Raw genomic sequence first — 138,613 nt, forward strand, 5'->3', positions numbered from 1 at the left:
CTGTGGGCAGAAGTACCCCTTCGCTCCTAGCACTCAAACCCCGGTATGCAATGCAGGTACCATGACAGGCATCACCAATCAACGACAGAACTCTTTCCCCAGGAGACAGAATCCAGGCATCGCTAATGGACTGCCGCATCTCTTTCCACTGCAGAACCGGGGCGCAGGCTCAGAACCTCTCTCCACACAGCCCCCGAGCTGCAACCTCCCATCAGTGAGCAGGTGTGCAGTTGGAGTTGTGGGGTAAACACAGGCTGACTCCTCTTTCCAGGAAACATTGCTCCTTCGTCTTCCAGACTGACAAATTTTTAGGTCACAAAATGCATTCCTTTCCCTGTTTAAAAAAAAAAAAAAAAAATCCCCTCAGTTTCTTTTTATTACCCCGAGGATGAAATCCAAACTCCCGGTCCTACTTTTGTCCTTGCTGTCCGCTGTGCCCACCATGGCATCTCTTAGCTCTTGAGAGAGCTCTCCCGCCCCCAGCCACCCTGGCTAGAGTCTCCCCGACACCTCCAATTCCATCGTGTCGCCGAGCTTTTCATTCCTTGGTAACAATCGTCGTCTTTGTGCTTCGCTTTGCTTGTCCCTCCCGCAAGGCGGGGTGTGGTCGGCAGTGTCTGGGAGGCTCTCTCTAAACCCCCGGAGCAAATAATCCCATTGGCGCAGCCTGGGCCCCTGGTCCAATCTGTTGAGACAGGAGGGTGGGGGTCACACGGTGGACAAGGCTGGGGGCAGTGTGTTCCTGGGGCAGCAGGTCAGGGGCAGTTCGACGGGTCAGGGGCTGGGCAGACACCCCAGAAAAGGTATTAGAAAAGCAACTGTAGGGGCGCCTGGGTGGCTCAGTCGGTTAAGCGGCCACTTCAGCTCAATTCATGATCTCACGGTTCGTGGGTTCGAGCCCCGCGTCGGGCTCTGTGCTGACAGCTCGGAGCCTGGAGCCCGCTTTGGATTCTGTGTCTCCTTCTCTCTCTCTCCTCCCCTGTTCACACTCTCTCTCTCTCTCTCTCAAAAATAAATAAACACTAAAAAAAATTTTTTTTAATTTCAAAGCAACAATAAGACCATAAGTAGAGCTAATAATAACACCAAGGAATCATAGCGAATATTAAAATTTCAACAGTAAACATCATCCATATGTGGCATATGGGGAAACTGAGGCACAGGGAGGGCGTGTGGACTGCCCAAGCTCACACAGCTAAGCACCCAGGTTTTCACCAGACGATACACATCCGTGCAAGACCGTGGATGGAGACAAGACCCCGTGCATAACTGACGACGGGACGTGAGGGCCCCTTCCGACTGTGGGGGGCTGTGCCCCTGCCCTTCTGACCTCCTGGGAGGGCACCAAGGACAATTCCCTTCCCACAACGTCCCACATCCTCTGCGACCTTCACTCGGTCTCGGCATGGCTCCGCGTCCGCAGCATTTACATTTTCTTTGCGGCCACCTTTCCCCAGCGTCCCTCGGGGGCCTGGCGCCCACAGCTGCGGGTGAAGTTTGCGTGTCGAGGACAGGAAGTGTCTATCTTTATATTCCGGCGTGAACGAGCCTCAGTCTCATGGAAACGGCATTTTCTTTCTCCTCCTAATAAACAAGAATTTTTTTTTTTTTCTCCTCTGCCATCACTTGATTCTCGGGTCTGAATTGTCTAAAGGCTTAAAACACTTCCGACTACGTCAACACATTTTAACGTTTTCGTCTCCTGAACGAGAAAAGCAGGAAACGGGGCAGGGTGGGGGTGGGGGGAGGAGTGAGAACAGTTTGATTGTATTAACAGGAGTATGGTGTGTACAAATAGGGAGGTGACTGTGCCACGTTCTCTGCTGGGAGCCTCACTGGGAGGGGAGGGTGTTCAATTCAGAAAACTCGGATAAACCGGAGGGCGGGTAAGAAGCCGGAGGAACTGGGCATAACACGTGTCTTTCAGTTTTTTCGTTCCCAAGTATTTATTGAGGACTCGAAGTGTGTCAGGCGGAGCCCTAGAGGCTGGGGACACAAGTGTGAACAAGCCGATAAAAAGCCCCGCCCTCGTGGCTCGCAGGATGCAGGGGAAGACAGATGTTACGCAGTTAATTCCACAATTAGCTCTCACACTTAATGATCTCAACACGAACTGTTCCAGGAGGCAGGAAGCCAGGAGGGCCACGTCCGACTTCTCAGCTACCGGGCAAAGGAGGGACAGCCGAGCGCTCGGGAAAAGCATTCCTGGCAGAGGGAACGGCATGTGCAAAGTCCGTGAGTCAGGAAGGAGCTCATGGTGGAGAAGAAGACAGGGCAGAGAGAGGTTGGCTGGGCCTCGTGGGTCCTGGGGACGGGGAGTCGCTCTGTGGAGCCCTAGGATGCTCTTGAGAAGGGTCGGGTTTGGGGCATGGGAGGAATCATCGATTGAAAGGGGAAAACATTCATTTGACGAACATTTATTGAGCACCTGCTGTTTGCCGGGCCCCGAGTTGGCTGCTGGGGCCGCGGGAGCAACCAAGACAGGGAATATTGGCCTCTCTTTAATAGCGAGGAAACTGAGGCCCAGAGAGACGACGTGGCTTGTCCGGGGCCACAGAGCTGCCCGGTGGCAAGCGTGTGACTCCAAAAGCTGGGATTCATCTGGTCTCCCATCCTGGTCCTTAGAAGAAAATCAGAAGGGCTGCCTGGAGGAGGAGAGAAAGGGGGGAAGGGGAGGGAGGAGGGGGGGGAAGGAAGGAAGGGCTGGGGAGGAGGGGGGACTTTCGGAGCAGCCTCCAGGCAGCAGGACCAGGGCCAGGGACAAGGTGTAGACCGGCCAGATTAAAGGAAAATGACTCTTAGCAATGCCCCAAACGAAGGTGGCTCTCCCATGTAGGGAGTGAGGGTCCCATCGCTAGAGGTGGGTAAGGCCAGCTATGTCAGAGAGGGATTTCCGCTCTGGAAAATCCACTGTCCCCCTCGCACCCCTCGACTTTCCGGGGGCCTGTGGTGTGGGGCGCAGAGGGGGCCCCACCCGTGACCCCGGGGCCGCCTGGGCTCAGTTCCACTCAGTGTCACCAAGACCCGATTTCCAATTCCAGGTCTGCTGTGTGGACCTGCGCCGGCCCTCAACCTGTCTGTGCCTCGCCTGTAAAATGGGGTCATAACAGCACAGCCCTCCCGGGGCTGCGAGGGGGGCCCGGGAAGCATCAGGAACAGCATCTGGAACAGGTGGTGCTCAGAAAATGCTATTTCTGGTGACATCTCTAACTCGGGTCATCAGTGGGGGGCCGTGGTTGTCACTGGGGCCTTGGCGGGGGTCTGGGACACACTGGGAGTGGCTGGCAGCGTCTGACAGGCCTCTAGGGGCGATGTCATCAGTGTCCCCAGCTCCGCCCTCTGGGGACTCCTGCTCAAGTGCTCCGGGATGGAGTAGGCGTCCCTTCACTCAGTCATGGGGACTCGAACACCTCAACCTGGCGCATCAGCGGCGGGAGCCAGAGAACTCGGGGGGCTGTGGGCGCCCCTCCCCCCCGCGGGTACACCCCACAGGCCGGGTCCTGGGCAGGCGGCAGCACCTGGGCCCGCGCAGTCCCCTCCACGCTGGTCCCCGGCCCCGTCGTCCTCCCCTCGGCAGCCAGAGGGCGCCCGTGAGCAGCGCAGTCAGGGGCCGCCCTCCTCTACCCTCAGCCCTCAGGGACGCCCTCCTCTCTGAGGTTAAAGCAAGAGGTAAAAGCCCCCAAAGCCCTGCGCGGCCTTCCCTGGCCCTCCCTGCCCTCTGTCACTCTGCTACAGCCGCAAGGGCCTCCTCCTCCAACATGCTTGGCCCTGCCCTGCCCCAGGACCTTTGCGTGGCTGTGCCCACAGCCTGGGACGTTCTTCACCCACTGCCTTCAGGCCTCGGCTCACCCATCATAAGGAGACCTTCCCTAACCCCCCTGTTTAAAAGCGTACCCCCAACCCTTCCCCTTTCCTGCCCCACCCTCCGCCCTAGAACTTCCCACCGTACATTTATCTGCCCGATTTCACGTCTGTCTCTCCTAGTAACACGTCGGCCAGGGGGTGTTGCCTGTTTTGTCCCCTGCTGCGTCCCCAGGGCCTGGCCCACAGTAGGTGCCCCCCAGGAAGCATCTGTCAGATGCACGGACGAATCAGGGAATGAGCTCCGGGGGCCGCGGGGCCCAAAGCCCAGCCCTGCGTCTCCCAAGCGATGCGAGCCTCCGGGCACCGCCGGCCCCTCCGAGCCTCGGTTTGCTCTGCTGTAAAAAGGGCAGAAAACATCAGTTTTACTCCATGAAGACGATTCCTGCTGCTCGGCTGCACGGGAAGCCCGCAACCCCCCCCCCCCCCAGGTGCCCGTCAGATGAAACGTCCCTGAGGTCTTGCGTCTGTCACCTGCCCCCCTCCCCTGGGCCGTCCCAATCTTTCAGTTGTGTGTGTCCGAGGAAAGTCATGACAATACTGGGGGACAAAGACGGTGGCCATAGGCTGGGCGGGGGTGGGGGGGGGGCAGGCGCCGCACCTGCGACGCCGCAGCGTCTTCGAGTCCCTCGGGCACAGGAAAAGCGCCCCCCTCAAGGGCCCCCCAAGTGCCAGGCACCGGGAGAGGAGCTGCACGGGTAACTGGGACGCAGGCGAGCGGATTTATTTAGCACTTCCCGTTTTATCCTGCGCAACATCGCCGCTGCCAGGACGATCCCACTCGCCGCGTAGTCGGGTGGGAGCTGGGGGGGCGGGGGGAGGGCCAAGCGCAGCCCCCCCGCGAGACTGCCCACCGCGCGCCACGCCCCCCGCTCCCGCCTGGAGCCCGGTTTCCGCTGGGAGGTGAGCCGACGACACCATCACGTCCACCAAGGGCCTACTGGGTGCCAAGGACCTACTGGGCGCGGGGCACCGCCCCAGGAACGCCGACCAAAGGCCAACCCTGCGACAGGGACAGCGGCCCTCGCAGGTGGGGCTGACTTGCCACCGGCTGCCCCTCGCTCGCCCCTTGGCAGGAGGCGCCCCTGGGCCCAAGCACAGGCTGAGGACAGACTCATAACCTTCCGGGGCGAAACCGTCCCCCGAGGGCCTACCCTCCCCCCCAGCGTCTCGTCGTGGGGAGGAGGATGTCACTCTGGCCCATCCCACAGCGGTAAGGGTGACCGGTGCCTCATCCCGTCCACACGCGCCAGCCCGGAGCCTCCCGTCTGTGCCCGGAAGAAAGCCCTCCCCCTTCAAGTACCTGTCCGGGTGCCCCAGGACTAGCCCCCACCCCACCGCAGCGGCGCCGCCGCAGTCTATTCCCAAGATGCACCTGGGCATGGTATGCAAATGAAGGGAGTTAACCCTTTTCCTACAGAGGGGAGGTCCCACGCAGCAGGTGTTCAGCAAGCCCCGCCTCGTGCTTGGCTCTGTCGGGTGGACGGGTTGATGGGCCCCCTGCCATCCAGGGCCCCAGCCCGGCTTTCGAAGCGACTTCAGTAAGTGAGTCGTAAGTAAGGCCGAGGGCTGAGGGCTGGAAGGGCCGGGAGGGCGGGAATAGGGGCAGAAAGGGACAGAGAGGGCAAGGCTGGCAGGAGGCACAGGCCGGGGTGGGGGGAAAAGCCCGGAGGCAACACCGTCCGGGAAGCAAAGGTCACAGCTTCTGCAGTCAGGCTGGTCTTTGCCCCAGTCCTGTCCCTGAGCCCGTGATGTCCCGGAGCCTCAGTCTCCTTAGCTGCAAAATGGGTCTCAGGAAGGCCCGTACTACCTGGGGCATCGCCAACTTTCAACAAGATAATTCAGCCCGTATTGGCCTTCGGTGTTCCTCAAACAGCAGTCTCTCGGGAGCGCTTGACCACCGGTTACTTCATAATTTCTTTCGACCCACTCGCCTGCTTCTGGGGCCAGGGCTGCGCGCGAGGCCAAACGGAAGGAGCCCACAAAGGCGAGCACGACTAGCAAGTTAAAGGCGCGTAAGGCTGAAGGTGACGGAGACGAGGAAGGAAAAGCCAGCGGTGAAATCAACACACGTCGTCGGAGAAGCCCGGGCCTGTGTTCTCCCGCCTTCTCTGCACGGACTCCCAGCCAGCCCGGCGCTCTCCTTCCTGGGAACGGCGGGCAGCAAACGGGAGCGGGCAGGCTTTCGGGGGCCACCCGGCACCCACCTAAGACTTTCCCCTGGAAGGAAAATAGAAGCGAATGGCCTTGGAAGTCAGCGATTCTGTGCATTTTCGGGCTCGATGTGAAGACGCCAAAATCACCCCGTGCGCCCCCTCCCCCGCCCCCCCGGACACCCAGGTGGCCAAGCTTGGGGCCTGTGGCAAAAGTGGGGATGGGGGACTCTGGCTTGGCGAGGCTGGCGTCTGGGTCTGGATGGCGCGGCCGGGCGTGTCCCTTGGACCCTGGATACAACGTCCAGCACAGCCCCCCACCGCACCCCCCGGTGGAACACCCAGGAGTGTGTCCCCGAGAACGGGTAAGACAAGAGGCCTGTCTGCACCAGCCTGTAGGAGGTAACAGGCCAGTTCTGAAGACTGCCATCGGGTCCCCAGGGAGGCAGTGTTGACAGGCACAAACGTCGGAAGCCACACCCACAGCCAGCCACGGGAGACCCCCCCCCCCCACCCGGGACACACACACCGCGAGGTGCTGCTCAGCCTTTCAGTACGCTCCTTTACAAACGTTTTTCTTCGGAAATGATCATGGCTTCACAAAGAGTTGCGAGAGTACTACGGAGGCCCCTCACCCAGCTTCTCCCAAGGGTCACATCTCGCAAAATCATGGAACACGGTCACGTTCTGCAGCCCACCGACCTCGTTCAGATTTCTGAAGTTTCCATGCACTCACATGTAGGCGTGCCTGCGGGCCTCGTTCTTGTGTGTGAGTGTGTTTACAGTTTATTAATTTTGAGAGAGAGGCGTGGGCATTCGACTGAGCAGGGGAGGGGCAGAGAGAGAGAGAGAGAGAGAGAGAGGGAATCTCAAGCAGGCTCCTCAATGTCAGTGCAGAGCCTGAGGCAGGGCTCGACCTCACCAACCGTGAGATCAGGACCCCAGGTGTCCCTGTGTGCGTTACTCTTTACCATTTTATCATACATTCAGCTTTATGCGACCCCAACCCAACTGAGATGCACAACTCTCTGTCACCACAAAGAAACACGCCACTTTAAGAAACAATTATCTGAAGGACCCATCAGTCCTCCTTGTCTAATATGGATGGTGGTGCTGACCTGGGCTTATACACATGCAAATATATGCACTCCATATTAAAATAATGGAAAAATAAGCTAAAAGCTTCGATAAAAAGTAGAACATGATAATCAAAGCTCTCCACTTGCATTCGTCACTAGCAAATTATCCTGGAGATCCTTCCCCATGGCTCCGTGCTACCTACCAAATCCTTTTTCATAGCTGTATAGTACTCCCCAGCGGGGTTGGACCTGGTTAAGTCAACCTTGTTCCTTCCCTCCTCATGGGTATTTGGATTAAATTATTTCTTTACACTTCTCCAAATAACTCCCTCTGTCATGGCTCCGTTGACCCCTGCAAAAAGACCAAGTCAGGGTGCTTGCTATACCTGATTTCAAGGCAAAGAAAGTGAGGTTGAAAAAGGGGACACAGGTGGTTTGTTCAAGGTCACACAATGCAGCGGTGGCACAGCCAAGATTTTTTTATGACAATTTATTGAGATATAATTTACCCACCATGCAATTCTCCCATATGAAGTGTGTTCATTCAATGAGATCACAAAGATCTCATGCCTAGGGGCGACTGGGTGGCTCAGTCAGTTAAGCATCTGACTCTTGATTTCGGCTCAGGTCTTGGGCTCATGGTTCATGAGTTTGAGCCCTGAGTCGGGCTCTGTGCTGACAGTACAGAGCCTGCTTGGGATTCTCTCTGTCACCCTCTCTCTTCCCCTCCCCTGTTTGCACGCTCTCTCTCTCCCTCCCTCAAAAAAAAAAATAAATAAATATTAAAAAAAAAAAAAAGATCTGTGCCTATGTTTTCACCCAAGAGTTTTAGCTCTCATGTTTAGGTCTACGATCCATTCTGAGTGAATTTTTATATACGGTGTGAGGTGGGGGTCCAAATTCACACTTTTGCGTATGGATATGCAGCCTTCCCGGGACCACTTGTTGAAAAGACCATTCTTCCCCTCACTGAATTGACACCCTTGTTGAAAATCAGTTGACCCTAGATGTTTATTCTGAGCTCCCAATTCTTTTTTTAAAAAATTTTTTTTAATGTTTATTTTTGAGACAGACAGAGCACCAGCAGGGGAGGGGCAGAGAGACGGGGAGACACAGAATCCGAAGCAGGCTCCAGGCTCTGAGCTGTCAGCACAGAGCCGGACGTGGGGCTCGAACCCAGAACAGTGAGACCATGACCTGAGCCAAAGTTAGACGCTTAACCGACTGAGCCCCCCAGGCGCCCCACCGAACTCCCAATTCTATCCCGTGGATCTACATGTCTGTTCCTATGCCAGGACCACAGGGTCTTAGTGACTAGCTTTGTAATACCACTGGGAAATTGACAAGTGTGGGCCCCCCACCTGCGTCCTTTCTCAAGATCGTTCGGTTATTCTGGGTCCCTTGAATTCCCATGTGAATTTTAGGATCAGATTGTCAAATCCTGCAAAGAATCCAATTGGGATTCTGAAAGGGATGAGATCAAATCTGTAGTTCAATTTGGGGAACGTTGCCATTTCAACAACATTAAGTCTTCCAGCCCAGCCACAAACGAGCCACTTTTCCACGTATTTATCTTTTCTTTAATCCACCCCCCCCCGCCCCCACCAGTGAAACTTTGTTGTTTTTGTAGCGTAAGTTTCTCATCTCTTTTGGTAAATGCATGCCTTATTCTTTCTCATCAGTTGTAAATGGGATTGGTTTCTTCACCTTGTCTTGTTAGCTTGTGGCCGCTGCGCAGGAAGCACAATGTCTTTTGTACGTACTGATCCTAGATCCCGCAGCCCCGAGGACCTGGTTTACTGGCTCTAATACTCTCTCAGTGGGCTCCTTAAGATTTTCTCTATACAAAATGATGCCAGGAGCGAACAGAGGTAGGTTTACTTCTTCCTTTCCAGGCTGGGTGTCTCTGATTTCATTTTCTTGCCTAAGTGCCAACTTACAACTTCCAGGACAAGGCTCAGTAGGAATGGGGAGCACAGACATCCTTGTCTTGTTCTTGATCTTTAGGGGAAGAGGTCAAGTCTTGCACCATTAAGTATGTTAACGAGAGATGCACTTTGTCCGGTTGACGAAGTGCCCTCCCGCGCCTTGAGCGGTTCCTCAGGAAGAGATGGTGAGTTTTGTCAAATGCCACAGCCAGGATCCAAACCCATGTTCCTCTGGTTCCAGAGCCCTCATGCTTACCTGATGTTCTAAACCAGTGGACCCCCCCCCAAAGGAGCCTCACGTGGAGCCCAGTGAGGAGCAGGGGAGCAGCAAATGGGGTGTCCCCATAGGCCCCTTTTCTCTTTGGCATTTGAGGTGAATTTGCAAAGGGAGAGCCGCACAATGTTTAGTCGGAAGGAATGTCTCATGACGGTGAAATCGCTACCATTGGGGCAAATCCTGCAGGGGTTTAAGGCCGGGTTCTGCGCAGACAATCCTGAAGTTGGCGTGAGGGGTCCTGTTTATATACGGCAATGGACGGCTGACGGTCCCGTGGTTCCCTTGCCATGGCCTCCATCAAAGCACAGCGGAGCTAATTACCAGGTTCTGGAAGACGCTGGGGCGGAGGCTGGGCTGGCAAGGGAGGAGGAGGCCTTCCCCACCCTCCAGCAGAAGACGCAAATGTGCACTTCCCGGAACTTTTCCCCCCAACAAACAATGAGCCACACCCACAGCTGGCCAGGCAAGCAGACCCAAAAGGGACCCAGAACCCACCAGGCCCCACCTCCCAATCCGTGTTTTCCACTTTGAGGCTTTGAGGCTTAAGCCACGCCCCTGAGGAGAACATTCCCTCTGGGTTCTCTTACGCTTACGGGAAGGCTTGGTTTGGTGAATCCTTAACAACCTTTCTGACACTCGTCAAACTCCTGGGGCTGCGACGATATCAGACTAGACTGTTCTGTTCTCCTTGTATTAAATTTTTACGGTCACCCGGCTAGCTATCCTGTTTTTCCCATTTACAAGGGACACGTTTGTCAAGAACCTCTTCTGGGTTAGGCGTGGGGGTGTTTGACATGCTGTAACTCATTGAAGCCTCCCCAAAACCCTAGGAGATGGAGACGATTACTATGCCCCATTTACAGATGGGCAAATGGAGGCACAGCCAACATGCGGAGACAGACAAAAACAAGCAAACTGACCAAAAGATAAAATCATTCCAAACTGTAATAAATAGGCCGGCACTGCGGTGGAAATGAACTTCAGCAGGACGGTCAGGGAGGGTCTCTCGGAGATTTGAAGGATGAGGGGGATCTGACCCTGGGAAGAGCAAGAGGAAACGCATCCGAGGCAGAGGGAACAGCCAGTGCAAAGGCCTTTGATGTTTGCAAGGAACAATGAAGAGAAGCTGTGGGCGGAGTGGAGTGAGCAAGGAGGTGAGGGCAGGGAGGGGACAGGGGCCCGGTCATTCTCATTCGGGAGCACGTGTAGGACTGGGGATTTGACCCTGAGTGAGATATTATCTATCTCCTTCCCTGCGCTGTTAACTCCTGGAAGGTCGGAATTTTTTAGCTTGTTTTGTTTGCTCCTGTGTCCTCAATGCTTAAAGTGGCATGGCACACAGATCGATGGCCTGAATGGGTGGGTTTCCGGGGCATATGCTGCATCGCATTTTACCCCTTTGCTGTTCACAAAGGAACTCTCAGAGGTAGAGGTGTTGCCCCATTTTGCAGATGGGAACAGCGAGGCTCCGAGGGACTTGTTCGAGGTCCCCTCCCCTCATAGGTGATAAGGCTGGGACTCATGCCATATCCAGCCGTCCAGAGCCAGCAGTCTCCTCTCACGTTGCCTTCATGGGGCATGCAAGGCTTGAGCACCTGCTGTGTATAAGGAACCATGCTAAGCGTTTGTGCCCAGACTATCCTGCTGGATCCATCAAGATGGGGTTGGGTCTCCATTGCTTGGATGAGGAAACCAAGGCCAGATTGTCAATGGTTAGGTCAGGGTCATGCAGCTAGGAAGGAGAACCAAATAGGCGCTGCAAACCTGGCCGCTGCACTGGCCGCCGGGAAACTCCGAGCTTAATTTAGGTTCCTTGTTTAATTATTCATTCTCTCCTCTCTCTTCTCCTATTTATGACTTCCGCCTTCTCATTTTGTTCCCGGGGTTAATGCCTTTTGTTTATATCTGCATCTTTGGCCTGGGATGAATGAATCAACGATTTTGGAGGAGAAAAAAACCCCAAATTCTAAACTTGTGTCCCTTTTGTGGGCACAACGCCCTGTCCAAAGACATACCTTGGAGAAATAAAACGCTTTCAGGGTGTTCAAAACTTGTCTCTTGTTTGGTGTGTCTTTTTTTTTCTTCTTTTTTTTCCCTCATCCCATTTTTTAGCACCAACTACAGGCTACAGGCAGCACATTATCCACTGTTCATCCTTCCACTGTCTTATGAGCAGGGGCTACTTTGTCCCAGTTCACAGCCAGGGCACTGAGACCCAAAGGGGCAAACCCATTTCGCAAGTGGGAAAACGGAGGCTCAGGGACTTACACGCAAGTCACGGTCTGAGCTGGGGTTCCTACGGCGCTTCGTTCTGACTCCAGGGCAGCAGGGAATGGCAATTAGGTGGGACGTTTGTAACGCGCTCACCCTGTAGGAAATGCCCCCGCATCCATTCAGCCAATACACAGGGCTCCCTCGGCCCTTTGGAGTCACGTCCTAGTGTGACCAGAATTAAACCACAATGATGGATTAGGGAACGGAGCGTGGGGCGGCTGGTGGCGGCGATCTGGGAGGGCTTTTCCCGGGAGCTGGCATTTGAGCAGAAATCCTAAGGAGAAGGAAAAGATCTCGGGGGAACGCTCTTCCAGGTGAAGGAACAGCAGGGGCAAGGGCCCCGGTTCAGGAGGGTGCAGGGGGGAGGAACCGTAGAGAGCTGGCCGGGGGCTGGAGCACGGACATTCCCGGGCAGGTAGTGGGTGCGAACGTGGATGCGTTCGAAGGGTGCCGGGGGAGCCGCAGCGGCATTTAAAGCAGGGCCTGGCAGGCGCCACGCCCTAGATGCCAAGCGTCCGGGGTCTCGGACGCGAAACCGGGACCGGAGGAGTCCCTCGCGCTGACGCCACCGCCCACGCGTCCCGCGTAACCCAGCGCCCCGCGCCCCACGTGCTCTCGCGGACCTTTAAACGCCCCGGGGGCACGTGACCAACCCACGCCGCGTCATTGGCCGGGGGGCGTGGCCGCCGCGCGACTGCGCAGTGACGCGCGCGGGCCGGCCCCGCCCCGGCCCCGCCCCCGGCCGGCGGCGGCGGCGGCGGCGGCGGCGGCGGCGCTGGCGGAAGGGATGACGTCACCGGCTGGGGGGGCGCGCGATCCGGCGCGAGGGGAGCGCGAGCCGCAGTGAGTGTCCTCGCGCCGCCCGCCCGGCAGCCCGGCCGGCGCGCGCACGCCGGGAGCCGCTGGCGCTCGGGCTCCGCTCGAATCCCATGCAACAGCCAGGATGTGAAGCGGGGCAGAGCCGGGGGAGCCCAGCCCAGCCAGCCTCCAGGTAAAGGGGGAAAGAAACGTGAATTCGAGTGCAAAAAAACCTGCAGCCGCTCCAGGGGGGGGTCTCGGAGGCGGCGGAGTGGGCAGCGCGCCGGCTTTGTGCCGGGAAAGCCTGCACGGCCATTGTGCTCGGAGGATGCTCCGCTGCAGCCGGCTGCACGCCCAGCCGCTGCGCCTGGCTAGCGGCGTCCGAACAATGCCCCCGAGGGGCTGGGCCGGGGCGGGTAGGGGCCGCGAGGAGGGCCCTGCGGGCGGGGCTGGGGGGCTTCGCCGCGGCGGGGGAGGGGGCTGGGCTGGAATCGCCCGGAGCGCGGCGTTGGAAGCTGCCCAGCGCCGCCGGCTGCACCACCCCGGGCTGCGGGCGGGGCAGAGGCGCGGAAGGGGGGACGCGCGTGTGTGCGGAGGGGGAGCTGGCCCCGGCGGCTCCCGGCCAGGCTCCCCGGGCGGGTCCTGGAGGCAGGGGGCGCTGTGCCGGGGGTGGGGGTGGGGGCTCGCGGGCGCCCCGAGTGGAGACCAGCCCGGGACGGGTGGCTCCAGCTGGGAGCGAGGGCGGACCGGCCGGTGCGCCCAGGGCGGCTGCTCTGCCCGCCGCCCTCGCTCTCCAGTCCCCCTCCCCTGGAGACCTCCGACTCAACACCGTCTCACCCTAGCGCCCTCCGGGCCTCGTCGATCCCTGGGGAGGGGGGGGCCGCTCCTCCGACACCCTGGCCTTGCCCCACCCTTCTGCGGCCCCGGCGCCCCCTCCCAGCACCCCCAGGCGGGGCGAGGCTCAGCCCCCAGCCCCAGGGACTCTGGCGGACAGACGGACGGGCGCGCGCACCGGTCCCCGACTTTTCCGCGGCGCTAGGGGCCCCTTGGGGATCCCGGGAGAGGGGAAGCCGCCCCTGGAGCCAGCAGCCCGGGGGGTTTTGCGCGCCCCGGGAGCCCCCTTAGGGGCGGCGGGGGTGGGGGGAGGGGAGGTGACGTCATCCGGGGGGGCGGAGCCGTCGGAACCGGGTTAGGGGGGGCTGGGGGGGCGTGCCCTCAGGAGAGCCCCCCCGGAGTTAGGGTGCCGGAGTCCTGGGTGCAGGGGTTTCGGCCAGGTTGCGGCCAAGTTCATTGCTCCTTATGGAAATCTCTCCGAAATTTAGGATCCCTCTTAGCACCCCCTAAATCGTGGACACTTTCCTCCATGAAAACCCCCTAAATGGGAGAACTCCCCTTCAGCTGTTTTTTTTTTTCCAGAATTCTCAAATCAGCGAACCCTTCCGCAAACTGGGATTTTTTTTTCAGCCACAGTTCCTATCCCCCCCTCCCCCCCAAATCTGGAACCTCCTTCTTAGTGACCCTTCCCCTTATTTCAAATTCTCCTGTGGTACCGTACCTGTGCCGCTTTTGAGAATGCCCCTTCATCAAATTTCGTCACCCCCTAGGGACCTCATTTCCCAAATTAACAAACCTCCCCAGCGCCTCCAACTGGGGGACACCTCCCCTCCCCTCCCTAGACTCAACCGGGATTCCCCATTTCCCCCACCTCAATCCGAGGGAGTCCCCATTCGGAGCATGGGGTCCTCCTATCACCGGCCAATCCCCCACCCCCCTGAAACATTAGCCTGGCCAACCTAGCTAGTGAAGGGGGGTGTCTGAGGTGTCCAGGTTGCGTGTTAACAGTCTAAGCAGCAGGGACAAAGCTGGAGGGTCCCCGAGAGTCCCAAGGACAGGTACCAGCCTGCTCTGGGCCCCAGCGGCCTCGGCCCAGACTTTGGCCGCCTGTGTTCTAGCTTTCCCTCCGTGTCCCCCATCACTGCTGTTCCTGGGGTGCCGGGGGCAAGGGCCCCTTTTGTCTGGGGCATCCTGCTTCTCTCTCCGTGCCGCCTTCCGCCCGTGAGAAGAGAGAGCCCGTCCGCGCCTCTACTCTTGTGTGGTACCAGCCGCTGCTGCTGGAGCTTTTATTAATGGCCGAGGGATTCGGTCGATTCTGCCATTTGCATAAGTCCCCTCCCCCTCCCAGGGTCCCTTCCTTTGTGCCCCCCTCCTCCTGCCAATCTCGCCCGCCTTCTGTCCCTCCGCTCTCTTCTTCCTCTGCCAGCTGATAACTTTGGCTGCTGAAGGCAGGCAGCTGGGGCTGGGGGCGGCTGCTCACCGCCCCCGCACCCCAGAGCCCACCAACTTGGTCCTGGGTCTCCGGGCGGGAGCCCCCTGCCCCCTGCCCCCTGCCCCCTGCAGTGCCCTCCGCCCAGCATCTCTGGCTGCCTTGCTGTCTGTGTGTGTCTCCGTTCTTCTCCAGAAAGCATCCTCCTGCCCAATCCCCTGGGCCTGGGGGGGCACCTTCACCATGACGGTGCACTTCTGCCTGGGGCCTGGGCCCCCCCCAGCCCCCTGGGGGATGCCACCCGCCATCCTCGATTGCCTTGAGAGTTGGTATAATTGGGCTCAGGCAAACAAATCGTCGCGGGAGACCCGGCCTGCCTGGTGAGCTCATGTGCTTTTCTATTCCTGCCACCCCAGCCGATGACATCGGCCCCCCCAGGGGGTGAGCGGGGCCGGTGCTGTCACGCCAGGGGCCTGGCCCACCCGCCACCCCCTGCAGGAGACAGGAGACGGGACGGACATTCTGGCGTGGCCGGGTATGGCCTTGGAGGACGCTGCCGGGGTGGTGGCTGGGCCCCTGGGGGCTCCCTCCTCTTCCTGGGTCCCTTCCGGCGGAGATTCTGAGCGCCTTTCTTGTTTCTCTGCTTCCCAGGGGATTCCAGGCGTCTTCACGAAATGTCCGTGGGCCACAGGTGGAGACTTAAGGCATTTCTCTCCCAACACTGGGACCGTAGCGCTGGACCGGGGTGTGGGGGAGCAGGTGCAAGGGAGGAGCTCCCTGGACCTCGGGGATATAGCGGTAGCATCTGGGTGGGCATTTCTGGAGCCATCGCTGTCCATCTATTTTCTCTCTGGGTCACCCCGTGAGGAGCTTGGGGGCTGTGCCTGGGGTTCCCAGGCGTGACTCGGGGCATGACTCGGTTTCCCTGCCTGCCTTCTGGGTCAGCACTGGGGAGCGTGTCACAGGTGTTGGGAGCACAGCCCTCACCTCCAGCTGCTGCTTCCTGGAGGCCGGTGCCGGGAGACCTGTGGCTTTGCTGATGACTCCAGCAGCCGTGTGGCCCCACCGATGGTCAGTTAGGTGGCCCGGGAGGGATGAGGGGCAAGGGATGCGTGGGGACGATGCAGCTCCAAGGCACAGTGTGGCTTTTTCACAGAAGCCCTGCATTCACCTGCTTCCCGTGACTTTAGTACAGCTACCGCGTGCTTGGGGGGGGGGGGGGGGAGACAGGGGGACATTTAGAGGGTTCGGGATTGGGAGGAAAACCCTAAAAATAAAGGTGGATATTCATAAACCCGGCGGGTTTGGGGGATAATTGACAAAGCTTAATGTTTTCAACTGAGAGCGATCCCCCCCCCCCCCCGCCGCCCTCCACTGCATTAGTTCCATTTGCGAAGTCATTCGGAGCCCGCGGAAGGTTCTGGAAGTGGAGTGGACTCCGTGGGCGAGTGGCGGTCCGTGGTCCCTCTCCAGAGGTCTCGTGCTTCTGGAGGGAGACTCTCGTGCTGAGATGCCAGGGTCCCCAGCTCTCCTGTGCAGCCAGGCCAGCCTCCCGGCACCCCCTCCCACGGGCGGGCACCCCCTCTCCCAGGATTTGCAAGGAGGAGGCCACCCCTCTCCAGCGAAGGTGGCTCAGACCGCCCTTGCTCTGTCCTTCCCCTCAGCAAACGATTCCCCGGGTCGGGTAATGGGAGACACCCCAGCTGCCAGCCGGGCAGGGTGGGCCCAGCCTCTGGTGGGGACAAGCAGGGGACGAGATGAGGGCATCGCGGTCCTGCCTGCACAGGATTCCCCGTGCCGATCGGGGCCGTGGACAGGTGTCGCACCTTTGCCGGCCCCGGGGGAGGATGAGGGTTCCAGGCTTTTCACACGTTTGGAAAATTTTGTCTTGTTCTCCCCTGGCTTTGGTCGGGCACCGGAAAGCTGCCTGCTCGGCTCGCAGGGTGGGGAGCACGGGGTGCTGGCAGAGGGTTAAGGGTCAAGTGCACGCTACCCCGTCACGGGCAGGAGGGACGGCCCAGAGACAGGGACGCCCTAGCTCTGAGCTACACAGGAAGCCCAGACGCCTGGGTCTCAGCCCTGGGGTCCAGGTTGTTACCCCCACCCCCCACCCGCACCCAGCCTCCTCGAAGCCCAAGCCGTCAAGTGTAGTATATGGGTTTTTTGTTGTGTTTTTTTTTTTAAGGAAAGAAAAGACACTCAAGAAAAAAAAAAAGGAAAAAAAAAAAAAGAACCCCGACGTACCATTTATTTCTGTCTCGTCTCTGGCTGATATTTCAGAAGCGTGGGGGGGGGGTGTGCGTGGGGAATATGAAAAATCAATTGGCTTACACTTCTGCAAAGGCGAAAATTAACGAGCGGGCGGGCGTGACTCATGGACAGGGCCTCGACTTTCGCACTGCCACATTTTTGTCTCTCCTTTCCGTACCCTCCTCCGACGAGAGGCTGGTCCCCCGCCCCTTCCGGGGAGGGGGGGCCTGGCCGGGCCAGAGGTGGGCTTGGGGGGTGGGGGTGCTGTTCCGGGCTCCCGCGAATCTCTTTTTCTGTTCCCGGAATCCAGGCCAGAGGGGTTTCGTACCTGAAAATACACCGGGTTTTTGTCTGGCATTGTGTTGCCTTTCACACCCTGGTGTCCTCGGGTGTGTGTGTGTGTGTGTGTGTGGGTGGGTGGGTGGGCCGGGGGGGGGGGGGTGTCTCGGAGCTTGGGTTCCTGGATTGTGCCTCCTCCTCCCTTGCCTTCACTGGGGTTGAATCCCCAGTGTGTCTTTTTTTCAAGGGGCCCATTTTGTCCCCAGCTCCCTGGGTGGTGTTTGCGGCTTTTGAGTTTTCTGTGTGTTTGTTTAAATCTTTGCTCTTAGCCTCTCTTAGGAAGGCCGGGAGTCTCCTGTCCCACTGGGGGAACCGAAAATCCCAGCTTTTCCTGCCGGGTTCCCTCCTTCCTCTCTCCCCCCTGCGTGTGGCCTCGCCTCTGCCCCTTCACCTCTCTCCGTACGGGAGCCTCCTCGCTTGCAAAATGAGGTTCTGCCTCTGGCTTCGGGGTCCTGACTTGTGCCTCCGCCCCCGTCCTGCTGGATCTGTGCAGACTTGCAGGTTGGTTGACCTCTCTCTGTTTCTTCCGTCTCTAAAATCGGGACGATCATAGCCCGCTTCGCGGCGAGCCGGGGACATGAGATGCTTTGGGTAAAGTACCTCACTCGGGTCTCGGAGGGGACCCTTGCTGGCTGTGTGGGTCCTACAACACCAGGACCCCGTGTGGCACCACGGCCTCGGCCCCAGAGGCCCAGGACCCTTGGACGGAGGCAGGCTGCATGGAGAGGGGCTGGGAAGATGCTCTATTGTCGTGCTGTCGCATGGGTAGTAATTCAGGGGTTCTGGGGAAGCGAGGTCGACACGTCTGTGTGTGTATAATTTAATGCCGCTTATAATTAACCCCGTGATCAGCAAATGAGGGGATGTCGGGGGGATGATAATAGCCGCCCCGCCTGATTTGGAGCGGATTCCCGCGCCAGGCCCTTTGCTGAGCAAGCATTATCAGGAGCGTCCTCGTCGCCTTTAACCTCCCCACCCGCCCCCCCGCCCCCATTAGTGCGGTTTTCGTGCTCAGAGCCCCGTTTTGCAGAGGGAGAAACTGAGGCACAGGAAGGTCTTTCGCTGGCCTGAGGTCGCACGGAGGAGCGACACAGCAAGGAATCTTTGCCGGGGCCAACGGATGCCGGAACCCGAAACCTCAACTCCCGGGGACAGGCGGCTGGCTCTGCCCAGTTGTCAGAGAAGTGATGCTGGTGCACCTGCTGGGGCACCTGGGAGACATTAGGGCTCCTTCCTCGGAGGGTGAGAACACAGACGCGGGACTGGGGCTCCCTGGGGCCCGCATCCCCGCTCTGGCTGCGTGACGGGGGCCACTTACTCGATTCCGTTTGCCGTTGTCTCCTCTCTACAGCAGAGATAATTGGTACCCGTCGTGCGACGTCGTTGGGGGAACTGGGTGGGTTAATACGGGTAAAGCAACGCGTTGTCACGTGGCCAGACCTGCCTGGCAGGGGCTCCCTAGCAGCCCCTCGATGGGGTCCAGCACGGGAGACATGTCAGGATGACTCAGTCCCTGCAAACTGGGGCGTTCCCCGTCACTGGCTGCCTAATCAAGGCCACCCCACCTCTGCGGCAGGACCGGAGGCGCGGGAGGCCCGGCCAGGCAGGCGGGGAGGGCAGGCGGCCGCCTGGGGAGGCTCTGAGACCCCAAGCGATGGCCCCCTCCCCCCCCATCGGCTTGCAAAGCCCGTGGCGGGTCTGAGCGAGTGCCCAGGGAGAGGTCTTGGCTTTGAGGGCCGCCCTGGAAAGGGGTCACTTTGCAGGCTCGGGTGCAAGAGCGTGCATTCATTCATTCATTCATTCATTCACGAGTTCATGCATTCGGCGAGTGGTTGTTCAATGCTGGCCGCTGGAGAGCTCCCGAGCCAGACTCTGGGTTCGAATTCCAGCTCTGAGATCTCCGCGAGGGACGTCGGAACTAAAATCTGCCCCGCTGACCGAAAGCCCTGTGTACCTTCTTTGCCCTTTTTTGTTTGTTTGTTTTAAAGAAAAGCAAATTAAATTTAAATTCTGGGGATACAGCAGTAAACGAGGCAGTCTCGAGGTTCCGTGTTCCTCGGACCCTGGAGTTTACTGGGGGAGACTGAGTACGTAAATAAGCAAGAAAAAGACCTTTAAACAAGTGTGGCCAGAGGTTGCTGGACGTCCCCGAGAGCTTGGGCGTGAATGTCACTCCCAACAGAGACCTGGGAGCTGGGGAAACACCGTGTGAAACAGCTGTCCGGCCGAGGCCCAGAGAGGGAGAGGAGCTGGCCCCGGACACACAGCCAGCCACACCTGACTGCAGGGACATCTGACTGTCAGACTCACACCAGTCCGGAGCAGGAAACTGAGGCAGGAAGGCGGGTCAGGCATGTCCTTCTCAAACCCCAGTGCCCATCAGGGCTGGGCAGGTGATGCCTCTGGGTGATGTGCACCCGGCAGGCCCCCCCCCCCCCCACCGGCCCCAAACGTCTCCACGGCCTGATCTCCTGGTTCTTCTGAGAAAAACCAGAAATCCCGATTTTACGTGACATTTTGCATCCTTGGACCGTTCCTTTCCTTAAAACACCTCCACTTGCCGGTTGTGACCTCGACCCTCGTTTGCTGTGCCTCAGCCTCGGTTTCCTGGGAGGCAGTGCGGGGGTCAGAGTCACCGCCACCTGGCTGGGTTGAGAGGCCCGGGCGAGATAACTCGCGGGGGAGGGCTGAGGACCGCCCGGGCCAGCGTTCGCGCTCGATACACGTTGGCTCTGATTATATTAATATCGGTCACGATGATAAACTTGACTTAGATGAAATGCCGTGCAGAGAGGGAGCCGGCTTGTCCCGTGGGGCAGAGCTGTGAATTATCTTCTGGCCACAGGACCCGGGGCTCACGCTCTCACCTTTTCCGGAACATACCTGTCTGGTCTGGGGCCGGGCCATTGGTCACCAGCGTCATTTGCAGGGTTTATCGTTCGTAACTCACGGATCCCGGGCCGTGTCTGGGGACATCTGTGATCGTCAGCACTGGGGGTGGGGGGCTCCTGGCACCGAGTGCGTGGGGCCAGGGATGCCGCTCAGCCCCCCCCCCAACATGGCCCAGACGCCCCCCTGAATGATCTGGCCCTAGCTGTCAATAGCGCTGAGGTTCAGAAACCGCGATTCATGCCCAAGACCTGTGGCGGCGGGAGAAATGAGGCAGGACGGCCGTTGGCGTGCCCGTAACCGCCAGCCTCCTACGCTCACACCCTCGTGCTGGGACTGTTGATGGGGTCCCGCCGCACACCTGTCCCGGCCCCACTTGCCCAATTGATTTTCAGAAGCGGGTAATTGCCCCTGACGTATGGATTCTGGAAAGCGTGGCTGGCTGGGGTTCCTGGCTCCGGAACACGGGAGGGGCGCCCCGTCCAGGCCTCTTTTCTGCTGTTCCACCTGGCCCTGGGAGCCTGGACTCTGCCCTCGCCGGGAACGGCTTATGGAGGCCTGAACACTCTTGACTTGGAATCCTCACGCAGTCCCTCCCAGCTGGCTGAGGCGACCCGTGACTCCCTGCACCCTGAGCCTTGACTTTCTCATCCATAAAATGGGGGTGCGTCTTGCCCTGCTGTATCACGGGGATTAAACGGTGTCGTGTTAACATCGCAGCGGGGACCCAGGTTGCACCAATAGGGGCTGTGTGGCTGTGCCCTCCCGCCCCGCGACTTCACGAGGAATCAGGGCAGGTGAGCACAGAGCCCCCAACCTACGATTTCCCAGAAAACCACAGCAGAGGGGAAACTGCCCCAGCAGGCATTGAATCCCCTCGTGCAGCCCGCATCCTGCACCTGGCCTCTCCCCGGCTTTGCTATTTGCTCCTTGCATCCTTAGAGTGGCCCTAGAAGGTAGCAGCTGTCGCCCCATCTTGCAGGTGGGGAAACTGAGGCATGGGGTGGGATGAGACACTGCAAGGAGTGGAGCCTCTTCTGGGTGGGGGCTGCCTGTCGGGCCGCAGGCAGGCAGGGGCGTCACTCCTGTGCAGACCAGGAAGGTCTGCCCTCGGATTAAGTCTCCTGCCGATGTCCCCAGCGCCCTCGCGTTTGCTTTCTCGGTTGTCGTTTTATGCTGTCTGTCTGCCCCTTCCGGAATGGGAGCTCTACCAGGGCTCTCCTTGGACCAGCCCGCCTGGCTTTTGGGAGGCACTGCCGTCTCCCACTCGTGTCGGCGTGTCCCGTTGCCCAGATTGCGCAGGTCGTGGTGGGGGAGGGCCCTGCGTCAGCAGCTCCCCGGGCAGGGAGGCCAGGAGAGCAGGTCCCCAGGGCGCGTGCTGTGTGACTTCCTCCAGTTGCTTGCCCTCTCTGAGTCTCTACGTGTCTGAGATGTCTGGCCCCGAAGCAGCCATGGGCGGCTGTTGAGATCCAGGGGTCCTGAGGATCGGTGTCAGGGGGCCAGGGAGCCCCGAAACAGTCTGTGAGGTTTCTTATCTTACCTTCCTGGGGAGAAGGTAAGAAGCCCAAAGGCCAGGGATCCCCCAAAGTGCCTTGTAGTGGGGCCAGGTGATTTTAAGACTCAGCCAGCCCTGATGTGCATTTGAGACTCTGCGTGTCTGGCCAGACGGGCAGAGAAGTTGCCACGGAGCCCCCTGGAACAGGCCGGGCTTTCGTTGGGGGACCGTGTTTGGCGTTTTAGAACCCGCGTTCGGGTCTTGGCTTGGCCCCGTGAGCAGCGTGTCCCTGGGCTGGGCTTTCTGTTCCTCGTCCATAAGATGGGAGTGAGACGGTCTCTTGGGAGGTTGGAAGGGTCCCTGCTGAGCGTGTCTGGAACGTGCTGGTGCGTGGAGGGCCCCCCGGGGAAGCGGCTCCCGGCATCGTCCGGAACCATATGGCGATGATTAATGGCTTGTGGGAGCAAATCGGGGGACCTGCACACAGAACTTTGGGGAACAAAAGCTTCGGGGCTGCTGGCAAGCACTTGGGTCCGCGTCTGGCTTCTCCCAAGGGTGTCAAGTCATGTCTGGAGCCTCCCCGCCGCAGGGCCCAGAGCCGGTGGCCAGCCCGGGGCGGACGAAAGCACCTGTCATGCTGACCCTGTGACTGATGGGGGCACGAGACTACCCCAGGACCCCCCTGGGCCGCAGTGGGGAAACCCATCGCGCCAGCGTGGCCATGGGCCTCGGAGGCCTTGGGGGGTCAGTCCTGACCTTGCACGAGGCCCCTGGACTCCCTGGCCAGTGCTCTGCCCGGCACCCCCCAAATTTCAGCCACCCGCCGTCGTAATATGTACCTTTCGCTGCGGCTGCCTGGCCCTCCTGACGACCTGATAGTTTTTTTTAAACCTCTCTCTCTTTAAAGCTTAAAAGAGAAAACTATGTCTTACTCTCATGAACGGGAACCTGATACGTCCTTGACACAAGTAGGTGAAATCTTAAAAATAAATGTGAGAGTAAAACAAAACAAAACAAAACAAAACAAAAAAGCCAAAAAACAAAGCAAGAAAAAACCCCCGACGTTAAATTATCTTGTTGCCGCTGCAGGCTTAGAGCAGAGGCCAAGGGTTACTGAGGCGTTAAAGCCGCGTTAGCACCCACCGGAGACTTCACCCCTCGGTGGGCTGCAGGGAGCCCGGGACGGAGCGGCCCCCTTGCTGGTTGTGTCAGTGTTCCCGAATGCGGTGGACCTGTGTGTGTGTGGGGGGGGGTCCCCCCCGGCCGTGCGGGGCACCTGGGTCCCCTCCCACCTTCCTTCCGACCAAGATGCTTGGACTTCCCCGTGGCATCCAGGGTTTTCTTTCCCAGCGGCCTGGGGAGAAGGTTCCTTCTCCCTGCATTCAATTAATGAGCCTATTAAAAACTATTTATTTTCCCTGACAGTTGTTTACTGGGGAGAAGGAGATGGGTTGGCCCGGCGGCCTCCCCGGGCAGGCAGGAGCCACGATGGCGGACGGCAGGTGCCTCGGGCCCTGGCGTTCAGGGAGCACAGACCGTGGGTTGGGGTCCTGCCTTTGGGGGGCTGTGCAGTGAAGGATCTGAACTTGGGCTCTGGCCGCTGTTGCCCACCTTGGAGTCTGTGGGGAGGCAGACCCAGGGGTGAGTGAAAATCATCCCGGCCTGGAGGCCATCATCCCGGCTTGGAGGCCGTGGAGGCAGCCGGCTGGCCCTGGGACCTCCCTCTTCTTCCCCCGGGGCTGAATTCTGATGCACCGGTTGGAAACCTGAGAGCTGACCCCCTCGGGCCACACACGTTCGTCGTGGGGTCTCTCCATATCCCTTCTCCTCCCCTCCTTGGCAGTTGAACTCCTCTATGACTTATCTGGGCACATGGCCACCTGGTGGGAAAAAAACCAAACAAATCCCTTCCCAGTACACCTTGCAGCTGGTCTGCGCTACGTGATTCGGATCTGTCCAGTGGGATAAATGAATGGAATTTCCTGGAAATGCCATCGAAGGGCGTAGCACATGCTCCCTTCTCCCCCCCCAACCCCCCACCGGCTGGAATATAGAGGTGATGGTAGGCATCCAGGCAGCTATTTTGGCCCAGGAGGCAGGTATCACGGATGAGAACGGAGAAACAAACCGATGAAGGATCCTGAGTCCCAAACATCGTGAGGTGGGCCCCGTGGCCTTTAAAGGCCACCCTGGGAGCTTCCTTTTTATATAGGAGAGAAATCACGCCTCTCCCGCAGCCCAGCTTGGTCCTAATAGGAGTAGTATGTGAGCCTCCAGACACAGTGCTCTTTTCTCTATCCTTCAGGTCTCCGCTCCCTGTTAAGTGAGGCTTCTGTGCCCTCCCCGTTATTATCTGCACGGCGAACGGTAAAATTATCATTTGCAAAGCGTGGCCTGTCTGTCCTCTGCCGCCCATCTCCCCCCCGTGACCCCCTCTGCTTTGACGGGAGCTCCTTGCCGTATGTATCTTATCATCTGCCTCCCGCTCTGGCCGGGGCTCCTCGGGGGAGGCGTCTCCTCCCTGGTGGCCACAGCAGCCGGTGAGCACACAGTAGGGCTCAGCGCACGGGTGTTGCGTAAACAGGTCTCTGTTCCGGGGGGGGGGGGGGGGGGGCGCGAGAGGCAGGCCTGAGGCTTCCCCAGGAGGCCGATGGCCGTGGCCCGAGCTCTCCCCTGTCATCTCCGCCCCCCAGAGTCGGCGGGTTCACTGGCAAGTTGGTCCCAGCGGAGCTCCTGATCCTTCCTCCCGCCCCCGCCCCCGCGTTCTCACCTCGCCTCCAGAAATAGCCCCTTTAAAATAGCCGCGTCCTCGGTTCCTCTGCCTGCCCACGGTGGTGACGCCGTGCTGACGGGCCGGCCTCCTTATTGCTGTGGGATTTTTAAAAATATGTTGGTGCTTGGTGTTTTTCCTGCCTTTTATGCCTAAGGATGCCCAGCCATCCACAGGGCCGGTGTCCCATCCCTGACACCCGTCCTTTGGGCTGTGTGCTGCGTGGCCCTGGGGACACTCCCTTGAAGCGTATGTGTGTGTGTGTGGTTTTTTTTTTTTTTGGAAAGGGGACCTATCGGGGTTTGGTCACAGGGTGGGACCTTTCGGGGCCTTGGTTTTACCCGCCTGTGGAATGGGGGCGTCGCGGGACTTAGGCAGATGGCCGAATCTCTCTGTGCCTCAGTCTATCCACGTGGAAACAAGATGCCTGCGGGCGTCCCCTCGGGGCCCGGCCCTCGGTGGGTGTTCTCGAGATGTGAGCCAACCTCACCTCGCGGTATTCAGTCCCTCTGAAATGGAAATGACACCCGCCACCCCGCGGAGGGAACTCCCGGGAACCTTGAGGAAATCACTTCCCCCCTCAGGGACTCAGTTGTCCTCATCCTTTAAATGGGCCCATCCCGCTGGCTCGTCTGTCAGGAGGCAGCTGGGAGAGGCGCCTCCCCCGCGGTTTCCCCTCATCTCCCGGCCGAGTACACAGCCAATGCTCCGGAGACGTCACGGACCTCTTCCTGCCATGTTTATTCTCGTCATTGACTGAGACCGCGTAGACCGTGGTTAGGAACCGGACTCGAGGACCAGATGGCCTGGCTTTGAGGCCCAGCTGCTGCTTTCTTGCTGTGACTTCGCTTCTCCCAGCCTCAGTGTCCTCCTCTGTAAAACAGGGGTAATGGAGACCCTCCCCTCCCTGGGTCCTTGGCCGGGTTGGGGGGGGGGGGGTCCAGTGCGTTAGCAACAGAGAAACCCTAGGGCAGGGCCGGGCTCAGAGTGGGGGCCATCTCGCGCTTGTAGATAGTACGTTTTTCCACCGAATGTCGGGCGCCTTCCAAGTGCTGGCTGTGCCTGGGAACGGGATGAGGGAGGTAGACGCTCCTCCGGTCTGTCTGTCGGTGTGTTTGGCTTCCAGGCCCTGGCTCAGCCTCCGGGCCCTGCCTCCCACCGGGCAGGGATTATGACGCCCGGAGGGACATGCCCGGCCCGGGCCGCAGGCACCGTGGGGGCCGCCTCTGCTTCCTGCCCTGTTCAGCAGGTGTCGGGCTGCCGGCTCAGGAAAGGGCAGGGGGCAGAGTCCGGGGATGGCTCCCGCGCTGGGACAGGAAGGGCCCCCGCCCGCGAGGAGGCGTGGAAGCTTCCGCTGGAGGCTCGGCGGCTGGTTCAGCGGCGGCCGCTGCCTCCCTCACACCTCTGTCCTCCGGTCACCTGGCCGAGTTTCTGGGACACCTACCGGCCGCTGGGTTCTCTTCGGGACCCAGCAGGGGAGGAAGCACCTGCCTGGGTGGGACTCACGGTCCGATCAGGAAGACGCTAGGAGCCAAATAAAATACTCGTTGTGTTAGGTGGTGATGAGAGAAAGCAGGGAGAAAAGGGGATTTGGGAGTGAGGGATGAGGGTTGTCATTTTTAAATTTTTTTTTTTTTCAACGTTTATTTATTTTTGGGACAGAGAGAGACAGAGCATGAACGGGGGAGGGGCAGAGAGAGAGGGAGACACAGAATCGGAAACAGGCTCCAGGCTCCGAGCCATCAGCCCAGAGCCTGACGCGGGGCTCGAACTCCCGGACCGCGAGATCGTGACCCGGCTGAAGTCGGACGCTTAACCGACTGCGCCACCCAGGCGCCCCGAGGGTTGTCATTTTAAACGGGGTTGTAGGGACAGCTTCACTGAAGAGGGGACGGTGTGAAAAAGCCCTGATGGAGGTGAGGGAGGGAACCAAGTTGATCTGTGGGGGGGGAGAACGGTCTGGCAGAGGGCACAGTCTGTGCAAAGGCCCTGGGGCAGACAGGACCAGGCCTGGTGCATTAGAGGAACAGCCAGGGGGCCTGTGCGGCTGGAGCAGAGTGAGCTCTGGGGAGAGCAGGGAGGGGACTCTGCAGGGAGCTGAGCCTTGGGGACCTCAGGGAACACTTGGGCTTTTACCCCCAGAGAGATGGGAGTCCTGGAGGGCTGTGGGCAGAGGACCGGGGGACCTGACTCCGCTTCTCACGGGCGCCCTCTGGAGGCGGCCGCCGGGAGGGTGGGCTGGGAGGGGTGACGTCTGAGGTGGCTCAGGCGGGAGGGTCCGGCTGCTGGACCAGGCGGAGACGGAGGAGCGGGGACAAGTAGGCAGATTTGGGACAGTCTGAAGGCAGACTTCGTGGGTTTCATTTTTACGACAGCTCTGGGCGGGACGCTTCTAGCCGTTCGACGGGTGGGAACGCTGAGACCCAGAGAGGTCGGGGCATCTGCCCGGCGTCACACAGCTAGGTGTCACCTGGTGGCCGGCTGGCCTTCCCGGCCGACTCTGCTGGGCCCGGCTGGGGTGCAGCTGGTTCCAGAGCCCTTGGCAGCCATCGCCTTTTGCTGATTTATAGATCGGCCACACGCATTTAAAGGCTTGTGTGCGTCTGAGTTCTCTTACCTGAGACGCCGGCCGGGGTCCCTGCCCCGTCCGGTTGTGGGAAAATACTCGGTAAGTGCTCTCAGCTGCGCGAACGCCCTCTGTCAGGCCTGGACTCAAAGTCTGCCCTCACCGCTTACTCAGCTGTGTGACCTTGGGCGGTCGCCTGCCCTCTCTGAATTCTCCTTTCCCGTGGAATCGGACTCTGCTGTTTGTTTTTTCCCACCAGGGATATTTGTTGCGCGCCTGCTCCGTGTGCCGGGCAATTCCAGGCCGAGGGGCTCTTCCTGCCTTGACCCCCGCAGCCCCCCGAGGGTCGGTCGACGGAGCCCAGGGTTCGGGCCCCGCGAGGGTGGGTAGGAGCCCGCCAAGGGAGGGGTGTCGGCCGCTCAGAGGTCAAACCCCAGGGCGGTCACCCCGTGGAAGATGCGAGGCCGTGGGGCTTGGAAGCAGAGACCGGCTCTGTGTGCGAACCCCCAGCTGGACAAGTCCAGGGGGGAAGGCGATTCAGAAGAGCCGGGCTCGGGACCCTGGGGGGTTTCCGATTGAGTCTTACGTTTCACTGACGCTTCCTCCTTACATAACAGTGTCCCCCTGTGCCTGGCGCTGGGCCTGGCCACAGCAGGCGCTCACTCAAGAGGTCACGGTAGATGTCAGGTTAATGGGTCCATGCTAGGCATTCAAGCCAGCGGGCACGTGATAGGTGCTCAGTAAATAGGCACTGCCCTCCGTCCCTGATCTGGATGATGCCATGTGGGCGTCACTTTGGTGTGACTGCATTCTGAAAGGCCGGAGGCCCAGAGGTCTGGGTCTTTGTGAAGTCCGACAACAAGTTCTGTTGAGCGGGGATAACCTTCAGGGTTTCTTTCTTCTCCTCAGCTCAGCCTCAGCACTGATGAGGCTCCGTTATCAGGTGGACAGTGAGCCTGCAGCCTGAAAGGAGAAAGTCAAATCGAACACATTATTAAGAAAGCCAGTGAACCGATCGGCTCTCGTAACCGAGAAGGCTGATGTTAGAATAGCCGAGCTTCAGGCATGGCTTGATCCAGGTGCTCAAACCAGGGGTCTTCTTCTTTAGGTGAAAAAAAGCTGAGCCAAGTTGCTCAAGCCACTTGCCTGAGGCCACACAGCCGGAAGGAGACTGAGCCACAGGTCAGACTCCCCTTGCTCTGAACCTAAAGCGCATGGCTTGGGAAGGTTGTCCCAGCCACTGCATGTCGCAGATGGGAAACCTGAGGCTCACAGAAGGGAAATGGCTTGCAAGGAACAGAGCCTGGGATTTGAATTCACATTAAAACCCAGGGTCTCAGACCTCCCGCCACGTGGTTCCCCCTAAACCACAGGTTCAGTGGCGGATTGGTCCAGCCGAGGCGGGGAGAGAGAACAGGCTTGCCAGAGGCCATGCTGACCTTGGGCCAGCTCTCCCCTCCCCGCCCGAGAGGCGCCCCCTCGCGTCCCTCCTGCCGGCCACCGCGGATGGTTACGACGCTGTCCTCGCTCTTGATGAACACATCATGGGTGACAGGTGGGGAGGTCCCTGCCGACCCTGGCCCCGTGCCAGCCGTGGGCCCCGGCCAGGCCTGCCCAGCTCTGCCACCGGAGGAAATGAGATTGGCCGCCAATTGCTCCCCTCCAAGCCAGGCGCCTCGCTCCCCGATGCCCGGTTTCCTGCACGTTTGCAAGGATTGCTCAGGCCTGGTCCCCTCTCCCCACGGTTGTCCCGCTGACTCCTTGGCGCCCCCTGCTGTCTCCACCGGGGCACAGCCCTGCCTCGGTCTGCTCCGTCCTCGGGCCTCTTCGTGGCACTTATGGGGCACCTACTGTGTACCGGGTGTTAGGCTTGGCCGCTGGCGGCCTTTCTCACCCCAGATCCCCCTTCGTGCCACCTCCAGCCTGTGACCTTGAGCGGGTGGCCTGACGCCTCCGTGACTCCGTTTGCTCCTCTGCCAAACGGAGAGAACTAGGCGCGGCGTTAACGTGCGAACCATTTCGAGCGACGCCTGGCACACGGCGTGGGGTCTCAAACGTTAGCAAGTACTGTTGCTTGTCTTTAAGTTTGTTTGTTTTGAGAGAGAGCGAGAACGAGCAGGGGAGAGGCGGGGAGGGAGAGAATCCCGGGCTGGCTCCGGGCCGCTGCAGCCAGCCCGACGCGGGGCTCGAACTCGCCAGCCGTGCGATCATGACCCGAGCTGACGTCGGACGCTTGGCCGACCGAGCCGCCCAGGCGCCCCCCGCCAGTGCTGTCCCCACTGTTGGGGCGGCAGATACGGGCCCCCGGTTCCCCTCCCCGCTTTGCACGCACCCCACGCCCACGGCCCCACGCTGCGCGCCTTCGCCAACCGATGACCGGTGCCGCCGCCTTCCGGGCCGCGTGCTTCGCCCCCGGCGCGGACAGAGACCCGTCCACCGCCGCCCCGTTGCCACGGCCCGAGCCTGGTCCCCCGCGGGCGTGGGGCGCGACTCTGAGGTTCCGTGCGGACCGCAGCCGGTAACCTTGGCTGGGCCCCTCCCGGTCGGCCGCACGGAGCCGCAGCCTGGCGGGTCGGGCACAGGTGTCCGCTTCCCTCGGCCGCCCCCGCGGAGACACTTGTGCCTCGGGGACGGCGTGGGGCTTGCGACTTTTCTCCCGCGCCCCGAGAAGGGCTTTGGAGTGTCGAGAGCAACAGGAACGTCTCTCGGGGAAATTCACCGGCGGGCATTTGTTGAACACGGTCTGCGGGCTGGGCCCCGATCCACGCGCTGGGAACGGAGGGCAGCAGACGAGAGTTAAAAGCCGGGGTTGAGCGTCTCACTCTTGGCTTCCGCTCGGGTCACGCACGAGCTCGCCACTCGGGAGTTCGAGCCCCGCCTCGGGCTCTGTGCTGCCTGCGCAGGGCCTGCTTGGGACTCTCGGTCTCCCTCTCTGTGTCTCTCTTACAAATAAGTAAATATTAAAGAAAAGAAAAAAATCCTCTCGTGGAGAGTCGCGGAGAGAAGGACGAGAAACAAAGTTTTTAACTAGGTTCCTGCTGAATGCCTTGCTTGTAAGACAAAGCCACGGGGGGGGGGGGGCAGGCAGATGATGAGTAGGGGTTATTTTAACTGTGGAATCAAGGCAGGCCTCCCTGAAGAGGTGACGTTTCAGTAAAACCAGCGGGAGATGAGGGAGTGAGCAATGTGGGGTTCTGGGGGACAAGTGTTCCTCGTTAGGGGGAACAGCCTTTGCAAAGGCCCTGGGACGGGACCAGGCCTGTTCATGGGAGGGAGCAGCAGTGGGGGGGGGGGGGGGGGGGGCTCGTGTGGCTGGAGCAGAATGAGCTCAGGGGAGAGAGAGGGAGGTGGGAGGGCAGGGGGGAGACGGGGCAGGGGGCAGGTCGTACAGGGCCTTGTGGACCACCTGGCGGATTTTGGCTTTTACCCCGGAAACGCTGTGGGCAGAGGAGGGCAGACGGGACTCAGGGGCTCACGGGCGCCCTCTGGTGGCCGCGGTGGGGGGGGGGGACGGAGGTGGGGGTGAAGGTCAGAGAGGGGCAAGGAGGAGGGAGACTGTCTTTGTCCAGGTGAGCGGTGACGGGGGCGGGACCAGATGGAGAGGAGGGTGGAGGGAAGCAGGGGCTGCAGGGTGGGGGGTTGAGCCGGGATCAAGCTGATTCCTAGTTTTCTGGCCTGAGCATCCGCTCAAGGACAGCGGGGGCAGGCGTGGGGGCCCCTGTGCTACCCCCGCCAAAGTTCCCAGAAGGCCGAGGGGCCGCTGCTTCCCGGAGGCGTTGGAGCGGGCTTCCTGGAGGAGGCGGGTAGGGCTGAGGTTGGAGCGCTGTCAGCACCAAGCTCCAGGGGGGCTCGCGGGTCAAAAGTGTTGGAATTTGCTGGAGGCCTCCCGTTGGAGACGACGAAGGGGGCCGGGTTTGTGGCCCAGAGAGGTTGAGGCGCTTGCCCACGGGCACGGACCCCACTTGCGGGCCCACGCGCCCTCCTGTCTTGCTCCTCTCCCTTCTCCCTCTGCGTTTCCCACCCCCAGGGCTGCCAGCTTCAAGTTCTTGGTGGTTTCCAGGCTCCCCCGGGCTCCAGCTTGGCACTCACCTCCCGCCTCCGCGCACCCGGGGCCTGGTGCCAGGCGGGCTCGAGGGACGGGGGTCTCGGTGAGCGCCCTCCTCCCTTTCACACCCAGGGTTTCCTCTGCCCCTGCCCCCGCCCCTCCCCCCCCCCCCCACGCTCCCGCTAATGATGGGCGAGGATTGGGAGGGAGCAAGCGAAATTATATACACACGAACATATAAAAATTAGTTTAGGATCTGGGCCAAGAACCACTTGCGCTTGGCCGGGCATTGTGGGTAATTCATCGCCGATTACCATAAAAGCCAGAGCCTGGCTGACAGGCGGCCGCGGGGCTTTTGTTTAAGATTCTGATGAATATATAATCCCTCTCCCGGCCGGGAGCCCACGGTTTCCCCCACCCCCCGTGGCTGTGGGACCCCCCCACCTCCCCGCCCATACTCCCCACCGTTGAGCGCAGGCCCCCAGGAAGGCTGTCGGGCTGGCACTTCTCAGGCGCCAGACCAGCACTGGTCCCATCGGGGGCACTGCCTCGGGGATGCTTGGCTTGGCATTCAGTGCCCACCGTCATCGCCTTGTGATGCAGCGTGGCCCTGGGCCCGGTTTCCCTTAGTCCTTCCTCCGCTCAACACACATTTATTGGGCTCCGACTGTTTGCATGGCCCCACGTGGGATGCTTGGGTGACCCAGACGGCTGCTACCGTTGGAGAGTCTGGGGGCTCCCGGCCGATGAGCAGGCAAGCGTTTATCCGTCTTTAAAGATTCACCATCTCTTGCCCAGGAGACGCAAATGAAAACCACAAGATCCCATTCCTCGTCCATTCGCTTGGCAAAAATGTCTGGGGCTGTTGTGATATCCAGAGAGGCGACGGCGGGGTGGGGGTGGGGGGGGACCAGACCCTCTGGGCGCCACCAGCAGGGAGACCAATGAAGCACGGCCGCTTTGAAACGTCTCTCATTTTTCATTTATTTTTCTGGACAGAGAACCCCTGCACGTGGGACACACAGTTGAGGGCATACGGAAGAATGCGCGGTGGAGACAGTGTCTCCCCCTCCCCGCTCCTTCCCTGCAAGCGGCCACCGCGCTTCTTCCGGGACAGGGGTCAGTAGACTCCCTGTAAAGGTCCGGAGGGTAAAGCTTTTGAGCTCTGTAGGTTGCAGGTCTCTGCGAAGGCCGCGGGATTCAATAGGGGAGTGGATGGGTGTGGCTGTGTGCCAATAAAGCTTTATTTATACAAACAGCCCGAGGGCCACGTTTGGCCTGTGGGTTGAAGTTTGCCCTGCCCCGCCCCCGCGCTCCCTGGATCTGTCCAGCGTCAGCGGCGCGCCCTGATAGAAACGCTCTGTACCTGCGTCCCTAATAAGGCGGCCCCTGGCTGCCAGTGCCCTTGAAAGGGGAGCATTTGAAACGTGGCTAGCCGACCTGAGGCCTTGAGTTTCCCCTTGTATTCCGTTCTCCGCCTGATCTTAGCCAAAAGGCTGAGAAGCGATACATTGTATCCCATTTTAATGTCAACAGCCACCCGCTGCTGGGCATGGCTACCATTTTGGACGGTTATCTAGAGAGATCTGTGAGCACTTAGTGGGCGGGTAGATGTGTATCCCTGTGTTTAACCACATGGTAGCATCTTTTACGGGCCGTTCTGTACCTTGGTGGTGTCTTCCCCCCCCCCCCCCCCACTTAAAAATATAGCATCTTACAAGTAATTTCATAATTGTACATCTGGCTTCCCCATTTCTTTTCACAGCTGTGATACTAATCTCATGATGCGAAGAGATGCTAAACTTGTACATCACTCTTTACTTCCTTGCCCTGTTACGTATTGAGCCAGTCCCCCGTTGGCGGACTCGGGTTGCTGTTAAGTCTTTTGTTGTGATGTGTCCATCAGATAAGTTCCCAGAGGCGGTGGGAGCAGGCCCGAAGGGAGCGCGCAGCCCCCTTCCCACCCCGACCCCCTGGGCGCCAAGAAGGAGACGGTGGTCCCTGCGGGGCCTGGGAGGCATTGACAACTGATTGATTCGTGAATCGCATTGACCACGGCATTGGGTGAGGTCGAGAGAAAAATGGAGCCAGCCTAAGGGTCCATCAGCAGGGGATACAGGGGCGCAGCCCTGTGAGGGGGGATTGCACAGCAGGTGAGCAGAGGGTCTGGGGATGCGTGGGCTCCATAGATACCATGTCACTTGAAAGAGCGCCTGGCAGGGAAATGATACAAACAGGATACAAACAGGATACATAATACAGTTTCACTCGGTTCTCGAGTTACCTCTGCTCCGTGACCTCGTGGCAAAGATACGCACAGATCGGCACCGAGCAGCAGCAGAGGTGGCTTCTGGGGGCAGAGAAGAGGGACTCTCCCTTCCTCCCTTCCACAAATGTGTCTGCAGTGTGCCAGCTGCTCTGTGTTCCAGGCAGGAAGAATTTTTAAAAAAAAGCAAATTTCCTGCCCTCTTGCGAGCTAGCCCTCCAGTTGGGGAGGGAGAATAAACAAAGCACAGAAGAAGGAAAAAAAAAAACCCCGCGTCAGATGTCAGGGGCTGGTGTATTGCTCTAGGAAAGAGAAAATTCAGGGAAAGGGGATGGGGAGTGCCAGAATGAGGCAGAATTTTAAGTAAAGGGTCTGGGGATGCCTTGCTTGAACAGAGGTGGTGAGGGAGAGGGAGCCAGAGAGGGTTCAGGAGAAGAGAGTTCCTGGCGGATGGACAGAGGGTGCAAAAGGCCTGGTGGTGAGACCTCCCCAGACACTCGCTGAGCCCAAGCCGGTGACCTTCTGCGCGCCTGTGCGCCCTCCCATCCCTGCTCCCAGGGAGCACCGCCTGCCCGAGGCAGCCGCTGGGCGATGATTAACGACTAATAATGAAGATACCACGTTGGGAGCCAGTGGTCTGTCCTTACGCCTCCAAGTGGCAGCCAGCCCCTGCCCAAGTGTAGACGGCTTAGCCCCAGATGGGCTCTGTTAGAGAGGCTGTGAATTCCGGGGCCCTGTGACTGGAGAGGTGCGGCAGGAGAGCAAGGGCTGGGGAGGGGAAACTGAGGCCCGGAGAAGTTGGGAAGCAGCTGGGGTTCAAGTCCCAGCTCCGCCAGTCATTAGTGGGCCCCAGTCCCGTGCCTCAGTTTCCCCACCTGGAGAGTGGGAGGATCACAGTAGCAGGCCCTGAGGGGGTTCAGCGAGCTGCTTCTTGCACACCCAGCCCAGGAGTAACAGCCAGCGCGCTCGGCGACAATCTGCTGCGTGCCCGGCTCGGTTCCGAGCGCTCGGCACATCCTAAGTGCTTAGCGAGCATTTCACCTCCTCCTGGAAGCCTGCCTCCTCCATAGGTGAACTCCCTGAGGTCGGGCAGGGGCCGCCTGGGTCATCCTGTGCTCAGCCTGGCACATGGGTATACAGGAGGTGCTCTATAAATGCAGGTGCGTGTGCAAAAGGAGAGTTGTTACGGGAGTGTGCTGATGGTGCATCCCTCAGATGTGTTCATTCTTCAAAGGACATGCCCCACCCCATCTCCCGATCATCCCGTCTCCCCGCTGTACCAGTCCCTTCAGTCCCTAGAGCTCCGTGTACCGGCTTCCACCTCAGGGCCTTTGCACATGTCCGTAACCTCCCTCTGCCCGGAACTTCCTCTTTACTCCCGTCTTTGCATGGCTGCCTTTTGTCCCTGTCCCTCCCTGGAAGAGAACCCTCGCAGGTCGTCTGCCGTGATCCCCGGACTCAGGATAGCACCTGGTGTAGCAGTGACCGAGACTGGGTCCCACCTTCCCAAGGGAGGCCATTCGAGGGCTGCACCCACCTTGGCCCCAGACACCTCTCTGGGCTGTGCCTCAGTTTCTGTGATCTTTAAAGGCCCCCGAACCCACAAAAATCAGCCCCAGGCATCAGAACAGCCAGTCCTCTGCACAGGTGGGAAAGCTGAGGCCCAGAGGCCGGTGAGGACTTGTTCAACACCACAGAGCACTGTGGGGACAGGGCAAGGGGGGGGGGGGGAACACAGCCACAGGATGGGGCTGGCTGTTTGGGGGCGGTCTGTGATGGAGGAGGCATCGGGCCTCGCGGAGCTGCACAGACCAGCAGTGACTCCCCTTTCATTTTGCAACAGTTCAAGGAGAAAAGCTCAGTCGGGTGCAGAGTGATCTTTAACACCAACACCTGCCAGTCTCTTTATAACCACGCCGGCTGCTGGCTTTAGCAACAGTATCCAGGGAAAATAGGAGAACTGGGTACATATTTTCATTGTAACAATTTTTTTCTGGCGACTTTCAAGGCTTGGCAGTTAGCGCCCGGCATTACCGAGTTCCTAAAGTAAATTAGTTTAAGGGAGAGGCATGAGCCAGTTGAATGAGAGATTTAATGAGGGATTTGGGGATGTGGCAGAGGAGGGGAGGATTTGGGGGGGGGGGACACCAGGCACGTCCTCACTGGGGACCTGGCGAGTGCAGAGAGGACACAGCCAGATCCAAGAAGCCAACCGCGGCTGGTTTCAGGTGGGAGATGGGGTGCCAGGCAGGACCGGGCCTGGCACGGGGAGTCCTCCTTCTATCGCCTTCTAGAGCTGAGTCAGCTGCAGAGTGGAGGCTGGCTATGGCTCGGGCAGCAGTGGGCACATTTCTGCCCTCGGGGCTGGAGCGGCCCTTTATGTGGCGGCTGGTTTGCAAGCCAGGTAGAGACCCAGGGTCAGACCGCAGCTTGTGGCCCCAGATGGTGGCTTCCGGCCTCTGCCCCGTCTCGCAAAGCGGCCCCTCCGGGCTTCCCGAAGTCGCTTAAGCCATTCGTGTGTTCAGTCTGTCACTTAGAAAGCATTTACGGAGTACCTACTGCGTGCCAGGCCCTGGGGCGCAGCCGTGAGCAGAACCGACACAGCCCCACCCCCCACCCTTCCCGCCTCCCCGACTTCAGTCTCCTGCGGGGGGCCCCCAGAACTTTCTGTGACTCTAGAAATGTGCTGCATCTGACCCCCCTCCCCCCCCAGCCATGCTGGCAACGTGGCCAGTGTGAACTGAATTTGAAATTTTGCTCAGTTTTATCCACTTTTAACGTAACGTTCCACGTGGGACAGCGGAGATCTCGATAGTAAACAGGTGATTCTTTCGGAAGAAAATAAGTTGTGGAGAGAAGAAACAAAAAAAAAAAAAATTAGAAGGATGTATGATAACGGTGACAGGGTGGCTGCCTGAGCTGCAGCGATTAGTCAGGGCGTCTCTGAGGAGGTGACGTTTGAGGGAGACCCGAACGATGAGGAAGAAACGGCCGTGAAAATCCGGGGAAGATGTTCCAGGTGGCATAGACGACATGTGCAAAGGCCCTGGGGCAGGGCTGGGCCCGGTGGGTTGGAGGAGCAGCCAGGGGGCTGGTGCGCCCAGGAGGGCCAGACCTGACTCGGGTGCTCACGGGCGCCCTGTGGTAGCTGCTTCGGGCATTGAGGGCGGGAGCTGGGGGATCCAGGTGACCGCACCGGTCCAGCCGGGCAGGGCGGGAAGGCTGCATGGAGAAACATGGACGAAGTCCCAAGACATTTAGGAGGGAAACTTGAAAGGATGGGGCTGCCGTCGGCTGAGAAAGGGGGCAGAGTTGCTGGATCCAGCCACACCTGAAGGCGCGCCTGCTGGATCTGTCCAAAGGGAAAGGAAGGCGGGGGCCCCGGGGGAACCAGCAGGTGAGAAAGGCAGCCGGGGAGCCAGGGCGCGCCTGTGGTGGGCAGTCTGCCTGCCGTGTAGCCGGCAGGCAGACACGGCGCCAGGAGCCTGATGTGAGCGTGGGCGAGGTGGGCTTCTGGCCTGTCCACACTCAGGGCCCCGGGTCATGAGTGCCATGCTGGGTGGGAGGGGCCGTGGGGCAAGCTGGTGGAGAGGAGAACAGAGAAAGCTGCCCAACCAGTGTCTCTTCTCAGGAGGCAAAGGACGTGGAGTTTGGTGACTGCCCCTCAATGAAACTTTCAGGGACTTTGGCCGCAAATGTGAGGAACGTGGGACGGCGCGGGGCGGGGCGGGGGAGGGCTGGGGCTGGGGGTCCTGCCCACACGTGCCCAGGGTGCAGTTTTGCCCACAGCCCTATCAGGACGCGTTTCAAAGGCTTTGAGGGCCTCCCGGCGGAGTCGTCCTTTGCCGGGGGAAGTTATCTGCGGGAAATGATGAGGCGCAGCCTCATCTGTGGAGGTCCCTCTCTCTCAACGTCGCTTCTAATGGAGATCCAGCGGGGACCAATTAAACTCTGGGGGCAACTGGCCGCGTAATACTGATCCCCGCTCGGAAAGGAAGAGTGCCCATTTGCACCCGGAGGAGACCGGGAGGAGGCAATCAACCTCAGGACCTTTGCACTTGCTGTTCCTCCTGCCGGAAACTCCGCCATAGGTGTTTGTATGTCTGATTGGCTTACTTCGTCCCGGCCGCCCCGAGAGGCCCCTGCAGACCTCTCCCGGCTTTCAGGGCCACGCGGTGAATCCTGTTCTGTTTTTGGCCTCTTGCGTAACCGCCCGGCATGATGTTATGGACCATGTTCGCGGCTCTGTGGGTGTCCCGTCCCTGCCCCCCCGGGGGTGGGGGGGGGAGCTGGCTCTGGCCGGCGGGTCTTCAGCCCCGCACACAGTAGGTGCCCAATAACTGGTTTGTGGACAGAATGAATGAACACGACCACGTGCCGGCGGTGTCTCTCCGGGCCAGGGGTGGGTTGGGAGCCAGTCTTATTTTCTTCTTTATGCTGATTTTCCCTAATTTTCTGCTGCACGCGCCTATTTTATAATTAGAAGGAAAGTTATTTTGAAAAAAATTACCCCCAAATGTCCCAGCTGCGGGAGCTGACGTGATCGAGCCCCGCGCTCCTCCCCAAGGGCAGCTGCCTTCTGGGCGGATTCAGAGGACACGGCGACAACTGCGTGTTCAGGGGGCTCCCAGGGTCGGCCCTCAAGGGCACTGGCCGGGCCACGCGGCCGGGAGGGTCTGCCCGGAGCTGGCTGTCCTAGCCTTCCAGGGGCTTGAATCAGCCCTTGGGAAAAACCTGCCGGCCCTACCTTCACGGTCTGTCCAGAATGTTCCCCCCCCCCACTCTGTTTCCACCTGGTTCAGCCCCCTTATCGCGGGTCTGAGCCCCGGCGGTCCCCTCGGCCCTGGCCCCCCGCCTCCAGTCTGTCCTCCCCGCAGCAGCCACCAGAGGGCGCCTGTGAGCACCTCAGTCCGCCCCTGCCCTCTGCCTACATCCCTCCAGGGCTCACGCCTCCCCTGAGGCAAAAACCCAAGTCCTTCCTGTCTCCCCCAAGGCCCTGCATGACCTTCCCCGTCCTCTCTCAGCCCTCCCCCCCTCTCCCCCTCGCTCACTCTGCTTCAGCTACACGGACCTCCTCACTCCCCCTCCCCCATGCCAGCCACGTCCTGCCTCAGGGCCTTTGCACCGGCTGTGCCCCCAGCCTGGAGTGCTCCTCCCCAACATCCACGTCTCCTTCATATTCTCTCAGCTCTTTCAGGTCTTGGCTCAGATGTCACCACCTTACCCCCCACGCCCCCTCTTTAATACTACACCCCACCACCGTGAATATCCCCACACACTTTTTTTTTTTTTTTTTTTTGGGTAAATCTTTGTAGGACTTACCACCAGCTGACCCACAGTGGTTGTTACCTCTTCTGTTTCCCATCTGTTGCCTGCGCTGGAGTGTCGGCTCCCTAAGGGCAGGGATCTTTGTCAGTCTTCGCCACTGCCGTGTCCCCAGGGCCTCACCTGGGCCTGGTGTTCAGAAATGTTTGTGTCGAAAAAGAACGTGGGGGAAAACGGATCCATCACGAGGACACCATAGAGTGTGGCCTCTGGCGGGGAGAGTAAGGTTGGAGAGGCCTCTCCTGGGCGAGGAGGGTCCTGACTGTTTACGCAAATGTTTGCTGAGCACCTACTGTGTGCCATCAGGCCCCGTGCTGGGCATGTGCTCTGATCAAGGCAGAGGCAGCCCCAGCGCTGCCCTCTGAGGCCCCAGTCTGGTGGGAGAGGTGGACCCGTACCAGGCAGTTAACAGACGGGGTGATCAGAGCCACGATGAGGGGTGAATAGGGCACCGTGCAGATATGGGCCCCTCCGCTGGGAGAGGCCAGATACAGGCCTCACTCCTGCCCCAGATCCCCCCACCCTGACCAGGGAGGTGGCTGTGTTCCCAGCCCGCTGCGGTCACCACCATCGCAGGGAGGCAAGAGGTCATCTCCGGGGGGACGTGGGCAGGAGGCCCAGGCGGGGCAGGGCCAGTTGGGGAGGAGGGTGGCGGGTCCTCCGGCATGTTTGCCCCGCGTCACACAGCCTTGGGCGTGCTGACAGCTGGCTTATGTTACAGATGGGGAAACCGAGGCCCGGAGAGGTACGGGTTCTTACTGGAGATCGCGTGGGGAGTCCCTGGATTCAAACCGAGGTCTGCATGAGCCCTGTGCCTGGACAGAGCACCTACTGTGTTCCCGGTTGCATTTCCTGAGGGCCCACTGTGTGCCCTGCTGAACTGGGGGGACTCCACACCCGTGTTGACACAGAGCGCCTCCTGGATGCCCCGCGTGATGCTGGGGTGCCAGATGGCCCACCTCCTAAAGCACCTACTGTGTGCCTCCCAGAGTCCGGGCCCTGGGGGAGAGAAGATGTCAAAGAGTCACAGCTTAGTAGGACCTAAGGGGGCAGGTGAACAGTCTGCGGCCGCACACTTCGCAGAGCGCCTACTGTGTGCTCGGTACTTTGGGGACTCCGGTACGGGCCTCCCCAGTGCCAGAGGAGGTGGGGTTAAATGTTCCATTTCGCAGAGCGAGGAACTGAGGCACGGAGCGCCAGAAGGGCAGATCACCCAGCAGCAATGCCGGGGAGCCGTGGGGGGGTGGACCCCTGGCCAAGGCAGCCATAGCTGGGCGTGGAAAGGCCACCAGAGGAGGGGGTTGTCCCTGAACTTGATCGGGGTCTCCCCTGGGCTGCCGGCCTCCTTCTCGCCACTGGGCAGTGAGCTTCTAGAGGGGGCTTCACATTTTAGCGATTTGTTCTTTTTGGGCTCCAGGCCTCCTGCAGCATTGTGGGTAAGGGCTCAGCCTCTGGACCCTAACCTTGGTTCGACTCCCTGTTCCTCCCGACCGCGAGCAACTAACTTTTCTCCCCCTTCTCCGTTTGCGGTATACACTAAGAGCCCAATCAATACACGTTCCTAAAGGAACGGGAAGCATTTTCACCAGGGATCGGAGCAGAAGGGGAAGCCGGCCCCCTGCGGTGGCTCCTGGGTCTCCGCCAGGGTCCCTGGCCCTCCTTGACCGCTTCCCCGAGCGCCCTGGGCCCGCGGGACCTCTGTATGCCCTGCCCCTCGGACGGAGTTTTCAAACCCGCACGGGGCGGCAGCGCAGGCCCGGATTGGCTGCCCGCGTGGGGCTGCCCCTCCTCCTCCCGCCCCCCCCGCCCCCCCCCCCCCCGGGGTGTCTGGGACCTGGCTCGGTGGCCCCATCTGTTTCCAATCTGGCCCTGTGCGCACTCTCCGCCCCCTCCTCAGGGCTGTGGCTGGCGTGGGGGCCTCTGCCTTGGTGTCCCCCGCTCATCCTAGCGGACCCCAGCAGGGGAGGGCGGGGGGGAGCTGCTTTCTGCCCGCGCCCCTCCCCCACCCTCGGTGGGGGGGGGGGGTCTCGGAGTGCAGGGGGCGTGGCCTCTGTCTTCCAGCCCAGACTGGGAGGGCATCTTTCTGCCCCTTCCCCGACCTCCTGTGTTTGGCTGTGTTTGGGGAGCCCTCTGCCGCCGCGTCCCGCATCCAGCCCCTTCATCCGTTGCCATGGCCACGATCAGCGCCTGCCAGAGAAGGGGGGGCGGGGTGGGGGGGCTCCCTCTGGGATCAGGCTTACGAAGCGGGGGGGTATCTCGGGCTGTGCCCCTTGGGGCACCGCTTCGTGCGTGTGCACGTTGGGGGAGCGCGGTTACCCCCTCGGAGGCCGCCTCCTGCTGCCCCCCGCCCCACTTCCGGCCGGGGCCCCGCCCTGCTCCGGAGCCCCGCCCTGCTCCGGAGCCCCCTCCCTGGGCCCGCCCCCTGGCCGCCCCGCCTGCAGTCCCCGCCCCCGGGCCCGCCCCCGGGCCGAGCTCGCGGGGCCTTGGCCTCTCCCGAGTCCTCGCTGCGCGCCGCGCTCCGGGCGGACCGAGGGACGGGCGGCAGCGGGCCCAGCCGAGGGGGCCCGGGCCCCGATCTCCGCGCCGAGATCCGCGGGGTGAGTGCGCCCGGATCCCCTTCCGCCTCGAGGCCCGGGCTGCGCTGGGCTTTGTCCCCCTCCTCGCCTCCCCTCCAGGCTCCCGGGATGGGGGGGGGGGACCCCCGCGTTCTCCCCCACCTCCGCTCTGCTCGGGCCGGTCCAGCCACCCTCCAGGGACAGCTCAGCCCCCTGCTGCCTGGCGCCCCTCCCCCCCGCCCCCAATTCAGGCCTGTCGCTGGGACTTAGGAAAACTCCGGACCGTTATGCTCCGCGGGGTCCCCTCCCCCGCCTGGCCCCCAGCCCGACCTCCTCCCCCACCCTCCTGGGGGCGGAGCCAGGGTCCGGGCGGCCTTCTGCCAGCCCAGGGGCGCCCTGATCGGGGTTCTGCATCCCTCCGCTGGGAACCGGACTGGGGTCCCCCCAAAAAAACTCACAAAGTTTTCCTCTCTTGTCCCTCTACCCCCTCGGGTCTGTAGATCTCAGGTTAATGCTGTACCTTGTTGGGGGCTTTAATGAACTGGGGGGGGGTCAGCTCCCACTTTCCCACTTCCTGCCCCTGTCCCTAAGCTCCACGCCTCTGTCCCCCGTCATTGCCTACCAGCTCCATATCTCAGCACCCCCTTTTGTTGCCTCCAGCGTCCTGCTTCCCAGGATTCCTTCTCAGAGCCGTGGGCCACCCAGAGGGTCTTGCTGTGTGACTTTGGGGCTAGGGGTCCCAGCCACCCAAGTCCTGCCCGCCCTGTCCTGAACCTCCTCTCCACCCCCAAGTGTGCAGCAAACCCTCAGAGCAGACGCGAGTAAGTTACAGCTGGAGGCCGTGTCCTCGTCAGCCTCTTCTTCCTGTGATGTCTCCCTCTGGCCTCGGTTTCCCCCTCTGCAATGGATGTGATCACAGGGATGATGTGGGTAAAGTGCCAAGTGGCCGGGCACGTTCCCAGGGTGCAGACGGGGCTGCCATCTTGGAGGATGACAGACCTGTGATGGGGGACACACATGGTGTGGGGGTAGCCCCGAGGGGGCCCTTGATCCAGGCTGGGACACCCAGGAGGGCTTCCTGGAGGGGGCGGCAGCTCAGTTGAGACCTGAGGATGGGTGTGAACGCTGGAGTTTGATGGGGATTAGGAAGGGTGTGTTGGGTAGTAGGATTGAGAGGTACTCCTACTCCTGTGTGAGCCAGAGGGCAGTGGCTAGGGACACCAGCCTGGCCCAGCAAGGCGCTAGGCATGCAACACGATGGGGTCAGCAGTTCTGAAGGCTGAGGATAGGAGTCTGGATTTTAATGGCCATCGATGGGAGCCATGGAATGTTTGAGAGCAGAGGAGGGACAGAGTCAGACACGGCCACTCCCAGCCCCAGGACGGTGGGTCAGGGCTGGGCTGAGGAAGGGTCCTGGGATAGGGGGAGGAGTCCGGAGGGGTCAAGATTCAGTCTGGGGTGGGGACATCCGTGGCTCTGCCCTGGAGGGTGAGTCCACGGGTGGGCCAGCTTGGGGAGGGTGTACCGGGTCAGGGTGCCCGTGTTGCGAAAGGCCCAGAGGCCTGAGGCGGACCAGTGCCCCTTGGGGGCTGTGGTAGTCTGTGGGAAGGGGCAGCAGGGTGGGCCCAGCATCACACCTTTAAGGGTGGAGTTGGCAGCCGGGGCACCTCGGGGGTCGACCGAGAGCTGGCCTCTGGCCTGCGATCTTCGCCCAGCCGGGCGGCCTCCGAGCTGTGTGCCCCTCACCTTACAGCCGCCCCTCTCTGAGCTCACTTCCTCATCTGTCAAACAGAAGGACGCACAGGTGGCATGTCAGAGGGCTCAGCACACAGTGGGGACACCCAGCTGGCATTACCCATTCCTCCCTGTGGGGCTGGGCTTGGCTCCCTATCCGCCCCTCCTGTCCACTCCTGACTGCGGGGGACCCCTGGGGACACAGCACCCAGTGCGTTTTGATGGTTAATTAAAGGCGGCTCCCTTGGCTGGTCTCAGCCCATTCTCGGAAGGTGGCAGGGCGGGCCCTCCTCGGCCCCACCCTGAGCCCTCTTCCTGGGTGAGGTGGGGGACATTGAGGCCCCAAGGGGGAGAGGGGCTTGGCTGGACCCGCTTTGAGGCCACCAGTGACTCCAGAGGTGTTTGGACCCTCCTTAACGCTTTGGTGACACAGGGATCCAGGAAGCCTGGAACGGCAGGTCCTACCCTCGAGGGTCTCTGAGGCCTCAGAAGAGGGATTCTGGGCAGGAGGAAAGTCTGGGGGCGCAGGAGGGAGGGGGTAGGGGGGCGGGGGAGGTTGTGCGGGGCTGGGGACTCTTCCCTGGTTTCCAGCCTTACCTGCTGCCCCTGGCCGTGGGCCATGGGCCGTGGAAATCCCCTGGCGGGTGGCTTGTGCCCATGAGCCCCTCCCAGGCCAGGGCGGACCCTAAGGTGGGGGCAGGGAGAGGCACTGGGGTGTCCTCGAGCCTCAGGGGACAGCCTCGTGCATGTGGCACCGAGCCTGTTTGCTGCCCAGGCCTGGGTCATAATTGCCCCTTTATGCTCCCTGCTCCGCGTGGGTACACGAGGCCGGCTCCGGGATCTCGTGACCCGCACCCTGGTGACCGGCCAGAATGGGTGTCTACCCACGCCCTGTTATCTAGGCCTCGGAGCCCCCAGAGGCAGCCCGGAAGCCTGTGCTGGGCCCAGAGAGGATCATCTGCTCTCCTCAGATCACACAGCGGCCAGGGAAGGACACGGTCATGTGTTTAAACGTGGGCTCTGGACCCAAGGTCCCACCCAGGGGCCTGGGGCGAGTCCCCGCGCCTCCGTGAGCCTCAGTTTTCTCATCTGTGAAGGGGGGGGGGGGGCACCTGCCTCCGACAGGCAGCCCCTGCCACGGAGGCCGCTCTCGCTGATGGCCCGGCGCGGTGGGCGGGCCCCCCCCCCCCCAGGGTTCTCCTCCCTCTCTCCCCTCCCCCAGAGCCCAGCCTCGTTTGCCATCTGAGTTATTTTCTGCGACTCCCACGGGTGGTTGCTTCCTTGTTAACGGCCACGCCATCTCCAGGAGCTTGGGCTTGCCGCCTTATTCAGCCCCAGTGCACCTGCCTCAGTTTCTTTTCCTCGACAGGGGCAGGATTGGCGGCCCAGGGTGCTTTACCGCAAGAGGGGCAGGGAGGAGGCTCGGTCAGGTGTCAACCCGGCCAGGTCCCTCCCAGCTCAGAGCTGCCAAGGGCTCCTCGATGCCCTGTGGGTCCAGTCCATACCTACCTCTCTGCCCAAATCTCTCCCCTCCCTCTCCTAGGATCTCTGGGTTCTGTTTCTTGCCCTTCCTCGTGCTGTTCCTTGTGCCGAGACACCCTCCCTGTTCCCATTCGCCCTTTAATTTTCAGCCGAGTGATATTAAATGTGGGCAGCGGGCACAGCACATGCAAAGGCCCTGGGGCAGGACCATGCCCGGCATGTTGGAGGAACAGTAAGGAGGCCCGCATGGCTGGAGCAGAATGAGGGAGGAGGGAAGGACAGGGAGAGGATGGGGCAGGTGGCACAGGGCCTGGGGACTCAGGGGAGGCCTGGGGCTTTGGCCCCGGGGGAGGTGGGAGCCCTGGAAGGGCGTGGGCAGAGGAGAGCAGCATCTGATTCAGGCGCCCTGTGGCTTCGGGGGGAGGACTGTGGGGGCGTGGGCGGGAGCTGGGTGCATTGGCCCCGGTGGTAGATGATGGGGCTGGACCGGGTGGTGGTGGAGGAAGGGGTAAGACGTGAGAGAGCGGCTAGCGTTGGAAGGCAGAGCTGATGGGACTCGGTGATGTTTTTCCTTGACGCCTTGCAGGAGACCCCACCGCCAGCGCCAGGGGCCCGCCTCGTGGCAAGTTCCCCGGGGGGAGGGGGAGAGGGGGAGAGGGGGACGGGGGCCCGAGGGAGCCTGGAACCTTGTCCCTTCCGTGGGGCGTGTGACGCTCCCCTCCCCGCCTCCCGCCCCCCCTTCCCGCTGTGCCGTCCGGGGCCCTGGACGCCCCCAGGGCTGCGCCCTTCCTCCACGGGCTGGCGTGGCAGATTTGGAGGCGCCCGTGCCTGGATTAGCCCCGTCCTGCCCAGACGTTGAGAAGGCGTGGGCCCTGCGAGGCCGGGGCTCTGGGAGCCAGGGGGTAATTAGGGGCCGCCCTGTTCTGAAGGCGGCTGCTCCTGGAGCCCCTCCCGGGCACGGGGCCCGTCTGGGACCTCTGCGCCACGCCTGCATTCTGGGGGCGGGCAGGCAGAGGGGGGAGAAGGAGGTCGCCCTCCCGGGGGTCCGTGGTGGGCCCAGCAGCCCCGAGTTTGAGCCCCCGCCCCTCCCCCGGGCAGGCTTTCTGTGCGGCCTCAGTTTCCCCAGAGGCTCTCCGAGGGCCCGCCCAGCTGACCCGTGTTGTCTGGGCCGGAGCCCCCCCCGCCCCCACTCAGGCGTGACCAGCGGTGGGCAGCTGGCTGTGGGCCCTTTTCCCCACCTGGGGCCCCCACCTTCCTGTTCGGCCCCTCTTGCCCACGGCGGGGGGCACAGGGGATGGGGCTGTGCCCTGGGCTTCTCTTTACCCACCTGCCGTGTGTGTCTGTGGTGAGGCCGCGTGCCTGTCTGCGCGTCCGTCTGGTTGACCGCGGGCACACGTCTGGGTCCGGGGTGCGCGGGAGCCGCTGGCCCGGATCTGACCCCGCTTTTCACGCGGTTCGTCGGCCCACCCGCGACCCTGTGCGTGTGTGTCGTCTGGCTCTGTGCGTCTGAGGTCTGATTCTGTGCCCGTTTCGTGGCCCGCGTGCGGGTGTTATTTGCCCGACTCCGCGCGCGGACCCGTCTCTGTCGCCTGACTGTGCGAACGCACGTGTGTCTGGGGTCCGTCTGTGGCCCGTGTGCAGGCGTCCTTCGCCCTGTCTGGTCTGACTGTGTGCAGGGCGGGCCCCCCTGACCCTCCCCCTCCCATCCTGGCTTCCCCACCCCCGACCCCGAGCCATGATCAGGCCACCACCAGCCCGGCCTCCTCCTGGGGCCCCTCTGGGGCCGGGCGAGGCGACCGCAGCTGGGTATTTTGGGAGCCAGAATCACAGGGACTTGCCCCATCATTATGTGGCACCTATCCCTGTGGTCATGGCCCGGACCCGCCCGGGGCACGGCCCGGGGCGGGCGTGGGGCCGACCCGGCCACGGCCACGGGGGGGCCTCATCCTTGGGCCCCTCCCTGCCTCTCCCCGGCCCTCTGCCCTGGCTCTGGCCAAAGCGGAGAAGACTGGGGAGGGGGCTTTGTGACCAGGGGCCCTTCCACCCTGGAAGAGCTCAGATCCTTGGAGGAACCGATTCTGAGCGATGCGCGTTCGCGTGTGATTTGCACCCTGGGGTGAAGGTGCGGAGGGCGGCCTTACTCACGTCGGAGGCTGTGGGATGTGAACCGGGCGGCGGGGGTGGGAAGGGGAGCTTCTGGAGGAAGCGACAGCTGAGCTGAGACCTGTCACGCAGCCGTGGGGGGACAGCAGAGGGCACAGCAGGGCCAGGGCTCGCCGGTGGGACTGAGCTCCGTGTGGCTGCGCCTCCGGGAGAGGAAGTCCCAGCAGAAGCAGCTTCCTCTGGGGCAGCAGGAGCCGCGGAGGCGTTAGAACAGGGCAGGGGGCAGGGGCCGGCAGGTGGGCGGGGGGACGATCTGTCTGGGGGCTGAACGGGGCCGAGGTGGGGCGCCCAGTCGGCCAGCAGCACCAGCTGGGGCCTCGTCTTTCCGGAGGCCCAGCCTGGGCGGGCAGGAGCCGGTGCTCGGAGCACGCCTGGAAACTGGTGTTCCGTCCTGCCTGGGGGCTCGGCGAGGCTCTGAGGTCCGGGCTCCGTCAGAGGGGGGGCTCACCTGGGATCAGGACTCAGCCAGCGGCCGGGGGTGGGGGGGGGGGGCCGTCTCAGGCCGCTGGGACGGCCACGCAAAATCCCACAGGCCCCGTGGCTTACGAACAGCAGCCCCGTGTGTCTCACGGTTCTGGAGGCTGGGAGTTCAAGATCAAGGGTCCTCTGGCCCCGTGCTCACGAGGCAAAGGGGCTGAGGGGGCCCTCTGGCTAGTCCCGTTCCCGAGGGCCCCACCCTTGTGACCAAAGGCCCTGCTTCCTAACACCGTCACACGGAGGGTGGGTTTCAGGGTGGGGATGTGGGGGGACACGCACCTTCCTTCTGCCTCCCCAGCGCCCCGCGACCCCTGCCCCATTGTCCCGTAACCCTTTCCCCCAACCCCATGACCCTCCTCTCCTCCCTCCGCCACGAAGGCCCCCCGGATTGCCCCTCTCCCCTCTCACGGCGCCTCCGTTGTCTCTGCAGACGCTGTCCCGTCTGACGCTGAGGCCTCTTCGTGAGGGACCGGGGGGGCCGTCGCCCTCCAGGGCGGAGGTCGGAGGTCGCAGGTAGCTGCCCAGCATGGTGCCTGCCTGGGGCCCCGGAGTGGCCTCTGTGGTCGGTCCCGTGGGCCTCCTCGTGGTCCTGCTGGTCGGAGGCTGCACGGCAGAAGGTAAGCGCCTCCTGCGGGGTGTGCGGGCGTTCTGAGTGTACACGTTTGCGAGTGGACGTGTGTCCCCGCCTCCTCCCCGGGTCTCTGTGCTCCACGAATGAGGCTGCCTGAAGCGCCTACCGGACCCCGGTCCTGGGAGGTTCGGAGGCCAGGGATAACGATGGCATAAACAGCAATACCAGTAACGACAAGGTCATCAGCTCTGTGCCGAGCCGGGTGCTAAATACAGACTTGGCCTGCTTAGAGCTGAGCGTGCTGGTTCCATGACCTTCCACAGGTGGAGCCAGGGGAGGCTTCTTGGGAGAGGGGGCATTGGAGCTGGGGCTTTGTGGGTGTGTAGGAGTTCGCTGGTGGAAAGCGCGTTACTGGTGAAGGCGCGAGCACGGAGAAAGGCCTGGAGGTGAAGAAGGGCTGGTGTCGCTGGGGGCGGGCGAGGCTTCGGTACTGGCGGTAACGTGGAAAGAATGAGGGTCACCTCTGGGCCCCACGCTGAGACCTGACCTACCGTCAGGGGCCCAGAGGTATCCGTCAGGGCAGCGGGAAGGAAGCAGGGATCTGCGGTTAGTCTGGGTGCGAATCCTGGCTTTGCCGTCGCCTGCTGTGTGACCTCGGGCTGGTGACTCAACCTCTCTCAGCCTCCCGTTTCCACCTGAATGAGACTCAGACACGTCCGCGTCTCAGCATTCCTGTGGCAAGGACGCACAATAAGGCCCCGTGTGCTGCTTGGCACGTAGTAGGCCCACGGTCCCACGTTACCACGGGCGCGGTAATTACCGCCGCCGGGTGAGCACAGAGACGCGCACGCTTGCCGCGTCTGTTTGTGCTTTTCCTTGTTTTCGTGTTGTTTTTTTAGCAAATGCCGAACGCATTCAGATCAGCCACCGCAGCCTGACGGAATGAACGCTGCTGTCACTGTTCCCGTCGTACAGACGGGGGAACTGAGCCACAGTGACGTTCCGTGACGGCCAGGAGGTGGCCAGGCTGTGTTTTGTGAGAGCCCCGGTTTCCTGACTGTCAACACCACGCTCCCCGCCCCCCCCCTCCCCCCCCCGGGCCAGTAGCTTCCAGCCGCGGCCGGGCTGTCATCCATCTGGTCACTTCCCAGGACCTGTGCCTCGCTGGGCTCTGTTCCCGGTGGTGGAACAGCAAGCCGAAGGCGCTAGGTGTTTTAGTATTTCATTCGTTCGTTCGTTCGTTTACTTATTTTTGAGAGAGAGCGAGAAAGATCACGAACGTGGGGGAGGGGCGGAGAAAGAGGGAGACAGAATCCCACGCAGGCTCCCTGCTGTCAGCACGGAGCCCAACGCGGGGCTCGATCCCGTGAACCGTTAGGTCACGATCTGAGCTGTAACCAGAGTCGGATGCCCAGTGACCGAGCCACCCAGGGGCCCTCATTCATTTATTTAATGCAGGGTCAGCTTGTTCCCTGGGGCGGGTGTCCCGGGCACTGTCGGGGGGGGGGGGGGGGGAGGGTATAGCAGCATCCCTGGCCCCACCCACTCTCCGCCAGGAGCCCCCCACCCCCACCCCCAGTTGTGCGGACCACAGGTGACCCCAGGCAAGAATGCCTCGCCCCAGCTGAGAATTACGAGTTTTACTTACGCGAGTTAAATAATGGGGTCACTGCCTTGACATCTTGCCGCGGTGGTTTTTGCCAGCCTTGGGGAAACTGAGGCTGCCAGAGCCTGAGACCCGTTGTGATTGAGGGGGCCACAGAATTTGGGGACTACCCTGGCCTGGGTTCTGTCGTGTGCCCACGGCAGATCTGTGCTCTCCCTCATTCGGTGTGTTTCTCATAAGCACCTACTGTGTGCCGAGCACTGGTTTAGACGCAGGACAAAAACGTCCCACCCCTTTCCGGAGCTCATCATCTAGCGAGGGAGAAGCACTGCGTGTGTTGGATGGTGGACATCTGGGGATGTGGGTGTAGAGAGGAAGGAATGGGGGAACATCAGGGAAGGAGGTGGCATCTGAGCAGAGACCTAAGGGAGCTGAGAAGCGCACCCTGTGGGCATTTGGGGGGGGGGGGGAAGTGTCCGAAGCAGAGGGAACAGTACATGCAAAGGCCCTGGGGCAGGACCCAGGAATGTTGGAGGAAGCCCGCGTGGCTGGAGTAGAGTGAGCGAGGGGGAGACAGGGAAGAGGGGAGGGCCTTGGGGGCCTCAGAGGGGACTTGGGGCTTCTCCTCTGGGAGAGTGGGAGTCCTGGAGGGCTGCGGGCAGAGGAAGGCGGCACCTGGCTCGGGTGCTCACGGGCGCCCTCTGGTGGCCGCCGCAGGGAGCACAGACGGGGTGAGGGCAGGGCCCAGGTGACTGCGTTGCTCCCAGTGAGCAGGTGGAGAATGTCACCCAGGTGGGCAGCTGGGGCTGGCTCAGGGGGCGCTCCGTTGGTGGGCCCTGGGTCGTTATTGCCCTGTCACTTGCGATGTCGCTCCTGCCCGACCCTCAGACCCAGATCTTCCTCCCGGAGGCGGAGGCATCTTGCCCCCGGAGGCGGGTCTGCTTCACAGGCGCTCTGTCCTCTGGGACCCCGCGGTGGGGGGGGGGGGGGGGGGGGTACAGGCACCATGAGCTGCGCCGCCTGCTCCAGGGAATGGCCCCGGTCCTCGGGGAGCCACTGAGGGTGGGGGCTCTCAGGCCACAGAGGGCCCACATGGGCAGCGGGAGCCCCCAGCCGGCTCCAAGAGGAGCAAGTTGTGCCCCAGCAAGGGCTTCTGGTCCTGCGGGGCCTTCCCAGGATGCCGTGGGGCAGGCCCAGGCGGGTTGGAGGGGCCCGGCGGGTGGGGTCTCTGGCTCTGGTCTGGCTTCTGCTCTGCAGAACCCGAGCTGGAAACACAGAACTCGGGCCGGAGCGTTCCACGCAGCCTCCGTGCTGTTCGTATCACCCCCCTGACTCTCAGGTCTCCTCGTGGGTGACACGGAGACGCCGAGGCGCTCTCGGTCCCGAGGACCCACCTCCCCGTTCGTCGACGGTGCTGTTTTCAGGGGCCGCGGGCCCCAGGTGGGGTCCCAGGAGCTTCTCGTCCATCACAAGCTGGGTGACCCCCAGCAGGTCTCACCCTTTCTGAGCCTTGGTTTTGCCTCTCTGGGTCCCCGGCGAAAGCATCACGCTGGGTGTCCCCTGGCCCGGGACGGATGGCCGCACCCCAGAGTGCCTTTCTTGTGTCGGGGCGGGGGGGCCCTTTGCCAAGAGGAGGAGGGGAGGGTTTGTCTAGACGGGAGACTCCAGGCGTCCACACGAAATGTCGGCGTGGGGGCGTGGCGAGCAGACAGGTCTCTTCCAGGCTGTGTGTCTGTCACCCCAGAGCCGCCTGGGGGTAGCCTGGGAGGGCGTCTGCCCTGCAGAGAGGGGGGGCTCAGGTCAAGAGCCCCATTTTCTCAAGGGTCACCGGGGAGTGGGGGCGGCCCCGTGCCCACCCTGCCGAGTGGCACGGGACCAGGTATCTTGGCCCAGCGTGGTCAAGGCTGTGAGGGGGGACGCCCAGGCGGCCGTGTGCACAGAGGAGCTCCTGACCCAGCCCGTGGTAACCTGAGAAGGCTCCCCAGGGGAGGTGCTGGCCTAGGGGAGCGTGTCTGGGCTCATCGACGGCTAGCTGGATGCCTCCTGCAGCCCACTTCCGACCCTCCTTCCAGGGGCTCCCGAGAGAGGATTTCCCCAGAAGTAAGATTCCTGCCCCGGCCACAGTGACTTTCCTCCGTGACGCTGGCTGGGGACACATATGGCCCTAGTCACCGTTCCCGAGGCTTGGAGGAGGGGCGACCGAGGCCGTCAGAGCCAGGGAGGGGCCGGCCCAGCCCCGGGCTCAGCAAGGAGCAAAACATCTGAATCAGGCCCACGGCCTGGAGGCGATAGGAGCTTAAGACGTGCGGCTGAGGACAGAAAGACCCCGGGTTCAAACCCGGGTGGTGTCGTCTGGGCCGTGTGACCTCACGGAAGCTTCTTAACCCTGAATCTGCACGACATGACGAACAGTCACGGCTTCGTGGGGCTGCACACGGCTGCCAGTTTTCAAGAGATGGCCGCTAAAGTCACACACGGTCACATCAGGGGGAGCAGAGCTTTGAATAAGGGAGGCGAGGCCACTCGGGCCACTGGGATGGGCACCCCTTGTTCAAAGCCTCGCCTGAGCCGTGGGTGGGAGAAGCCGGGGCCTGTGGGCACCAAGACTGGGCTCCCGAGGCCTCTTTGAGCTGCTTCAGGCTTCCAGGCATCCAGAATTTTCCAGGCGAACCCACGTGGGCCTCTGCTGTTTCCTTTGATCTCGGAGGCTTAGGGACCCAGGATTGCTGTACGTAGCTCGAGGCAGCCTCTTGTCTGCTCCTCCTCGGACCCCAGCCTTTTGCTTCCTTAATATTTTTCTTTTATCAGCTCACCTTTTTATCCAAATCTTGCGTTTTTTTAGAATATGCATGTTTTGGGGGAGAGTACAAGCAGGGGAGGGGCAGAGAGAGGGGGACAGAGGATCTGAAGGGGGTTCTGTGCTGACGGCACAGAGCCTGACACGGGGCTTGAACTCACGAACGGTGAGATCGTGACCTGAGCCAAAGTCGGATGCCCAACCCACCGAGCCACCCAGGGGGGGCCCTCAAAATCTTGTTTCTTAAGAAATCCCTTCTGGGGCGCCTGGGTGGCTCGGTCAGTTAAACGTCCAACTCTTGGTTTCCGTTCAAGTCCTGATCTCACAGTTCATGAGTTCGAGCCCCACATCAGGCTCGGGATTCTCTCTCCTTCTCTCTGCCCCTCCCGTGTGTATGCACTCTCTCTCTTTCTCTCTCTCTCAGAATAAATAAGTAAACTTAAAAAATCCTTTCTATCGGGGGTGTCTGGGTGGCTCAGTCGGTTAAGCATCCAACTTCAGCTCAGGTCATGATCTCACAGTTCGTGAGTTCGAGCCCCACGTCGGGCTCTGTGCTGACAGCTCAGAGCCTGGAGCCTGCTTTGGATTCTGTGTCTCCCTCTCTGTCCCCCCCCCCCCCCCCGCCTCAAAAATAAACATTTTAAAAAATTAAAAAAAAAAATCATTTCTATTTATCTTTTTTTTTTTTTTTTTTTAATTTTTTTTTCAACGTTTATTTATTTTGGGGACACAGAGAGACAGAGCATGAACGGGGGAGGGGCAGAGAGAGAGGGAGACACAGAATCGGAAACAGGCTCCAGGCTCTGAGCCCTCAGCCCAGAGCCTGACGCGGGGCTCGAACTCACGGACCGCGAGATCGTGACCTGGCTGAAGTCGGACGCTTAACCGACTGCGCCACCCAGGCGCCCCTCTATTTATCTTTAAATAGTTGTAAATCTCAAAAAGGTACCAGGTCGGAAGGGCTTCTCCCACTGTGTCCAGCCGCCTGGTTTCTCTCCTGGGGCGGCCCTCATCTCCGCACACGCACGTGCTCCCTTCCCCCCCCTCCCCCCCCCCCGCCCCATTTCTCTTTGGCCCTTTTTATGTTTCTTTTCACGCAAACAGGAACATCCGCTGTCCTTTTTCCCACGCGACAACATCTGTCCCTTGCTGTTCCTTCCCTAGTAGTGAGAGACGCACCCTGGTCCCAGGATACGTTTAGCCGGTCCCCTTTTGTTGGATACGGACGTTGTTTTCCGAGGGACCTTGCCAGCCCGTCCGGCCCTGGAAGCTGTTGGGAAAAGTCTCGGGAGTAACTGAATTCGTTGAACGAGATACATTGTAGCATCGCTAGGAGAGGAAATCCGTTGTCCCTTTGGGCCATTTGGAGGTTACTGGGAAAAGTCAGTAAGAAAGAAAGTAATGGTGATGTAACGCCAGGGACACTGTCACGTGTCCAAGGGGCGGAGCTGAGGCTGTGGACGGGGTTAAAGACGCAGCAGGCCCCGCCTTAGACCTTCTGGAGAGACTGAGTCAGTTGTGAGCCAGCCCGTTTCACGGCTCGGCTCGGCCGCCGGCTGGCCGTGCGTCGAAGCAAAAGCCTTGCTTCTCTGTGCCTAAAGTTTTATCGTGTGGGGACCGTGGCGGCCCCGGCACTCAGCGCTGTCCGAGGGTGAAATGTTGCGGAGCTAGCCCCCTGCATACACCAGGCGCCCAGTAAGTGCTTGCTTGCTGTGCTGCTTGTCAGCATCTTGGGCCTCAGGAAACCAGACCGCCCTTTCTGAACTTCTGCTCCCAGCGCTGACCCCTCTTGTTGGGACGGACGCCTCCCAGGGATTGAGAGGCTGGAGCCCCGGGTTGAAAATGCGGGCTCTGACCTCACATCCCTTGGTGCCTCACTTTCCCCACCTGTCCCAGCAGGGATCAGACCAGTCACCTCCTTCCAAGTCTTTAGGGCCAAGGACCCTCCAGGGCTTGGCCGGGCGCCACTGGGGGCCTCCAGGTGCCAAGTCTGAGGACCCCAGAGTCTTGGGGGAGGGCTCCCCATCCGCCGTGCCTCGGGAACACATGGGAGCGTGTGTGGCTGTGGTCTCGGGGGTGGGCGTGGGGAGGGCGTTCGGACTCAGCGTTTCTCTGCCTTCCTCCTTTCCCTCCCCTTCCCCGGGGCCCACGTGGTACTTTGTGGCTGGGTCGGGGATAGAGGGCACGTCTGCGTGGCCCCGTGGGGTCCTGGCCTCCTGCCTGGGCCCGCCACACCCCTCCTCTTCCTGCTGTATCTCCAGAGCCCCCCAGGTTCATCAAAGAACCCAAGGACCAGATCGGCGTGTCGGGGGGCGTGGCCTCCTTCGTGTGTCAGGCCACGGGCGACCCCAAGCCACGGGTGACCTGGAACAAGAAAGGCAAGAAGGTCAATTCACAACGCTTTGAGGTGAGTCTGGGGCGAGGGGGGACAGTCGGGTGGCAGAGCCCCCTCCGCACGCGGGGCGGCCGTAGCTCGGCCACAGACGTCGCAGAAATGTCTCCCGGGGGTCACACGGGCCGCCACCCTCCGTGGCCAGAGCAACTGTCCCCCCTCCCCGGCCGTGTGTCCCCGCCTGCCCCGGCTCAGGCAAGGCCCCGCCCTCTCTGTCTCGTCTCACGCACAGGATCAGCCGCACTTGTACATGCGGCACGATTCACGCGCCTGCCACACGGACTCCCCTGTGCCGCTCACGCACCCACATGCCCACACGCCCTCCTGCACGTCCCCGGGCCCAGTCTCTGCCCGTGGCGCATTTGTGCACAGGGTGCCTGTGGAGGACGCAGGCCCGGCCCCCGTCCCGGTCGCCGGCCTCACCTTTCTCCCCTCGCCCGCGGCAGACGATCGAGTTTGACCAGAGTGCGGGGGCCGTGCTGAGGATCCAGCCGCTGCGGACACCCCGGGATGAGAACGTGTACGAGTGCGTGGCACAGAACTCGGTCGGGGAGGTCACGGTCCACGCGAAACTCACTGTCCTCCGAGGTACTGGCCTCCCGGCAGGGGGGGGGAGGGGGCGGAGGTGCGGCGGGAGGGGGGGGGAGCGACAAACCTGAGAGGAAGAAGCATCGAAAGTCTTGCTTTGGATTTGTCTCTTTGGGGCACCGTGATGTCCCTTCCCCAGCCCGTCACACCACCGGGGTCCAGAGCCTGGCGGGAGGGATTTACTGAGCCTTTGCAGGAGAGCCGCGTTAAGGGACTAGCACTGTCACCATTCGTCATCTCGATCTTGTCCCTCTGATTACAAGAGCCTGGTCCACCTCAAACTGGTTCACGTCACAAAGGGAATTCGCCGATCCGTGTCATTAAAATGGCCACGCTGTGGCCGGCTTCAGGTTCAGCTAGATCCAGGAGCTCGTACGGTGTTCTTAGCCCTCACCCTCCCTCTGCCTCTGGGTTTGTCTTCTTCTTTTTTTTTTTTTTTTTAAATTTTTTTTTAATGTTTATTTATTTTTGAGACAGAGAGAGACAGAGCATGAATGGGGGAGGGGCAGAGAGAGAGAGGGAGACACAGAATCGGAAGCAGGCTCCAGGCTCTGAGCCATCAGCCCAGAGCCTGACGCAGGGCTCGAACTCACGAACCGTGAGATCATGACCTGAGCTGAAGTCGGCCGCTTAACCGACTGCGCCACCCAGGCACCCCCTTTTTTTTTTTTTTTTTTTAATTTTTTTTAATGTTTATTTATTTTTGAGACAGAGAGAGACAGAGCATGAATGGGGGAGGAGGGTTTGTCTTCTTCCATATTGACTGTATCCTCGGGATTCCCCCCCATCCGCTCCAGGCTCTGGGGCCACCACCCCAAAGAGAGGACGGGGTGGCCCAGGATGACTGCTCAGTGGCCCAGCTTGGGTCGGATGACCGTCCCCAAGGAGCAGATAGTGTCCCTGGAGTCCGGGGTGTGTCTGCCCACATAGGCAGGGTCAGTAAGGGGTTCCCCTAAAGGAATGGACGGGCACAAACAGGTACCCCCGCCTTCCCATACGTTCACACAGATCCTTCAGGAACCCTGCTTTGCTGGGCTGTTTTCTAAGCCTCGTTTGGGGGGGGGGGGCTGGGGGCACCAGGAAATGTCTGTCTCCTTACAAAAAGCCTCCTCCTTCAGACAGCCTCGCCACAGACTCCCCCACCCCCCACCCCAGCCTCTCTCTTCTGCCCGCTCTGTTGCAAGGTGGTTTTAGCCTCTAGTGCTGTGTGGCCCCGGGCAAGTTAATAAACCCCTCTGAGCTGCACTTCCTCACCCCCCAAGTAGGGAAATGACGCTGGCCGCAAAGGGTAGCTACGTGAACCAGGAAGGAGCGCTTGGCTGACCAGTTACCGGGCATCATTCTTCTCCGGTGCTCAGCGGGCGGCTGCCACCCAGCCCCTCTGTGCCCCTCGGGTGGGTGGGTCCTGCCTGTCGCCTACAGGGACACCCTGGCCCTCTCCTAGCTTTAAGCGTGAGCCCCAGGCAGCCCTTTGGTGGGAGGTGGCTACCCGGGGTGGCATTCTCTGGCATCACCCAGGGCAGCGGACCCCGGGGGTCAGGGCCACTTTGCGTCAGACCCTGGGGGTCATCTGCACGGAGCCCCTCCCTCAGAAGGCTCTGCCCCCACCGTCTGTTTAACAGGACGCCCCGTACTTTCTTTCGCGTGGGTCCCAAGACCCTGCAGGGGGAGGCCTGGTGGGGGGGGGGAGGGGGCGGGGAGTCTGCCCAGCCCGGCCCGCCCCGCCTCTGCCCAATAGATATTCTTGCCCTGACCTTTCCCGGGCACAGACGGAACAGCCTGCCTCCCGCTGTCCCGTGCCAGCCTCCATTGTAAGCGCTCGGAGAGTTAAAAGGACACGCTGTGAATCTATTAACCGCCCAGTCGCTGGGAGTCTGGGAAAGACCCGTCTGCTCTCCCCGCCCCCCATCGAGGCCTCCTTGGCTGCGCTCCGCTCTCCGGCCGCCCGGAGGACGCGGGGCCCGGGCCGGGTGCCCAGCCCCGGGGCCTCTGACCCAGGAGCGCCCGTCCTCCGGGCGTCCCCCACCCGGGCCCCGAGCCGCAGGGTCCCCCGGCTGAGCGGGGGAAGGTCTGGGCTCTTGGGCCCGGCTCTCCCCGCCTCCCTCCCCCCACCATCTGATTGTGGACCCCGCTCACGCCTCCCGTGCTGTTGTTTTAATTAAACTCCGAGGAATCGGGCGCAATGTGGTACGCGACGAACATTTTTGTTTAATTAGGAGCTCCTGGTGCCGTCAGACGCCACCCTGCTGCTGCCGCCCACACGCACTCACGGGGACCCCCGAGGGCTGCACGCTCGCGGGAAGGGCTCACGTGTGAGCACGCGTGGGGTGTGGATGCTTCCCGGGTGGGCGCACACCGGCTTTGAGCTCCAGGAATTGAGGCCTGGTGGTCTGGGCCTAAACTTCCCGTGACTCCACCGGGAGCCGGTCAGAACCACCTTTGGGGTTCAGGCCTCAGGCCCAGGAAGAAGAGCAAACCGGGCCTGACCCACCTTGGACAGGGTGCAGCCAGCTCCTCAGACCCGAATGGGTCCAGTCTGGGGGGTTGGGACTTCTGCAGCCGGCCCCTCCTAGTTTTCTCGGGGCTTAGCCGGGCCCCAGCCTTGCTGCGTCCTGGCCGTAGGACCCGGGGCGGGTATGTTTCTGTCCGAGCCTCAGTTTCCCCCGCTGTGAAATAGCTCCCACCTTTGAGGAGGGCACAGGAAAATACCTGCACGGCGCCTGGTTACGCAGTGGACGGGACTTGGGACTGGGGCCGTCGGGCCTCCACGCGCGGCTGGACGCGGGCCACCGCTTTCCCGTCCCCCTGGAGAAACAGGACGGTGCGACGCCTGCCTGCCTCTCCCTGGCCCCATCTTGGCTTTCTGTCCCCTGACTGTATGCCCGGGGCTCAGACCTCTCCCCCACGGGGGCTTTTTTCCAACCTGTTCCCCAGCCCCCCAGTCCCGTCCCCCAGAGCACTCACCAGGCGTCTGCTCCTCCTGGGCATTCGTAAGCAAATGCGTGCACGTCGTTTCTCTTTCACAAATAGCAGCGACATCCAGGTGGCAGGAAGCATTCTCTGTAAAACGCCAGAGAGCAAATATCGTTGACTCTGCAGGCCAGACGCTCTCTGTCGCAACATCTCAGCTCCGCTGCCCCAGCTGGAAAGCCGCCGTAGGTGATGGGGACGCAGATGGGCGTGGCCATGTGCCAATAAAACTTTATTCACAAAAAACGAGCAAGGGGCCGGATTTGGCCCCGGGGGCTGTAGTTTTTGATCCTTGGCCTGTACGTCTTTCCCATTGATCCCTGTGCACCGAGCAACGCGTCTGAGGCTCCGTAAGGTGACGTCTGCGTATTTCAGCATCGCGTCCCGCGGGGAGACCCAGCCTGTACGGAATGAGTTGAGGGATGTTTAGGTTGTCTCTGGCCTTTTGCCGTTGCGACTAGCTGCATTCCGTCTCCGGTGCATGTGCCCCGTGGAAACCGTAGATGCTGAGCGGAGGGTTGGGGGTCTCTGGCGGGTGGCACCAAAGCTCCTCTCCTAGTACGGGCCGTAGCGCCCCCTCTGGGCGGCTTAACGTATTCTCTCCCGGTCCTGGAGGTGGGAGGTCTGAGATCAGGACGGGGCTGCTTCCTCGTGGGGCTGCTCTCCGCGGCGTGCAGACGGCGTCTTCTCCCCGTGTCCCCATGGGGTCGTCCCTCTGCACACCTGTGTCATCACGTCTCCTTGTGAGGATACCATATTGGATTAGGACCCACCCCAGTGGCTTCAGTCTAATTTAATCACCCCCGTAGAGACCTGATCTCCAAATAATCACATTCTGGGGTCCCGGGGGTTCGGGGTCCGACGTACGAATTATGGGTGGCGGGAGGGCTCGTTTTGGCCACAACGGGGCTAGTGGCTGTTTCGATTTGCACTGAGGAGCCTGGTCCCTGGGCCTGGGGAGTCCTGTGTCCGTTGTGGATGGCAGGCCAGACCGGAGCTGGAGGTGTTAGAGGTCAGAGCAAAAGGGGCCTGGAGCCCAGGTGCTGGAGAGGGAGAACCGAGGTGGGACAGCAGGTGGAGGCGGGGGGAGGTCCCCGAGCCGCCTCCCTTCCGTGGCAGGACCCCAGCTCAATCAGGCCACAGAGTCCTCTCTGATTTTCAAGCTCGCAGACGAAGGCCGCCTGGCACTTAGCCGGCCCGCCTCATCGCCTCAGCCCGCGGCCATGTGCCTGCCGGTCACTGGACGTTGGGGGCTGAGGGTCTCCAGGGAGAGGGGCATTTTCTCCTCCTGGTGTCCCTCCTGCCCCCTTTAGCGTGGAGAGAAACTAGACCTTGGCCAGGGAACGGGGACATTGACACCTGGAGGCGTGGTGACTTTCCTAGGCTAATGGCAGCTGGGACTGAGCCGTTCCACTCATTGATTGGGCGCCTACTGTGTGCCGGGCCCTGCGCTGGGCAGTGGGGACACAGCGGTGACACAGATACGTCACGATAAATAGAGTCAGTCACTAAGATATTCTGGAGTGAGGGAGGCTCAAAATGGGACAGCCGAGACCAGTGGGGCAGTGGGAGGCGAGGGTCCTGGGTCTCTCCGGAGGGTGGTGAGGACCACAGTGGACGTGCGGCAGGGGAGGGGTGGGGTTCGGTTGATGTTTTTATGTATTTTTAAATATTTATTTTTGAGAGAGACAGAGGGACAGAGCGTGAGCAGGGGAGGGGCAGAGAGAGAGGGGGACACAGAACCCGAGGCAGGCTCCAGGCTCCGAGCTGTCAGCCCAGAGCCCGACGCGGGGCTCGAACCCACAACCGCGAGATCATGACCTGAGCTGAAACCAAGAGTCAGACACTTAACAGACTGAGTCACCCAGACGCCCGCGGTTTACGTTTTTAAAACTCCCTCTGGATGCTGTAAAGTACCCCCGAGGTCAGCGGTGCTGATATCGGGGCTGGATCATTTGGGGGGGGGGGGGGCAGCAGGGGCATCATGGGGTGTCGAGAAACATCCCCGGTCCCCGCCCCAGCTGTGGCGATCAGAATATGCCCAGACATCCCCAGACTCGCCCCGGGTGAGAAGCTCTGGTCTGGCCTGGTGCCCGCCCCCGTCATGTGGCGCTGATCCACGTCTCACAGGAGGAAACAGGCCACAGGAGCTCCCCCGGCCAGGCAGGGGCCGGACCGAGATCCTGCCGGCGCCCGAGCCCGCCCTGGAGGGCTGGCCGTGCGGCAACTGGGCCCCCGCCCTGTTCTTCCCCTGTCCCCACCCTCAGAGGACCAGCTGCCCCCCGGTTTCCCCAACATCGACATGGGCCCCCAGCTGAAGGTGGTGGAGCGGACGCGGACGGCTACGATGCTCTGTGCTGCTAGCGGTAACCCCGACCCCGAGATCACCTGGTTCAAGGATTTCTTGCCCGTGGACCCCAGCGCCAGCAACGGGCGCATAAAGCAGCTGCGGTCAGGTGAGCACAGGTGGCTGGGAGGATGCGGGAGCCACAGAGGGCAATAGGGGGAGGGCAGCGTCTCCGGGGCCCGAGCCCCGGGGACTAACGGGAGACGGAAAGGCAGCGGTGTGGGGAGCCACGGGGAATGGTGAGGACGGCCGTCTTCTGTGCCTAGCCACTGGGTACGTCCCGGGGCACGGACCGTCAAGATAATGGCGCGGCACGGGAGGCGGTTGGGGGAGAGCGCCTTCTCTGCCGAAGGCGTAGGCGTGTCCAGTGAGGATAGAACGGGGTCCGGCCGGGCCAGAGTAGAGAGGGGAGATGTCTAAGGCAAGGGCCAGTGAGTATTTCCAGTGCTGAGGCCGTGAGCCTCTCCGGAGGACGTTGGAGGCCTCAGACAGGTAAGGCAGTGGGGAGCCACAGAGAGCTACAGGCAGAGAGCATCTCCAAGACTGAAGCAGTAAGGAGGGGACGAGACACAGACGGGCAGCCCAGCCTGTGTGTCCCCGCCCCGGCTGGGCGGGAGCCCAGGGCCTCGGCCACCTTGGGACGGCTAGTCCACGGTTGTGCCTCGGCATAGCACCCACGTGCCCCATCTGTGAGTCTGTCTGTCTCGGGGGGCGGGGGGGGGGCGTGTGTGTGTGGTGTCACTCGTCCCCCCTGCTTCGTGACGCGTCCACGTGTGCGTGTCTGGGCTCCCCGGCGCAGGCCTGACCGGCTTCTGCCCCCCGCCCCCCCCCCACCCCGAGTGCGGGCCAACACTGAGCACAGGTCCCGCCAGCCGCGCGTGGGCTCGCCCGCGCCCTCCCAGAGCAAGGCTTGCCCCCTGCATCTTGGCTGCTCGTGCACCCACGTTACCGCCCCTCCCGGGCGCTGGGAGAGCCCCCGCCTGCACACGTCGAGGCCCCACCCCTAGGCCGCCTGCGTGCAGACGCGAGGTAGGGACGTGCCCGCGGGCGTGCGCTCGCGTGTGTTGCGGTCCACCGTGCTGACACTCGCTGGGGCACTCCTCTTTGCTTTCTCTCCCCGCTTCCCCTGAGGAGCCCGCCCTGAGCCACCCCTGCCTGAAGGCCTCCTGGCTGTTCCTACCGCCCCCACTCGCTGCCCGGTGGCCTCCTCCTCCAAGGGGTCCATCTGTTCCTGGCACGTACTAGGTGCTCCGCGAACAGAAGCTGCTTTGTTGATCGGAATCAATCTGATTGTCCGTCCCCCGGCCCCGCCCCCACCCCCGCCCCCCGAGAGGATTCAGGCGTCCGCCGAGCGCCCATTAATGTTCCTGCTTTCTTTTCTTGTCCCTCTGTTGTAAACGTTCAGAAACCTTTGGTAAGTCCTGTCTCTTCACCGCGTCAACGACTAACGCGCCCTCGTCGTCCCCACCCCTCCCCCGCCCCCTCTCCTCCCCCAGACTAACAGCCACTGTGACAGTAACTGTGACCCGCTCCACGTGGCATGTTTACTAACGACCCTCCCCCCCGCCCCCCCACTTCCCGTCCATCTGTCCGTCCCCCACCGGCCGCCCAGCCCTCCGCAATCAGGCACCAGGGGGTTGCAGAGAGAGGAGCCCAAAAGGAAAAGAGGAAAAACAAAAAAAACCCCACAAGGCCACAAGGGGCCGTTCAGACCCCAGATCGGAGGCTAAGGGGAAGTTTAAGGGAATCCTGGGGTCAGGGGACTTTTGCACCGCACAGCCCCCCAGCCTTGACACGGCTGGAAAATGATAAATGACAGAGGTTTTGGGAGCTGGGACACGGGCAGGGGGCGGAGGAGGAGTTTTGTAGCCGGGCTGGCACCAGGCACTTCCTTCCCAACATCCAGCCTGAATCCCCTGAACCAGCCGTGGGAGTGACTGACGTTGGCCCGGGAAGGTTCCTTCTCCTCTTCCTCAGGGTCAGAAGCAGGGCCACCTTTTCATACCTGCGAGGCCTGTCCTTTCCTTCCGATCCGGCGGCCGTGGGCTGCTTGGCCGTCCCGGGAGGTCTCGCTGTTTGGCCTCTGGACCCCCATCAACCCGAGGCTGATTCCTATTTGCTCCCAGGTAGCGAGGAGAAAGGGGCCTCGTCGGGTGGAGGATCTTGTAAGAGATCATCCAGAGGCCTAGGAGGCTGGGGCGCTGGGTTCAAAGCACCCAGCCCACCCTCTGGGCTTCGGTTGGCCCGTCCGTCCATCCGCCCGTGTGCCCGTGCCACGGGGGAGGGGCCGGCGTTCTTGTCCCGCGAGCCTCTCTGCCCCGGCCTGGGGTCCCCTTGTTCCTGGGGTTATCGGCTATCCACCAGCAGGAAGGCGGCTGGATCTCTCCCGGGAAGATTTGGCCCAGAATGTAACACTCTAGCCCAGGACCGCCTTGTGTGTGTGTGTGTGTGTCCCGAGTCGCGCCTGCCCCCGGCGCCCGGGTGAGCAAGCCAATGGCCCTTTCCTCTTTTCCTTTTGGAAGTTGAGGAGGCCGTAGTGCCCTCCCTCTGCCCTCTGTCCCCTTTCGCTGCCCTTCCCTGTCCCCGTTACTCAGCCTGTCTGAAATGCCTTCCCTTTGCTCTATTAACGCCCAGCCCTGGGGCACTAACCCCTCTCCCCCTGTCGCTAACAAGATTCCCAAGTCCCCCCTCGCTCCCTGTTCCTCTTGAGAAGGAAGGGAGGTCCGTGACCTCCCTGCCTGAGCCCAGAAGGAAGGCAGCCAGTGGGCCCAGGCCGGGCCGTAGACCTCCCTGGGCCGTAGGGACTCCAGCCCTAATACCAGTCTAGAGGGGTTTCTAGACTCAGGAGATTTCCACCTCCTACAGGAAGTCTTCCTGACTGACAAGCCCTCAGATCCAGCTCTGCTCCCAGGAGCCTGGCCTCGACTTCTTGGCAAGGCCTGCAGGGTCCAGAGGCTCAGGGCTGGCTCAGTCCCCCACGCCCCTGGGGGCAGAGTGGACAGGCCTGGCTTGTGGCCCCGCCTGGCCTCCCTGGGGCCCCCCGGCCCCCGAGGACCACCTTCTGAAATTCACCTGACTCTCTCTGCTTCCCTTACAGAAAGCACTCCGATCCGAGGTAAGAGGCTCTTTCCTTACCCCCTCCACCCACTCACGCGCTCTCTCGCTGCCCACCCAGCCCCTCAGGCTCCGCGGGGGGCTGCACCCAGGCCCCTCCCACGTATCTACCCCTTGCCGCCCCGCCCAGTGTCTGTCCAGTCTCTGTGTCTGTGTCGCTGTGTGTGGCTGTGGGGCCGAGTGTGGCCAACGGAGGCCCCTCCAGGCCACCTGGCTGCAGGGAAGGGGCTGTCTCCTCAGGAAGGGGCCGTGCCTCCCGTGTCGGCCCCCAGAGCTCTGGGGGCCAGTTTCTTACCGCTGCTCTGTACACAGACCTCGTCTGTCTTCAGCCTCAGTCTTCCCTTCTCTAAAACGAGCACGCAGAGGGGGCCTTCTGGCTCCACAGCTCCTTCTGAGCGGAGGGTCCAGCCCGAGGGAGCAGAGAGACCGTCAGTCTCAAAGGCTAAGCCCCCCACCCCACCCCCAAGTGCTGACTAGAACGGACTAGAATGGGCCTGGGTCGGAGCCCTAGGGAAGCGTCAGTGTCTGGTCCTCGCTTTGCCACGAAATGCTGTGTGACCTAGAGTAGGCTCCCTGCCCTCTCTGGGCCTGCACAGTAACCTGCCTGCCTGCCTCCCCAGAGGCTTGAGGTTGGGGTAATATAGGAAGTGTGAAATGGGAGAAGATTCTGTGTCCACAGCCCCCAAAGAAACTAATCTGGGGTCCTGATTTGTGGGCACACATCATTTCCGTGAGACAACCGCGAACACAGTTGGGCGGAGGGGTCTTCTGGGGGAGCTTGGACTGGATTGTGGGACTCTTGGTGCCAAGAACGCTGATGCCTGTGATTCAGACACACCCGGAGATAACTCTTCTCGCTTTTCATTCATTCACTCGTGGCCAAGAAGCATTTGGGTCCAGGCCTGTGATTCAGACACACGTAGAGATGTTCACTCAGTTTTGTTTAGTTATGAAAACGGAAACTTTGATCCAGGCCTTTGATTTTTCAAACATACTTGTGGAAACCTTTGCCTCGTTTTTATTTACTCCTAGGCGTTCAGGTATTTTACTGAGGTCTGCGATTTTAAGCGTAAAGATGTTAGGGCAGCTTCATTTACTTGTGACAATGAGCATTTGTTCCAGACTTGGGTTTTCAGATATCCTCGGGGGAAACGTTAGCCTCAATCTCATTTACTCATGGGCACTGTAGTGTTTGATCGAGGCCCGGGCTTTCGTATGTTCTTGAGCAGTTGGCGTTCATTTTTATATATTGACGGGGAGCTAGGTGTTTGATCTGGGCCTGTGGTTTCAAACATAGGGGAAATCAGCCGCATTTTCGAACCCTCATAGGCATCAAGACCTTTAGTTTGGGCCTGTGATGTTCAATATGCTTGAGAATTGGCTGCTTCTTTAAACTTTTATTCACTCACAACCAACAGATTCTTTGATCCTGGCTGGTGGTTTTCAAACACACGTGTGGCGTTGCAGCCTCAGTTGGTGGGCATTAGGTTTTTCATTCAGACCTCTGATTTCAGACACTTGAAAAGTTTCCCGTTTTAGCCCACGCGTACGACGGCCATGGCCCTGGGACCGTACATGGCAAACACACTTGAGGAAGTTCGCTTCATTACCCGTCAGCACCAGGGTCCTGAATCCAGGCCTGTGGTTCTGAGATTTATTTGGGGGAATCCAACCGCGGGGAAGACTCAAGCTCCTTTTTAATCAGTTTCAGGGACGGGAGGCTTTTGAGCGAGGCTTTTTGATTTCAAACACACTTGGTGTGTATCAGTCTCAACATCCTTTCCCTTAGCTGATGCGAGAGGCAACCCGGTCCTAAGCGTTCAGTGCAGCCTTGTCTCTGTTTATGGGCGCGGCAGGCTTTGGGACCTGCCGTTTCAAACACACTGGAGGAACCCAGACCCATGTTCGTTTACTCATGGGCACTACCTGAACCAGCAGAGCAAGCAGCAGCTTCCCGAACGTGCACGTGTCCTGTGGCCGCCCCTTCGGCCCCAGGGTCTTTCAGACGACTGCTGTGGGTTGTGAACGCCAGCTCAGTCTCCCCCACCCTCTGCCTGGAGCGCTTCACTCCACGCTTTTGCAAACACACCTCCGTGACGCGGACCTCCCCGGCGTCGTCGTTTGGGGCGGCGGTCGCTGCCCCGCGTCCGCCCGCTTTCACAGAAGGGGAGGTTTGCAGGAGAATGCAGTGTGTTCAGGCTGGTGTTGGGCTAGGCTCGGGGTGGGGGGAGATGAGCCAGGTGAGCCCCCCCCCCGCACCCCCCCCCCCCAGGGTTTCTAGGCTAACTCCTGTCTTTTGTCTGCCTCTCTGGCCCAGACAGACCAAGAGACGGGCCGGACGGGGCTCTGGTACGGCCCGCCCAGCCCAGGCCCGGGCCTGCCCTGACTGGCCGGGCTTTCTCCCCTCTCCCCGCAGGGGCCCTGCAGATCGAGAGCAGTGAGGAGACGGACCAAGGCAAATACGAGTGCGTGGCCACCAACAGCGCTGGCGTACGCTACTCCTCACCCGCCAACCTCTACGTGCGAGGTAGGGAACGCCGTATCCAGGTCGAAGGCAGGGACCCGTCCTGTCCTGTTCCCCTTCCCTCCTTGGGCTCATAGCCTCCGGGCTCCCCTGTTCCCTGCAGACCCGAGCAGGAGGGCCCCCGCCCCCACCACCACCGCTGTACCCCCCTGGTCACGGCAGGACCTCGGGTGAGGGGGGCAGCCCTCTCTGGGCCTCAGTTTCCTTACCTGTCAGACGCAGGGCGGGGGGGGGGGGGGGAGTGGGCAGCGAAACCCCCCCACCCCCGTGCCGGTGACGCACACCCCGTGGGCGGCAGGACCTGGTGGGGAGGCAGGAGGGAACGGGGCAGGGCCGGGGGGTCGGTCTCGGGCCCACGGGGCCAGGGGAGCCTGGAGGCCTCTGCCCCGCCCCGCCCGCCTGCCCGCCCACCCGAGTCGGCTTCTGTGGTGTATCGTGCCTGCCCTCTGCTGTGTGCTTGCTTTGCTTCTCCAGACTCCGTGGCCTCTCGTAGCCCCCCCCCTTCACACCCCGCCCGCCCCGCGCCCCCACCCCACCCCCCCCCCCAGCGCCCTCCATCCGAGAGCCGGGGAGGGGTCTCTGAGGCCCCGCCCCCTCGCCGCTCCCTGCACCTGCGGCCGTCCCAGAGCCTGGTGCCCTTCGTCCCCTAGTTGCCCCGGGGAAGGACGCGTTTCTGCCCGAGCGAGGCCAGGGCCACGGCAGGCACGGCACGCCCCGCCCCCCCCCCCCCCCCGCGCCCCGCCCCGCCCCCACCCAAGGAGGCCGCGGGGGGCGTCTGCGCGGACTTCCTCCTGGGCCCCTTGGGGTGCCCTCAGAGGCGCCGGGGTGGGGGGGGTGCTCCCCTTGTCCCCGGGGGCCTCTGTCGTCCGCCCTTCCTCTTATCCCCGCGCTGGTTCTCTTCCGTTCTTCCAGAAATTTTAATCCGCTTCCTCCTCCACCGTTTGCCGTCCTCCCTTTCCCGCCTCCCGGTGGCTGTTTCTGATCCGATCCGTGGTTTCTAGAAACAGCCGCTTCTGCCGGCAAACAGGGCCCCCCGTTCAAACCCCGGGGGCGGCCCCGATTGGCTCTGCAGGCGTGGCCGCGCCCACACCTCTCCGGGCCTCGGTTTCCCGCGATTGAGGCACCAAGCGCCCGGCGTTCTCCAGCCGAGAGGCTGGGTGCTCCCCCCCTCCCCTCCCCCCACCTTGGTCCCCATCGGGCACAGCCCCCCACTGGCCCCGAAGCAGCTCCTTGGTTATGCACCTGGGGGGTTACGTCTTGTCCCCGAGGAGGAGGCCGCGCGGGGGGCGGGAGCGGGGGCCGTGGGCGCGAGGGTGGGCAGGGTGACCCACCGACCCACTCTGCCACGGCACCTCTGGTGAGTTGTATGGCGCGTCCACGACTCCAACTGACTGGTCTTCGTCTAACCTGCTTATTTCTCTGCAAACACCTGGGATGGGGGTTTGTAAGTCTGGCAGCGTTTAAGGACAGCGTGGACAACAGGCATGGGGCGGGGTGGGGGGGTGCGGGGGGGGCGGCCTCTAGCGAGGGTGCCACGAGGGAGGAGGACCCCCGCGTCCTCAGCCCCCTGGAGGTGGGGTCCCCAGCATGAGCCTCCGATCTTTTGGGGGTCCAGCCTCCCAATCTCTGCCTGGGTCTCAGACGCTCCCGAATTGAATTAAAAAAAAAAAAAAAAAAAAAAAAAATCGTGGAGGACAAATGTAGATCTTATATGTGGAGCAAAGGAAAAAAGGTCTCATTGCTGTTCGTTTTTATTTTTTAATTTTAATTTTTCTTTTTGGTTTAAAGAAAAAACAACAAACGTGCAGCTTTTAGCCTTGAGAAGTCCTCTTTTTACTCTCTGTATCTCCCCTATTTTTTCTCTCCTCCCCATGTCATTGTGTTCTGCATCAAACCCCCTTTACATCCCTCAGAGCTTCGAGAAGGTTGGTGTGTTTTTTTCTTTTTTACTTTCTTTACCCACATTTTTACATTCCGAACGTGACACGCACACACACGAAACGCACACAGACACGCACCCGCGCGCGCGCACACACAGACACGCACACGGACACACGCAGACAAAACGAAAAAGACGGAATAACGAATCATAAGCGCAAAGCGGACAAAACAAAACAAAACCAAACAAAAAAACCGCCAAGCGAGAGCAAAAACCCAGAAAGACACGAAAATCTCAGCCGCGCCCAGCCCGGCCTAGGGCCGGCCGCACACATGCGATGCTTGCATTGTGGTCGCCTCTATGCATCCGTTGGTAATGTTGTTGCTAAGTTTTTTGCACCCCTCGTCGTCATGGTAACTTGGGCCTGATGCATGCTGGGAGAATGTAAAAATTTCTCTGCATGCCACTCTTGTCGGTTTGGTGAATTCCCAGCGCCTTCTGTTGGAGTGTTTCTCGTCTCCCGTTCTGTTTTCTTTCTCCTTTGGTTTTCTTCGTATTTTCTTTCTTTCCTTTTATTTAAGTATTATTATATGATTTGGGTTTTGTTTTGTTCTTGGGGGGGAAAAAACCGATCCGTTCGTTTTTTTTTTCCCCCTCCCATCCCCGTTCGCCCCGTCCCCTTCTTCCCCCGGAGCGTTTCGTCTTTGGTTCTGTCTCGTGTTTCCGTGCTATTTGGTTTCGGTTTCTTGGGCTGAGCTGTTCTGTGGTTGTTCCCCAAACGCATTGTGATTTAAAAGCCAGTGTTCCTGTCCCAGCTACCATCCAGGAGGGCGGGTCGGGGTCCCACAGCTGGGATGCTGGGGCAGAAAGTGACCGCCCGGGCTCAAGGGGCACAAGGGAGGTGGAATAATAGACAGATGCTGGGGGTGTGTGAGGAGAGCAGCCCAGCTCGCCTGCCCTCGCTGGACAGCCCCCTTTGACCCAGAGCTGGCGCCCTCAGCCCCACACCGCAGCCATGTCGGAAGGGGGCTTAAGCAGGCACGTTCCCGTCTTTCTGCCTCGGCGTGAGACCACCTCCCCGCTCTCCCAGACAACCCAGAAGGCAGGCCTTTGAAGCACAGCTAAATGGGCAGCCAGCATTTTGAGATCCACGTGGCGGCAGTCCAAATGTGAGGAGTGGCTCCCTTAAACTGGAGCGTTCTCCCGAAGCGACGCGCGCTTGGCACGTAGGCAGCGCTCAGAATGGCAGCTGTGTGATGACGTTCCCATCCTGGCTGGGCACGAGTACAAAACTGCCTGTCAGCAAGTGTAGCGTGACCGACTTTGGAAGAAATACTTGGCCGCTTATCCCCCCCTTCAGTGCTATGCCTCCGCCTCCCAGGCGGTGTTGGCCGCTTCCTCCACACCTCCCCCCCCCCCCACCCCCACCCCCGGCTCTGGGCCCAGTCACAGACGTCTTGTCCAGCAACACAGCACGGTCACTTTCTGAGTACCTGAGCATCAGAACTGTGGAATTCTGGAGAATCCCAGGGGAACTTTGGACATAGCCTCTCCCCCTCCCCCTCTGCCTCCCCTGCTCTCTCACTGCCTGCATCTCCCTCTCTCTCTTTCTCTCTCTCTCTTTCTCTCTCTCTCTGTCTCTGCCTCCCCCAGTCTCTCTCACTCCTGCAAACCTTCAGAGATGCACACTCCTGTCTGCTCCCTCCCTAAAGAAAGGCAAGCCCTTGAGAACACTACCCCAGCCCCAAATAAAAACTCGATTTAGATTTCTAGCCCCTGCCCCCCCACCCCCAGCTGCCTACCCAACAACATAAGTGGAAGTTGAGAGAAGAGGCCAGCCTGTTGGGGTCACCGGTTTTTCCCTCTTGTCCCTCCCCTTCCTTCCCTAAACTCTCACTTACTGTGAAGTCCACGGCCAAGTTGGCCAGAGGACCTCAGATGCAGTGAGAGGAGATTCGTTTCTCCTGTCTCCTTTTTAACCCAGTGCGAGAGCTACCCGGCCGACCCTCAGAGGAGCGGGTCTCCCAGCGCCTCCACCAAAGCTGGGTCCCAGTGAATTCAAACCGAGGGGCGGCAGAGGGTCTTGGGCTCCGGCCAACCAGGATTCAAAGCCTGCCTCTGCCCCTCCCTGACTGCGTGACCTCGGGCCAGTCACCTGATCGCTTGGGGTCCCATTGATCTGAACCGGAAGGATCCTTCCTGCACCGGCTCGCACGGTAGTTGGCAGAAGAGTCCATTGAGCTAATTAAATGCTCGAGTACGATCCGAGCAAGTCCCTTTCCTTCCTTGGGGACCCCACTTGCCCCACCAGGTACTTACTTCACAGATCCGCTGTTTGGGTAAGACGGTCGTGGTAAACCGCTTTGAAACGACTTGTAGGGCAGAAGCCAGTTCATGTGCTCAGATGTCATTTTTCACTGGTGCCTTTCCTTTTACATTGTTGCCAGTGCAGAGCTAGCTGCAAGGATTCTCTCCCCCCAGGCCTCACTCCCATTCATAGTTAGCCCGCTTCTGCTGACCCTAGGTGGTTCCGGGGGCGGGATGTTCAGACCACGTCCTTCTCCTCTTGAAATGGATCTCTGAGATACAAAGGCCCAAATCCAAACCAAGCCCCTGTCTTTTCTTTTTTTAATACAGCCAGCGTGCCCCTTCCAGAACCCCCCTAGGGAGAGCCGCAGCTTAGGTTTTTGACAAGGCGGCGAGGTGATCAGATGACATTCTCTCTGGCTGTGAATTTTCTTGCTTGTCTCTTTAACATCAGGCTTCAAGGGATCGCTCAGTGGCTAAAGGTGGTGTCTTTAGCGCTTGGTTCATCGAACCCACGGTGCACGGGACCCAGTTAAATGGTGTGCCACCCTCCTGGTGTTGTGAGAGCTTGCGGGGATAGCCCTCTTGGGGAAGATCGGCTCACCTTCCAGGCACTCAGGATATCTTTAGGGTTTGGGAGGAAGTCAGATGGGGCTGGGATAATTTAATGACAGGTCTCGAATGCTGAGCTGAGAAACTAGGACTCGATGCCCAGTGCCCGTGGGGGGTCTGGATTGCCCCGATTTCTCCTGTTCTTCAGAACTCTGTGACCCGTCCCCAGGCCTTTGCAGATCAAACCATAGCATGGAATTTTATGGGACAGGTTGTTCTTCAGGTTAAATTTCTGGCACCCAAGCCGTGTCATTGGTGGATATGACGCCTAGGTGTTGTCCTTACCTCCTGGATCTTCCCCCCCCCCCGGCCCCCCTGAAACAGGAGTAGATACAGATACTGGGTCTGGAAGCCCCCTGAAATCCCCGTATCTCCAGAAAGATTCCCGTTGGGGCGTGTTGTTGAGTTTCCTGGTCCCTGCTGATCACGCCTGGCCGTGCCTCCCCCTACCCTGCCCCCGAGGCCCCTGACCTGACCCCGACAGGACCAGCCCCTCTCATCCCACTCTCATCCCCAGGGGAGAGGGGGCGCCAGGGTGGGGAGGCAGGCTTCCTCTGTTTGGGCTTGGCGGGCGGCAGGGAGGGGGCGTTCCGCAGGAACACTGAGCTCTCGAACCTCTCGCCTGCTGCCTGCCTCACACCCTTTGCATCGCTGTTTCCTCTGTTTTGGCGGTTGGGGGGCGGGGGGGGGGGGAGTGAGGGGAATATTAGATTACACCTTGTCGTCTGGAAAGCCCTGCGTCTCTGGCGGTCGCAGCGAGGGGTGGCAAGGAAGTCATTCAATTGGCAAGATGTCAACCCATTTTGTGCTAGAACCAAACAAAACAAAAAAAAAAGTGGGGAGAGAGAGAGAGGGCACCAAAAAAAGGAAAATCAATGTCTGCAGTACAGCAAAACATCCAGCTAAAAATGCTTAACAACTTGCCGAGGCCGCTGGTCAGCCCGTGGGCCGGGGTCCAGCCAGGTCCCTCCGGGCCTTGCACGCTATCTCGATGGCGGAGGGAGCTGGTGGTGGGAGGGAGGAGGCAGGATTGTGCAAAGGGGGCAGGAGCAGAAAGACGCCCAAGGCAGGCCGCGGGGCAGCACCCCCGCTCCCTGGGCCACAGGCTGGGGTTCCAACGGAGGGGCTGAGAAACGGCTTTGGACTCGATGAGACTCGGACCCCCCTCCCTTCCCCAGACAGGTGTAATCTAAGCTTCAGTAAACCCGTGGAGGCTGCAAAACTTCTTGGCATCTCTCCCCCCACCCTCCCCACCCGCGCCCTCATTTTGGAGTCTGGAGGAGTAACCCGGTGGCTTCTCTGACCCCAAAATGCCAGGCAGAGCTCTCCCCCCCCACCCCCCACCCCCCCTTGGAGCTGCGGCTTGCCGAATCGTTGAGATGTCTGACACTGTTGAGTTCCCTACCTAGTGCTGCAACCAGATCACCTCACTTTTGAGTTTTCCCTCACCCCTCCCCACCCTTTCTCCCCTGAACCCACCCCCACCCCCTTTTGGTTTTTGAGTTTCTGCCTCTTCCTGCCTGGGGGAGGGGTCGTCTCCCGGTTGCTTTGACGGTTTTTGAGTTGTTTTTCCATGTGAATCGGGGTTTGAAGCGACCCACCCCCCCCAACCCGCCACCCCCCCACCGCCCACCCTCCTGACCCCCTCACCCATGCGGGTCCCCCCCGCTGGGACCCCCGGCTACTCGGTGACGAGAAGAGCTGGAAACGAGAGCCAGCTGGAGCATGCTGAGGACCAAGGCTGGTGTGGTCCCCTTATAACCTGCCTGGACCCTCCATTCAGGTCGGTAATTGGGGGCGGGGGTCCCGCGGGGCCACTCCGTCCTGTGGGCTCTGCACCCACGTTACTTTCTAACCCGCACCTCAAGCTTGCAGCCAGGGGTGGAAAGATGTCGTGGGTGGGTGTCCGCACCAAACTGGGCAGAACACAGTGTCAGCCACCCCGCCCTTGCTGGCTGGGAGGTTGCCCAGAGGCCTACTGAGGCCCCGCCCCCCAGGGGGTCCTGAGCCACCTAGTGCCAGTGGGCATGATCCTCCCCAAACTCGTGGCAAACCAGCCCTCTTCCTCCACAGCACACCCTTAGAAGCAGATGAGGTAGATGAGAAAGCACGTAGGCAAAGGTTCTCAGCCGTCAGCCTTCATAACATCTTGGCAGATCCATTTAACTGATGGCTGCTGGCCATGTTCGGGATCGTGAGCACTGACATGACTACTGCTGACCAGTGCCCTTCCGCATGGACTGACTTATCACAAACGACTCGTACAGCAGGTCTTTTACATATTGCAGATAGCATGCTTTGTCCGTGCTTTTGAAAAAAGTCAGAGGTACCTTCCAAGGCTCCCCACGGGGAGATATTTTAAGAGGAGTTCAGATGTGTATGGGGTCTTTGGGGCAAGATATTGAGCCTTACACGGGGATAAATTTGGCTCATATTTAACCTTTAAATCATAAAGCTGGCTCTTCCTCCCTTTGACGTTCTCATAATCCCTTTCAATATGGGCGTCTTCCTAATGGCTTCTGGATGTTTCTTATGATGGCTGCTGGGTAGTATTCAACTGGTGGCCTCTGGTTACTATTCACTCGATTGGAATATATAGGCGATGAGGTACTTTTGCCCTCTTTGCTGCCCCCGGAAGGTAAAGACATGAGTTGAAAGAGCCAGGTGCCAAGAAGAGACACCTACCTGGCTGCAAGTCTTACCACTTAGCCATGGTGAGACAAGACCCGCTTTACCTGAGAGGCAGGGTCCAGGCATACCTGGCTTGGAGCTCTGGTCCCACCAGTTCCTTTGCGCCCTCCAGCTAGCCCTGTCACTTCTCTGAGCCTCCAGTCCCTCGTCTCATCTGCCACACAAAGTTGGAAGGGATAAAACGAGATGGGCATTCGATAGAAATTCTGTTTCCTTTTTAACTAATCCATCCCAAACCCTGTTGAGGTGGAGAATCTAGTTGACTGCCCTGCCCCACCCCCCACCCTGGAAGGCCGGAAGGGATCTTCACAGGCCCCTCGCCCAGGTCGAGTACCTTCTGTGTGCCTCAGTCAACTTCATGACCTTCTCAGCGTGTCCCCAATTGCCCCCATTTCATGGGTGGAGAAACCAAGGCTCTGGGAGGATGAGGGGCCTTCCCAAGACCACAGGGCTTTTTCACCCACGTCACCTTCTCCCACCTGTGCCTGGAGAGGTTTTCTGGGAGGTTCTGAGGTCGTGAGGGATTGCCTTGCTGTGTGGTCAGCGAGTCTGTGATCAGGGCTGTTCGTTGAGCCCTGACCAGGGCCAGGGTGTCCCCGAGAAGTGGGGCTGGGTTGGTTTGCCCCGAAGGTTCTTTCTCTGCAAGGATCTCACCTCCGTGGCCACCTCGAACCCTCAGCCGGGGCTCCTGGGTGCTGGGTGGGCAGGCCAGACCCTGTGTTCTGCTGGGGGGAGGGGGGGCACCTCCCTGGGGAAGCCACAGCCCTCCTCCCTTTCAGACCCCGATTTTCAGCCCCACCCTCATCCCATGTGTTTTTGTTTTGTTCTTTTTTTTTTTTCCTTTTTTCCTTCTTGCTTTTGGGGGTTGTGTTTCCGAGGCAATTTTTTGGTTGTTGTTCGGTTGGGGTTTTTTTTTGTTTTTTGTTTTTTTGAGGTGGTTTGAGTTTTGTTTTGTTTTTTTTCCGCTTTGTTCTTTCATTTGTTTCTCCTGGTTTTGCTTTGGACGTCGATGCCGTTTTCTGTCCTTGATTAATTAGCTCCCCACGCTCATCCCCCATCATGTTCTGTTTCCATGACAACGCAGCGTCGGGCATCCCGCTCGCGCCTCGCTGTGGATGCCGGCGGCTGGCCTGGACCGCGTCCGCTGGCTGGCCAGACCCCGTTCTCCCCTGACCCCCCCCCCCCCACCTCCCACCCAGCCCTGCCAGAAAGCCACCCCCCCATCTCAGCGCCCCGCCCCTCACCCCCAGTCCGTCTGCATGGCCCCTCTGTCTCCCCCCACCCGTACCCCCCACTCCCCCCCCCCCCCCCCAGCGATACCTTCTACGGCCTCCATCCTGTCTCCAACGTGACACTGGACTTTTCGTGGGGCTTCCTTTTCCGAAGGGCTGCCGCTGCTTTGCTCTGCCTCCCACCCCCCCGGAGCCCCCTCCTCTGTTAGGGCAAGTCAGGCCCCTGCCAGCCACCCCCTGCCGACGGCAGGTGACATCAGGCGGGGCAGGGTGCCAGACGTCGCTTCGTGGCCCCGTGTGGCCTTGTCGAGCCTCCAGCCTGTCATCTCTCTAGTGCGAGACAAGACCCCTTGACCCACCCGAAGCTGGGGACCCACCCGCGTGGCTTGAGGTCCCGAGATTCTTAGCCAGGGACGGCCTCTTCCTGGCTCGAACGATCTGCTGGGTCAGCCCAAGTCCTTCGGGCTGCAGTTAGTGACACGGCTCCTGGGGAGCAGCCACGCCTTTCTGGAAGTTCAGGCGTCCCGTTAGCATCCGCGCCCTGCCCCCGCCCCCACCCCGAAACCCGTCCAACTTCCGAAAATGGAGCCCCCGAAATGCTTCCTGCCGCCTTCACGGTCCGCGAGGTTGGGACAGAAGGCTGCACCCGCTTCCCCGCTGAGAAACGCACAGAACATGTCCCTGTTTTTTCAACGTTCAAGCTCATTCCCTCGTTTTATTATTATTATTATTATTATTATTATTATTATTATTATTAATATCCTATTCTGCCAGGGCTGTGATGTGACAATGTGACATGTCACATTGGGTCACATCCGCTAGAATTAATATGCAGATTGCAGTGGGCCCCCTCCTCCCTCCTCCTCTGTCTCTGCCCCCCTCTCTCTGGGCCTCTCTTCCTGTTCTGTCTCTCCCGTGGCTCCTGTCTCTCGTCTCTGGCACCCACGAATGTGCACCGAAGGCCCCTGAAACCAGGCTTCTTCTTTGCATCACCTCTCTGTCCCTCCTTCTGCCTCTCTCTTTCTCTCCCTCTCTCTCTCTCTCTCTCTCTCTTTCTCTTCCTCTCTCTCTCTGTCCTCTCAACCAACCTATTTTGCATGCTGTTTGTGATTCTGAGAGCTGCATCTATCAATGGAAACTTGTCAGATCCGACAGAAGCTTTTAGAAGGGTTTCTATACCCCCAAACCACAAAAATTTCATTAGAGTTTCTCATCTTTTCCTTGAGGGCCCCCCCCCGGGAAGTGGGCAGGGCCCCCGAGTCACCGGAGGGGACGAGGGTGGGGGGCCGAGGTCCCGGCCCCCTCTGCCTTCCAGCACCGCTGGTTTCCGTGACCTCCCTGCTCCCCGACGTCCTCAGAGCCCCCGCCACCTGCAGCCAGAATCTTCCGAAGCTCCCCGCTTGGGAGAGCGGGTGGAGGGGCTGCTCCCCGAAGCCACGTCCGTCAGCAAAGATGAGAAACAGCTGATAAATTTTTGTGTTCGTAACTGTGCTGTGACCAGCCACTCTGGTCTCTGAAACCCTGTTGCTATGGAATAATGCTTTGTGTCTCTTTTATTATATATCGATATATCTCTCTATATATTGTTTGTGGAGTACCTTCCTTTGAAGTTTTTGGTTTCTTTGTGTTGGAATTTGCTTTTTTAATTTGGTTTTTTTCTTTTCTTTTCATTTGGAAGAAAAAAAAAACAACTTCAGCTGGGGGGAAGGGAACAGCCTTGTTTATATTTAAATTGTTTTCCGCTTTTTTTTTCCTTTTTTTCTTTCTTTCTTTCCTTCCTTCTTTCTTTCTTTCTTCCTGCTTTTCTTTCTTTTCCCCTCTGCATCCCGTCTCCCCACCCCCCACCCTGTGCATCTCGCTCCCACCCGCCCGCCGCCCACCCCCAGTCCGCCGCGTGGCCCCGCGATTCTCCATTTTGCCCATGAGCCACGAGATCATGCCAGGGGGCAACGTGAACATCACCTGCGTGGCCGTGGGCTCGCCCATGCCGTACGTCAAGTGGATGCAGGGGGCCGAGGACCTGACGCCCGAAGACGACATGCCCGTGGGGCGGAATGTGCTGGAACTCACAGACGTCAAGGACTCGGCCAACTACACGTGCGTGGCCATGTCCAGCCTGGGCGTCATCGAGGCTGTGGCCCAGATCACAGTGAAATGTAAGTGTGGCCCGTGGGGCACAGGGAGGCCGAGGTCATCCCTGGGCCCCGGGCACAGGTCAGGGGTCCAGGTAGAGAGCCTTTGAGTTACCATTCTGGCTTTGGTCATTCGCAGCTGGGAAGGGGACGCTTGTTTTGTGAATTGGCGTTTATCGGTTTTCCATTATCCTGGGCCCGGCCCCGCGGACTGAGGCACGGTCTTGTGCCGAGCAGAGAGCCCGACGTGTGACACGCCCAGGTAGCCAGACAGCCACGATACAAGCTGATCAGGACTGTGATGGGGACCGTGTGGCCCTGTTCAGACCCCCCAGAGTCGAGGGTCTCACCCCCGCCCCCCGCCCCCCAGAAAAGTTAGGTCAGAGAAAGATTAAAAGTTGAACAGGAATGAGCCAAAGAAGATGAAGAGTGTTTCTAAGAAAAGCAAACAGCCTGTGCAGACTCAGAGAGCTGGAGCTGGGACAGGGGACCGCGGGGGTCTCCTGATGGCTCAACTTTGTGATGAGATTCAGAGGAAGGTGCCCCCAAATCATTTCCTAGCTCTAGAACAGGGGCCAGCAAACTACAGCCTGCGGGCTGAATGTGGCCCTCCCCTTGTTTTTTATAAATAAAGTTTTATTGGCACATAACCACACCCAGTCATCCATGCCTTGTCTGTGGCAGCTCTCCTGCTCCAGGAGCAGAGCTGAGTCGTCTCAACCCGGCCTGCGAAGCTCAAATAGTTACTGTGTGGCCCTTTGGAGGCTGAGTTTGCCAAGCCCTGTCCTAGGGCCATGGAAAACATGAGCATCAGCTAGTTTGTTGGTCATCTTGCTGAGCGAGTGAGCCTCTCCTGGGGCCGGGGTGGTGTAAGAACTTGGGACGAGTGGGAGAGAAAGTCACGATCATCTAGGTGCTAGGAGCGTAGAATCGTGAACAAAACTCCGGCCTCTGCCAAGCACTGGGCGAGGGCGCCTGTGGCCTGGGTGGTGCGGGAAGCTTTAAGGAACGAGAAACAGCTGGCCGTGTGGCCCCTCTGGGGTTGGAACATTTCAGGTACAGGGAACAGCAAGTGTGCTGTGGGAACAGACAGCGTGGCTGAGCAGAGTAAACCACGGAGACGGCACCAGCAATTTCAAAACTCAATGTTTTTCTTCAAGAGTAAATTTTTTTTTTTTAAGTCAGCATTTTCAGCTTTACAGGCCACGTGGTCTCTGCTGCAGCCCCCCCAGCCCTGCCCCTGTCGCGCGAAAGGAGCCATCTTGTGATACGTAGGCGCGGCTGTATTCTAATAAAACTTTATTTATAAAAGCAGCTGCTGGTCCTCGGGCCATAGTTTGCGGAACCCTCCTACAGATGGTGGGAACGGGGGTCACCGGGCCCGGGGGTCGTTGGCGAGGAAGTCAAGGCGCAGCGAGGGCCTTCGGGCTCCGCAGCCAGGGTGCCTGACGTGTGACCGTGCCTGCCACCCACAGCTCTCCCCAAAGCCCCGGGGACGCCTGTGGTGACTGAGAACACAGCCACCAGCATCACCATCACGTGGGACTCCGGCAATCCAGACCCCGTGTCCTACTATGTCATCGAATATAAATCCAAGAGCCAAGACGGGCCGTACCAGATCAAGGAGGACATCACCACGACGCGCTACAGCATCGGGGGCCTGAGCCCCAACTCGGAGTACGAGATCTGGGTGTCGGCCGTCAACTCCATCGGCCAGGGGCCCCCCAGTGAGTCAGTGGTCACCCGCACGGGGGAACAGGCCCCGGCCAGCGCCCCGCGGAACGTGCAGGCCCGCATGCTGAGCGCCACCACCATGATCATCCAGTGGGAAGAGCCCGTGGAGCCCAACGGCCTGATCCGGGGCTACCGGATCTATTACACCATGGAGCCTGAGCACCCCGTGGGCAACTGGCAGAAACACAACGTGGATGACAGTCTGCTGACCACCGTGGGCAGCCTGCTGGAGGACGAGACCTACACTGTGCGTGTGCTGGCCTTCACCTCCGTGGGCGACGGGCCCCTCTCGGACCCCATCCAGGTCAAGACGCAGCAGGGAGGTGAGGGGCCTGGGGGAGGCGTGGCCTCCGCGGGGGTGGGGGGTGGGGTGGGGGACAGCGGGATTAGGGGCCAGGGTCCTGTGTCCCCGCAGCACGCGGCTGGCTGGCTGATGCTGCCCAGAGGCCCGCAGCTGGTGTATTCACCGCGCGGGGTGCTTTCGGATATTTTCGCGCTGGCGTCTCAAAGCAGGACGTCGTCCCAGAAAGCCCCCGTTTCTCTGTCCTCTCGGGAAATTGGATTTGGCGAGGCCCCGGGGCTGTGATCGGACATCCAGACAGGTCCCGGCGGCCGTGTCTGAGTTGGAGAACTGCCGTTCTCCGTTCGTTCTCCGTTCTCCTCGGAGAGCTTGAAACCGTAAAGGGGAAACGCATGAGCTCAAAGGCAGCGGCTGGCGGCCTGCCCGCCCAGGGCACCGGGCAGGGTGGGGGTGGGGCATCCAGGTGTCTGGGGCCCCAGCTGTCCGCGGGTTTCTGGTCCTTCCCTTACGGGCTCAGGTTTCAGGACCCCAAGTCCAGAAAGACCCAGCAGCTGTCCAAGTGCAGGGACGGGAGCATTGGAACTGCCGTTACAGAGCGGACCCAGGACGAGGGGCCGTGTTTCGAAACGTCCCCGCGATTTCTGTGCCATTTAATGTAGGAGAAGCAAAGAAAGCACCGGCGTGATTTGAAAAGGAGGGTTTTTTTGGTTCGGTTTTGTTTTTGTGTTTGAGGGTTTTTTCCCCCACTGGAAGCAGAGAGGGTGGGAAAATTGAAATTGTCAGTTAGGGAGCTCCTGGGAAAATAAGAGAAGTAACAGTGGAGAACATTCCAGAAGCATCCAGAACACGATCGAGAGCAGCCTTGCCTTCGGGGCGGTGCTGAGCATCACGGAGGCCCTTTGTGGGAGCCTGGGGACACCTGGCGGGTTGGGCACCCTATGGAGTGGACCCTTCCCCAGTCACAACCCCCCCCCCCCGTTTCCCCTCCTCCCCTCTCCCCTCCCTGCAGTGCCCGGCCAGCCCATGAACTTCAGGGCGGAGGCCAAGTCGGAGACGAGCATCGGGCTGTCATGGAGCCCCCCACGGCAGGAGAGCATCATCAAATACGAGCTCCTGTTCCGGGAAGGCGACCACGGCAGAGAGGTACTGGGCACCGGCGGGAGGGGGCCGGGCGGGGCGCCCTCCGGTCTCGCTGACTCGATGTCTCTCTTCCTGCGCTCTCGCCCCCCCCTCCCGCCCCCCCCCCCGCCCCCCCCCCCCCCCCCCCCCGCCTCCGTGGATGCCGCCGCGTCCCTCTTCCTCCTCCTTCCCTCTGCCCTACTTTCTGCTCTGCTCTGCTCTCTGATTCATCGATGTCTCCGTTCCTCGGTCTCTGCTCGCCTTGTGTCTCTTTCACAATCTCTGCGTCTCTGTCTCTTTGTCTCCACCCGCCACCGCCCCCAGGTGGGGAGGACCTTCGACCCGGCCACAGCGTTCGTGGTGGATGACCTCAAGCCCAACACGGAGTACGCCTTCCGCCTGGCAGCGCGGTCTCCGCAGGGTCTGGGCGCCTTCACCTCCGTGGTGCGACAGCGCACACTCCAGTCCAGTAGGTGTCTCGCGGACCCCGCCCTTCTCTGCGGGGCCCCGCCCCCACCCGCACACGCTGACCTTGGCCGGGACGCCGCAGCGGGTGGGGGGGGCGCCTGGCCTCGCGCGTGCGCCCCCACGCGGCGCCGGCGGTTGCCGCAGGCCCCGCTGTGTCCGTCGCCCTGGGGGACGAGGTTCACCCCTAGGTCGGGGGCCGCTGCCCACTGCACCTCTCTCTCCTCCTCCCGCCCTGCGCCTGGGGCCCCCGGAACGGCCGCACTGTGCCCTGGAGGGCCGTGTGAGGCTGTCCCCGCCCACACCCCGTCGTTCCCGGGGAGCCCGGCGCACAGAGACCAGACGCCTCCCCAGATGGCCCTGCCCCCCAGACCAGGCCCCCCATTGCCAGGGGCAGGAGCAGGAGGGCAGGGGGTGCGGGCTCCGGGAGCTCTTGAGTCCCTGGAGCTCTTTGCCGTGGTCGCCTTTTGGCCAGAACTCTGCAGCCGGCAGCTGCCTCTGGGCCCCGCTGGGGTCCCTGCCTCCGCCCTCCTGGCCTGCTCGGAGCTCAGGGCCTGGACAGGCCCCAGATCCCGCTGTCCGTCTGCCTCCCCTTCTCCCTCTGCCCCTCCTCCGCGCTCACCCTCGCCCGCCGTGGCCTCCGCCGCAGTGGCCCTCCTCCCCTCCCCTCCCCCTTCTCAGTCAGTCGCAGAGCAGCACCCCAGGCCTTGTTCCGGAAGCAGCCTCGGTGTCCAGACCTTCCAGTCCCCTCCCCCGGGTGTGTGCACACAGGGGGTCACGGGTCAGTCGCGGGTGACGGCAGCTTGGGCCTGGGGGTCCGAGCCGCTGCGGACCAGGGGCCTCGGAGACGCGGCACCCCTGCCCCCCTCCCCTCCTTGGCCCCCTTCCCTCCTCCCCCCTCCCGCGTGCCGAGCCGAGAGCTCCGCAGCTCACAGGCATCTGGGCGTGTTTGTGCGTGAGGCGATCAGTGAGGGTGTCCTGTGGCTTGGGCGGCCACGTGAGAGACCGGCACAGGTGCCACGAAGGTGAGTACGCGCTGGTCTCAAGCAGGTTCACAAAAACGGCCCACCCTGCGTGCCCCCCGGCCTGTGCCCCGCATACCCCAGCAGCTCTGGGCTGCACAGGGTCCACGGTCCCCCCCCCCCCCAAATTTTCCACCCCACGGCCGAGAGCCACACCTGCCCCGGAAATGGGGGCCTGGGAGCTACCTCCCACCGGAGCCTGTCTGTGGGTGCGTCACCCCCGCCCCCCCAAGACGTCACGCAGGTTGGGCCGGATTGTGAAGGAGGCGGCCTCCCTGGTCGTCAGGAAAGCGGCTTTGGCCCAGCCACGCGAAACTCTGGGGCGGCCCAGGACAGGGAGCGGGGGAGAAGGGGCTCCCCACTTCTCCCCCCGAGGCGGGTGGGGCCCGAGAGAGCTGACAGCGAGACTCAGGGCCAGGCATGTCCCCCCCGGGGACTGCGGGCTTCTTAGGCTGAACTCAAGGGTAGGTGGAGGCCAGACCGCTCAGCCGTGGGTCTCCCCACACCGTCTCACCTTCCCGCCTCGTCGGCGCCAGTCCGGAACCACAGCGTGCCCACACTGGGGGCCTGCTTGCGTCAGGAGACCCACCCAGAGCTCGGTCTGGCCTTGTAGCTCGGCACTCCGCCACTCCCTCCCTCGTAAGAAAGTCTTATAAGTTAGCAGTTGAAGAGCGGAAGGTAGGTAACCAGACTGGGAGTTTTTTCTGGAAGGCGTCTTTCTTTCTTTTATTATGGTTTTTCTCATCATCATCACCATCACCGTTGTTTCTTATTTTGTTATGGTTTTGGTTTTATTTTTCCTCCCCCCCTTTCTCAGCGAATCCATTCCTTCCGGCACATCCCTTGGTTGGTTTTTCCACTCCTGCCTGATTCCCCCAGGCACTTTTGGTTGGGGTGGCTGGTCAAGAAATGGGGGAGAGGGCCCCAAGTATCTGATATCAGAGGAAGGAATCCCGGTATTTCACTTTAAGTGGGCCCAGAGGGTCATTTTAGTTGACTCTGGAGTGGCGTCTGAGACGTCTCGTAGACTGATGTCTTTGAGGACGTCTCTCATCACTGGGTAGCCCCACCACGGGGTGTGCACGTCACGAGTACCCTGTAAACACGTGGTCAGTGAACAGATAGGGTTGCCATGATGGTAGGGTTCTATATGCCTTGCCGTGAAGCAAAGCCAGTGACCTCTCTGGACCTCCCTCTAGGCAAGGAGAATTCTGGAGTCATGGGCAGTTGAGGTAGGGTGGCTCCAGCCGTCCTCAACTCGCCTGAGTGGATAAGGACACAGGCTGAGGTCCGAATCCCCGTCCTCAAGTCAAGACAGCCCCTGGACAACAGCCGAGCCCCGGTTCAAATACCGGCTCTCGCCACATGCCCTTGGGAAGGCAGCCTGCTTGTTTGGGGCCTCAGTTTGCTCATCTGTAAAGTGGGAGGTGATCTGTGAAAGGCACCCCGGGTAGGTGGGGTCTGGCAGCCAGGAGTTAAAAAAGTGATTATAGAAAAGCAGGCAGATGGGCTTTGACACCCGTTTCCCCACCTGGAGCATGGCCTGAGGCTGGAGGGGTGATCGCTCCAGCCACTTAGTGTCTTGAGAATTGAATGGCTAATCAGGGGGGCACATTTTGAGCATAAAGGGCTTAGGGTGTGCGGTGTCCAGAAGACGCAAGGACCGTGAGGTCCAACGTCAGTAACAGCCTTAAGCCCAGTCTCGTAGCAGATATGCCACAGGTGGGGACTTAGTGTTATTCCAGAAAGCCTGTAACACACACAGTAGGTGCTTAATATGTGGGAACTATCACTGTTACTTAGCAAAGCCCTTAGCACGCTGCCTGGCACACAATAGGTGCTTCATAAGTACTCTCTTAAACCTAAACACAGATCGGCGTGGTGCGAGGCCCCTAATTGGCACTCACCAGATGGAAGCTGCTAGTCATTTGCAACAAGCTTACCCTGGTGTCCCCTGCACAGTAGGAACCCCAGACACGGGGCCTATGATCGTTGTTCCGTGAAGCCCCTGGAGAATGCCTGGCATACAGTAAGTGCTCGATAAGTGGCGTTTTCTTCAAAGAGGCTGGCCTTGCTCTGGGCGCATATGCTCAGATAGGAACCGTTGTCAGTCTGACAGGACCTAGCATGGGGTTTGGGGTCTGCAGGTTCTGCTCAAAACGTGAAGTCGTTACCTGCAGAACCTTTGACACTGTGTGCACACAGGAGGTGCTCGAGAAGGAAAAACTGCTCCGATTTATGTATAAGGCCCTTAGCACAGCACTTGGCACACAGTAGGTGCTTAAGAAGTGAGAACTATTCATGTTCTACAAGGCCCGGAATACAGTGCCTTATACATCGTAGGTGTTTAGTAGCTAGGAACTCTTGCTGTGCTTTTCAGTAAAGCCTCCAGCCCAGTGCTTGGCACGTAGTAGGTACTCATTATGTGGGGACTAATATTGTTATCTGATAAAGTCCCGAGCCCAATGCCTGGCACATAGTAGGTGCTCATTGTGTGGGGACTAGTACTGTCATCTGATGAAGTCCCCAGCCCGGTGCCTGGCACGTAGTAGGTGCTTAGTATGTGGGGACTAGTCCTGTTATCTGATGAAGCCCCCAGCCCGGTGCCTGGCACGTAGTAGGTACTCATTATGTGGGGACTAGTACTGTTACCCGATGAAGCCCCCAGCCCGGTGCCTGCCACGTGGTAGGCGCTTAGTATGTGGGGACTAGTACTGTTATCTGATGAAGCCCCCAGCCCGGTTTCTGGCACGTAGTAGGTACTTGTTATGTGGGGACTAGTACTGTTATCTGATGAAGCCCCCAGCCCGGTGCCTGGCACGTAGTAGGTACTCATTATGTGGGGACTAGTACTGTTACCCGATGAAGCCCCCAGCCCGGTGCCTGCCACGTAGTAGGCGCTTAGTATGTGGGGACTAGTACTGTTTTGTGATAAAGTCCCCAGCCCGCTGCCTGGCACGTAGTAGGTGCTCATTATGTGGGGACTAGTACTGTTACCTGATGAAGCCCCCAGCCTGGTGCCTGGCACATAGTAGGTGCTCATTATGTGGGGACTAGTACTGTTATCTGATGACGCCCCCAGCCCGGTGCCTGGCACGTAGTAGGTCTTTAGTATGTGGGGCCTAGTACTGTTATCCGATGAAGCCTCCAGCCCAGTGCCTGGCACACAGTAGGTGCTCGTTACGTGGGGACTAGTACTGTTACCTGATGAAGCCCCCAGCCTGGTGCCTGGCACGTAGTAGGTCTTTAGTATGTGGGGGCTAGTACTGTTATCCGATGAAGCCTCCAGCCCGGTGCCTGGCACACAGTAGGTGCTCGTTACGTGGGGACTAGTACTGTTACCTGATAAACCCCCCAGCCTGGTGCCTGGCACGTAGTAGATACTCATTATGTGGGCACTAGTACTGTTATAAAGTCCCCAGCCCAGTGCCTGGCACGTGGTAGGTATTCATTATGTGGGGACTAGTACTGTTATAAAGTCCCCAGCCCGGTGCCTGGTACGTAGTAGGTGCTTAGTATGTGGGGACTAGTACTGTTATCTGATGACTCCCCCAGCCCGGTGCCTGGCACGTAGTAGGTGCTCATTATGTGGGGACTAGTACTGTTATCCGATGAAGCCCCCAGCCCGGTGCCTGGCACGTAGTAGGTGCTCAGTATGTGGGGACTAGTACTGTTAATCTGCTGAAGCCCCCAGCCCGGTGCCTGGCACATAGTAGGTGCTTAATATGTGGGGACTAGTACTGTTTTGTGATAAAGTCCCCAGCCCGCTGCCTGGCACGTAGTAGGTGCTCATTATGTGGGGACTAGTACTATTACCTGATGAAGCCCCAGCCTGGTGCCTGGCACATAGTAGGTGCTCATTATGTGGGGACTAGTACTGTTACCTGATGCCGCCCCCAGCCCGGTGCCTGGCACACAGTAGGTGCTCGTTACGTGGGGACTAGTACTGTTACCTGATGAAGCCCCCAGCCTGGTGCCTGGCACGTAGTAGGTCTTTAGTATGTGGGGGCTAGTACTGTTATCCGATGAAGCCTCCAGCCCGGTGCCTGGCACACAGTAGGTGCTCGTTACGTGGGGACTAGTACTGTTACCTGATAAACCCCCCAGCCTGGTGCCTGGCATGTAGTAGATACTCATTATGTGGGCACTAGTATTGTTATAAAGTCCCCAGCCCAGTGCCTGGCACGTGGTAGGTATTCATTATGTGGGGACTAGTACTGTTATAAAGTCCCCAGCCCGGTGCCTGGTACGTAGTAGGTGCTTAGTATGTGGGGACTAGTACTGTTATCTGATAAAGCCCCCAGCCTGGTGCCTGGCGCATAGTAGGTGCTTAGTATGTAGGGACTAGTACTGTTCTGATGAAGCCCCAGCCCGGTGCCTGGCATGTAGTAGGTGTTTAGTATGTGGGGACTAGTACTGTTATCTGATAAAGCCCCCAGCCCGGTGCCTGGCACGTAGTAGGTGCTCATTATGTGGGGACTAGTACTATTATCTGATGACTCCCCCAGCCCGGTGCCTGGCACGTAGTAGGTGCTCATTATGTGGGGACTAGTACTGTTATCTGATGACTCCCCCAGCCCGGTGCCTGGCACGTAGTAGGTGCTCATTATGTGGGGACTAGTACTGTTATCCGATGAAGCCCCCAGCCCGGTGCCTGGCACATAGTAGGTGCTTAGTATGTGGGGACTAGTACTGTTCTCTGATGAAGCCCCCAGCCCGGTGCCTGGCACGTAGTAGGTGCTTAGTATGTGGGGACTAGTACCGTTTTCTTATAAAGTCCCCAGCCCGGTGCCTGGCACGTAGTAGGTGCTCATTATGTGGGGACTAGTACTGTTATCCGATGAAGCCCCCAGCCCGGTGCCTGGCACGTAGTAGGTGCTCAGTATGTGGGGACTAGTACTGTTCTCTGATGAAGCCCCCAGCCCGGTGCCTGGCACGTAGTAGGTGCCACATAATGGTCTGCTTTTATGTTTAGAGGGTGGTTAGGATCCCCAGCCCATAGTAGGTGCCGAGGAAATAAGATCTGCCGTTGATCTGTGAAGGACTTTGTATGGTGCCAGGTACACAGTAGGGGCTCCACGCAGAAGAGCTGTCATCTGTCACGACCTTGGCATGCAGTAGTTGCCTAATTTGGGCTGTGCTCCCTGTGAGGCCCTGAGCCTGGTGGCAGCACAAGAGGTGTCCAGTTAGCAGGCACTCGTGCTATTACTCTCGAGAGCCCTCGGCATGCTCACTGGCACATAGTAGGTGCTCGAGACGTGGGCGCTGTTTTGTCTTCAGTGAGGCGGAGAGGGCGGTCCTAGAGCCCCCGATTCAGACCGGTGTCCACCACGTAGGTGTTTTTGCCGTTAACCTACGACGCTCTTTAAAAAAAAAAAAAAAAAACCAAATTTTTTTTTTAAATTTACTTATTTTGAGAGCTAGAAGCAGGGGGCAGAGAGACACAGAGAATCCCAAGCGGCCTCCGCACGGTCAGCGCAGAGCCTGCCGCGAGGCTCAAACCCACGAACTGTGAGACTGTGACCTGAGCCCAAGTCCAGAATCGGATGCTTAAGCGACTGAGCTACCCAGATGCCCCAAACCTATGAAGCCCTTCACACTGCCTAGCACACAGTAGGTGCCCAACAGAGGGGACTCGTCCTGCTTTTACACTGACCGTGCTATTCCCCTGGCACGCAGTAGGTGTTCGCTAAGTACATCTACCGTTATGCTGTGACGCCCTTGGCCCGGTGCTTGGCGCAGAGCAGGTGTCCAATAAATCGATGCTTCTATCGCCATCCCGTGCCGCCCCGGCACCTGCCCCGTGTATGACGGGTGCTTCGCGACCGGGGCTTTTCGCGCACACCTAGCCACACACGCGCCCACACACGCGTCCCCCGGGGACGGTGGCCGCCCCCTCCCCAGGGCCGCCTGCGTGCCGGGCGGGTGCAGTGCTGAGCGCAGCGTTCTTGGCCAGCCCTCCCGGCCCCTCCCCTCCCCCCACCCGTCCATCTCACCTTTGGTTGACACCCGCTTCTTTTGGGTTCGACTTCTCTTTGGTTTAGTTCTGTTTTGTTTGTTATCATCTTCTGTTTTATTTTCTCTTTCCCATCTTTTGTTTCCCCGCCCCCCTCCCCCCGCCCATCCCGCCTCCCCTCCCCGCCCCCACGTTCTCCCCCCTCCAATAGAACCGTCAGCCCCCCCTCAAGACGTTAAATGCGTCAGCACGCGCTCCACGGCCATTTTGGTAAGTTGGCGCCCACCGCCGCCGGAAACGCACAACGGGGCCCTGGTGAGCTATAGCGTCCGCTACCGACCGCTGGGCTCAGAGGATCCGCAACCCAAGGAGGTGAACGGCATTCCCCCGACCGCCACTCAGATCCTGCTGGAGGCGCTGGACAAGTGGACGGAGTATCGCATCACGACGGTCGCTCACACAGAGGTGGGACCAGGGCCCGAGAGCTCGCCCGTGGTCATCCGCACCGACGAGGACGGTGAGCACCCACCCCGGCCCACCCCCCTCCGCCTCGGCGCCTTCCGCCTCTGCAGAACCGGGGCTGGCTGGTGGTCGGAAGGTAGAAGCCACAGTGTTGAGGGGGAGACGGGAGACCGAGAGCCGTCCCGAGGAATGCCGGGCTCCTTGCTCCTGGGCTCGTCCGTCCCAGGCCCTTCCGGGCAGTATTTTCTCCCCGGGCCCCGTGCCTGGGAAGTGGAGTGTGGCAGCCCTGCATTTTGGTCCGGTGCCGGAAAAGCCCGGAAGCGGTGCTTGCTCACCGCAAGCTCCTGATGCTCCCTGGCCCCGGAAACCTAGCTTTTAGGCTCCGGGGATGAGCCGATAAGATCGGCAGTTCCCTCTCTCGGGCTGAGCCGTCCCCGCGGGCAAGTGGGTCGGCTGCGGCGTGCCCGGTGATGCGGCCGGCTCCTGGGGCACGGCCACCGATCTGTAGCCACGGCCGACCCCCGTGGTGCAAACGTTCCTGCCGTGGCCGACTTCTAGCTAGAAAGTTCGGAGCTGCGGGGTGGGGTGAGGCTCCGGTCTGGGGTCCGCCGCTAGAAGCCGGGGCGCGGGGAGACCTGAAGCAAACAGCCAGTCCAGAAAGACGGCAGCTCCTGGGCGTCGGGAGTCCGGCTTGCCTTCCCGGCCCTGGCCTGCCTGAAAGGTGGGGCCCGCAGGCCCCCCCCCCCATCAGGTGGGGAGGGCTCTCGTGTGGGGCTAGCTGCCTACTGGTTCGCACGGGAACGGGCAGCCGGACTGCCTGGGTTCGGGCCCCGGCTTTGCCTCTTCTTCACCCTGCGATCGAGGCCCCAGTTCCCATCTGTGAAATGGGAGTAAGAGCCCCTGCCTCGAAGGGTGCTGTTAGGATGGACGAGGCAGTGTGGGTAAAGCCCGGGGAACGGAGCGTGCGGGGCCCGCTCGCTCGAGTCGTGTGGCCCTGGGCAGGGGGCTTAGGCTCTGGAGGGGGGCCCTCGGCTGCCCACCTGTAAGTGGGGCACACGCCCTCCCCCGTTGGTGGTGAGCGCTCAGACCATTCCAGCTAACCGGCAGCCACTTGGCTCCCTGGCACGGGGCAGCGGTGCTGCCCGGGGCAGGGCCGGGCGCCCCAGTAACGGCCCTGCCCGCCCCTCCCCTGCCCCCGCCAGTGCCCAGCGCGCCGCCGCGGAAGGTGGAGGCGGAGGCGCTCAACGCCACGGCCATCCGCGTGCTGTGGCGCTCGCCCGCGCCCGGCCGGCAGCACGGCCAGATCCGCGGCTACCAGGTCCACTACGTACGCATGGAGGGCGCCGAGGCCCGCGGGCCGCCGCGCATCAAGGACGTCATGCTGGCCGATGCCCAGGTGGGCGGGGCGCCGGGGCGGGGCCGGGGCGGGCGGGGCGCCGGGTGGGCGGGGCGGCCCCCAGACCCTGCGTTCCTGCCTTCTCGCTGCTGCTTCTCTCTCTCTCTCTGGCCACCTGCTCACCTAACTCCTCTCTCCCCTGCCGCCGCCTCCCACGCTCAGTGGGAGACAGATGACACAGCCGAATATGTAAGTAGCACCCCTGCTCGGCCATTGCAGTGTTCTCCCGCGGGCCGTGCAGTGACGTGACCCCGTCCCCTCCTCCCCTCCCCTGCGCTTCCCTGGTAAGAGGGTCTTCCCCCCCCCCTGGGCCCCAGATGCCTACTGGTTACGTCTTGGAGCTGGCAGCCTCGGTTTTGAAGTCAGGCAAATGGGCACAGGAACCCCGCAGGGGTCCCGGACGCAGGGCACAGGACGTGACCCACAGGTTATATATGTCAGCCCTCTTACCTGGATGGCCCCTAGGACCGGGCTCACACTGTTCCTTCCCCTGCCCGTCCAGCCCGCAGCGCTGCTCCCTGTGGCTCGAGCTGTTCCTGCAGCCCCGACCCACCCCTGCACCCCACAGCCTCCCCGGTTGGACCCAGGCCTGGCAGTTCCGGACTGGGCCTCTCTCTCCAACCCAGCCTGGCCCTTTTATCACCCTTCCCGGCCTTCTCTGACCTCGAAGTTCCTCTCTGTGGCCGAAGTGTCCACTTGATCGGGGCCCTCGAGTGGCCAGACAGTCAGTGGGCCCAGGGCAGGAAAGGAGGCCTGCAGTACCCTTTCCACCCCTCCGGGCTTTCTCAGGAGGCCCTGGGCCGGTTGGCATTGCTATGCCTCCTCTCTTCCGTCTGTCTTTCTAGAAGCCCTGACACGGAGGCGCGGGCTCTCAGAAGAGCCCCGAGCCTGATGTTCAATTGATACCTGTCCCACCCCCCAGGGAAGGGAGGGGCGGGGAGTTCCCACCACGGTTTTGGCCCAGCCCCTCCCACGCACCAAGACCCCGGGAGGGGCTGAACGTGGGGCTCAGGGGCAGGAGACCCTCTCTCCGTGCATCCCTGTCCCCCTCCTCGTGCCCCTGACCCGGGGCCGCCCCACAGCTCCCTGGCATGCTGGACCGTGTCTGTGGGTGTGCATGCGTGGGGACGTGGGCACGCGTGCAGCTGCCTGAGGGTGGACGCAGATACGTGTGCGGGTCGGAGGGCTCCGACGTTTGCCAGAGAAGCATTTACCGAGCACCTACTGTATGTAGTTTCTGTGTAGCCAGGAGCTGCTGCAGGTGTGGAGGTGACCGAGACCGACCTGAGCCCGCCCCCCTGGGGGTCACAGTCCAGTGCAGGAGAGGGCCGTGAATACACTTGACCCTTGAACAACACGGGTTTGGACTGTGGAGGCTCACTTTTATGCAGAATTTGGGTTTTTTGTTTTGTTTTTGGGTTACGTTTTTTTTTTTTTTTTTATGAACACACTGCAGCACCATAAATGTATTTTCTTTCCCTCAGATCTCCTGTCTCTTCTTTAACTGCTTTACTCTAAGAATACAGTGTAGAACGGGGCACCTGAGTGGCTCAGTCGGTTAAGCATCCGACTTCGGCTCAGGTCACGATCTCACCGTTTGTGGGTTCGAGCCCCGCGTCGGGCTCTGTGCTGTCAGTGCAGAGCCTGCTTGGGATTCTCTCTCTCTCTCTCTCTCTCTCTCTCTCTCTCTCTCTCTCCCTCTCTCCTCCTCTCTCCCTGGCCCTCCCCCGCTTGTACACACTCGCTCTCGCTCAAAATAGATAAACTTTAAAAGAAAAAAACATACAAGACACATGAAATCGCGTTACCTGTAAGCCTTCTTCTGGTCAACAGGGGGCTAATCGTAGTCAAGTTTTGGGGGAGTCAGAAGTTGTGTGCAGATTTTTGGCTGCACGGGGCGGGGGGGGGGGGGGCCGGTCAGCGCCCCTCCCCCCCCATGTTGTCCAAGGGTCAACGGTATGCGCCTAGTTACAAGTCTGGCTGGGGCAGGGTATTGGCAGTGATACAGAGGTTTACTCATCAGCTCTCGGGGGCGGGGTGGGGGGGGGGGGACAGGCCTGATTTGTAGCTTGTCCCCACTTCTGGGATGTAAATACGGCCCCACCGTGTCACTTTCAGGCTCCCTATGAGACGCAGGTGCCTCATCCACCTGTAGCCCCTCTGCCCCAGGGCGGTGGGAGGAGGGTGGGTGCTCACAGGCGCCCTCTGGTGGCCGCTGCGGGGCCGGGGGGCCGGGACGTGGGGGCGGCAAGGGTGGGAGCCCCGGGTGACCGCGCCCGTCCAGGTGGAAGACGACGGGGTGTCAGGCTACATGTGCCCGTTTGAGCACGGACGTGTGACGTGTTGGGGGGTGTGCATGCGCTCGGATGCACGCCTCTGCCCGCGGACCGGGCCCCCCCCGCCTGCCTTGCTTGACCCCGGCCTGGGGAGGAGGGGGGGATGGGCAGGGCCGCTCTCCGCCCCGACTGTGTCGCCGACCCCTCCCCGTCCCTGCCCGCAGGAGATGGTCATCACAAACCTGCAGCCCGAGACCGCCTACTCCATCACGGTAGCCGCCTACACCATGAAAGGCGACGGTGCTCGCAGCAAACCCAAGGTGGTGGTGACCAAGGGAGCAGGTACAGACCCCTGCACGGGCCCCCCGCCCCCAGACCGTCCCGCGGAGTCCTTGCGCTCGTGCGCCGGGCAGCGGGGACAGAGAGCCAAGGTGCGGGGGCTCCTCGGGAGGGCGTCCGGCCCTGCCACGTCCTCATCCCTGGCTTCCCTGCCCGCTTAGCTCCGGAAAGGTGGAAGCCGTTACCAGGCCTCTGTCCCGTCCGGGCTTCTCCGGGGCTGTTCCTTCTGCCTGGATACCCTTCTCCGGGCCAGCTGCTTGCTCCCCGTCCTTAGGTCTTCGATTCGCCCGCCCCTCCTCGGGAAGCCTTCCCCACCCCGCCCCCCGTGCCACAGCCTCGGTCCAGGGTTCCCTCCGGGCACCCCCAGCACCCCCGTGCTGCCCCCGTCACAGCGGTGATGGCCCCGAGTGGGTTGTGGTTGAAAGTTACCGCGCGCATCGTCCCCGCTGCCCGCGACGCCTCTTCTCCGTGCAGCCCTGCCTCAGTTTCCCCCTCCGGCCCCTCCAGGCCCCTACCACCTGTCCCGAGGGACTGTTTTTACCCCAGCCAAAGCTGAGGAGGGAGAGGCAGCCGTGCAAGGGGAGAGGGTTCTGGGCGGATGGCACAGCCTGGGCAAAGGTGTGGGGTGGAGAACAAGTTGCTTGTGTTTCAGGAGTGATGGGTCCTGAGGCCTCCCCAGCGCGTCCCGCACCCACCGCTTCCCCAGCGACCCTCCCTCTGTCCACATAGCCTGATGTTCCAGGCCCGCGGGACACAACCCCTCCCCACGCCCCTGCGAGTCCTTGCCCATGCGGTTCCCTCCGTCTGCCTAGTCTCCGTATCCTTCTGTGTCCAGCACCCTCGTTGCCCCTTCCAAGCAGCCTCCCCTGATTGTTTCCTCTTCTCTCAGGGACATCGCATCACAGAACCCGCTACACATGCTGTGGCTGCTCAGAGCACAGTTCCCAAAAGGTCCTGATAAGTCCTGCAGGGAAGAAGCCTGGTTTTATTGAAGATTTTTAAAGTTTATTTGTTTATTGTGAGAGAGACAGAGGGAGAGGGGGAGAGAGAGAGAGAATCCCAAGCAGGGTCACCGCTGCCAGCTGCGGGAGCCCGACGCGGGGCTCCGACCCACAAACCGTGAGATCGTGACCTGAGCTGAAACCAAGAGTCAGATGCTTAATCTCCTGAGCCAGCCAGGCACCTCAGGGTTGGCTATCTTTGTAGAGCATCTCTACTGCAGGACTTAGCAGGACCTTGGCACGTTGCTTGCGAGAACCATGGGGCAAGGGCAGGGTCGTGGACGTTGCTGTGTCCCATGGGTGTTAATCCTGTGTCAGCTAGAGGCAAGGGGCAGATCAGTGAGGCACAAGATGACTGACTTCCTAACGAAAAGAAAAGATAAGCGTCCAAGGGCCTCTTCTGACACCTGTAGATGTTTTCCCGCACCAGGTCCCCCGAGTCCCCTGCCTCCTCGCCCGCCCTCCCACTCGCCCGGCACAGTGCCGCGCAGGGCCTTTGCACAGGCTGCTTCCTTTGCCCGGAACGCCCTTTCCGCCGCCACCCTCGGCTCCCTCACGTCTTGGCTCCCGAGCGAGACCCTCTTCAAAAGTCGGCGGCCCTCTGCCCTTGCTCCCAGGCCGGGATGGTCCTGTGTGGCCCTGACGCTCGCCCTGTCTCCCCGCAGTGCTGGGCCGCCCCACCCTGTCGGTGCGGCAGACCCCCGAGGGCAGCCTGCTGGCACACTGGGAGCCCCCGGCCGGCACCGCTGAGGACCAGGTGCTGGGTTACCGCCTGCAATTCGGCCGAGAGGACGCCCCCCTGGCCACGCTGGAGTTCCCGCCCACCGAGGACCACTACACGGCGCCGGGTGTGCATAAGGGGGCCACGTACGTGTTCCGGCTGGCGGCCCGCAGCCGAGGAGGCCTGGGCGAGGAGGCGGCCGAGGCCCTGAGCATCCCCGAGGACGCGCCCCGCGGCCACCCGCAGATCCTCGAGGCGGCCGGCAACGCCTCGGCCGGCACCGTCCTGCTCCGGTGGCTGCCGCCCGTGCCCGCCGAGCGCAACGGGGCCATCGTCAAGTACACGGTGGCCGTGCGGGAGGCCGGGGCCTTGGGCCCCGCCCGAGAGACCGAGCTGCCGGCAGTGGCCGAGCCGGGCGCCGAGAACGTGCTCACGCTGCAGGGCCTCAAGCCCGACACGGCTTATGACCTCCAAGTTCGGGCCCACACGCGCCAGGGCCCCGGCCCCTACAGCCCCCCCGTCCGCTACCGGACGTTCCTGCGGGACCAAGGTAGGCGCGCGGCGATCCCCGCACCAGAGCCGGACCGGGCCTCGTGCCCACCCCCACCCCAGCCCCTTCCCTCTCCCCCCGCCCAGGTAAGTGGTCACTTTTCTGCTTCCTCGTGGACGCTCAAGGCGAGTCCGGACCCTGAGGCTCCGGCGTTGGCAAAGGTGGGACCAGCGCCCCCACCGCCCCCCCCACCCCCGCTCCCCCCCTCCCCTCCCCCCTCCGCCCCTCCTTCTCTCTGCAGCCGCGCCGTCTTCCCCGGCAGGGACTTGGGACAGGGCCAGGCAGGGCCAGGCAGGAAGGCCACGGGCACAGGCACAGCGGATGGCAGGGAGCGCCTGGGCCGCCCCACCCCGCCCCGCCCCACCACCCCGCCCCACCCCACCCCCGCACTCACGGGGCCTCTCCTCTGCTCTCTCCCACTTGGCTGCTGCCCCGCACAGTCTCGCCCAAGAACTTCAAGGTGAAGATGATCATGAAGACGTCGGTCCTGCTCAGCTGGGAGTTTCCTGACAACTATAACTCACCCACACCTTACAAGGTGCTCACCCCCCCCCCCCAGCCCCCACCGGCAACAGGCGGCCCAGGCTAGGGGCTGGGGCTTGGCCAGGGTTGGCCGTCGGTCTTGAGTCGCGGCTTGGACCAGGCTGGGGATTCAGCTGGACTCGGGGCTGAGTGAGATCAGGCGAGCGCGAGGATTGAGGCTCAGGAGCTGGGCTCGTCTTGGGATCAGGGCTCAGCTGGCATTGAGACACGGTCTGCGGTCAGCACTTAACTTGGGATGGGAACTGGGGTCAGGGCTCAGCTGGCATTGAGGGATTAGGCTCAATCTGAGGTTAGGGGTTAACAAGGGTTGGGACTCTGCTAGGATTGAGGCTCAGTCTGGGGTCAGGGCTCAGCTGGGATTGAGGATCTGTCTAGCATTGAGTTTTAGCCTGGGGTCGAGGTTCACTCAGGATTGGGATTAGGGCTCAGTCAGGGCTGGGATTCAGTTGGGATTGAGGGTCTGTCTAGGGTCAGGGTTTAGTCCGGGGTTGAGGCTTCTTCTGGGATCAGTGCTCAGAGTTGGGGTTCAGCTGGGATTATGGCTCAGTCTGGGATCAAGGCTCAGCCAGGGTCAGGGGCTCACCCCAGGCCCCCGCTGAGCTAGCCTTGGCCCACAGATCCAATACAACGGGCTCACACTGGACGTGGATGGCCGTACCACCAAAAAGCTCATCACGCACCTCAAGCCCAACACCTTCTACAACTTTGTGTTGACCAACCGAGGCAGCAGCCTGGGTGGCCTTCAGCAGACAGTCACTGCCTGGACCGCCTTCAACCTGCTCAGTGCCAAGCCCAGCGTGGCCCCCAAGCCCGACTCTGACGGCTTCATCATGGTGTATCTGCCCGACGGCCAGAGCCCCGTGCCTGTCCAGTATGATCCAAACCACCCCAGTGCCCCGAAAGATTCCTCCCACCCCCATTAGCCAGCTTTGTGACCGGGGCCAGGCGCTCGGCCTCTCTGTGCTTTGGTTTCCTTGCGTGTCTATAAAACGCGAGTCACAGCAGCCCCCGTCTCGCGTGGTTGCCCTGGTACCTCTCACGGGCACTGTCGCTAAAGGCGGCCTTGTGTTTTCTCCTCTGCCGTTCCGGATACCAGGAATGAGATTCAACCAGGGTTGAGGGTTTCCCAACGGGGAGAGGAGGGCTCTGCTTGGGAAGCAGAGGAGAATTAAGGACTACGGGGACGTTGTGGGTATGGAAGCTGGGGCTTTGAAGGATGTGTAGGAGTTCAAGAGATAGAAACAGAGTAAGCTTTCGAGGCAGAAGGAGCCACCCCTTCAAAAGCCTGGAGGCTTGAGTCAGGACCTAGTCCTGTATGGCTGGGGCTACAGAGGAGTAGCAGGAGGGAAGACGCAGAGAGCAGGGGCTCCCCCATCCACCTCCAACCAAGGCATCCCTTGGACGCACCCCGATCCTCCTTCTCCCGACAGGAATTACTTCATTGTGATGGTGCCGTTGCGGAAGTCTCGCGGTGGCCAGTTCCTGGCCCCTCTGGGTAGCCCGGAAGACATGGATCTGGAGGAGGTGAGGGCCCGGGGCCCAGGCCCGTCCTGCCTCTTGTGTGCCCAGGCGCTGCCGGCCGGGCTCTGAGCCACCCGCACCTCTGTTCCCGCAGCTCATCCAGGACATCTCACGGCTGCAGAGGCGCAGCCTGCGGCACTCACGCCAGCTGGAGGCGCCCCGCCCCTACATCGCGGCCCGCTTCTCCGTGCTGCCACCCACCTTCCACCCGGGCGACCAGAAGCAGTACGGCGGCTTTGACAACAGGGGCCTGGAGCCCGGTCACCGATACGTCCTCTTCGTGCTTGCGGTGCTACAGAAGAGCGAGCCGGTGAGTCCCGAGTGGTGCCTGCCTGCGTCCAGCCTCGCCCTCTGAGCGGGCAGGCCCCGAAGTGACCTCAGCCCCCAGGGCGCTTGGCCTCCGAGCCAGACCCCCATCCTCCCGGCCTTCTGTGATCCGGGCTGAAGCAGAGCAGGGGGGGAAGGGGAGAGAGCAAAGATTGGCAAGGGCCAGGCCGTGGCGGGGTGGTCCCCGGGGTGGGGGGTCCTCGGGAGCCATCAGAGGCTTTAGAGTAGGGGAGGGAGACGGGTTTGTGTTTGAGGACGACCCACCTGGCCACGAGGCGCGGGACGGGCACTGACGGAGGCCCCTCGCGCCCTGTTCCTGCAGACATTTGCGGCCAGCCCCTTCTCAGATCCCTTCCAGCTGGACAACCCAGACCCCCAGCCCATCGTGGACGGCGAGGAGGGCCTCATCTGGGTGATTGGGCCCGTGTTGGCTGTGGTCTTCATCATCTGCATTGTTATCGCCATCTTGCTCTACAAGAAGTGAGCCCCTCGCACTCCCCGCTTGGTAGGAGGGAGGGCTTCCTGGAAGAGGAAGGAGGGTCCGGAAGGTCCAGCGAAGGGTTCTCTCGTGGAAGAAACAGAAACGAGAAAACTCCGGCCCAGAGAGGTTAAGCCACCTGGTCAAAGTCACACAGCCTGGGGAAGGGCCGGGGTTCACAGCGGGCTCGTGATTCGGTTCCTCTTAAGGTCCACGCTCCGCTCAGCGGGACGATTTGGGGTGGAGGCCGCCTCTGCCTCGTCTCCCAAGGACAGTGAGTGTAGTGGCCACACAGGACACGTCTCAGCTTGGAAAGGGAAGGCTGGGACGTTGCTTTTTGTGGCGGGGACCCGAGCGGGAAGCATTAGCCCCGTTTTCCGGAGGAGACCAAGGCTCTGAGGGGTTAAGCAAGCCACCCAGTGTCCCCGAACAGGCCCTTTTTGGCCAGCATGGCCTCACCTGTCTTCTTTTCCCTCCTCCTCACCCGCGTGTGCTTTCGGGAGCAGCAAACCTGACAGGTAAGGGTTGGCCCCATCCTTAGGAGACATAGGGCAAGAGCGGAGGAGGAGGAACAGGGTGGCACCGTGCCCGCGGGGCGAGGGGACCCTCGGCTGTGCCGGCAGGCTGCGCGCGGTCCCGGGAACCCCAGTCCCACGTGTGCACAGTCCCTTTCCTCCCGGCTGGGTCGCTCGTTTGCGGCGCCTGTGCTCACACGCGTACGTGTGCGTCTCTGGGCACGCTGGGCACACGCTGGCACACTCACGGGCTCCTCTGCTTGCCCCCTCGAAGTAAACGCAAGGACTCAGAGCCCCGCACCAAATGCCTACTGAACAACGCTGACCTCGCCCCCCACCACCCCAAGGACCCCGTGGAAATGAGACGCATTAACTTCCAGACCCCAGGTACGTGCCTCCCGCGGGCGCCAGGATCCTCACCGCCGGAGGCCGTAGCCGAGCGGAGGAGGAAGCAGCCGCCTTGGCGCTCGGCGGCCCCTCCTCTGCCCCTGCTGCGCCCTCTGGCGCAGTTAAGCGCCCGCTGCCCACCTTCCCGCGTGGACCTCAGCTTGGAGATTCCACAGACCGGTTCCCGTTACAGCCGAGTGAGGCTTTTAAAAACAAAACGCTGCCTTCAGTTGGTGGTCGGGGTCGTCCCTGGGAGCAGAAAGGACACCTAAAACTCAAACCGACCAAAACCCCCTCGTTTCTTCCTGCAGAAAGGGCCATGCTTCCGTCCCCACTTCCGGTCTCCGGGCCCCTCAGTGGTGGGTGTTCGGGTTTTTCCGTGGCCTTTTCCCATCCTCCCGTGGGATGTGTCCCCGTGGCGAGATACAGAGATGGTGCCTCCCCCCCTCCCCCCTGCCCTGCCTGGCTCCTGTGTGCGGCCCCGCCTCCTGACGGTTCCCTGTAGAGTCACGGGAGCGAGCTAAAGTTGCCTGCCGTGCCTCGGGGAGACTGAACGAACCAGGGTCTTGTCCTCGATCGTCTTTACGTGCAGTGACCCACATACTTTCTCATCTTTTCCCTCTTACTGGGCTCATGCCGGCTGCTTCTCACCACATAAGGGGTTTTTAATTTAACCGATGGCTGCTGTTCTCCTTCTGGGCTCACAGCACGATTACATCCACCATCTACGCGCACTCAGTCTCTGCTTCCTGTCGGTCTCCTGTCTCGTATTAACTGTTTCCGACCAAAAGGAGATTTTAAACATCTGTATTTAACTGATGGCTGCAGTCACTGCTCAGCCCTTTGGCTAAGACAAAGTGTAACTGATGGCTGCAGTCGTCCATAAGGGATGTGAAGGGTCTCCTGCGGCACCTCTCACGTACCACTTTTCTTCTTCTGTGTCTGGACTGGGTTACATCGGTTTTTCCGTTTCCCTCCAGATGTTAATTTTTAACACACATATTTAACTGACGGTTGCTGTTCTTAAAGCTCACGGCATGGGCCCATATGTCCTTCCCCTGCCCCCAAGCTCCTCCCTCACCATCCTGCCACTCATCTAAAGTCTCTGCTGACCCTAACGGGCGCCAAGGCCAGGTTGGTCTGGGGGATGCGTTAAAAGAGCCTAGGGCCTCAGAATCTTCCCGAAGTCACGGCTGAGAGCCAGGACCGGCTGAAGTCCAGTCAGAGGGGGTACACGGCAGCTGCTGCAGGTTCTCGGGTCGGGGCCCGGGCAGCGTGCGTCCCTCGTCGTCTCAGTTTGCTCTGCCCTTTGCGTCTGTTGGCTGGCCATTGTGCGTGCGTCCAGCGGGGGGTGGGGGGAGGCGGGGCCCCTGCGTGTTTTCATTTATTTATTGTTTGCTGTTTCTGCAGATTCAGGCCTCAGCAGCCCCCTCAGGGAGCCGGGGTTTCACTTTGAAAGTTAGTTCCTGTGTCTCTCTGTTCTCAGCTTCCTTTCGCGCACCCCCACACCCCCGTTTGTTTTCATCTCTGTCCACCTGTCCTGTGCTGGCTTCTCAAGGGAGTCGGGGGTCTGGTCCGTTGGGCCCATAGGTTGCTGGTTGTGACTGTGTGTCTGTGGGGGTGGGGGGGTCCTCCGGCGTGACAGGCAGGGGGACCCACTGGGCAAACGGCCCTCGCTCCTTAGATAAGGGCTTTTGGGGAGTGCCCAGGGCAGCAGCTGTACGTAAGCCCGCCTGGCAGTCCTGTACGTCTGTCCCGGCCTGTAGCCCGGCCTGTAGCTCGGCCGGCCGGGCCCCAGGAGGGGAGAGGGGTCGTGCAGACGCAGACACTGGGGAGAAAGAGCCAGGCCCCCGCCCCGTTCCCTCCAGCAACCCCTCCCGCCGAAGGGTCACCATTCCATGTGCCAGATGAGGAAACGAGCCCCCGGAGGTCAGGGGCTCACCGCACCTGCTCCAAGCAGCTGCGCAGACAGACGGGGACCCCCGAGCACGCACACACACACACACACACACACACACACACACACACACACACTGCCCCCTGCTCCCCAGTTCCCCAGCTCTGCCCGGCAGAAGACATTGTAATCCTTCTGATCCCAGAAGGATCTGATCCCAGAAAGGGGTGGCGTCTCCGGCCCCTGCCCTGGGGAACAGTGTCTCCAAAGGCCTGGCCAGCCCCGTCTGCTTCTTCCATTTCTATGTCACTTGCCCGCTTCTTGCCACGAGGCTCCGGGAGCTTGAGGTCCTCCAGGGCGACCCTTCCCCAGCCCCTGCGTCCCCAGCTGGGTTGGGAGCACTGAGATGGGTGGACGTCGTCAGCCGGGGTTGTCAGACTCGGCTGGAGCTGCTCCTCGAACACTCCACCTGCAGACAGATCCACGGGCCGGGGGTCCTGGCCCCAGTGTGGGCCGACCTGAGCCCTCCCCTCCCCCGCCACTCCCTCTAACCGCGGCTCGTCCATTGCAGACTCACACTGTAGAGCCCCCCGCCCCCCGCCCCCCAGGCTGGCTCCCAAGTGACCGGCCCGCACCACGGGGTCTGCTCTCCCCCCAGGCATGCTTAGCCACCCCCCGATCCCCATCGCAGACATGGCGGAGCACACGGACCGCCTCAAGGCCAACGACAGCCTCAAGCTCTCCCAGGAGTATGAGGTGAGCTAGCCCCGCCTCCTGCCCCCCCCCGCCCACCCCCCATCCCCCCAGCGCCCATCCTGACGCCCCCCACCTCCCGTTCCCCTGCAGTCCATTGATCCAGGCCAGCAGTTCACGTGGGAACATTCCAACCTGGAGGTGAACAAGCCCAAGAACCGCTACGCCAACGTCATCGCATACGACCACTCCCGCGTCATCCTCCAGCCCATCGAAGGTAGCGGCCTGGGCCCCGTCCCGCCCTTGCCCGTTCTGAAGCGTGGACGAGCCAGGACACGGAGGGGGAAGCTGAAGCCTGATTCTGGTCATGGCTCCAGCCAGAAGCCACTGGGGTATTTTAGATACGTACTTAACTGGTGGCTGCTGTCCGTAATCTGTTTCCACGCGTCCCTCTGTGTCAGTTGTTCTCAATGCCCAGGAAGCATTCACGTGCTGGGGGAGAGGGAGCTAGGAGCGTTTCGAGGGTGCACCAGAGACGCCGCTCAGACCCTGCGATGCACACAACGGCCCCACCACAGAGAAAGCTGGCCCCCAGTGGTTGTAGTGCTCAGGTGGAGAAACCACGAAATTCATGCTCCGTGGTTTCTTTGGGGAGAGCTTGGGGCAGTCTAGGAGGACTTCCAGGAAGCGGTGGGCCAGAGAGAACCAGCGTAGGAGACGACAGCACCCCTGTTGATCTCTGGCTTCTCCCCGGGCTGTAGGCATTGTGGGTAGCGATTACATCAATGCCAACTATGTGGACGGCTACCGGAGGCAGAACGCGTACATTGCCACACAGGGGCCGCTGCCCGAGACCTTCGGCGACTTCTGGCGCATGGTGTGGGAACAGCGCTCAGCCACCATCGTCATGATGACGCGGCTAGAGGAGAAATCACGGGTGAGGCTGGACCCTGCGGCCCCCGAGCCCCCGGCCAACCCCCGCCCGTGCTCACCTCCGTTCTCTTGCCTTCCGCAGATCAAGTGTGATCAGTACTGGCCCAACCGGGGCACGGAGACGTATGGCTTCATCCAGGTCACGCTGCTCGACACCATCGAGCTGGCCACGTTCTGTGTTCGGACCTTCTCTTTGCACAAGGTAGGACCCGGGCTGGGGCTGGGGCTGTGGGAGGGGGTGATGGGGGCGGAAGAGGAAGACTGGAGGCCCCAGCTTCTGCCCTGGGAGCTCCCCGAGAGACACAGAAAACCAGGCATGTCGGCCCAGGCTGACCACATGGTCTTGTAGCCCGCTTCGTAGATGGGGAAACTGAGGCTCAGAGGAGGGCACCTCTCCTCTCCAGCCACACCAGAAGGACAAAACCAGCAGAACCCAACTTAGCAATGAACCTGTTGTCTCCTTGCCGTCATTCACGTCCCAGGCCTTCCCTCCCCCCACGCCCTCTGGCCTCGCGCAGTCTAGGCCTGTGATGGGTGGAAAACAAAGCTAGAAAGTCCCTGCCAGCTGGGGTAGTCAGGACCGGGACAGAGGGAATGTTTAGACATGCATTTAACTGATGGCTGCTGTCAGCTACACGGTTCCATGTGTCTCTCTATGTCATTTGTTCTCAATTGGGACAGTTTGCCATCTGGAGGGCATTTTTTAATTGTTATTATGGGGAGTGGAGGTGCTACTGGTACCCCAACGTTCCCCCAGACTCCAGCCAGGTCTTCTGTCAAAACTAAGCACACGTGGTATGTCAGGGCTTGATTTGGGTGCTGAGACACTGCAAGGACCAAGACAGACAAACTATCTTGCTCTTTCAGAGCTTAAGTCTAGTTGACAAGGCACCGACAATAAATATGTCAAGTAAGAAATCTTAACACGTAGAAGGAGAAAAATAAAGTATCTGTCGGGAGACCTGGAGATGGTGAGGAAGGGAGCCATGAGATCTGGGAAAACCGCATTCCTGGCAGAGGCTCAGCCTGTGCAAAGGTCCTGGGGCAGGATCATGCCTGGCATGATGAAGAACCAGTGAGAAGGCCTTATATCGTGGCTGTGGCAGAGTGACCGAGGAGGGGAGGGCCGGGAGGGGACCCGGCAGAGAATACAGAGCCTTGGGGAGGACTTGGTCTCTTACCCCAAGATGGGTGGGAGCCCTGGAGGGTGGTGGGCAGAGGAGGGCCAACCTGATTCAGGTGCTCACAAGTGCTCTCTGGGGGCTATTACGGGGAGGACAGACTAGGGCGGTGAGGATTGGAGCGGCGGGATCAGGGCAGAGGGGACTGGACCAGGGAGTATAGACGGAGGCAGAGCCACCAGTCTGGGCTCGTGTGTTGGATGCGGGGGGGGGGGGGCGGGCCACTGGGTCAAGGGCCACTCCTCCTCTGAGTTCTGGCCAGAACACCTGGGAGGAGGGAGCTGCCCCCGGCCAAGATCCGGGGGTGGTTTGGGGAGAGAGGCGGGGCGCGAAGCTGGCCTCCTCTGCACGTGCCTCGTGGGCCGCGGTGACAGGCAGTGTCCCCGTGGCCCCCAGAACGGCTCCAGCGAGAAGCGCGAGGTGCGGCAGTTCCAGTTCACGGCGTGGCCGGACCACGGGGTGCCCGAGTACCCGACGCCATTCCTGGCTTTCCTGCGGAGGGTGAAGGCCTGCAACCCGCCAGACGCGGGCCCCGTGGTCGTGCACTGCAGGTACCCCTGCCCGCCCCCTGCCCCCGCCCCCGGCCCTCCCTCGGGGGGCCCCTGACCGCGACGCGTGTCCCCGCAGCGCCGGCGTGGGTCGCACGGGCTGTTTCATCGTCATCGACGCCATGCTGGAGCGGATCAAGCCGGAGAAGACGGTGGACGTGTATGGCCACGTGACCCTCATGCGGTCCCAGCGCAACTATATGGTGCAGACCGAGGACCAGTACAGCTTCATCCACGAGGCCCTGCTGGAGGCCGTGGGCTGCGGCAACACAGAGGTGCCCGCCCGCAGCCTCTATGCCTACATCCAGAAGCTGGCGCAGGTGGAGCCCGGCGAGCACGTCACCGGCATGGAGCTCGAGTTCAAGGTTGGGAGGCGTCCCCGGCGGGGGCGGCGGGGGCGCCGAGATCGGGATCGGGGCTGCCGTTCGCGCTCCGGCTGGGCAGACACACAGCCCTGCCCGGCCCCAGGGGCCGGAGGCCGCCCCGCCGGTGACCCCGGGCCTCCCGGTCTCCGCAGCGGCTGGCCAACTCCAAAGCCCACACATCCCGCTTCATCAGTGCCAATCTGCCTTGTAACAAGTTCAAGAACCGCCTGGTGAACATCATGCCCTATGAGAGCACACGGGTCTGCCTGCAGCCTATCCGTGGCGTGGAGGGCTCCGACTACATCAACGCCAGCTTCATCGACGGCTACAGGTACCTCGCCTTCGCCCCGCCCCCAAGGGGCCTCCAGCCTCACAGGGGAAACGGAGCTGGACACAGGCAGGCGCAGCCGAGGGGGAGGGGCTCTTTAGCTGGGTATTTAACTGATGGCTGCTGTCTGTAACAGGGTTCTCCCTCTGTCCTCTTCCGTCGCTGGTTTTCAACCTGGGCGGTTCTGCCGCCCAGGGAAAACCGAGCAGTGTCTGGGGACTAATGGGAGTGTTGGTCCTAATGGGAGTGGGTGGAGGCCAGGGATGCTGCTGGACGCCTCGCACTGCCCAGCCCGGGGAACGACCCCGCCCCAAATGTCAGTGCTGAGGTTGGGACACCCTGGCAACAGGGGCGGGGTGTGGCAGCAGAAGTCCCCGCCTGTTCAGAGGCTGGAGGGTGACAGGAAACAACCTGTGCAGACAGACACCTGGAAGGAGTTTACGGGCACCTGACCAGGTGGGGGAGGTCGGGGGAGGCCCGGCAGCCTCTGGGAGGTGATGCAACTTCCGAGGCTGACGGTTTCCCCGGGTGCACAACGGGCTCATGGAGAGGACCGAACAAGACAGACGGGGAGACGGCCCAGTGACCGGTGGGTCCTGAGTCGGCAGGGGCGTGGCAGGGGCGGGCACTGCATCTCACGTGCCCCCCACCCCCACACCGCAGGCAGCAGAAGGCGTACATCGCGACGCAGGGGCCGCTGGCGGAGACCACGGAGGATTTCTGGCGTGCGCTGTGGGAGAACAACTCCACCATCGTGGTGATGCTGACCAAGCTGCGGGAGATGGGCAGGGTGAGCCGGGGGGGGCGGGGCCACGTGGTGGGGCGGGGCCGCTGGTGGGGCGGGGCCACAGGAGCCAGGGCGCGGCTGGGGCGGGGCCCGAGCTGACCACCGCCGCCTTGTCAACAGGAAAAGTGTCACCAGTACTGGCCTGCCGAGCGCTCCGCCCGCTACCAGTACTTTGTAGTGGATCCGATGGCGGAATACAACATGCCTCAGTATATCCTGCGGGAGTTCAAGGTCACAGATGCCCGGGTGAGTATGGGGAGGGGTGGCTGGGAGGGCCTGGAACCCCGGGCCGGACTCTGCTCAGCGCCACCTCGTGAGGTGGAGAAGCCTTCCCTAGTTGGGGGTAGAAGCAAAGGCCCGGGGGTAGGAGTAAGCATTGCGGGTTGGGAGGAGGAAGAGCGGGTCGTCGAGCTGAACGATCACTGCTACCGCCACAAGGGGGAAGAGAGGGCCGTGTCCCGTGCGGGTGCCACAGTGGAGCGTGTGCCGCGCTGCTGCCTAGGGAACGAGGCCCAAGGGGCCGTGCGAGAGGGAGCGAGCGGGGTGTCCCCTGGAAGCAGCAAGTCTGTGGAGCTCTGTGTCGCAGCGCTGAAAGCAGGGTGGGGGGGGACGTGACAGAGGGTGCGGGGCCGTGGGCTGCGAGCGGCGGGGACGGGGTGGTCCCACCGCAGTGGGGAGGGGCGACGGAGCGTCACGCAGGTAGGGGTGGGAGGGGACGGGGATTGGCTGGGACGAAGGGGCGGGTCAGTCCAGACGTTGCCAACGGGTGGCAAAGTCTGATGAACGAACAGCGCGGTTGGTCGGTCGGGCGCTCGGGGCGCTGCGGGGCGGGCCCACGGGATTGGCGGGACGCGGGACCGGAGAGTCAGTGGATGGTATTGCTGGATGCGGCGAGGGTGGCAGCCGTGGGTGGTGAAGGATGAAAGCGAAAGGCGACGGCGTGGCGTGGGGCTCCCCCTGGACGGGAGGGGGACAGAGGAGCTCTGGGTGGTGGCTCGTGAGAGGGCAGCACCGGACGAGGGGGCTGCTGGAGGGTGGCGTTGGCCGGTGACGGAAGGCGGGTCCGGGGGCCGGCGCGGGCGGGAAGCCAGCCGTGGCCGCTGCCGACCTGAGCGGCGCGGCGGGGCCCCCTCCATTGCAGGACGGCCAGTCCCGGACCGTGCGGCAGTTCCAGTTCACGGACTGGCCGGAACAGGGCGTCCCGAAGTCGGGGGAGGGCTTCATCGACTTCATCGGCCAAGTGCACAAGACCAAGGAACAGTTCGGCCAGGACGGCCCCATCTCTGTCCACTGCAGGTGAGCCGCGGTCCCTCAGGCCCCGGCGCGCCCGTTGCCCGGCTGGGGAAACTGAGGCCTAGCGAGCGCAGCCTCGAGCCCCACCCAGGCGCTCCCGTTGGGGCTGCGTCCCCGAGGCATCAGGCGGTCACACGGGGTTCGCTCGCGAACAGACCCTGACCGGCTGTGCCCCCCCCCCCCCCAACAGCGCCGGCGTGGGCAGGACGGGTGTGTTCATCACGCTCAGCATCGTGCTAGAGCGCATGCGGTACGAGGGCGTGGTGGACATTTTCCAGACGGTGAAGATGCTGCGAACCCAGAGGCCAGCCATGGTGCAGACGGAGGTGAGGGCGGCGGGCCAGGCGACGGGCGGGCCTCAGTTTCCTGTTCTGGGAGATGGGGGCAGTCACCTTCCATCCTGGGTCGTCTGGGAAGGTCCTCCGCACCTGTTTGGGGCCGGAAGGGGATTAGTCGGACCTTTTGACACGAGAATAGACCGAAATCCAGAGCCGGGGAGCGGCCCAGGGCGTGGGGCAGCTCCCAAAGTCACAGCACGTTCGTGGCTCAGCCAGGCCCCGGCACAGGCCACGGACCCCGAAGTCCCCCTGCTCCCCAGATGGGGAAAGCGAGGCCCAGAGCTAGAAGGGACTTCCCTGCGACCGCGTCCCTCAAGACCGTCCCGTCGCTCCGGAGACAGTGCTGCAGTGGGACTCCCAGCCCCGAGGGCACTGTTGCAGGGGGGAGGGCGTGCAGGGACAGCGCCCAGCCTCTGCCACCGTGCAGAGGTGCGACTCGCCCCTGCTGCAGGAGGCGGGCGCCCGCCTTGCTCCCGAGGGCAGCGGGGAGCCCTGGCAGGCTAAGGAGGTGCAGAGGCGCCGACCTGAGCCGCGGTTCCCTCCCTCCCGCAGGACGAGTATCAGTTCTGTTACCAGGCCGCGCTGGAGTACCTCGGAAGCTTTGACCACTATGCAACCTAACGCCATGGTCGCCGCTGGCCCCGTGCCACCGGCCTGGATGCCTCTGCCCCTGCCGGGTGGGCCCCCGGAGACCTGGACCCCCGGCCGCCAGGGCAGGAGCGGGCAGCGGCCACGTTTCCGCTCGGCCTCCAGGAACGATGCGGCCCCCCGCAGCCTCGCCGGCCCGGCCACCGCCACATTCCGCATTTCCTTCCGATTCTGAACCGAGAGATTCCGGGGTGGGTGGGGGGGCGGTGAGCAGACAAGGGGTTCTCCCCGGAACCGGAGGCGGGCAGGGCGGCGAGCCCGAGCCCTGGTCCTACCCCGCCCGCCCCCCCCACCCCCCACCCCCCCGGAGAGCCCTCCTGCCCTGCAGCCTGGTGTGGGGGGTGGGGGGTCCCACTGGGCAAGGGGTGCAGGATTCAGCTTTCCTTTCCAACTCAGTGTAACTGTATCCAGTGACATTTCTTTTTTTAAATAGCGTATTTTTTTTTCATTTTTTTTTTAAAGAAGAAACAGAAAAAAAAAAAGACTTACCAGTCGACAAATTTAAAAAGAACTTTGCGTATTCCTGTTCCGTTCACAGACAGTCTATTTTTTCACCGTAGAGAACGTTCTCGAGCGACGGCTGTGTTCCCAGGCCTGCGCGTGCGGGGTCGGTCAGCCAGCCCCAGGGCTGCCTGGCTTTCTTCTCCTGCCGTCGGAAGGTGGGCCCCACTTAAGAACAGAGGCCCTCTTGCTGCTGGTTTCTTCCCTTTCTTTGCATTTTTCTTTTTCCTTTTCTGTCTTTTTTTAATTCTGAAACATATCAAGGACCGTTCTGAGGGTGGGGCAGTGGGGGGACTCCGGCCCACCAGCGTCAGGTTCAAACCCACCGGGGTGGGTGCTGCCTCCGAGGAGAGGGCAGCGACCCCCCCACCCCGCCGCCTGAGCCCCAGCCGTCTCCTGCCCTTGTGGAGGGGGGACTGGACAAAACGGGGGGGGGGTCCCACTTCTTCCGGGAGAGAGAGAGAGACCATGTTCTGCGCGGATCAGGGACCCTTTCCCTCTGGGACTACGGGGCAGGAGACTGGGATGCCCCCCACCCCCGAGAAAGTGAGTTTTTCTCTTTGTATAAGAGTGGGTCTGCCGTCGCTTTCAACACTGTTTATTCAAACGGAAGCAGCTGGGTGGTTTTCCCGCCTCTGCGTATGTAGATATATCGACTTTGTATTAAAGGAAGATCGTCTGACCCCGGCCGGTGGTGGAGTCTTTGTCCTAACCCCGTCCATCCCGTCCCGTCCCTGGGGCAGGCGGGTGCCCGGAGAGCTGGTCTGTACTCTTTCCATCGCGTAAACAGTCTGCTGAAGAATGTGGCCCAGAGAGGTCGTGTTGCTCGTCCAAGGTCACATGGTGTCTAAAGGGCCGTGCTGGGATCTGAGAACCCAGAACCAGAGGGGCCGGGCCAGCTCTGACAGGGCAGTCATCAGCCCGGTTTACAGATGGGGAAACAGAGGCTCAGAGGGGGACAGGTGCCGCCTGCAAGTCACACAGTGGGTTTAAAGCAGAGCTGGGATTCGTGCCCCGCCAAAGGCCACGCCATGCTGCCCTCCGCTGACGGAGCGGAGTCCGTGGAGGGAAGCACGGGGTTGGAGCCACTGTTCTCCCCACACCATGGGCCACCCAGTGACTGGATCCAAACACTGAGCTGGTCAGACGCTGGGGGCTGGAGGGTGTGCCCGAGCCTTCCTCCTCTGGCAGAGGTGCCGGGGGGGGGGGGGGGGGGGGGGTTGAACGGTCCCTCCCATGGTCACAGAGGAGCTCCAGGGACAAGAAAGGGTGGCCTTGGGGCAGGGGCTCAGCCTAGGAAAGGGTAGGGTCACCCGTTTGAGAAACCATCAGATCCAGGAGTCAGGAAGTCTATAAAGTAGCTGGGAATAACGCCATTAACAAGCTTAGTCAAACAGATTTATCAGACCCTATATCCCCCACCCCCAGGATTCTCAGACACACGCAGAACGTTTCTACAGATCAGCAGTGGAGATCTTCACAAATCCCAAGAAACAAGTACTAGATAACCAGATGTTGGCCTCAAGGGGTGTTAGCCTCCCTTGAGAAGGGCTTACGATAAAAAAAACTAAAGTAAAAAAACATAAAGCACATTTCTAAGCAAGGCACAGGTTAAGGAAGGAATCGACATGAAACTCACAAAGCTTTTGAAACAGCAATTCGGATAGTAGGTGACATCATGTAACCTGTCAGACGCAGACAGAGGGAGACCCAGAGCAACGTGTACAGCCTGGAACATGTTGAAAACAAGTTTGTGTTGAAAACGAGAAAGACCTGAGCCAAGCTTTCGATTCAAATAACTGAAAAAGAAGAAATCTCGGTAAAAAAGAAAGCTAAAAAGACTTAACTTCTGGACGGTTTCGAGGTGTTTTTTTTTTTTATGTTTATTTTTTGAGAGAGAGAGCATGAGCAGGGGAGGAGCAGAGGGGCGGGGCGGGGGGGGGCGGTGAGGAGACAATCTGAAACAGGCTCCAGGCTCTGAGCTGTCAGCACGGAGCCCGACGCGGGGCTCGAACCCACAAACCGCGAGATCATGACCTGAGCCGAAGTCGGACACTTAACCGACTGAGCCACCCAGGTGCCCCCCGAGGTTATTGTTTTGCATTAACCTAATGAAAACCTTTGAAAACCCCAGAAGTTAGATAAATCTGAGCTAAGTACAACAATCAAGAAAAGAGACTCACCAGGAAGGTGGAAATCAACTACCAATGGAGGCTTGTTTCCTTGTGAAACCCATCAGGGGCGCCGGCGGAGGTGGTGAGCTCGTGTGTGGGTCTCCCTTGTCCCCCTGTGGGATGGGGGTGGGGGGGGGGGGGCGCGGACAGTGAAGGGAGGAAGATTAGGAAGAAGCAGGACCACGTCAGAGTTCCTGAGCCCTGATGACAAGTAGGGGGGAAGGGATCTTCTTAGTAACAGACTGTGGGACAAGGACGGACGGAACCGTCAGATTCTGACCCAAGCCTGGTCGTGCCTGAATCGTTCAGGACTTGACCAAGACTGCTCTGCCCAGAGAATCCTGCCCTCAAAACCCACCCCTCTAAGGAAGCAGCTGTTTTCCTTCTTTGGTCTCCCGAGCCCTCTAAACAGGGTCTACCTTTCCCTCCATACCGGAAACAGGACAAGGAGGGTCTCCAGGGAAAGATAACCCGTGTGACCCTCAGCGCTGGGGCTCAATCCCTGAGATGCTCATGCTTATTGGTGCTGGTAGCACTGTTCCAAAGGCTCCGTGGAAACTGAGGACACGTAAGGAATTGCCCCAAACCCACAGACGTGACCAGAGACAGCATCTCCAGGCGCCTTGGCCCTACAGCAGGACAGCATGACCTCAGCCCCATTCATTGAGCGCTTACTGTGTGCTTCGGCTCGTGCCGCATCGTTTAAGCCTTCCAACGATGCGCCGGTGGACAGATGAGGGAACTGAGGCGCAAACAGGTCGGGTCTCTTACCCAAGATCACACTGATAATACGCGGTGGAGCCCGGACGTGAGTTTGCCCCTGTCCCAGAGCCCTCGTGAGGGCGTTCGAGGCATCTGCGTTCCACCTGCCCACGGCCGACCTCACCCCCAGGCAGGAAGGGGCGGAGCCTAGAACAGAGCCCATCACCAAGGACTTGGGGACCAAAGCGCTCCGGGGAGTTCAAAGACCCTAAGTACACCCTTTGTCCTGAACAACGTCACGTTACAACGTTGAAAGCAAAAACACCCATGAGGGGAAATGGATCAAACCACGGCCGTGCAGGAGACTGAACCTAACTCGAAAGGAAAAGACCGAGCTGGCAAAAACTCAAGATCCAAAAAGGATCTTGAGATCAGGAGCGCAGTGGCAAACGCGATCAACTCCACACGTACGACGGGACTTTGTGCCCAACAAACAGAAAAGGCACACTCTGTGCGAGCACGGAGAGCCATCACGCAACCGGACCGTGTGTCAGGATAAAGGCGAGCTCCGCATTCAGACTTCACGCGCCACCCGGGACGCAACAGAATTAGAAATCCGCGTGGATACGTGGTTCCTCAAGCCCGCACAGATGGAAACGTTGAACAGGAGTTAAGTCGCACGTATACTACAAGATGTTCAGCGCTGGATGACGAGACCATTGCAAATAAAAACCAAAAACGTACTCGGCGATCAATTTTAAGTCTTAAGTGCATTTGTGGGGTGGAGGGAGGTCACTGAATAGAAATGAAATAAGCAAGGACGTACTCAGAGGGAAATAGCCTTGCTGTAAATGGGTGAGGAAGATAACAAAACCAACTCGTTAAGATTTCCCTTGATCATCTACAAAAAAAGAGAACAAAAGTCTAGGGAAAATACTAAGAAAATCAGAAATTAATGAGTAGGGAACTACAGGGACGCCTGCGTGGCTCAGTCGGTTGAGCGTCTGACTTCGGCTCAGGTCATGATCTCACAGCTCGTGAGTTCGAGCCCCAGGTCGGGCTCTTTGCTGACAGCTCGGAGCCTGGAGCCCGCTTCGGATTCTGTGTCTCCGTCTCTGCCCATCCCCCCACTCGTGCTCTCTCTCTCTCTCTCTCTCTCAAAAATAAATATCAAAAAATTAAAGAATCACTCTGAGCAAAACAGGTAGGCCGCAAGAATTTCATTACATTAACTAATATGGAACCTTTAAAAAATTTGTTTAATGTTTATTTATTTTTGAAAGAGAATGTGTGCGAGCGGGAGAGGGGCAGAGAGAGAGGGAGACAGAGGATCCAAAACAGGCTCTGCGCTGACAGCAGAGGGCCCGATGTAGGGTTTGAACTCTTGAACCACAAGATCGTGACCTGAGTCGAAGTCAGATGTTTAACTCCCTAAGCCACCCAGGCCACCCCAACATGGAACATTTTAATTTTCTTAAACCTGGTACATTTTAACACACATAAAGCAAATACGTATTAGGGATAAACACATGCCAGCAAATATATAAAAACTCATCCCTATGGCAACACTACCCAAAGCAATCTACCGATGCAATGCAATCCCTATAAAAATCCCAAAGATCCTTTTTGCAGAAATGACAAACTCAATTCTCAATCTCTTTTGGAATTGCAAAGGATACACCAAAAAATCTTGACATACAGCAGGATAAAACAGAATAGACAAAACAATCTTGAAATAGAACAATAAAGTTGGAGGACTCACATTTCCTGATTTCAACACTTACACTAAGCAAAATACTGTGGTGCCGGCATAGGGATAGACCTATAAATCAATGGAATGCAGTCTAGAATCCAGAAAACCCACACATCTATGACCAATTGATTTTTGACAAGGGTGTCCATCCAGTGAACGAACAGTCTTTGACAAATGGTGCTGGGACGATGGGAAATCTACATGCAAAAGAACGATTGGACCCCAACCTCACACCATATCCAAAACTTCACTTAAAATGGCTCAGAGACCTAAATGTAAGAGCTACAACTATGAAGCTCTTAGAAAAACTCATCTATAAACAAATTCAGCGTAGGCGTGCCTGGGTGGCTCAGTCATTTGAGCATCCAATTCTTGACTTGGGCTTAGGTCATGATCCCAGGGTCATGGGATCAAGCCGCGCATTGGGCTCAGGACTGAGTGTGGAGCGTACTTAAGATTCTCTCTCTTTCTCCCTCTGCCCCTCTCCCCTGCTCTCACTCTGTCTTCAAAAAATAAAAATAAATAAATTTTAAACAAATTCAGGGTAAGTGCTCCCTTTGGGCAAGATGAAGGGGAACGCATTCAGCAAAGGGTACATAGGTACATTCAACTATGTGTAGTGTTTTGCTTTTTAAGTTAGGTATAAAGAACACGCTATTAAATCACTTCTGTGTATGAGGAATTATAAAATAAAAAATATAATATATATTAGGAAGAGGGAGAAGTATTACCCAAAGCATTAGATTTTTAAAGATAAACTCTCTAACTTGATAAATTAATTCGATCACGTTGAAATTTCAGAAGCGAAGTTGGCAAACTTTTTTCTTTGAAGAACCACATATAAATATTTTAGACTTTACAGACTAGAAGTACTCTGTTGCAACGAGTCAGCTGGGCTTCCAATGCACTCAAGCTGTCACAGACAAACCGAATGGCCATGGCTGTGTTCCAATAATATGTTATTTACAAAAACAGGTGGTGGGCTGGTTTTGGCCCACAGGTCACAATTTGTCAATCCCTAATTTAGAAACGTGCCCATTGTATTCAGAAACGAGACAACGAATATCCATTATCAGAACAATTATTTCATGTAATAGTGGTGACACCAGCCAATGCAATAAGACAAGAACAAGAAATGAGGTATAAGTTTGAAAAAGAAAAAGCCAAAGTTTTTAATATTGCCAAAGATAGGATTGCCTACCTAGACAACTCAGAAGAATCACCTTAAACTGTGTTAGAGGCAATAAGGAAATCCAATAAAATACCGATTATGAAGCCATCATAAAAAGTCATCGGCGGGGTACCTGGGTGGCTCATTCAGTTGAGCATCCAACTCTTGATTTTGGCTCAGGTGGTGATCTCACAGTTCGTGGGTTCGAGCCCTGCTGTCAGCACAGAGCCTGCTTGGGATTCTCTCCTCTCTGTCCCTCCCCTACTCATGTTCTCGCTCAAAATACACAAATAAACGTTAAAAAGAAAGTCATTGGCTTATTTCTGAAGTCGGGGCAGCTCAACTAAGAACACTTCCAGCCGCAGAGAGCTCTGATCCAATTTCTTATCAGCTGCTCGGCACAGTCATTTTTAGACCTTTATGACCACATGCTCACAGCCCAGAAGAAAAGTAATTTTCCACATAAAAGCGAGGTCTGCCACACTCCCACACTTGGCATTTGAATCCGACTCTTACTCTCTATGCAAAGTCAGGCAGAATTCACTGGCTCTTCTCTAACCTGTGTGTGTAACCAGTTAGGCTCCTCCCTTCAGTTTGCAAGTACTTGCTTGAAAGACGGGATTTTTTTAAGTCATTGTTTTGTAGCACTAGGATGTGTACAAGTACTACCTTGGAGGATTTTAATAATGAAAATAATAATAAAGTTAGTAGGTAAAAAAAAAAAAAAGATGGATGTAAAACAGCTTATTTGCATAGTCTCAAAGTATCTTCACACAAGATGCTTTTTAATTACAAAGGGAAAAGAACTTAACATCGGGGAAGCCTGTCGACCAAGACTTTAACCAAGTGATCAAAGTCAACACCCCCTAGCGACCAGACCTATCGACACCACACACTGCATGATTCACTGCACTGAGACGGAAGGACCCGGGATCACTTCCGTGATATTCTTGTCCCCAAAGGCACCACCTCAGTCGAATCATGAGTGAACACCAGGCCGACTCGAGGTGGTGGAGTTGCTACAAAATAACCAACCAGTAGCCTTGACGGTGTTGCGACTGTAAAACATCAAGAAATGAGAACCTATCACAGACCAGAGGAAACTGCGGAAGTGTGACGGCAAAATGCATCTTGTAGTTCTAGGTTGGATTCTGGACCAGAAAAAAGGACACGAGAGGCAAACTGCTTCAATTTGAATAAAGTCTGGGGGCGCCTGGGTGGCTCAGTCAGCTAAGCATTCAACTTCGGCTCAGGTCATGATCTCATGGTTCGTGAATTTGATCCCTGCATCTGGCTCTGTGCTGTTGGCACAGAGCCTACTTCGGATCCTCTGTCTCCTCTCTCCCCGCCCCTCCCCTGCTCACTCTCACTGTCAAAAATAAGTGAACATTTTTTAAAAGTTAAAAAAATTGAATAAAGTCTGTAGATTAGTTACTGGCATTGTATCAATGTTAATTTCCTGATTTCACCAATGCACTGTGCCATGAGGAAGAGGCTGAGTGAAGAATACACAAGAACTCTCTATTTTATTTTTTTAATTTTTTTAAATGTTTATTTATTTTTGAGAGAGACAGAGCGTGAGCAGGCAAGGGGCAGAGAGAGAGGGAGACCCAGAATCCCAAGCAGGCTCCAGGCTCCGAGCTGTCAGCACAGACCCCGACGTGGGGCTCGAACCCACGAACCAGGAGATCATGACCTCAACCGAAGTCAGACATTTAACCTACTGAGCCACCCAGGCGCCCCGTGGAACTCTCTACTATTTTAGCAATTTACTTGGGAGTGTAAAACTATTCCAAAAAAAAAAATAGTTATAATTTTTATTGAATTATAATTGATTTACAATATTAAATTAGCTTCAGATGTACATGATAATGATTCTTTTATACCTTATGAAATAATCACCATGATAAGGTCTAATCACCATCTACCACCATGTAAAGTTATTACAGTACCACTGACTCTATTCCTTATGCTGTACGTTATACCCCTGTGACTTATTTATTGTATAAATGGAAGTCTGTACCCCTTGATTATCCTCACGTACTTCACCCATCGCCCCCACCCCTCTCCCCTCTGAGGGACAGAGAGGGCCCCTTTTATTTTTTTGTAGAGTCCCCATATGAGCGACATCACATAGTATTTGTCTCTCTGACCCGTTTCACTTAGCATAATACCCCCTTGCTCCATCCATGTTGTCACAAATGTCAAGACTTCATTCCCTTTAATGGCTGAGTCATATTCTGTGTAGACACACACCACACCTTCCTTATCCATTCCTTATCACTGGACGCTTAGGCTGCTTCCCTATCTTGGCTGTTGTAAATAATGCTGCAATGACTTATAGGGGTGAATGTATCTTTTTGAATTAGTGTTTTTGTTGTCCTCAGATAAACACTGAGAAATGGGATTCCTGGATCATAGGGTAGTTCTTTTTTTTTAATGTTTATTTATTTTTGAGAGAGAGAGAGCGTGAGCAGGGGGGAGGCAGAGAGAGAGGGAGACACAGAATCCGAAGCAGGCTCCAAGCTTGGAGCCATCAGCACAGAGCCTGATGCGGGGCTTGAACCCATGAACCGTGAGATCGTGACCTGAGCCGAAGCCAGATGCTCAACCAACTGAGCCACCCAGGCGCCCCACCCCCACCCCGATCATAGGGCAGTTCTATTTTTAATTTTTTAGGAGCCCCCATACTGCTTTCTATGGAGGCTGCACCAGTTTGCATTCCCACCGACAATGCAAGAGGTTCCCATTTCTCCACATCCACGCCAACACCTGTTGTTTCTTGTGTTGTTGATTTTAGCCACTCTGACAGGTGTGAGGTGGTTTTGTGGTTTGGGTTTGTATTTCCCTGATGATGAGTGATGTGGACCATCTCTCATGTGTCTGTTAGCCCATCTGGGTGTTTTCTTTGGAAAAGTGCCGATTCACGTCTTTTGCCCATTTTTTAATAGGGTCGTTTAGTTTTGTTATTGTTGTTAAGTTGTAGGAGTACTTTATATATTTTGCATATCAACCACTTATCAGATATATTATTTACAACTATCTCTCTCCCATGCACTTGGTTGCCTTTTCATTTTGTCAGTGGTTTCTTTTGCTGTGCAGAAGCTTTTTAGTTTAATCGAGTCTTCTCTGGTTTTGCTTTTGTTTCCCTTACCCAAGGAGAAAGATTCAGAAAAATATCGTGAAGACCCATGTCAGAGAGCCTAATGACTCTATTTTCTTCAAGGAGTTTGATGGTTTCAGGTATTACATTCAAGTCTTTAACCCACTTTTGAGTTTATTTTTGCGCATGGGGTAAGAACGTGGTCTGGTTTTCCCTGCTCCATTTGTTGAAGAGACTGTCTTTTTCCCCACTGTAGGCTTGTGTCTCCTTTGTTGTACATTAACTGACCATTTGAGTGCCCACTTAAAAGTCTGAGGTGCCTGGGTGACTCCGTCGGTTAAGCGTCCCACTCTTGGTTTCAGCTCAGGTCGTGATCTTGAGGTTTCATGAGTTCAAGCCCCACGTCGGGTTCTGTGCTGACAGTGCACAGACTACTTGGGATTCTCTCTCTCTCCTTCTCTCCCTGCCCCTCCCCCACTCATGCTGTCTCTGCCTCTCTCAAAATAAACTTTAAAAAATTTTGCTTTGGGGCGCCTGGGTGGCGCAGTCGGTTGAGCCTCCGACTTCAGCCAGGTCACGATCTCGCGGTCCGTGAGTTCAAGCCCCGCGTCAGGCTCTGGGCTGATGGCTCAGAGCCTGGAGCCTGTTTCCGATTCTGTGTCTCCCTCTCTCTCTGCCCCTCCCCCGTTCATGCTCTGTCTCTCTCTGTCCCAAAAATAAATAAACGTTGAAAAAAAAATTTTTTTTTTTTTTAAATTTTGCTTTAAGTTAGGGTAATTCTTTTACGGTCATCGGCTAGTTGTAACAACAGCAGTAGCCGATGAGAAGTTGGAAATAAAAAAGATCCCGGATCATCATGGTGGGTGCCGGGGCCTGGGAGGAGGGGAGACTGGGGTGTCAGTGTTGAGCAGGTTCAGGGTTTCAGATCTGCAAGAACAGAGTTCTGGACGTCTGCAGCGGGGCCGGCTACGCAGCGAGGTGAACACATTTGCTGCCCTGAGCTGTGTGCTTAGAAGCGGTTATGATGGTACATTTTACGTTACGTGTACTTTGACACAACAAGAAAAAAGAAAATAATAAGGATCATAAATATATCCACGTCCGGGGCCCTGGGTGGCTCAGTTCGGTTGAGTGTCTGACTCATGATTTGGGGTCAGGTCCCGATCTCACAGGATCAAGCCCCTGGTCGGCTCCCTGATGAGTGTGGGATTCTCTCTCTGCCCCTTCCCCGCTCATGTGTGCTTCTGTGTGTGTGTGTGTGTGTGTGTGTGCGCGCGCACAGTCTCTCTCAACATAAACAGACATTTAAAAATGTATCCACATCGAAAAGAAAATGCTAGATCTTTTCTCGAGGATACATACGTGATTTTAGATCCCCAGGAAAAATGAGATCAGGCAGCGACACGGACGCACTGGGAGGACACCTGTGCTGCGGTATGGCCGTTTCCACGAGGACCACACGCTGTTTGCCGTGGCTCCAGCGGGGAGGTGGAGTCCCTGTCCCCTCCCCCTCAGATCTGGGTGGGCTCGTGACTGTCTGTACCTGCAGGATTCGGGGCGAGTGGTGCCGAGGGATCCCCCAGGTGAGGTCGTGACATGCCATTAGCTTTCGCCTGGTTTACGAGACATTCGCCTGTTGGAAGCTGCTCCTCAGGACACCGTCCCCTGGGTCCCCGCCGTGCCACCAGCAAGCCCCACCCGCACTGAGAGGCCCCACGTGGGTCGTGAGCCAGCCCCACCCGCGCCCAGAGGCCCCGCATATCACACCGTGGAAGGAGCCCGGGCCCACGGGGTCCAGGTGGCCCGCCTGCAGCATCAGGACCCACAACGTGACAAGGTCGTTGGGGCTGACCACGGAAAGGCTGCCGCAACCCAGCCCCGCGCAGAGGGCAAGGAGGAGGCCAGGGCGAACGCTGGGTGCACCCGGACTTTGGTTTTTGCAGTAAGATCTCTGACTTCATGATGGGAAATGCATTTGCAGGGTGATGATGTGACTACAAATGAATAAAAAAAAAAAAAAAGAAAGAAAGAAAGGAAGGAAGGAAGGAAAGCCTTTTCCAGCCACGACTGCCTCCTAGAGATTTAGCAGCAGCCCAGAAGAACAAAGACGCTGCGAAATCTTGCCAAGTCCCCCGGGGGCCCCGGCCCTGTCCCCAAAGACGACTCCCGCTTACTGCGTGGTAATTGTCCTATTTCACACCGCTCTGATACGCTACTGTAATCACCCGTTTTGCAGATGCGAAAACAGAGGCACAGAGGGGTTAAGCAACTCACCAAAGACCACCCAGCCAGAAGAGGGCAGGGCCAGGATTCGAACCTGGGCCTCCCGGCCCCACGGCGCTCAAATATCAAACAAGCCTCGTGTCCGGGGACCGACGAGAGGGGCAAGAGTGGACAAGACGTGCCAACACCACCACCGCCCCCGGCCTTCATGGGGCGTGTTGCTGAGCGGGGGAAACACACCCAGAAACGGAATTTCTATTCTGTTTTGCCAGGTAGAACACAGGGGCCACGGCACACAGACGGGAGGGTGTTCGAGAGGCCTCCCAGAGGGGCGCCCGGGTGGCTCAGACGGCTAAGCGTCTCACCTCGGCTCAGGTCACGACCTCGCGGTTCATGGGTTCGAGCCCCGCGTCAGGCTCTGTGCCGACAGCACGGAACCTGCTTGGGATTTCCTCTCTCTCTTACCCAACTCACTCTTGCTCTCTCAAAATAAGTAAATCAACTTAAAAAAAAAAAAAAAAAAAAGGATATCAGGCCCGAGGCTCAAGTCCCTAGGTAGGCAAACGTTTATTAATATAATTATTCCCTATATATATTTTAAATGATCGAACTTTTATTTTTACAGCTGTTTTAGGTTCACCGCAAAGGTGAGCAGGAAGTCCAGATTTCCCACAAGCCCCCGGGGTTCGAACCCAGGACCTGGGAGATCATGACCTTGAGCCGCTATCAAGGGTCGGACGCTCAACCGACTGAGCCCCGCCAGCGCCCCCTGGTGAAATCTTAGCAAATTTCAACTGGCCAACAGCATCTAGGGCGTTGACCTGGCTGTATGCTAGATCTCCAGGATATACTCATATGGGCAACCAAAGGTTTGTATTCTTTCACCAGCGTCTCAGGGGCTCCTCTCTGTCACCCCTGCTCCCCGCCCCCCCCCCCCCCCAAATCCCTGGCGAGCACCATTCTACTCTCTGCTTTTAGGAGTTTGACTTTTTTTAGATTCCACATTTAAGTGAGTACCATGCAGTTTTGGTCTTTCTGTGTCTGGCTTATTTCCTGCAACATAGTGTCTTCCAGGTCCCTCCATGTGACCCCCAATGACGGGATTTCCCTCTTTCTCGAGGCTAAATAACATTCCGTTGCAGATATATACATAGCTTCATCCATCCATCCTTCAGTGACACCTAGGTTGTGTCCATAGCTTGGCTATTGTGAATAACACTGCAATGAACGCGGGGACACGGATATTTCTTTGAGATCAATTTCAGGGGCACCTGCGTGGCTCAGTCGGTTAAGGGGCCGACTTCGGCTCGGGTCACGGTCTCGCGGTTTGTGGGTTCGAGCCCCGTGACGGGCTCTGTGCCGACGGCTCGGAGCCTGGAGCCGCTTAGGATTCTGTGTCTCCCTCTCTCTCTGCCCCTCCCGCCTCGTGCTCTCTCTGAAAAATGAATAAAGCTTAAATTTTTAAAAATAAGGAAATAAAACTGGGTTATTTGTTTTTTGTTGCTACTGGGTTGCAGGAGTCCCTTATAGATTTTGGAGATGACCCCCTTATCAGATGTGTTCTTTGCAAATATTTTCTCTCATTCCGTATGTTATGACTTCACTCTGTGGCTGGCTTCCTTTGCTGCTCAGGATCCTTTTAGTTTGACGTGATCGCTTCTGCCTCTTTTTCCTTTTGTTGTCTGCGTTCTTGGCGTCGTGATGGGGAAAAAAAAAAAAAAAATTGCCCGGCCAATGTCACGAAACTTTCTCCCTGTTCTCTTCTAGTATTTTACGATTTCAGGCATTCACACTTACATCTTTAATCTATTTTGAGTTGATTTTTGTGTGGGGGGTAAGATAATTCCACTGTTTTGCTCAGGACTGTCCGGTTTTCCCAAGACCATTTATGGAAGAGACCCTCATTTCCCCACTGTGTGGGCTTAGCACTCCTGTCAAAGCTCCGCTGATCGTAGAAGCGTGGGCCAGTTTCTGGGCTCTCTGGTCTGTTCCACTGACGTGCATTTTTTTTTAAATTTTTTTTTAAACGTTTTATTTATATTTGAGACAGAGAGAGACAGAGCATGAACGGGGGAGGGGCAGAGAGAGAGGGAGACACAGAATCGGAAACAGGCTCCAGGCTCTGAGCCATCAGCCCAGAGCCCAACGCGGGGCTCGAACTCACGGACCGCGAGATCGTGACCTGAGCTGAAGTCAGACGCTCAACCGACTGAGCCACCCAGGCACCCCGCGCGTTCCTGTTTTTTTGCCAGTACCATACTGTTCTGATCACCGTAGCTCTGAAGTATACTTTGAAATCAGCAAGTTTGATGACTGTGGCTTTGTTCTCGTTCAACATTCCTGTGGTTATTCAGGGTCTTGTGTGGTTCCATACAGAGTTAAGGATTTGGTTTTTTTCTAGTTCTGCAAAAGACAAAAAAAATGCCACCAGCATGTGTATAGAGATCACACTGAGTCTAGAGATCGCTTTGGGTGATGGGGACATTTTGACGATATTCTGTCTTCCAGTCCACAAGCACAGAATGTCTTTCCATTTATCTGGCTTTGGCGTCTTCTCCCAGCGCTTTATACTTTTCAGGGGACGGATTTTTCACCCCCTTGGCTACGTTTATTCCTATATTTTATTCTTTTTTTTTTTTAATGTTTATTTATTTTTGAGAGTGAGCGACAGAGACAGAGTATCAGCAGGGGGAGGGGCAGAGAGATGGGGAGACACAGAATCCCAAGCAGGCTCCGGGCTCGGAGCTGTCGGCCCAGAGTCCAACGCGGGGCTCGAACCCACGAACTGTGAGATCACCACCTGAGCTGAAGTCGGACGTGTAACCAACTGAGCCACCCAGGCGCCCCTCCTATATTTTATTCTTTCTGATGCCATTGTAAATGGGACGGTTCCTTAATTTCCTTTTTTGAGTAGTTCACTGTTAGCGTATAGAAATACGACCGCTCTCTGCATACACGGACAATTTTTCTTCTTTCTTTCCCATTCAGACGCCTTTTCTCTCTTTCTCTTGCCGAACTGCTCCGGCTATGGCTTCCAGGATGATGTCGAGCGCAGACAGCAGGAGTGGCCATTCTTGATCTTGGAGGGAAAGCTTCTAGCTTTTGCACGTTGAGCCTCATGTGAGCTTAAGGTTAAGAGCTACCTGCACACGTGCAGTAACAGCCCTTTACCAGACAGGTCTTTTGCACACACATCCTCCCACACGCCGATTTCCGTGATGATCTGTCATGGACACAGGTGACACTGTGTGTGGCTCTATAAAGTCTCCTTGTGAATCGAAATAAGTGAGTTGCGGCAGACCGGCCGGGAGCTTCCCAGACCACTGAGCGCTGGGGGAACGTCCTGCTGAATGATGATGAACAGCGAGGACCAGCCTTGAAATGAACATTGTCCTTTTTAAAAAAAAAAAAAAAAAAAAAAAAAAAAAACACCTCAAAAGCCTTTTTTCTTTTTTTCCCCCTGCTCAGCCGGTAACTGCTGAATTCATTAAAATCCAGAAGAAAGGGGAAAGGAAGCGGGTGAATTCTAATTTTCTCTTTGCATTTCAATGAGGACAAAACAATGAGCGGCTGCAGCCCGAGCTGCCCCCCACCCTCCGCAGCCCCCCAGACGGAGAGCCCGCTGGCCCCGGGAAGGCGGGAGGCCCCTGCTTTCGGGGCTTTGCTCCCCAGCGCGGCACGGCCTCCCCTCTGCCTGGTCCTTTTAGCAACGGGCTCCGGCTGAATGAGCGTCCTGAATGGCCAACCCTGCTGTCCTGGGACGATTGCATTGGCCTAACCCCCTCCCTTCCGCCCTGGGAGCCCCCACCCGGGACGCTGCGGTGGCTCTGTGGGGTCACGGGTGACGAGAGAGCGTGGGGGAGCCCGAGCGCTCCAGCACCGCTGGGGAGGGCACTGAATGGGCCGCTTGGGGACCCGGGGCTGTCACGGGACCCCGCGGCTCCGGGCCCGGGTGTCCGCCCAAAGCTTCTGGCAGCCAAAGTGCGGGACCCAAAAGTCCATCTACGCCGAATGGATAAAACACGTGGCCCGTCCACACGCTGGGACACGATTCGGCCGCCAGCAGGAGCGAGGCGCCCACACCCGCTGCCCTGTAGATGGATCCCGAACACACGACGCTCAGGGAGGGAACCAGACAGGAGAGGCCACACCCGTGTGAGTCCGCGTGCGTGAAACGCCCGGAACAGGCTCATCCACGGACGGGAAGGGGGCTTGAGGAAGATTCTTTTCCAGCTGAGCCGTCAGATGAGGCCTCGGCCCCGAGCCACAACCTCATGAGTGCCCGCGAGACCCTCCAGCAGGGGACCCACCCAAGCTGCACCCGGAGCCCGGGGCCTAGAGAAACAGTGTGATAAATGTGGTTTTCTCCGGCTGGCGAGCTTGGGTATCATTTGTTACACAGCAGTAACCGACTGATACAGTGGTCGACCCCGGCGTCAGGTGCATTAAAAAGGGCCCGTCAAATATTTGTGGTTTCGATTACTCCAACCATTGTGGTGGCGTGGACGGCCGAGCGCCGTGCACCCGGCTCCAGGGCAGGAGACGTCCCGGCTGGGGGCCCAGACCCCCCCCTACACCCCTTCGTCTTCAAACAGCCGGCCATAACCCCTGCAGCCATCATCGGGGGCCCAACCCCCCCATGCACGACCTCACCTGGCGCTGTTCCACAGAGGCTCTCCCTGCCTGTGCTTTTGGGGTGTCATGATGCCCTCTTTCCATGAAGGGACTGGTCCTCCCCACCACCCCGTGCCAAGGTGCAGTGATGGGTTTAGGCTGGGTCACCCCCTCTCCATGCACTTTGAAACTAAAGCAAGTAACATGCGGGGGGAAGGGGGTGAGGGGGCAGAGATAACAGGAAGCCATATGACGAACGTCACCGTCCTGTCACTTCCATTTGCCCCTTCGTATCCTGCCACCAAATTCCATCCCCTGCAAGACAGCTAGAGTCTGTCCTGTCACCTGCTACCGAATTATCCCAGGAGATACAAGCCCATGGTGATCACAGAGCTCAGGGACCAGGAGGCAGACCCCAAACAGCCCTACACGTGTGACTGTATTTCATATATATATATTTTTTCACATATATATATATATATATATATATATACATATATATATGTATGTATGTATAATCTAAATGTTTAGGATTTTTTAAGAGGGAAGAAAAACTAATTACATCAATGAGGGGAGAGAATCATAAATCACAGCGTTAGGCCGAGAACACAGAGGACTTGGGCCAGGCCCACAAGCCGGCGACAATTTCTTATCTCATTACGGTTTAATTAAGAATTATGTTTGAGCATCTTCTGTTTCATTATCACCGGGCCCAGCTGACTTCTAATCTTTTTTTTTTTTTTTTTTTTTACCCGGCGTACAGGAGGGTCTGGTCCAGGATGCACGCTAATGAATTTACAATTCTCTCTTTGGGGAACTTTAATAAAATTAGCCCACACAGAAGATGAACCCAGATATGGTAAACTTCTGGAGGGAACATTTGCTTTCAATTATGGGAGTTCTGGAGTAAAGGGCCAAAGGGCCCCCAGGGGGACCGTGGTGGCGGCAGAAAGGGTGCCAGGAGTGCCAAATCCGAACCACACTTCCTTCCCCTGGCAGACAGGAGTTGCCTTGTAAATATTGAGCACCTACTGTATGCCCTGTCCCGGGCGGAGGACCCCAGGTACGGCGCGGCACCTTTTGGGGGAGCAGGCACGCGAGACAAACCCTAAATCATCTACAAGTAACTGTGTAATACGGCCGTGAGAACTTTCCCAAAGGCAAGCACGAGAAGGTATAGAAATCTGGAACAGGGAGCTCAAGCTGGATGGGGGCATCAGGGGGCCTTCCTGGAGGAGGTGTCATGCAAGAGACCCAACAGAGGAGTAGAAGTTGTGGGGGGGCGCGGGGACGCGGGGAGAGGGAGTGTAGTGCAGAGCAAGGCCCAAGAGGTGAGAGAAAGGGATGTGGGACTTGGGGACTCACACTAAGGAGACTGTCCCCGGGGCAGGGGGCAGCCCTGGAAGTCGGTGGATACAGTTCACACCTCAGCCACACCCTCCCGCTCATCTGAACGCCCCAAAGGCTAACTGGAGGTCCCCAGCTCTGCTCACGAGATTGGCTCTGGCTGCAGGGGCAAGGTCAGCCCTGTGCGGGGTGAGCCAGGGGTGCTGGAGATACACGGGCCCCCCCAAAGTTCACCTCTCACTCACAAAGATGCCCTTTGGGTGGGACGACTCAGGTTGTGCGCTACGTGGTCTGGGGAGGGGGGACTTGAGCCCCGTTTACCCACAGGCGGCACCTGTCCTTAAGCGCACTATGCATTGGCCTCCCTTCCTTTCCTGTCTCAATTCTCCACCCCTTCCCAGGGCTTCCTGGGATCACCTCCCACATTAACTACTTGCCCCAAAATCCTTGTTTCAAGGTCTCCTTCTGGGGACCTCAAACTAGGATACACAGCAAAAGTAACAGTGGCTCAAACAAGATAAGCAAGGCATCCGAAGGTGAGCAATTCTGGCCTGGTTAGCACATTCGTAGCCATCAGTGTCCCAGGCTGCTGCTTCTCTCTTTACCTGTCTCAGAGTCACTGCAGAATCCAAAGTGGCTGCCAGAGCCCCAGCCATCTTGCCTGCATTCCAGGAGCAGGGCAGGGAGGGACAAAATGATGCAGTTTCCATCTGAATCAGCTTCTTTAACAAAACAAAACACCTCCCTAGAAATCCCACAGGAAACCTCTGCTAGGATCTCATTGGCCAGAAGATAATCATAAGATCTAGTTGCAAAGGAGGCTGGGAAATGTAGTCTTTAAGCTACATGTAATTAAAAGATGCAATGTACCCTGCATGAAACCAGGATTCCGTGACAAGAGAGGGAGAATGGCTTTTGGGCGGGCCTGCCATAATCTCTGCTGTAACAGCGGGAAGCCATTTGGTCACTCATTCGACAATCATCTATTGAGCACCTACTGTATACCTGGCACTCAACATTCAACAGTGGTTAAATCTGAGCAAGTTCCTTACCCTCCTGAAGCCGACAAACTAGCAACTGAGACATGTGATCAGATTTATGTCTTAAAAGATCCATTCGGGGCGCCTGGGTGGCTCCGTCGGTTAAGCGTCCGACTTCGGCTCAGGTCGTGATCTCACGGTTCGTGGGTTCGAGCCCCGAGTCGGCTCTGTGCTGACAGCTCGGAGGCTGGAGCCTGCTTCGGATTCTGTGTCTCCCTCTCTCTCTCTGCCCCTCCCCTGCTCGTGCTCTGTCTCTCTCAAACCAATAAAAACATTAAAACAACTTTTTTAAGGAAAAAAGGGGATTTACAAGACGATACTGAAAAATGAAAATTAAAGCCATAAGCATAAAGTCCTGTCTGATGGAACTTTCTGCGATGGCGGATGGAAATGCTCTCTGCCCGTGACTTGTGACACAGTGGCCGCGAGCCGCCATGCAGCGTGGGGCACGTGGGGTGTGACTGGCACGAGGGCCTGGATTTTGAGTTTTACTTCATTTGAATTAATTTGAACTCGAATCGCCACGCGTGGCCAGAGGCTGCTGCGGCTTTAGAACATCTAGACGTTAAAAAGCCCGAGATCAGGTGTTTCGGGAGGATGCGGGGCAACAGAAATGCACAGATCATCCTGACGGGGACGCGAGGGGCGGTAAAGCCGCTGTGGAAAGCGGTGTGTTTGTTTGTTTTTTAATTTTTAAACATGTTTTTGTTTATTTTTGAGAGAGCCAGTGTGCGCAGGGGAGGGGCAGAGAGAGAGGGAGGCACAGAATCCCAAGCAGGCTCCGGGCTCCGAGCCATCAGCACAGATCCCGAGGCGGGGCTCGAACTCACAGACTGTGAGATCCTGACCTGAGCTGAAGTCAGATGCTCAACCGACGGGGCCACCAGGCGTCCCTTGATAAAAATGTTTTTTTTGAGGGTTTTAATGAAACTGACGATGTGCTTATTCACTCCTCCTGCATCCTGCGCATAGGAATTTACCCAACGGAAATCAACACGTATGACCACACAGGAAACCGTGTTCCAGGACTTACAATGGCCTTATCTGTCACGGCCCCAAAGTGGAAACGACCCAGTTGTCCAGCCACTAGCGACAGAACATACGAACCAAAGCGGTCCACCCGTCAAACGGACACCGTCAACTAAACGGAATGGATTACTCATAGAGCAGGGATGTCATCCTGGTCACACGGCTCTCACGGGCGACGATCCAGGTGTCTCGGGCACTTCTTGCTCCTCCTGGAGAACCCACCCTTACCCCCTCCAGGTTCTAGAAGCTCCTTAGCCTGTGGCCCCTGTCTGCACCTTTAGAGCCTGCAGGGATGGATGGAGTCCCTCTCAAATCACATCTCTCTCTCTCTCTCTCTGCCCACTTTTTCCACTTTTAAGAATCCTGGTGATGACCTCGCGTCTAACTGGAGAAACCATGGTGATCAGTCTACTCTAACATCAGCTGACCGGTTGCTGCCAGAAGGGGGCACAAGAGAAGCTTCTGGGGGCCGGCCTTGCCTGCGTGCTGGTCACAATGCCCTGTGCGCATGTAAATATATATGGGCGTTGCTGGAGATCTATGCTCTTTGCCGTGTGGGAAGCCTCAGTGTATTGACGTGTGTGTGTGTGTGTGTGTGTGTGTTTGGGCTCCACACCCAACGTGGGGCTCGAACTCACGTCCCCAAGGCCAAGAGCCGCACAACTGAGCCAGCCAGCCGGGCGCCCCACGTCTCGATCATTTTTCCGCAAGCTTATGATCTCATGTCAACCACTGAAGGGATGTTCAGCGCCATCAGCCGCCACGGAAACGCAAACGACGCCCACGGTGACGCACCGCTTTGCACTCTTAGAAGAGCAAGACCAAAAAGGCGCCACCACCCCAAAGGCTGGGGCAGAGGCGGAAAGACTGGTTCCTGGCGGGGACATCAATGGTACAGCCGCTCAGGAAGCCGGATCAGCAGTTTCTCCCGACATTAGCCGCGTAGCTGCTGTATGTGGCCCCCGACGGATACGCTTCTGGGCATCTATCCCCCAGACATGAAAACATATGTTCGTGCAAAAAAGCCTGCACCGACACTCGTAACGGCCAAATGCTGCGGCCAAGAGCAAATGTCCTTTGATGGCTGAATGGTTGGATACGCTGGCAAAGCAAAACCGGGAATATCAGTCGGCCACCACGAGGAGAAAACTCCCCGATACACGCAGCAGCCAGGCGGGGTGGCGACAGGGGATCTCGGCGGGAGGGGGGGGGTCGCACGCGGTCTGCCTTCCCAGACACGACATCCGCAAAATGACAAAACCCTGGAGGCGAAGAGAAGATTTGGTTTGCCGAGGACAGGGGAGGGGAGGTGGGGTTACCGCTCTGGAGGCTGGAATTTCGAGATCAGGGTCCCGGCACGGTCAGTGGGGGGGGGGGGGGGGGCGGCGAGAGCCCTCCTCCAGCTTTGCAGAGGCCGCCTTCTTGCTGTGCGCTCACATGAGTGCTCCCCGGTCCCCTCACCTCCTTACAAGGGCACTAATCCCATCCTGGGGGCTCCACCCCGTGACCTCATCCAAACCCAACAATCTCCCAAAGGCCTCACCGCCAAATACCATTCTACTGGGCACAGGCCTTGGATACAGGAATGGGGGCAGGGGGGGGCATGCAAATATCCAGTGCATTGCACACTCCAGGGAGAAAGAAGTCTAAGGCAATCTCCTGACACTGAATCACCAGCCCACGTTTTCTCCTCTTCCAAGGAGGCCCAGGAAAACCCTCCCCCAAGAGTCAGGGATGTGGGGTTTCCGGGACCATCCTGAAGGGAGTTCAAAGATGCTCTGAATACAGAGAAACCCCGCGTCACGCTTTGCTGGTGGGAACGTAAAATGCTACAGCCCCTCTGGGAACCAGCTTGGCAGTTTCTTAAAACACTGAACGCTGACCCTACAACACGCCAATTTGTTCTCCTGGGCATTTATCCCAGGGAAATGAAAGCTTGCGTCCATGCAAAAACCTGGACCTGCCTGTCCGTCGCAGCTTGATTCCCAACAGGCAAAAGCCGCCAGTGGCGAATAGTTACACTGTGGGCCCTGGAATACTACTCAGCAAGGAAAACAAGCGAACAACCCAGAGGCACAAGCCTCAGATGAATCTGCAAGGGCGTGACTTTGAGCGGAAGAAGCCAATCGCGAAGTGCAGCCCAGCGTACGACTCCCGTCACACACCCGTCTTGAAAGGAGCAAACGACAGAGGTGGACAAGAGGTCAGGGGCTGCAGTGACTATAAAAGAAACGGCAGCAGTTCTGATTCTCGGCATCCAGACTCTGCGCCTGTGATGAATTGCAGGGAATCGGAGACATTGTAGCCACGTCAATTTTGGACACATTGTAGCCACGTCAATTTCCCCGTGGATTCCCTGCTGACCCTTGGGTGGGAGCTAAGCCTTGGGAAGAAGCTGAGGGACGCCCAGAGTTGCTCTCTGTACCGTCTTTGCAACTTCCCAGAATTCTAGAATCGGCTCAAAATTAAAAAAAAAAAAAAAAAAAAAAAAAAGAGAGAGAGAGAGAGAGAGAGGCTGAAGTCCACTGAGCCTGACGCTGGCCAGTCCTGCCTGTGGGACTTGGCGTGGGCCAGTCCTCCCGAGCCCTTTCTGGATGTCGCCCCCCCCGTCCACAAGGACATCTCCCTCCCCTTGGGAATGCTCGAAGATGCTCAGCCAACCCGGGCGCCCTCAAACACCAACCGATGGGGAGCCGGGCACCGGACACGGATGTCCCTGGCAGGAAGCTCACCAGCGCAATCAGGGAGTAGGAAGTCTTCCTAGAGCAGGTGACATCCAAACAGAGAGCCCAGGGCCCTGGTGTCCGTGGGCAGAGAGAGAAGAAACACCCAGGCCTGGAGGAGGTGGGGGTGGGGACCCCCAGGCCGGTAGGCCTGGAGGATAAAAGCGGGGAATCAGGGGCACCTGGCCGCTCAGTGGGTTAAGTGGCAGTGTGGGCTCGGGTCGTGATCTCCCGGTTTGTGGGCTCGAGCCCCGTGTCAGGCTCTGTGTTGACAGCTCAGCGTCTGCTTGGGATTCTCTCTCCCTCTCTGCCCCTCCCCCGCTCACGCTGTTTCTCTCAAAGTAAATAAATAAAAAAACAAACAAACCGAAAAGCGGAGAATCAGGAAGCGAAGTCACTGAGACGGCCACATAGGCCATGGCTGATTTGGCTCCCTCACAAGAACAGCAACTAACGATTTGGGAGACCAGACAGCAGCGAGAAAATTCTAGAACGCAGGGGTGAGGCCGAAGCAGAGGGACGGAGGGAGCCGGCGCTGCCCCTCCCCCACGCCGGCGCAGCCCAGCTCCAGGGGTCTCTCCTGAAGCCGCCTCTGCTGGGGTGGGCTGGGGGGGGGGAGCGAGGGGGTGCCAGGAAGTCCAGGGCGGGCACTGGGCTCCCCCAGCGTTGGGGGGCGCTCCTTGGGAACTCCCGCTCTGGTCTCGCACCGCGGAGTGTGCAGGGGAGTATCTGGGGCTTGACCCCTGGCAACAAGCTTGTGCCCGGGGAGGGACGAGGTGGGGGGGGGGAGGGGTGTGTCGCGCCAGCCGGGCCCGCGTGGTGCCACCGAGTTCCTACCTGCTCCCGCCTGCCAGACCAGCAGGAGTCCCCACCAGCAGCTTGCTTCCCTCCGAGGCGGCCGCCAGGCAGCAATCTGAGCCGGGCCTTCCGTGGGGGAGGACCCCAGGGCTCCGGAGCCTGGCCCGAGCCCTGGCGCGCACACTTGAGCCCACCTGCCCCCAGGCCTGGGAGCCTGACCGGGAGCACCTGGGAGGCTGCTCCCGCAGACCGCCCCTCCCCCCACGGGAGCCGCTGCAAAGCCCCCAGTCCCACCCGAAGGGGGAGCCCGACCGCGGCGGTGCCCGTCCCGCCGCCGGAAGCAAGCCGGCGGTCCCCTCCGGCCGGCAGCGCCCCCTCCGACCCCGCAGCTCAGGCCGGGGTTCCCCCCGCCCCAAGAGAGCCCCCATCAGACCACAGGTGGATGTCTCAGCAGCAAGCCCTCAGGCCGGGAGGGCACCGGGCGGCCCCGTTCAAAGTATCGCGAGAAAGGGGCACCTGGCTGGCTCGGTCGATTAAGCGGCGGCTCAGGTCACGATCTCGCGGTCCGTGAGTTCGAGCCCCGCGTCGGGCTCTGTGCCGACAGCTCGGAGCCTGGAGCCTGTTTCGGATTCTGCGTCTCCCCCTCTCTCTGCCCCTCCCCTGCTCATGTTCTCTCTCTCTCTCTCTCTCAAAAAATAGGGTGTTATAATTTTAGGGTACTTTATGGATGCTTCATGGTAACCACAAAGGAAAAACCGATAGTAATTTTGCAAAAGAACAGGACGAAGCAGTCTAAGACACACCGATACCCAACACATCAAAACGCGCCAAGCAGCAAAGGAAATCAGATCTACAAAACAGCCAGGAAGCAGTGGACAAAGGGACAGCGGTGCGTCCTTACCTATCAATAGTTACGGTAACTGTAGATGCACCAAAGGCAGAAAATCAAGGGGCGAAGGTCTCAGGGACCAGACGCCCACAGCCTTTGTAAGCGGTGCCCATAATGGTTTGAACTTTATCCTGGGGGCAATGGGGAGCCACGGAAGGTGATTGAGCAGCCGAGGGGCTCTGCCAACTCTGCGATTTAGACGGCGCCCTGTGGCTCTCCGCTGAGGGCGTCCTCTTAACCCCCAGTGCAAGGTCCCGCTGAACCCCTGCTGCCTTCCAGCTCTGGGCTCCCCACCCCGCCTTGCAACACGGTGCCTTCCTAGCTGTCGCCACTTCTCCCCAGACAACTTGTTCTCGTCCTCCAAAGCCCGGCTCCGGCAGCGGCTTCCTCCAAGCAGCGTTCTGGGGGCCCCACTCCAGTCCCCTTGGCACCCCCGGCTCCGGCCCCATAGGGCGAGGGGGGTGAGGTTCCGACTGTATCTCCTCCCGGGCTGGGGGCTCCCTAAAAGCCAAGCCTGAAGCCCCGGTTTCCACCAGCACAGGAAGGGCAGAGGGGACACCATTAAATACCTATCGTATGGTTAAATGGCCCAAAGTTTGAACCTTATGAGCACCGGGGGAAGAAATTAAAAGAAAATTGTATATATGTGGATTTAAAAAGTCTTGAGAAAGGCTCCCTGGTGAAGTCGCGAGAGGCTCGTGCCCGAGTGACTGTGTTTGTGAGGATTTCCTGGTTTCCGTGAGGCACGACGTCTGTAAAATACAATTACTGGGGGTTCTCTGTACGAGTGTTTTGCAATTTCTTGGGAGTCCTCAGCGAGGTCAAGGCCAAAGGTAACAATAATTATTAATAGCAGTGGAAGCCGGTCGGGGGCCTGGCTGGGCCGTCTGGTGTCTGGGCAGCTCTGGGCAGCCTGACTCGGGGACACCCGGGACCCCAGGGGCCAAGGACGGGCAGGCGCCCCCAGACGCCCACCTCGCCCTCGCCCAGCTCCCAGGCTCCCCAGTGCCGGATCCGAGGGCACAGGACTCCAGATGAAGGCGCTCAGACACCTTTTAATTCACGGCCCAAACGGCATGAGGACATTATTAGTTTTCTTAAGATTTGATTCAATTAATTAGTTCCCAAATATCAGCCTATCCAGGCACGCAAAGGCAAACAGAGATAAATCCCAGCCCAGCCTTGCTTCATCTTTTAAAGGCAATTAACTCTTAGTTATTAGCTTTTAATTAGGGAGTAATAATGGCCTCATTAATACGCTTTATTATACTTGTCACCAGGCAGCTGTTCCGAACAGATTCCATTATCAGATGGTCACGGCACTGACTCCGGCCGAGGCAAGAGTTCGAGAGCGGCCCGCGGTCTGTTCTGTTCCATCGCGATGGCCCTTCAGGAGATAACACAGGGGTCTCCTGACCTGTCCCTGCAACGCACCCTGGGCCAATCCTACCTTTCCTGGCTCAGCATCCCCCTAGTGCTCCCTAGCGATCTTCCAGAAAACACCAACCCCTCGGTGAGCCGTTGCTTACCTGCCTCCGGCCACCCTGGTGGCCATTAGCGCCCCTGCCGCACCCCCGACCCCATGCATCGTTCCTTCTCTGCTCTACGATCGGGTGCGAGGACGGTCACCACAACATTCTTTAGCATTCCAGCACCCCACGCTGGAAACCGCCTTGAGTGTCCCCAGGCGGCAGAAGTTTCCGTGAGCGCGAACCCCAAGGGCAAAGTCTCATAAAACGTCCACAAATATGCGCAGGTGTGAGGCAGTTCGCAGACACTTCACATGTGATTGCCAGATGTCGCCAACCGGTGAGCGTTCCACGTGGACCGTGGCCCAGCCATGGGGCGGGATGCTATGTAGCGATGCAAAAGGAATGCGCGTGGGCAACTCGCCACAGCCTCGGTGAATCTCAAATGCATGGAGCTGAGGGAGGGAGAGCAGACACAAATGCCTGTGTTCTGCCCGGTTCCGTTTACAGAAAGTTCTAGAAGAGGCCACCCCAGTCTACGGGGACAGAGAACAGATCAGTGTTGCCTCTGAGCATGGAGGGCTGCCGGGGGAATATTCTGGAAGGAGGGAAATATTTTTTTCCAGTTTATTTATTGATTTGGGGAGGGACAGGGCGAGTGGGGGAGGGGCAGAGAGAGAGGGAGGGAGAGAGAATCCCAAGCAGGCTCCCGGCCGTCAGCACAGAGCCCGACGCAGGGCTCGAACCCACAGACCACGAGATCACGACCTGAGCCGAAACCAAAAGTAGGACTTTGACTGAGCCCCCCCCCAGGCGCCCCGAATTCAGGTGGTAGTTATTTATTTCAGGGGGCAGGGGTATGTTATTTGCCAACCCTATGGAGCTTTATAACTTCGTGTACGTTAATGGAATATCAATTACGGCTAAATAAAAACATTTATAATATTAGATGGATACTAACATGTGGGGCATGCATATTTAATGATATGGAAAACATCCACGCCGTCAGGTTAAGTGAAAAAGGAGGTGCACGGAAACAGCTACGAGCAAATGACTTCCCGGGCGCACGAACCACAGATCTCCGCCGTGGACTGCCTTGCGTGTCCTCCCTCCCCAAGTTCATACCTTCAATCCTACCGCAGGGGTGATGGGGTGGGAAGGAGGGACCTTCGGGGGCGACTAGGTCATAAGCGTGCGGCCCCCGTGAAGGGGGTCGATGCTTTTATAGAAGAGACCCCGGGGGGCTCCCGCAGTCCTGCTGCTTGGTGAGGACACAGCGAGAGACAGGGGACTATGGACCAGGAAGCAGCTCTCGCCAGACGCAGAACCTCGATCTTGGACTTAGAGCCTCCAGAACTGTGAGAGACACACGGGCACTGTTTGTAAGCCGCCCGGTCTGTGGTAGTCGGTCACTGGAGCCCTAACGGAATGAGGGAGACCCCCAGTCCCCACCTCCTGCAATTGTCATCAGGTTACAACTTGCACCGCAGCCGAAGGGGCCGAAAATGTGGGCTCCGGGCCCAGGTATCCGGGATGCAAACCCCAGCCCTGCCCCTTGCTTGCTGTGTGACCTTGGGCGAGTTACTTCACCTCTCTGTGCTTCCACATCCTCGTCTGTATAAAATGAGAATGTGCTCGTGAGGTTGTCACAAAGACCACGGAAGAAAAGCCACACAAAGGACCTTGCTGAATGGTAAGTCTTCCAAGAGTGATTGTCGACTGCTAACCTAGTCAGCCTGTAATACTGGCCACAGGCCAGGCCCCGAGCTGCCCTCTGCGATGTCTCACCGCGGGGGTGAAGACACGACGACCATCTATCCAAAGCTGGAAGGGGAACACGGAGAGGAAGGGCTTCCTTCTGGCCCAGGGTCAGGAGAACCGTCCTTGGAGAAGGAACATTCAAGTCGGGCCTGATGCACCTGAGTGGCTGAGCCGGGCTGAGGAGTTCGGACGCAGAAGCCACGTTATTCCGAGTGCGGGCTCCGGGTTGGTGGGTTGCTTCTGAGGAAGACGCGACAAGACGACTTTGCAAAATTGAAACAGAGGGTCTAGCTCACATTTCCCAAGAATCTCGTGAGATTTTCCCTTAAAGACTACGCCTGTGCCTCAACGGCATCATTGGCCAGCACACGCGGGCAAGTACCTTTCATTGCTTTTTTGGCTCTTTGTCCCTCACGGTCCCTGGAGTAGCCTTTCTCACGGGTAGTTCCGTGTCATGCTACTCGTAAAAATGTGCAAAGGGTGCGCCTCAGCTGTCCCCTTCCTGGGTCTGCACCCAGCAGAAATGCTTGCACCTGTTGGGGAAGGTTCTCAGCACTATTCATGACGCCCTAAATAGAAACAACCCAGATGCCCAGCAACTGTAGAATTGGATAGATGCATCATGGTTTATTCATACGCTAGAACATGCAAAACCCGCAGATTTTCATGCAAAATTAACAAGGAAACACTGCATCCCGATAGACACAATACGAATGAATCTCACAGATACAGTTTTGAGTAGAAGAGGCCAGACACGAAGAGAATGATATCCTGCGAGATTCCAGATCTATATAAAATCCAAAACAGGCAAAGCGCATCTGGGGCGATGAATAGGGATGGGACGCGGGCACCCTCTTGGGGCGCAGTGACCCGGAGGGCCCTCGTGGGGGAGCTTCCTGGGGACAGTGGGCGTGTTCCGCTTCTTGATCTGGGGGCTGATCACACAGCTGTCCCAACTGTCAAAATTCACCAGGTCATTATTCACTTACATGTACGTATCTGTATGTTACGTAAAAGCTTAAAAAAAGGAAAAACAAACCCAAAAACGAATCAGTGGCTCGAAAGTGGTTCATCGAGGTGTAAAAAGATGTGCTAACAATCCTAAGGTAAATACCGCGACCTGGAAATACGCCGCGAGCGTGAGCAGCGCCCTCCGGTGACAGCCAGGAGGCGCCACTGGCTACACAAAGACAGGGTGGGGGAGGGGGACACTCGTCAGCGACAAGTTCCGCGCGGTCAACGGCCTGTGCGGGCGACTTTCCTCCTCGTGGGGACACAGTGAGGAAGGAAATGATGAGCGCGATGGCCGTGGCCCCGTCTTCGGCTGAGCGACAAAGACCCCGCGCTTTGCCAGCTGGAGGATTTGCGCTCCCCGGCGGGTCTGGAAGACGACTTGGGAGAGAACGTTTCCTTGTGGCGGCGGGTGGGTGCGCCAGCCACGTCCACGGCTGCCGACATTCAGAGGCGGGGCGTGGGGCGGGTTGGGCCCCTCGGGTGTCCCGGGGCCATCCCTTTGGGGCCGACAACCCCACCCCCGGGAACAAGTCAGGGGCTCTTTGGGAGACTGAGCTGTTGGAAAATCGGCTCCCTCACCAGCCATCTGACCCTCAGTGATACCCGAGGGTTTTCTTTTCTGGTTGGGGGCACAGACGGGTGATCCATCAGGGCGTATGTTTTATTTTATTTTTATTTAAAATTTTGTTAACAGGGGTGCCTGGGTGGCGCAGTCGGTTAAGCGTCCGACTTCAGCCAGGTCACGATCTCGCGGTCCGTGAGTTCGAGCCCCGCGTCAGGCTCTGGGCTGATGGCTCAGAGCCTGGAGCCTGTTTCCGATTCTGTGTCTCCCTCTCTCTCTGCCCCTGCCCCGTTCATGCTCTGTCTCTCTCTGTCCCAAAAATAATAAATAAACGTTGAAAAAAAAAATTAAAAAAAAAAAAATAAATAAAATTTTGTTAACATTTATTTATTTTTGAGAGACAGAAACAGAGCGTGAGCGGGGGAGGGGCAGAGAGAGGGGGAGACACAGAATCCGAAGCAGGCCCCGGGCTCCGAGCTGTCAGCACAGCGCCCGACAAGGGGCTCGAACCCACAAACCCTGAGATCATGACCTGAGCCGGAGTCGGACATTTAACCGAATGAGCCACTCTGGCGCCCCAGGGCGTGTGTTTTCAAACCGTGTCTGGTGTCCTTTGGCTCAGGTCACGATCTGACGGTTCCTGAGTTCGAGCCCCACATCGGGCTCCGTGGAGCTCTCTCTCTCTCCTCTCTCTGTCTCTCTCTCTCTCCGCCCCTCCCTGGCTCGGGCTCACTCTCAAAAACAAATAAACATTAAAAAAATTAAAAATAAAGCGAGATGGTGTCCAAATGCTCAGCAGACCCAAATGGGGGATTCTCTGCAAGTCAGCGGGACCAAAGTCGGGGTGCGGGGTGCATGGCTGCCCCCCCCTCGTGGGAAGGTTCACCGGCCCAGCCTGCGGGGGGAGAGCAAGAAAGGTGTTGGACGGGCCGTCCCTGCATTTTCCGGGTCCTGGTTGGAGCCGGTGCCCAGCACCAGTCACTTGCCACCACGGTCACCGCACACTAATTATGGGCTTGGGTTTTGTAATTTCTCAGAATCAAATGAGAGGAGAGTCGCCCTGGGTGTGGCCCCCGACCCAGGGCTCGGCGAGTGACGCTGAGCTGGACGGATACAGCGTGGAGAGAGATTGCACATCACATCAACCCTCTCGGTGATGGGAACGGTCACTGGGGACTTTTTGAAATAATACGTTTCAAGACAGGTCTGACGAAAAGCTTTTTAATCGTGTGAAAGGATGCTCGGCCTGACTCATCGGGAGGGGAAGGGACGTGGAGGCATGGTCAGATGCCACTTTCCACCTATCCCGTCGACAAAGACCACGGCCGGGGCACAGCTTCCGTCGGGAGGGCTGGGAGGTGGCATGCTCCCACATCACACGGCGGGGCGCATGGGTATGAGGGGGTCACCTGGCTGAAGGAATTAAAAGTAATTTCACAGATGCTTCCAGCCAGCGATCCCCACCCCGCTCTCTTTTTTTTTTATAATGTTTATTATTTTTGAGAGAGAGAGAGAGAGAGACAGAGACAAGCAGGGAAGGGGCAGAGAGAGAGGGAGACACAGAATCCGAAGCAGGCTCTGGGCTCTGAGCCATCAGCACAGAGCCTGATGCGGGGCTGGAACTCATGGACCGCGAGATCGTGACCTGAGCTGAAGTCGGACACCCAACTGGCTGAGCCACCCAGGCACCCCCAAATGTTTATTTAATTTTGAGAGAGAGAGAGAGACAGAGAGAGTATGAGTGGGGGAGGGGCAGAGAGAGAGGGAGATGCAGAATCGGAAGCAGGCTCCAGGCTCCAAGCCATCAGCACAGAGCCCGACGCGGGGCTCGAACTCCCGAACCCTGAGATCATGACCTGACCCGAAGTCAGACGCCCAACCGACTGAGCCACCCAGGCGCCCCACCCCCACCCCCACCCCTCACCTCCCACCCCCCCCCCCGCTCTTTTTATTTATTTATTTATTTTTTTCAAACGTTTTTATTTTTATTTTTGGGACAGAGAGAGACAGAGCATGAACGGGGGAGGGGCAGAGAGAGAGGGAGACACAGAATTGGAAACAGGCTCCAGGCTCTGAGCATCAGCCCAGAGCCTGACGCGGGGCTCGAACTCACGGACCGCGAGATCGTGACCTGGCTGAAGTCGGAAACAATCGTAGTGTCCAACCACAGGGGACTGATTTATTGAAATCACAGTCCACCCCTGTAAGGGAGTATTGCTTTTCACCAAAGAACAGGGGAATTCTGTGTCTGAGACTGGGGACCCCCCCCCCCCGCCCCCGAGCCAGGCATTCGCTCCCCTGCTCCACCCGCACGGCCCCTTTTCAGGGTCAGCGGGGACCTCCAAGGTGCTAACCCCCAACAACTCCTCTCTGCTTCCGCCTGGTCCTCTCTCCGTCATCCCCAGCCGGGAACAGCGCAGTCCCCGCCTCCCTGGTCCCAGGCTCCCGCCCCCGCCCCCGCAGTCCGTCCTCCCCGCAGCGGCCACCAGAGGGTGCCCGTGAGCACCTGAGTCAGGTCCCGCCCACAGCCCTCCAGGGCTCCCACCTCCCTGGGGTAGAAGCCCAAAGCCTGGGGCGCCTGGGTGGCTCCGTCAGTTGGGCATCCAACTCTTGATTTTGGCTCAGGTCATGATCTCACGGTTCGTGAGTTCGAGCCTTGCGTTGGGGTCTGTGCTGATGGCGCGGAGCCTGCTTGGGATTCCCTCTCTACTCCTCTCTGCCCCTCCCCTGCTTGTGCTCGCTCGCTCTCTCTCTCTCTCTCTCTCAAAAACAAACAAAAATTTTTTTTAAAATTTACGCATGTGTTCAACCCTCCGTATTTACACAAAATAGCTCCAGGATGGCTAGGCCGTGGGGACACGGCTTTTT

General features: G+C 59.2%; 1 protein-coding gene and 1 long non-coding RNA gene across 29 annotated transcripts; both read left to right on the forward strand.

The window, feature by feature from the left end:
• The first annotated feature begins 12,406 nt into the window (after nt 1-12,406).
• PTPRS (protein tyrosine phosphatase receptor type S) lies at nt 12,407-108,055 on the forward strand. 28 transcript variants are annotated; one of them, XM_086699389.1, is made up of 37 exons: nt 41,035-41,175; nt 47,420-47,606; nt 54,225-54,370; nt 54,802-54,943; nt 60,181-60,369; nt 63,358-63,375; nt 65,791-65,913; nt 76,506-76,775; nt 78,227-78,808; nt 79,796-79,929; nt 80,230-80,374; nt 87,560-87,618; nt 87,751-87,865; nt 89,013-89,206; nt 89,369-89,395; nt 91,707-91,824; nt 93,488-94,093; nt 94,534-94,631; nt 95,254-95,507; nt 96,067-96,160; nt 96,252-96,467; nt 96,807-96,964; nt 97,466-97,480; nt 97,752-97,864; nt 99,275-99,322; nt 100,417-100,514; nt 100,605-100,728; nt 101,213-101,388; nt 101,467-101,586; nt 102,962-103,116; nt 103,193-103,478; nt 103,631-103,809; nt 104,470-104,596; nt 104,714-104,839; nt 105,735-105,889; nt 106,077-106,212; nt 106,777-108,055. In XM_086699389.1, the coding sequence occupies exons 2-37, from the start codon at nt 47,516-47,518 to the stop codon at nt 106,843-106,845; spliced, it is 5,706 nt and encodes a 1,901-aa protein (XP_086555515.1). In that variant the 5' UTR covers nt 41,035-41,175; nt 47,420-47,515; the 3' UTR covers nt 106,846-108,055. The 28 variants fall into 28 exon arrangements, with proteins under 28 accessions (XP_086555496.1, XP_086555515.1, XP_086555497.1 ...); XM_086699371.1 differs by adding an exon at nt 67,812-67,823 and having other exon boundaries at nt 65,791-65,901; nt 87,560-87,865; XM_086699373.1 differs by adding an exon at nt 67,812-67,823 and having other exon boundaries at nt 65,791-65,901; nt 87,560-87,865; nt 97,469-97,480.
• LOC147583849 (uncharacterized) lies at nt 80,383-85,171 on the forward strand. Its single transcript, XR_015248565.1, has 3 exons — nt 80,383-84,427; nt 84,566-84,634; nt 84,901-85,171. It is a non-coding gene; the product is annotated as an uncharacterized LOC147583849 (long non-coding RNA).
• Nucleotides 108,056-138,613: the final 30,558 nt, after the last annotated feature.

This window comes from Puma concolor, chromosome A2, assembly GCF_028749965.1.
Source record: "Puma concolor isolate L17-30 chromosome A2, mPumCon1.1.hap2, whole genome shotgun sequence".
In the NCBI taxonomy this organism is placed as follows: Eukaryota; Metazoa; Chordata; class Mammalia; order Carnivora; family Felidae; genus Puma; species Puma concolor.

Bases quoted from the DNA above. Each gene is read 5' to 3' on its own strand.
- PTPRS (XM_086699370.1), top strand. From the start codon at position 47,516: ATGGTGCCTGCCTGGGGCCCCGGAGTGGCCTCTGTGGTCGGTCCCGTG. The intron at 97,865-99,274 runs GTACGTGCCTCC...CTGTTTCTGCAG, and splicing joins CATTAACTTCCAGACCCCAG to ATTCAGGCCTCAGCAGCCCC. The intron at 100,729-101,212 runs GTAGCGGCCTGG...CCCGGGCTGTAG, and splicing joins CATCCTCCAGCCCATCGAAG to GCATTGTGGGTAGCGATTAC.